We start from the raw sequence: 138,994 nt of genomic DNA on the forward strand, positions 1-138,994 counted from the left end.
ACTCCTTGGGGCAGAAACTCCTGCCCTGAGCGCCCCTCTCCCCAGCCCCAGTTCCCCGCACCCCCTGCCCCCATTCTTCCTTGGTGACCAGGAAAGGCGAGGAGCAGAGAAAGAGGCAGATGGCAGAGGAGGCCCAGAGAGATGCTGGTGACAGGGTAGGGGAGAGGCCAGGAGAGCCAGACAGAGGCGCTCGACAGACTCTGAGAGGCCGGATTAGGGGCCATGGTGGGGGGGGGGGAGAGAGAGAGAGAGAGAAACAGAGAGAGAGAGAGAGAAGAGAAGAGAGAGAGGGAGGGAGGGAGGGAGGGAGGAGGCAGAGGGGTGGAGCGATAAAAGCCGGCAGGGAGGAAGGGGTGGGCAGGGGGAGGGCGAGAAGCCGCCGTTGACAATTACGTCTGGGTCCAAGCAAACATGAGGCAGCTGCCAGCCGGCCTGGGCAGTCCTGTCTGCCTCGGCTGTGAAGTGGGGAGACTGGCAACAGTTCCCTTCGGCACCCAGGATGCAGCCGGCTAAGGTAGGCGCTGGGAGAATGGAGTCTTGCTCTAGAGGGGGGTAGTGGGGAGGAATGGGGGGTTCTGGGGGTTGCCCTGGACCAGGAAGCATTTTTCTTTGACCCCTGTCCCCTCTTGTTCCACTTTCCTTTGGGGAAAGTGAGCTTTAGGGTGTCGTGGCTGGCGTTGGGGTGTCCTGGCTGGGAGGCTGAACTCCTGGGGCTGCCTTGGGATGGGAGAGGTTTTAAGTGTTTGCGGAAGAGAAGCTGGACAGAGGAGGAGCTTGGGGTCAGCCCCCTGCTCAGTTAGGCCCTTGGGCCAGGTGCCAGCGTGGCTGACACTGAGCCCGGGCCCCACAGCCTTCAGGGCTGGGGGAGGGGTGAGCCTGGGAGGGAGTCACTTGAGCTTGGAAGTTGGTCAGTGGACGCATCTTCTAATCAAGCAATTGAGTAATGAATGAGCGCTCACTTCGTTTCAAAGGGCTCAGAGCCCCTGACAAGGACACCCCCCACCCATTCCCTCTCAGTGGGCTGTGGGGAGGTCAGAGAGAGAACACGAGGAAAATGCCTGGCACAGAGTTCGGGAAACAGTCGAGCAGGTACTGGTGGGGAGCAGGGCAGGGTGAAGAATTAAAGTAGGAACGAGGGAAGGAGAAATAAGCTGCCTTCCAGCCTCTAGGTGACTCTCGGAAGGTCTGGCCTGCTGCCCTGTGAGCTGCCCACGCATTCAGGATCGTTCAGGACCAGGTCTGGCTGCTCATAACAGAAAGCCCCAAGTAACAGTGGCTGGAACAAGGTTAGCGGGGTCTCTCTGTCATGCAGAAGTCCAGAGGGGCCGTGGAGGCTGGCTTGGAGGCCACCTGGTCAGCAGCGTCTCAGGCCCGCTCTGCATCACTGCTGAGGTTACCTTAAGGTGCAACGTGGCTGCTGGAGCTCCAGCCAGCACACATGGGCTCATACTGACATATGGGCAGGAAGGAGAAAGAAAGAAAGGGCAGAAGGACCCAGAGAGAATCAGGGTCTTGAGTGTAGGAAAGAAGGGATACGGGGTTGGCACCTCAGTGTCTCTGGCCTGAAGAGATGGCTTCCTGCCTCTTTCACCTGTGAGGACAAGCATCCAAGCATGGGCGGGTGGCTGGCTTGGACCACACTGCCCCCAAACTGCAGGCCGCCCTAGATCTGTCTGCTCCCTCTTCCAGGGTGCCAAGAGGATCAGCTGAGGTGGTGGCATGAAGCCCTTTGAGCATGGCAACACTGCATATGGAAAATGTGCTTCTCTCTTGTCACCCTGGCACAGGGGTACACAGTGCGACTGTGCCCACGGGCAGAGATGCATTGCGTGACCCTGCATGACCTCAGAGATGGGAATTTCCAGAGCCAGGCTGCACACAGATGTGCACACAGCCAGCTCTGACCACCAGCAGAGGACAGTCCTCCCCTCCCTTGCCTTTCCTCTGCTGCTCTTAACTGCCAAAGGTCACTCTGGGAGCTTGGCCACTCCTGCCCCTGCCAGACTGGCAGAGTGGGTGGCCTGAGTCCTGCACTTACCTCTGGTTCTTCCCTTGGCCATTGTGGCCCTACACTGCCCTCCACCCTCCCACAACTGGCTCCTGGGTCCCAGTGAGTCTCGCTGTCCTTATGTCTGCTAGCGGCTTTCCTGTGACTGGCCTGGCCAGGGAGGGGAGTGAGACCCACAGCTTCTGGTGCTGGGCCCAGCAGAGACAGTCATCCTCGGAGGAACCACCACTAGGTCTCTCATCAAGATCAATGGGAGATGGTGAAAAATAACCTTCGTCTCTTGTGGCAGCAGGGACTGTAATCAGAGCTCAGGCTGGGAGGTGTTCTGACTCCTCAGGGTCATGGTCAGTGGCTGCCCCCCAGTGACGCCCCATGACTGCCCGGCTCCCCAGTCTTCTCCCCACACTCCCCAGCCGTTCACGAATTCTCAGCTGGAGGGAGGCGGGGAGCACTGCCATTCCCATTCTAGACGCCGAGGCTCAGAGAAAGGGAACAGCTCCAGGACTCCATGAGCTCTTAGGAGAAAGGATTGAAAGACCCGCAGGCTCTGCGGCAGGGGCTGCGGTCACGGTGTTGGGGCTATGGTGTCTTCACAGCCAGCAAGTGCACCAGGAACCCCTTCTGCCTAGCTTCTAGCCTTGTTGCAGGGCACTGTGCCAGATGGGCCCTAATTTGCTCCCACATTTCAAAAGACCCCAGGCTGCGCTGGAAGAAAGGGGCTCTGCCTCAGCTCTCCAGGAGAGCCCAGGGGAAAGGCAGGGCTGTGGGCCAGGAGCCTTAGGGTGCCAGCGCCCATCCGGGCCATTGTCTCCTGCATTATGTCCCTGGACTCTCGTGCAGCCCACGAGGCAGCTGTTGGTCTCATCCCCACTTCACAGATGGGGAAACAGAGGCCTGCCCCAGACTGCGGGCTACAAAGAGCTGTGGCTGAGATTTGAATCCTGCTCTTACTCCAGAGCGCAGCAGGTCCCTAGGGCTTGGGCGATGTGGAAGAAGACGCAGGAGGAGAAGGGCATGCTTTTAACCGGATGCCAGAGGAGGGGCCCATCCCAGCCATGCGCCTGACTCCCTGGGCCGGTGGTCTGTTGTGCCCTCTGAGCCCTCTAGTGAGTGACACAAGCCGGACTCCACCTGGACACATCCCCTGCAGGAGCCACATGACCTGGAGCTGGTTGCCTCCCACTTTTGGGCTGTGGATCCAGAGCTAGGAAGGACAGGGCCCCGGCATTCTAAATTCAGGCTGCCTCGTCTTATCAAGACCTTCTGCGGGAGGCAGAGAACGGCTTTGCTGACTTAGCAGAGGGGGCTCAGAGCCCACCAGCCCTCCCCAGCCCAGCCCTGGGCGTCCCAGCGACTTCCAGGAGCAGCCAGCGTGCCCAGCCCTGGGCGTCCCAGCGACTTCCAGGAGCAGCCAGCGTGGCTTCTGTGGGGAAGAAGGCACTGTCAGTTCCCAGGGTGAAACAGAAGAGGGGAGAGAAGTGAGCACGTCTTACCGACCTAGTGCCCAGACCTGGGGCAGGCAGGAGCCTGAGAGTTGGGGGAGGGCACAGAGTGGGGCGAGCCCCGTGCTGCTCCCTGCCCAGGGCTCCCGGCCCCAGCTGACTGGTGTTACCCTTGAGCAGGTGCATCTGTCACCTGTGATCAGCTGATGCCCTAGAAGGCCACAGAGCAGCCCTGTGGCAGGGAGAGAAGCAAGGGGACCCGCAGAGTTGGAGAAGGAGCAGCTGAGCTGAGACGGGAGGGCAGCTGGGGGTGGCATGTCCCACACTAGGGTGGGCCCAGCTTCCCCCTCCGATCTGCTACCTCACCTCTCTGCCCAGCATGCCCTCTCCATCAGTCTGGCTGGGCCTGGGCCAGGCTCAGCCAGGAAAAGCAGCTGGTGGTCTTTTCTGACCTCACCTCCCAGCCTGCCCAATGCCCCTGGCCCTCCCCAACCTTCAGCACGTGGACAGTGGGCAGGTGCCGGGGTAGGCAAGGGGCAAGTCCCCTGCATCCCAGTCCCCTCCTGCCGGTGCGACATGCCCCTGTGCCCAGCTCTGTCATGGGATCGTCTCTCAAGGTGGGCACTCTGGACAGCCCCACCTCTGCCCCACTGACTCAGGGCAGGGCCCTCCCCTCTCTGGGCCTCAGTCTTCCCATCTGGGTCTGAGAGGTGGTCACAGCGTCTGCCAGGCCCTGTGATGAGCAGTGCAGGGTGGGAGGGCACGGGCCTGACTGACTAAAGTCAGGGCCACTGCCAGCAGTGCCCCGCATGTGCACACAAATGTCCATGGGTCTTGCACAGAGCCCAGATCCTCACTGTGCGGGACTGAAGGACCCCGGCCAGGAGACCGGCACAGCCAGGAGGTGTCATGGCTGTGCCTTGTTGGTTGTGAGCCCTGACTCTGCACCAGCAGACCTGGGCTCAGTCCTGGCTCCGTCACGCACCGGCTGTGTGTCCTCTGACAAGTTACTTAGCTCCTCTGTGCCACTGTCCCCTCATTTTCCTGGGGGATGTATGAATATCACAGAACCCCCAGATAAATGTGATCCTTTACCAAGCGGCTTGGCCTGGCCCCTGGCACGGAGTGAGGCCTCCATATGTGAAGGGAATACCTATGCCATCCCTTCTGGCCGTTGGGGAGAGCCTGGGAAGGCCACCAAGAGGCAATGTGGCCACGGGCAACTCAAGCTCTCCCCTGGGTGAACGTGGCCTCCCCGCTGCCGGGCAGCACGGGGAGCTTGTCCTTGCCAAGGTGGGAGCCATCAGAGCCAGGGGGAGAGGCCGGCTCTCCTGCTCTGGTGCTGTGAGAGGGCTGGCTGGGGCGCAGTGCTGTGTGTGCGTGTGTGTGTGCATGTGTGTGTGCACATGTGCGTGTCTGCGTCTTCACAGACTCATGACGACCGCGGCTCCCCCGACAAGGCAAGCCGCCTGGCCCATGTCTGTCTGTGCCCAGCGGTGGGTGGAGAATCCAGGCTCTCCAAAGCTTCCCAATTCCGTACCCCGGGGCCTGCACGACACAACGCCCACCACTGCTTCCTGCCATCTGTCCCAAGGGATGGAAATAGAGCCAGCGACAGCAAGCAATGCCGGGTGGGCCAGTCCGCACTGCAGCAGCCGTGGACGGGGTGGGGGTGGGGAGCCCCACGTCTGAGCAGCCTGGATGTCCCCTTCTGGTCCCGGCCTCGGGGAAGCCCTCCCAGAGAGGAAGGGGGTGAGAACAGGGAGACCCCCTTCGTCTTTCAGGCAAGGCCAAGAATTTTCTATTTGGAGGGACAGACACTCTAAACAAATTCTCCAAGCGGCATTTTCAGATCTTCCGAGGAGCTTTATAAGAACAGAGTAGCCCAGGCCTCTCTGCCTCAGACAATCCAACCCCTGGGCAGGCGGATGGTGGGAGCCTCCTCGCGTGATTCTGGTGTGCGGCAGCTGAGAGTGGCAGGTTGGGCTTCCCTGCCAGGCATGCCAGGCTGCGGGCTCGGACAGCCAGACCCTCCCTGAGATCGGAAGGTGGAGGAATACTGACCCTCCCCCGCTGGGGGCTTTGTCACCTCGCCTTCCCCTTAACCCTGTGAGGGCATATTGTCACCCCCATTTTGCAGATGAGGAAACTGAGGCTCGGAGCTGTCAGGTTCTCTGTCAGGGTCACCGAGCTGGGAAGCGAGAGTGTGGGATTCACATAACTGGTTGGCCACAGATCCCTCCCACTGTCCTTGCTGCCGGACATCACATCCACCTGCCTTCGATCTACTACCCTGCCCCCCACTAGCCGTGCCCTCTGAGTCCACACCCAGGGGCCCTGGTGGCACATGCAAAGCCACTCACTTCTGTTTTGCATCCGTTAAGTCTGCAGACATCTGGGAGGAGTCAGCGATGTATGTGCTCCTAGAACGCCACCTCTGGGGAACGGAGCCTGGACACTTTAGCGCAGGTTTCCCAGGACTCTGCCTGGCCTCTGGCCGTGCACCCCCACTTCTCACAGGCCACCATGTGCCCCCTGCTCACCTCTGCCACGTCTGCTCTGGACGGCTCTCTGGGAGTTTCTCCGGGGCACAGTTGATAAGAACCACGGAGACTGAACTGGCAGCTCAAGGGTTTCACCTTGGCACGCCCCTGACAGTCTGACTGCATTTTCTCAGTCCAATGGGCCTCCACAGGACAAAACTGTGCCATGCTGGGCATCGGGCAGGGAGTGGGATGCTGCCCTGTGGGCCACCTGGCCTCTCAGGGGACCTACAGCGTAGGGAGCCGCAAGGCAGAATGTCCGGTCCAGGTCCTGGAGGTTTGTTCCAAGTGCGCAGCCTCTGTCTGTGGTGTGGAGACTCTGGGGTGATGGTGTGGTGTTTGCAGCAGAGACTGGACGGTGTTCAGGGGGAGAGGAAGGCATGGGGGCAGCCCTGCCTCCTACGTCCCCACAGTGACAGTTTTCTCAGGCACTGGGGAGCCACCGCCCCTCCCTCACTGCCCACATCTAGAGTAGGTCCTGTCTCCATAATAGCCCCAGCACCCAGCCATGACCTCCGCCTGGCTCAGCCTTCGCCCACTCTCCTGGGCCTGGGCACCCATCGCCTCCCCCAGGTGGCCCCTGCCTCATCCACCCCCCAACCTGACCTGCACATTCCACCAGGCCACCCTTCTGAGGCAGCTCCAACTCCAGCTGCACTTGGGTGGCAGAGAACAGCTGCCGCGGCTGTGCCCTGCCAGGAGGATGCTGCCCCAAGCCAGCCGGCTGGCAGGTCTGAGAACCATCCAGACCGGTGCTGTCCAACAGAGACGTGATGCAAGCCGCAGATGTCCCTTCAAATGTGCCAGTAGGCACAGTAAAGAAAGAAGAAAAAGTTAAATTATTTTAACCATATGTTTTATTAAACCCAGTGTAAATGATTATCACTTCAACCTGCCATCGATAGAAAGCATTTTTAATGTGCTATTTGATAGTCTAGTAAGTAAACGTTTGGAACCCGGTGTATGTTTACATGGAGGGCACGTCTCAGTGTGGACCAGCCACGTGTCAGTCTCAGCAGCCTGTGTGGCGAGAGGCCGCCGTCACTCAGACCTGGGGGGTCGCCTGGCTGAGTCGAGCAGGCCCTCAGCCTCAGCCACAGAGAGAAACACACACTTCCTGCCTTTACTGTTTTGCTGTATCTGTTGTGACCTGTGCCATTGTTTCTTACTATTTTTCTTTAAATTAACTCGTGCGTTGAATTTTAGTGAATCCATTTAGAAGGGAATCTTTAAATCAGTACTGTGAGTGGGAAGCCGGGAGCAGGAGTGGAAGGCAACCACCACATTGCCGTGAAATAAGGCAGCAGCGACAAACTCCCACCCACAGTCTGTGGCCTGTTGAGGCTCTGAGCTGAGGCCATGCCCTCCCTTTGTAAAGGGGATGGCACGGGGGAGCTGGAGAGTGCGATGGCCCGGAGTCTAAGTCATCTCCTGCACCTTGTAGGTGCAGCTCCCCAGGGCCGGAGACCTCAGGCCAAAGCCCCCAGGACGCAGCTGACTCAGAACAGGTTGGGTTTACCTCTGTTGAATAACAGGAGAACACGTACCCCAGGGACCCTGGCATGCTGCGTGAGAGGGGGTGAGCTAGAACCCACTGCAGGATTTGGGGCTCAGTTGGATGCGTTGGGTAATTTTGAGGTTCTAAGGAACCTCAAAAAGTTGGTGTGACCATTAAGTAAGATAACCCCTCCAAACAACTAACTCAGCACCAGCACCAGCAGGAGCATCACCCACGCCATCCCTTTTCCATCCCACAGGCCAGGAGGACTTAGAAGGAAGTTGAGGCCTGGTCCTGGCCTGCCTGGCTAGACAGGAGCCACAAATCTCGGCCCCCAGGTGACTGGCAGAGAAGGACCTGCCTGGCCCAGCAGCAGCCTCTACCCTTGAGGGAACCTTGTGACCTTTGAGAAGGCTGCAGGTCCCCAGGGCCAGCCTAGGGCCGTTTCTGGGACACAGCCCTGAGTGCCCACACTGCCAAGTGTGCCACCAGGGACTCTGCCTGAACCCGGGGCCCAGATCTTCTGGCTTCACTGGTCTCTGCCACTCAACCCTGGCCATCCCCTGAAGCTGATGGACAATGACAGTTCTGTTGCCCATTAAAATGAGGCCGGCACCGAGCAGGAGTGGGAGGGGAGAGTCCCGGGTGAATTAGGAAGAGCACCGGGGACTTTTGATCATTCGTGAATATTTATTCAGGGCCTCGTGCATGCTTGTGTTTTTAACGCCCTCTTTTTGGGTGCGTGAGAGTATTTTTTGATGGAAATCTTTACTGAGCTCATTGTAGATTCACGTGCAGTTGTAGCAGCTCACACAGAGGGCCCATGTACCCTTTACCCGGTTTCCCCAAAGACAGCACATTGCAAAACTACAACACAATAGCACAACCGGAGTGTCCGCAATGACGCAAACCACCAGCCCTATCCGATTTCCCAGTTCACACGCGCTCATTCCCGTGTGCGTTTTCGCCACAATTTCATCACTTCTGTAGGTTCAGGCACCCAACAGCACCACCAAGATGCAAAACAGCTCCGTCCCCACAAGGCCCCTCCTGCCGCCCTGTGAGAGCCACACCCCTTCCCTCCTGCCACCTCCCCCCATCCTTAACCCCTGGCCCTCTCCTCTGTTCTCCATTTCTGACGCTTTGTCGTTTTACAATGTTATATAAATAGAATCACACAGAATGTGACCTTTTGGGTTGGCTTTTTCATTCAGCGTCATTCTCCGGAGGCTCACGCAGGTGTGGTGTGCTCCAACGGTTTGTTTGTTTGACTTGTTCAGGATTCCGTGGTACGGACGCACTGCAGTTTTGTAATCATTCACCCATCGAAGGGCATTGGGATGCCTCCAGTTTGGGGCCATGCCAAGTAAAGCTGCCATGAGCATTTGTGTACAGGTTTTCACTTGAACATAACTTTTCATTTCTCCAGGAGAAACGCCCGAGAGTACCGTGGCTGGGCTCTGTGGTAGCGCATGTCTGGTTTTTATAGGAAGCTGCCAAACTGTTTTCCAGAGTGGCTAAGGCGTTTTCCTTTTCCACCGGCAATGCAGGGGAGATTCCGTTTCTCCACATCCTCAGCAGCGTTCAGTTGTCATTATCTTTGGTTCTAGCTGTTCGGACAGGCACATGGTGGTGTCCCACGGCGGTCCTCCTCTGCGTTGCCAGAATGGCTGATGACGGTAACATCTCCTCCGCCGCCTTTGCCATCCGCACGTCCTCTCTGGTGAAACGTCTGTGCATGTCTTTCGCGCTTTCTAACCTGACGTCTGCTCTTTGACTGCTGAGTTTTGGGAGTGAGGATCTCTTGGGTGCCAGGCTGTGTCACGAGGAAAAACAGGTCACGTGAGCATCAGGTGTCACTCTCGCAGAGCTGACGCGCTAAAGGGGAGAGACAGAAAATGCACCAGAAAACACAATAGTAGGATAGGTTCACAGTTCACCAGGGCTGGGTGCTGTGAAGAAGGGCTGAGATGGAGGCGCACGTGGGAGGGTGGCCTAGGTAGTCAGGCAGGGGCTCTCCCTGAGTGAGGCCTTGAACGCCCAGGGCAGAAGCGTCCAATGCTGGGAACAGCAGGTGCCAAGGCGGTGGTGTGGGAGCAGACTTGTAGGGGCACGGTGGGGCTGTCAGGGCTTGGCAGGGAGGCTCTGGGGCTGCCAGCAGCGTTGGGGCATCTAATTCATGTGCCATCTCATCACTGCCCCAGCTTCTCTCCCAGCACCAAGGCACTGTGGGGTGAGGGGCCATGGGGCCGCCTCTGAGGACACCCCCCTTCCATGCTGTGAGCCTCCCAAGCTAGCCGGAGGGTGCCTGCGCTGCTATTTAACATTCCCTGACAGCTCAGTCAGACCCTCTTCCAGGCAGACAAGTGTCAAATATTCATGAGGATGACCCGGTCACTCTCCCTCCTCCAGCCTCCCCGACAGCCTGATGGGCCCCAGCGCTTTCCAAGCTCCACTGCTGGGGTCTCCCTGCCCTCCCCGCCCCCTTCTCCTCAGAACCCACCGCCTGACTCACACAGTGGGGTGGCCATCATGGGCCTGCCTTATGGGGTTTCCAGGTGGGATTCTGGCCCCTCAGCCAGATGGAGGAGCCTGGCCTGGAACCCCCGCCCACTACTCCACCCAGACTTTCTCCACTGGGGCCCCCTTGCCCAGGAGGGCGTCACAGCACTCCCCAGCGGTACTTTTGGAAGGCTGCTGATGTGCCTAAGGGGCTTCAGAACACATCCAGCTCCAGAGAGTGTCCCAGGGACCCAGGCCGAGAAACAGTGTCAGCAGCAAAGCCCGTGGTCAAGCCCCTGTGAACACTGGAATCAGAAGACGATACATATACGTATAGCGTGCGCCCGGCACGTCCCAAACTCAGGGAATTCGTTTCCTCATCTGCAAAACGGGGATCGTGTTAGCGACCACAGCGGGTTGTAGTGACAAGATTCCTTTCAGCTCAGCGTCGACATCCACTTGGGAGGTGCAGCCAGCCTTCCTGGGAGGACAGAGCCCTGTGAGCTAGAACCCAGGACACCCACGGGATCTCCCACATGACCTGGGCCTGGGGCTTCAAGACAGAATCCCTGTGACTAACCCTGGGCCCCGAGAAGCAGCCTTGCCCGCCAAGCCAGTGCTGTGCTGAGATGGGCGCAGACGGGGCTGGGGGTCTCAGCAAAGAGCTCCTGCCAGGGGCTCCCCGGCTGCCTCAGTTTCTTCTGATGGCCTCTGCTCACCCGCCGTGCAGAGCCTGCGGCAAAGAATTTGTGATGTAATAAAGCGCCCGCTGCCACTCTCTCCCCTACTCCCCTCCTTAACCAAGATAAAGACTCCTGAGTAAGATCCTGAATAATGGAGAACCTGCGTCTCTGACCCAGCCTGACAGGACGTGTGTGTGTATATGTCTGTGTGTGTACGTGTGCGTACGAGCATGTGTATGTGTGTGTGATATGCATGTGTGCTTGTGTGTGCGTGTGTGCATGCGAGCATGTGTACATGTATGCATACGTATGTGTGCATGTGTGTGCGTGTGTGCACACAAGCATGTGTACGTGTGTGCATATGTATGTGTGCATGTGTGTGCACATGCGTGCATGTGAGCATGTGTACACCTGTGTGTGCATAGCATGTGCATGTAGGGAGCTTCCCTCAGCACCCCAGGCACCCGTCCACTCCCAGCTCTCCCCCTCTTTCTGCTCCATCAGCATGGCCAGTGCCTCTTTTTGCTGCGGCTCTGGGCACCACTGAGCCCCCTCATTGCTTGGTGAGCCTTGGAGAAGGGGAGGGACGTGCAGGGGTTATTGCCAAGGGTGTGTCGGAGGAAGGGTGGATGACGACTGTGAGCTGGAGGACTGGTAGTTGGGACCTAGCTGAGGAAGGCCCAAAAGCCAGGATAAGGGAACTGGACATCTCCCGGCCTAGGGGACCACTTCACTAAACTGAATAGTGGGCCGGCTGCCAATCCCAAAAGAGGATGGGCCTCAGGGACCATGAGCCAGTGAAGTACCCGGAGAATCCTCCCTCAACTGAAGCCTGCAGTGTGCAGAGACCCGTGGGGGTCCCAGGCCCGTGCCTCAGGAGAGGGGCCAGACTTTGCAGCAGCAGCAGAGCCCCGTCACTGGGCTCTGTGTGGACGGGCACGGCCAGGGCCGGTGTCCGGCGCTGCTCTCTGATCTCGCCTGCTTTCCGGGACTGGCTCTCTGTGCTTCCCTGCAGGCTGTGACTGGCCCGGGCTCCCTGCTGCCAATTCTCCCAGTTCATACCAGCAGGAGTCAGTCTCTGGCCCTCGCACCTGAGAGTCCAGCTAGCACAGGGCTGTCTTGCGGGGCTGCGTCTCTCTAAGCTGCTTGACAACCCCGCCCATCTGTTATTTACTTTGAACAACCAAATGCTTTTCAGGACTGTGCAAAAGTAGCACACACGAGACCCTGTGATCTGGGAAGGGCACGGCCAACCCACCCCCGAGTGACCCTCTTCACTGGCCAATGAGTCCAACCGCTCAGAGCTCATATGAATGTGGGGTGGCGCCAGTGCCACAGCTGGAGCTCAGGCAGTGCGTCACGGACAGAATGGGCATGAGGGCTGTTGGTGGGCTGTGGTCCAATTGGCCAGGCCACATCTGTCCCCCTGCCACCCTGAGCAGGAGGGGACAGCCAAAGGCAGCAAACTAGACCCAGCAGGTGCACAGAGGTGTGGCCAATGGCAGCCAGCCTGCCATGCACCTCCTTCCTCCGGTCTTCACGGGCCAGCCGCCGGCATGGGAGCTGAGCATGGTGGGCAGTTCGGATGTCAGGATTGGGGGGCCTGAAATACGTGGTAGGAGAGCAAATCTTGCCACCCTGGGGCCTCCACCATGACCCTAGGCCGTTCTTTCCCTATCCACACTGACTCAGGCTCATGGCCCACTGCCTTTTTTTATTTATTTATTTATTTTTGAGACAGAGTCTGGCTCTGTTGGCCAGGCAGGAATGCAGTGGCACAAGCTCAGCTCACTGCAACTTCCATCTCCCGGGTTCAAACAATTCTCTGCCTCAGCCTCCTGAGTAGCTGGGTTTACAGGTGCACGCCACCACGTCTGGCTAATTCTTGTATTTTTAGTAGAGACAGGGTTTCATCATGCTGGCCAGGCTGGTCTCGAACTCCTGACCTCGGGTGATCCACCCACCTCGGCCTCCTAAAGTGCTAGGATTACAGGCGTGAACCACCGCGCCGGCTGGTCCACAGCCTCTTAATGACCACCCACGGCTCGCTCCTCCCAACACTCTCCCGTCCATAGCTGGAGCCGTTTCTTCAGATCCCTGCCAGCCTCAGTGGTGGGTTCCATCAGCGCAGCCCTCCTGGGGTCACCACCCAGCCTTTCATTCACTCTCAGCTTCTCTCAACATGAAAACTCAGGCAGAGCAGTGGCCCTGCTTGGGGAGTGAGGGAGCTGGACCTGGCTCCCTCACTGTATAGATCCACTTGCCTCTCTGGTCTTCAGGCAGGCGAGGGATTGGGACCATGATTTCTAAAGGCCGCTCAGCTCTGGCAACCTGGCCTGTGCCAAGGGGGAACCCAACGAGCAAGTCTGGGATCGCTGCTGACAACCCCTCCCTGCACCCCTGTCCTCCCCGCTTCCAGGGGTCCCGTCTTACACCACAGCCAGGTTGTAGAGTGAAAGGAACCTGCCCACACTAGGCGTGCAGCCCTGGAAGGAGAACCCTTGGTGGTGTTCAGGCCTCACCTAGGATATCAGGGCAGCTGGGGACCCTCCAGGGGTCCTTCTGAGCTGGGGCTCAGGGCTGCTCTGCCTGTTCCTACTGCAGGAGGTGACAAAGGCATCGGACGGCAGCCTCCTGGGGGACCTCGGGCACACGCCACTTAGCAAGAAGGAGGGTGTCAAGTGGCAGAGGCCAAGGCTCAGCCGCCAGGCTTTGATGAGATGCTGCCTGGTCAAGTGGATCCTGTCCAGCACAGCCCCACAGGGTTCAGGTAGGGCCAGGATGGGCTGTGGTCAAGGGTGGGGGTGGGGAGATCTGTTCTGAGCACTGTCCTTTGTGAGGGCTCAAAGGCCAGCCCGGGCCACACCGCCCCTGTCTCTATTGAAAATGTGTTTTCATTCACTCACACCCTTCCCCATTCACTGAGTGCCTGCTTCACACAGGCCACTGAGCTCCCAGTGGGACCCACAGAGCATGGGTGCAGAGAGCTGGGACCACACTGGGGCTTTCCAGTTGGCTAGGAAGACAGAGCCAGGCTGCAGAGTCCGACACACCAGGCTCCACCCTGCCCACTGCTCCCGCCCTGAGTAAGCCGGGGTACCTCCTTCATCCTTTGTAAGCCCTCCGTGAGAAGGCAGGCTGGAACCTGTCCACAGGGCACATTTGAAGAAGGGAAATAATGTGTGCAGTGCCTGGTGATCAGGAGGCCCCGCCCTCAGCCCCTCCTTGGTCCTGTTCGGTGCACCCCAAGGATTAGTGCCGGCTCTTCGTCTTGGCCTGCGTTCTGGTGTGTTAACGAGAGAACTGGCGGGAATCACTGCCCTGGGCTCGCCGTGGGTGATATTTGGTGCTTGCCGGGTGTGACAGGGCCACGATCTCACACACACACGCAGACACCTCCCACTCACACCTGTGCACACACGCCGGTGCCTCTACCACACATGAGCTTGCACACTCACCATGCACACATAGGTAGGCATACCATACACACTTGCATACTCACATACACACACACCACATGCAGGCACACACATACCGTGCACACTCATGCAGGCACACACACACCACGCACACTCATGCAGGCACACACACACCACGCACACTCATGCAGGCACACACACACCACGCACACTCATGCAGGCGCACACACACACCACGCACACTCATGCAGGCACACACACACCACGCACACTCATGCAGGCGCACACACACCACGCACACTCATGCAGGCACATACACACCACGCACACTCACGGGATCACACAGGTGAGCATGGTGCGTATGACAGTCTGCCTCTGACTTTAAGGAAAAGGTGCCGACTTGCCTTTGACAGCTGCATCTGGTTTGCTGTCTTGGACCCTCTCTAGCTGTGTGATTTCCAGGAAACCTTGGTCCCCTGACCAGGGGATGGGCACAATAGGGGTCCCAGCCTCCCAGGCTTGATGGGGGTCATGCATAGAGGTGATCACCTGAGGGGTCTGGGCAAACAGCAGGCACCGTGGCTGACAGCCACAGCCAGAGGTCCACGCCTGTGCACAAAGGGACTGGCCGCTACGCACCAGATCCCCGTCCTTTACCCACAAACGCCACTCCATGGTGCTCCCAGCACGACTCCAGCCCCCTCCCTTTTGCCACCACCACCTCTGCTTCCCCACAGAGCCCCTACCCATCTATGATGCTGTCACCTTGGCTGACACTTGTTCCCAACCCCTTTCCATGGAAGCACTGGCACCTGTGAAGGCATGGGTGAGGTCCGCGTGCACCCCAACTTCTCGGGGATGGGGCTGGTAGGTTTTGCAGGTGGCAGAAACTTGATAAGTTGACTAGAAGCACATACACATAGCTCGACCGGGAAGGACCACCTTCAGGGCACTGTCCGTTCTGCGTCTGTTCTCCCTTAGGGTGGGGACGAGAGCACGGTGGCCATTGCATGTGCTGGAGGCTCAGGTCCACTCTGACGGGCACAGCTTCATGTCGTGCGAGACTCAGATTTCCTCCACTTTAGTCTTCCGGGGTTTTCTTGGTGGCAACGAGTATTTAAGGGGTGCTGCAGTGGAACCCTCCCTCCATCCCTCAGGTCCTGCAGATGCTCTGCCTCATCCTCCCGTCTCTGTCTCTGGCAGGCAGAGGTGGCTCGGGATGGTCTGGGGCTGGTGTGCACCCTTTGCCAAAGCTTTCTGCACACCCGTGACAGCAGCAGCTGTTCTGAGTGGGGTGGACGGGGAGGAAGGCGAGACAGGGGCTGGCTTGGCGTGTTCAAGTCAGGGCTGGGGGGGACCATCCCTGCATGGCCCACCACAGCATGCCCCACCTTACCTCAGGGCAGCTTCCTGGAGGGCAGGGCCTTTCCACACCAGCTGTCAGGACACGTTTGCCAAACAACTTGTCAAACACACTCAGGCGACAGAGCCAGGGCACCAGCGATGGGTTCGCTCCCGTGCGTGGACGCGTTTACCGGACCTTGTGCAGGGACTGGGAGCAGATGTGAGTGACACGTCCAAGAGCCTGTTTGATTGTGCAAGGGAGCAGTGTGAAGCTCATCTCCCTGATGTGCCAAAGCGTCCTTGGCAGCTCGGGGAGGTCACATGACTCAGCAGGTGGCACAAGAAGCGGGGGTTGGGGCAGGGGGGGCTCGGGCCCCGAGCTCCACGGTGCCCACCTGACGAGCGTCTTTGGTGGGAGCTGAGGGAGGAGGGGGCCCAGGGACCTCACAGAGGGAGGAGCCAGGACTCCGATGTGACCTTTGTCTCCCTTGGCCATATCTCCCGGGTCTCCTATCTTCAGTCCAACATGTCCCGCGTGTGTCCCGCAAGGAGGGCGGGCTAGTCACACTGAGGGCTTTGTGCGCATGTGAAGTGCTGCGCCGTGTGCAGACGGACGAGGTATCCCCGCTCTTTGGGAGCCTGCACAGGCTCTGGGTGCAAAGAACAATGGGGCCCATTCAGTGTAGCCCCGCGGCATGCTCTGGGAGGCCCAGCACGGTGTCCTGAGCCTTGGGGTCCTGTGGGAGGCGGGCGGCCCAGACACTGTGCCCTTGTACTGGGGTTTTTCCATTCGGCGGAAGTCGGGCCAGAGACACAAGTCGGGAACAGCTGGGAGTGAAAGCCAAGATCCAGCTTGGGCGAGGTAGAACGTTGGCAAAGAGCGGGCAGGAACCAGGGGCCTGGAGACACTGGGCGAGGGCTGGAGCATCGTGGCTGGGCCCTGAGTGGCCCCTCCTGGGTGTGAAGACTCCAGGATGGAGTCAGGAGGTGGCCAACAGTGGGGCCTCTAAGAGGGGAGCCCAGGAGACTCAGAGCACAGGCAGCCTGGCCCCACTCTACCCAGGAGATGCCCCCCATCCCCAGCCTACAAGCTCCTTGGACCCTCCTCCATTACCCAAAAGCTGGGCCTCTGGCCTGCCCTGCGTGTCTCCCCCGCATCTGAAGTCCCTCCCTGCAGGACGCCTCTCCAGAGGCATGGCCAGTGCCACACTGGACAGACCTGTTTCTCAAGCCTGGTGCCCACAAGGGCCGTGGGACTTGGGTTTCTTCAACTGGAATAATAATGTCACCCACAAATAACCTGGGGTCCCGGCTGCAGACAGTTGAAACCGGGCAGGCGGGTTTAAGAGGAGGCGTCTGCTCCAGGCCTCAGGAAGTTCACAGAAACTCCAGAGGACCAGAGAACGAGGTCTGAATGGGATGAAGCCAGGGCCCCACCTACCGCCTTGGGAGATGCCTGGCATCCTGGACCACTCTGGCAGGAACGCTCTAGCAGCTGCTGCACCCCTCTGTGTAACACGGTGCAGCCATTTCTCATACACACACACATACACACACGCACACACACATACATGCACACACACAAGCACACACACAGCACACACATGTGCACACACACATACACACACATGCACACACACATGCACACACATACATGCACACACAAGCACACACAAACCACACATGCACACATACAAGCGCACACATGCACACACAACCACATGCACACACAAACCACACACGTGCAGACACACACAAAGCACACACATGCACACACAAGCACACGCACACACACAGCACACACATGCACACACATGCACACACATGCACACACACGTGCACACACACATGACCACACACGATCAGACACACATGCACATGTACACACACAGAGCACGCACATGTACACACACAGAGCACACACACATGCACACACACACACGCACACGTACACACACGCACACACATGCCCCTCCCCCAGAGAGAAGACCCAAATCCTCCTCAGCCGCCCGTGCGTCCCAGGGAGATGCTCATTCTCCCATGGGTTCAAGGGCAACCCCATGTAAAATCATCACCACCACCAGTGCTCCTGGGAAAAAGGGGTAGCAGAAAGGTATGGGAACAAAAGGTGAATTAACTTGTCTCTAATATATAAAGATCTATAAACATAATTTTCGTGTATTTGAAGATACAAGATACAATTGACGTCATGAGGCATCGAGATACATGACATCAAAGTGAGGTGTCAGATCGGTGCAAATTGTCAAGGGTTTCTGAAAATTAACCCCTTTCCATGGGTTGTAGTGTGACATCTGTGGCCATCTTTAATCCACCACAAGGGCCTTGGCTGAGTCCTGGGTGGAGTGATCCAAAGCCCCATTCCTGAGGGATCTGAGTCATTGGTGGTCCTGCCTCAGTGGGGTTGCTAGAAGCCCCCACTGACTTTCATCACTGTAACTGGCAGTGTTGCTGGCTCCCTGGAGAATTCACTGGACTTGAGGTAGAGTCTCCCTGCTCCCCTTGATAACAGGGTTATCCCGGCCCGCGGGATAGTCAGAGCAGGCCCTGGAGGAGGGGGTGGGAATTTGGGGAACAAGAGACACGAGAAATGGAGACAAGACGGTGCTCTGATCAAGTCTCGTTTAATGGCGGTAATGCACTGCCTTATATACACTTGGAAGGGAAGGGGTTGGGCTAAGGCGGAAATGATCTCATTGCCGAGGGCGTGGCCAGGTTTCGGGTTTCTCCGGTGGGACGTCATGTTGCGCTTGCGCTATTAAGTAACAATTTTCCCCGGCGCGGGAAAAGTGAGTGAAGAAGAAGCAGGAAGAGCGCCATCTTTAATGAGGTATTAGTACAGGGGAAAAAAGGCAAAGATAGGGAGAAGGTGTGGGGTGGAAATGAATATAGCTCAGGCGTTTAATCCTCAATTATTATTCGCTATGGCCGGGGCGCGCAGCTCCGGACACAGGGTCATTCGCTGACTGATGGCCCTTGATGCCAGTTGGTCTGAGTGGTGTGAGGGACCCAGCATGGCCAAGCGGCCGTCCCCCCGCTTGCAGTTCAGCAGACGCCATGCCGCCTCCTGCAGGGGACACATTCTCCCACGGGAATCTGAAGCCTGTAATCCAGAGCCTGGAGTATTGGAGACGAGCAGCAGAGGTGCGGTGAGTGGGCCTGGATGAGGGAGGGGCCTTTGCGCGTTTCCCTGGTCTCTGAGCTTGCTCTTCTGACGCGGGGAGAAGCAGCACATCCAGCAGGGTCACCGGCGCCGGACAGGGCAGCCCTGGAACGCGCAACTGGTGCCAGAGCCAGCCTTCAGTGGGTCTCGTCACTGTTCCGTGAGGCCGGCTGCTTCTGGGGTGGGCACAGGACGGGGACAGGAGCCTGTGAACCCTGGCCTTTGACCACACTGCTCTGCTCCACGGAGAAACGAGTCTGTTGCTCAGGATCTATGGCGCGGGGGCACCGTGATGGGGGGAGGTGCTGGCAGCACCAGGGCGGGCCAGAGGGAAGGTCACACCCAGAGTGACCGTCACTCCCCTGAGGATAATGGGAGCCCCGGAGTGATGGCAGGGACGGGGACGCAGAGCGGCTGACCTGCCACCCGGTGGCCGGCTGGGCACTGAACGGCAGCTGCTGCCTGATCAGCCCAGGGAGAAGTTCTTTCATTGAACCCGTGGTTCTCAAGCAAACGCCAGAGGGGCCAGGAACAGAGGCTGTGAGGTGCACAGAGGGGACCACTGGCCCACCTGATCGTCCAATCGTCCAGCGTCTCCTCCGCCCTAGCGCCCCTCAGAGGGCACCTGTGAAGCACTTGCTGTCCCACTCTGGGTGGTTCCTCCCCAGGCCTCCCAGCCCTTACTCCCCCGACCCTGCCCCTCCACCTCCCTGACCCCTGAACTAATGGTTAACAGCCATCCATGATCAATGTAAACCTGCGCCTTGGGCCCTCTCTTCTTCAGACAACGTGGGCAACACACGTGCCAGGAAGATGTCCCCTTCTCCACGTCCTTCCCCTAGGTGGGCCTCAGTGTCACCTGGAGTTGGTGCCAACACTTCTTGCAGCTCTGTCTATAAGTCACCTCTGAATGTTTTTCCTCCTCAGACGGCCTTGGAGACCGTGGGGGGCAGGCGGGCTGTGGGGAAAGCGACAATGCAGCAGGCACAGTGGGAGTTGCAGCCCCCGCAGGTACAGCCTCCCTGCGCCCTCCAGACCCGCCCTGCCTCGGGCTCCGTCCACAGCACCTGGGCATGACGACAGAGCACTGTGTGCACATGCAGATACCAGGGGGGCTGGGCGAGAGGTTGATACTTGGCTCCTGATGGGCGGTTCGGGGCTCATGGCCACCTGGTGGGTCTGTCTCTGTCTGTCCCACCATCAGGCCGTCCACCCCCACAGCAGCCCAGCAGTGGGCAGTTAGCCGAAAGCCAATAGGAGAGACCTTTGGCATTGCTCAAAACCCAACAGACCACAGATTTCCCCTCTGGGGGCCTGCCATGGCCCCACAGGGCGTCCCAACTTGCCTTAGACTCATCGTGTGTCATTAAATGTGCTGGGTCATTAGGCCCAAGGGGCAGCGCTGCTTGTGCTTGGCTTGCACCTGCGGCACAGCCTCTGAGCGGCACATTTAACTGCAGTGCACAGGAGGCCCGCCGGGCACTGCACCTTCCTTTACGGGCGGGCGTGCGAGGCGCAGCAGCTCGTCTTTCCCTCCGCAAGGGATCCCTTGGCTTGCCTGAACTTGCATATAACAGAAACCCCAAGTAACAGTGGCTTGGTCGAGACAGGTGCATCAGCTCCTACATGGGAAATAAGGGGCAAGGCAGTGGCTGGCGCTAGTTTGGCAGCTGGGGGACGTCAGTGTCAATGTCTTTGGTTCTTCTACCGTTTCCCTCGCCGTGGCAAGGTGGTTGCTTTGCAGCCCACACAGCCTCATTTCAAGCAACAGGAAGGAGAACCAGGTGGAAGGGGAGAGCGGTGGTCCCCATGGCAGGAAGGCAGCACTCACAGAAGTCTCTGGAAGACGGACGCTTCCATCCCACTGGCCGGAGCTAAGCTGCCCTGGCTGCGAGGAAGGCAGGGGAAAGGTGGAATTCTCAGCTGGGCGCGTTTCCATCTCCGACAGCATCTGAACCCTGTTGGTGAAACTCGGAAAGAATGAATACGGAACTGGCATTCTCAGCCACACGGAGCTTGCAGGGTTGTTTTGATGACTGAAGGCACTCACTGGCACCCAGAAAGACCTTAGCGAGCTGCCTGGCTGTTATCGCTTTTATTTATCGCTAGGTGCTCAAAAACGTGGAGGGCAGGGGGCTGGTCAGCTCCAGTCACGAATTCGGCTCTCCCTTCTCCTCCTCAGCAGCGGAACCCCTTCCCACTTCCCCTTCTGCACTTTAGAGAGGCACAGCAGGGCTGAGGGATGAGGCCGGTGGATGGAGGTCAGAGGTCAAGAGACAGCCTAAGGCTACGGCCCTACCAATACCCCCATTCTGCTCAGGGTCCCTGGCCCCGAGCCTCCTAGGCAGGGACTGTGGGTGCAGGCTGCTCCCTTTCTGGCCCTGGAGCCTGGGTGAGGCCCCTCTGCAGTGAGATCACAGCCTCAGCTGATAATCACACCAGCGTCACCTCCTCAGTTGGTGCTGGGCGCTCAGGACGATGCCCCATCCCCACGCCTCCCAGCCCAAGAAGCCGCAGGGGCCCTTCTGCCTCCAGGAACAGTGAGCTCCGGGGGCCTGGAGGCTGAGGCCAGGCACCAGGTGAAGGGGCAGCCCTGGGGCAGGGGCAGGGGCAGGGGCTACTTGAAGAGGCCGACCCAAGGCAGGGGGGCTGAGTGCGCTCTGGCTGCCCTGGGGCTCTGGGCTGAAGGGCAGGCAGTCCCTGGAAAGGCTGGGAGAGCCAGAGGCAGGGACAGAGAGTAGAGGAGAGAAGGACAGGCCTGGAGAGCCCAAGACACTGGGAACAAGCCGAGACCAGGAGGAGAGACACTGCGTTTGAGACAGAGACAGACAGACAGACCAGGAGAGGGGAGTCCTGGAGAAAGAAAGGTGCTGAGTGTCAGGCTGAGGAGAGGCTGGCACAGGAGGTTGGGGAGCAGCCTTGTGGGGGCACCGCCTGCACAGTGGCAGGCAGGGCAGAGCTGAGGGCAGGAGCCGGGTGTATCAAGCCAGGCCTAAGGATGGCAGGGTGTGGCCCTGGCCCGAGGCTCCAGGAGAGCCAGCATGGCTGTGGGAAGCACCTGGCAGGCACCAGCAGCGTCGTCTTCCGCTTCATCTCTGGGAACCTGGCTCGAGGTGAGGGCTGCTTCGGTGGGGCTGGGACAGGGCTGCAGAAGGGGCAGCTTTGGGCCGAGGACTGGGCCTGCCTTGTCTGGAGGTGACGGGGACGGGGGTGGGCAGTGGCCCTGGGAGCAGGACCACAAAGAACTGCAGTCTCTGCAGCCAACAGGACAGTGAATGCCAAGCCTGGGATCCCCAACTCCTGGGCTCAGGGAGGGAGAGCAGATGGGGAGGGGCCGGCTTCTCTGTGGGGTACACAGACTCAGGCCCAGCCTGGGCTGGGAGGGAGTGGGGCGGCTCTCAGGCCAGCCCTCCTGTGCACACCGACTCCACTGCCCAGGCCATCCTCACTGGTGACCGTCTCTTCTTCCATCAAAGGCAGAAGTGGTGTCTGTGATGAGGATTGACAAAAATGGGCAAGTGTGTATTGAGACCTCAATATAGAAAGTTCTCAATTAATGACAGCCACCTCCCAAAACCTGTGAAACCCAAGCAACCTGGAGGCCTTGGCAGGGATGTAGGGGGCTCCCCGAGTCTGCGATTGTGGGCCCAGGCCCATGGGAAGCCCCGGAGGCGGGTGATCCACAGCCCGCCAGTCCCACTCCCGGCTTCGGCTCTACCTCCTCGGCCTGCGCCCGGGGCTGAGCACGACCAAGACCAAGGCTCTGCCTTGGGGACCACGAAGCAGGCACAGGGGTGGTGTCCTGCATGGGGGGACCTGGCATTTGCTGGGAAGGACACGGGGGAAGGGTTGATATCAGAGGCTTCAGATCCTGAAAGGAGTGACCATCAGCTGCTTGGAGTGCTGAGCAAGTGCTGCGGGGACGTGGAGGAAAGCAGGCTAAAGAAGTCAAGTGATTTCCAAAGAGAGATAAAATCAAGTCCCTAAAACAAAGACGAGCTGGCGTAGACATGTGACACGTACATCCCAGGACCTGGTGCTGCCAGCTGCCTATGCTGCCAGAAGATGCTGCTCCACGCTGAGAGGTCACCTGCAGCCGCTGGCAGGGCTGGGCTGCCTCAGCCGCTCCAGGGACGAGGGGCTCGTCCGCCCCTGTTGTCCCTGCCTTGTCCTGAGTGCCTCGCACAGAGCCTGGCACACGAAATACCTGTCGAATTCATGCATGACATTTTGAGAAGCATGCAAACGTAAGATGGAGCACACACTCACGCACACACCCAAACCGGTAGCATAACAGAGGCGTGGAGAGCGGTAGATAGCACAGAGTCTGCAGGAGGAAGGCAGACCCTGCCGTGCAGAGGCTGTGTGGAGCGGGGGGTTCAGTCTAACCCCAGGTGGCAAGTCGGGTGGCTCTGGGTAGGGACTTGGAGAGCCCCGGGTTCCTGGGCCTTCCAGTTTTTCAAGACAGGGGAATACTGTGGCTGCGTGTGCTGTCCCTTCGCAGTGCCTCAGGCTCCTGAGCCTTCCCTTCCTCAGGAAGTTTTTCTGGGGAAGGAGGAACTTTGAAGATAGTGGACCCTGGGCTGCTTCTGTGTGAGGTGAGACATGGGCGGGCCAGGCCCGGGGGAGAGGAATGTGCCCGGGGTCACTGAGCCACTGCGCACGAGCCTCCGAGCTGGGTGCTCCTCCTGGCTAGTGACCCCGAGCATTCCTCCTGCCCGCCCTTGGCCTGGCTCCTCATCTTCGCTGGGGGGCTACGGTGACAGTGCCTCCTCCGCTGGGTGGCCCAGAGGGCTGGTTTATGGCCATGGTGGTGCCATAAGCAAGAGTCTGTATTGCTGAGAGCTCCGGGTGCCTGTGTCATGCCTTTGTCCTGCCTCACAGGCGCTCGGGCTCCTGGTGCTCCCTCTGGCTCCCTCCGCGACGCGACTCCCTCTGTCTCAGTCCATGTTCCTTGTCTTCCTTGGGGAGAGTGAGACCTAAGCCTCGTACCGGATTAGGAGGCCAGGAGGGCTGTTCCCAAGGTGGCCACTGAGCCCCAGCTCAGAACAAGGGAGGGAGGGCAAGAGCAGCGGGTGAGCCTCTGCCCAGGGCCCCAGGTGCCTCTCCTGGCACCGAGGGCTGGGGCTTGCTGGTCGTCCTCTGAGCTCCTCCCAGCTCTGGCGATGCCGGTTCTAGGATCCTCAGCAAGCTGGGGAGGTGCTCTCTGGGAGCCGGGTGAGGAGGCTGAGAGCTGGCTGGGTGTGGACCCGGAGGCGCAGTGGAGAATGGGGTGGGTGCCACTGAAAACAGCACTGCCTGCTGCCAAGGTGTGGAACCACGTGGAGGGAGCCTGAGGCGCTGCAGCCTCTGACCCTCGGTCCACTCGCTGGGGCTGCTGCTCTTCCCTGCCATTTGCATTCAATTTTCTGCAGATCCTGTGGTCGCTTTTCAGGTGTCAGCAAATACTCAGGGAATCCCTTCCAACCCGGCACCCTCCTTTGCTTCGGGACTCCCTCCTGCCACTCACGGCAGCCTGGCGGGTTGGGGAGGAGGAGGCAGGGTGTGGTGAGCTGTGGGTGGGTCTCGGAGTCTCTATGCCCTTCCCAGGCCTGCCCAAGGTCGCCACCGCTCAGCGGCCCCTGCCACCCCTCGGCCTGTCTCCCAGGTGCTGAGGCTGCTCCTCTTCAGTGGTCCTTCTTGTGGGGAGGATGGGACTTTGAAGACGGATTTCCCGGGAACATCTCCTCCGGCTCCATGATGGCCTCTGGGTGGGTGCCCAGTTCACTGTCCTCACCTTGACAGCCGCCGGCCAGTGTAGCCAGTCACCACCCGACCTCCTCCAGGGACAGATCAGACCCCGCATCCCCCAGACTCCAGGGGCACATTCAGATCACCACGGGCTTCTCAGAAGTCCCTGAATTGGAGGGAGGAGGGGACTGAAGCCCCCAGGGTGGGAGAAGAAGGAAAAACCTGCAGCACCCCACCCAGCCTTCCCTAGGCCCTGTCCTCCCCATCCCCCAGCCTCTCCTCCCCACCCCCCAGCCTCTCCTCCCCACACCCCAGCCTCTCCTCCCCGCACCCCCAGCCTTCCCTAAGCCCTGTCCTCCCCGCCCCCAGCCTCTCCTCCCCACCCCCCAGCCTCTCCTCCCCGCACCCCCAGCCTTCCCTAAGCCCTGTCCTCCCCGCCCCCCAGCCTCTCCTCCCCGCACCCCCAGCCTTCCCTAAGCCCTGTCCTCCCCGCACCCCCAGCCTTCCCTAAGCCCTGTCCTCCCCACACCCCCAGCCTTCCCTAGGCCCTGACCTCCCCACCCCCCAGCCTCTCCTCCCCGGCCCCCAACCTCTCCTCCCCGCACCCCCAGCCTTCCCTAAGCCCTGTCCTCCCCGCCCCCAGCCTCTCCTCCCCACCGCCCAGCCTCTCCTCCCCGCACCCCCAGCCTTCCCTAAGCCCTGTCCTCCCCGCCCCCAGCCTCTCCTCCCCACCCCCCAGCCTCTCCTCCCTGCTCCCCCCAGCCTTCCCTAAGCCCTCTCCTCCCCGCCCCCCAGCCTTCCCTAAGCCCTGTCCTCCCTGCCCCCCAGCCTCTCCTCCCCGCCCCCCAGCCTCTCCTCCCCCCACCCCCAGCCTCTCCTCTCCGCCCCCCCCAGCCTTCCCTAAGCCCTGTCCTCCCCGCACCCCAGCCTCTCCTCCCCACCCCCCAGCCTCTCCTCCCCCCACCCCCCCGCCTCTCCCCCCCCACCCCCAGCCTCTCCTCCCCCCACCCCCCAGCCTCTCCTCCCCCCACCCCCAGCCTCTCCTCCCCGCCCCCCCAGCCTTCCCTAAGCCCTGTCCTCCCCGCACCCCAGCCTCTCCTCCCCACCCCCCAGCCTCTCCTCCCCCCACCCCCCAGCCTCTCCTCCCCCCGCCCCCCAACCTCTCCTCCCCCCACCCCCAGCCTCTCCTCCCCGCCCCCCCAGCCTTCCCTAAGCCCTGTCCTCCCCGCCCCCAGCCTCTCCTCCCCACCCCCCAACCTCTCCTCCCTGCTCCCCCCAGCCTTCCGTAAGCCCTCTCCTCCCCGCTCCCCGCAGCCTTCCCTAGGCCCTGTCCTCCCAGCCTAGGGAAGCCTAGGCCCTTTCCTCCCCGGCACCCCAGCCTTCCCTGCGCCACCCTCTGTGGGTGAAGGGTTGGGTCACAGAGCCGGTTTTGCAGCCCCTTAGTGTGGCCTGCAGAGCTGGTCCTGCATCTCTCGCTGCATCTCTCGTTCCTGGCTGTTGAGACTTCTCTCAAACGCAACAGGAAAAGTTACATTTAATACCAGATATAACCAGATATGAGCACGGAATTCACACCAAGAAAGCACCAGCCCTGTGCTCTGGGCCACTCACCCTATCACAGGGCAGGTGCCCCGGATGGAGCCCCAGAGACAAGGCTAGGGTGCAATGGAAGAAGAGGGGTCAGGGCTGGGGCTGGGGCACCCGACGGAGGCAGCAGAGACCAGAGGTTTCACACAAAATGGGGCACATCTGGCTCGAATTGACAAAGCGTCATTCTGACGCACTAAAATGCAATTCTGCAAATAGATACGGAGTGCGTATCAAGGTTCTGTGGAACTCCTTAACAAGGAGACGAACACGCGGCTCTTTAGAGGGTGGGAACAAAAGGCAGACAGAGACAGGACTGCTCAGTTACACAGACGGGACATGAAACAGAAAGACCCGGGTGAGTGAGGCCACTGCCTGCAGGCTTGTCTTCTCTGCCACAGGGAGGAGGAAACCACGGCATCTTATCCATGTTACAGGCCTGGAAGACATCGGAGCCCTTAGTTCTGCCTCTCCGAGAGCCAGATGCCCCGACCGCCATGCTAGATAGTGCCTGGCGGGACCTCAACAGGCACTCAGTGCTCCTCAGGCCACAGTTCCACGACTCTTAAGCATCTCATCTCTGCCGCTCATAGCTCTGTGTGAAGCAAATTGCTTCTAACCCCTCTGAGCCTCAGTTTCCTCATCTGCAAAATGGCCATAAGAATAACGAGGTTGGCAGGGCCTGGTGGCTCATGCCTGTAAATCCCAACACTTTGGGAGGCCGAGGTGGGCAGATTGCTTGAGCCCAGGAGTTCGAGACCGGCTTGGGCACACAGTGAGATCCCATCTCTACAAAAAATACAAAAATTAGTCGGACACGGTGACACACACCTGTGGTCCTAGCTACTTGCTGGGAACATGGATGGACAGATCGCTTGAACCCAGGAGGTCAAGGCTGCAGTGAGCTGTGTTTGTGCCACTGCACTCCAGCCTGGGTAACAGAGTGAGATCCTGCCTCAAAAAAAAAAAAGGATGAGGTCACGGTGGAGGTTGTTGTCAGAGGCACGTGAAAAGCCCTGTCCCCTCGGGACAGCCTGCTGCCCTCCCCACCCTGCTGTGACCTTGGACAAGCTGCTGGGTCTCTATGCATCTCAGTCTCCTCATCCATCAAATGGGCATAATGGAGAGTGGTTTTAAGGAGTCGATCAGTGTCCATAAAGGGCCAAGGCAGGGCTGCCCCCGGCCACAAGGGCAGGGCTGGTGATAGCGGGACTGGTTTCCAGGCCCTGGGTGGGGCCTCGGTTTCCCTGTCTGTGAAGTGAAGCTGGAGAGAAGGATTTTCACGGTCTAGGACCAGATGTCTATCCCGTGATTTCTCCCCTCCCCGCTTATCCAGGCACAGGGGCCAGGGAGGGGGGTGTGCTTGTGGCTCCTGCTCGTGGGACGGGGCCTGCCTTCAAAACACCAGCCAGCCCCGGCCCTTGGCAGCTCTCCCTGGTGCTTCCGGTGCTGTGAGGCCCTGTGCCCCTCCACTCAGAGCACTTCTCAAACGCTTCCCCAAGGCCTTGCGGACGAGGCAGAGTTCGTTAAGAGCCACTGCGAAGGCCGGGCGCGGTGGCTCAAGCCTGTAATCCCAGCACTTTGGGAGGCCGAGGCGGGCGGATCACGAGGTCAGGAGATCGAGACCATCCTGGCTAACACGGTGAAACCCCGTCTCTACTAAAAAATACAAAAAACTAGCCGGGCGAGGCGGCGGGCGCCTGTAGTCCCAGCTACTCGGGAGGCTGAGGCAGGAGAATGGCGGGAACCCAGGAGGCGGAGCTTGCAGTGAGCTGAGATCTGGCCACTGCACTCCAGCCTGGGCGACAGAGCGAGACTCCGTCTCAAAAGAAAAAAAAAAAAAAAAAAGAGCCACTGCGAGCAGGCTGAAGCTCTTCTTTACCCAGGAATTTGGGATTCTCCAGGAAGAATGGGCTGCTGTGGTCCCAGCCCTCGCTCTGGCCTCCACCCACCCAGCCTCCCCCATTGCCTGCCTCCAAATGGCCAAATAGAACATGTAGGAGGGGGGTGGACAGGAACTCTATGGGAGGGTCAGCGGAAGGACGAGCTGACGGGTGAGGTGGAGGGGGCAGCCTCCAGAAAAGTGCAGAGCCACCTGCCCAGGCACAGGGCCCTTTGGCCCCATGGCCACCTTCCTAGCGCCAGGCCCCTCCCCAGTATGCTGTGCATGTGGGACCCACACCCCTGCCCTCTGGGGTGCAGGAGGTTGGGAGTTTTTTCGGAAGGTGGGGAGAGGAGACAGGAGCAGCTTTCAGGGGAAGGTGGGAGGGAACGTCTGTGTGTGCTTGGGGCGACCAAGGAAAAGGCAGAACTGCGGTGGCAGAGAGGGCAGTGGGTGCCCAGGGTTCCGCGGCGGCATTGCCCAGGCTGGAGCCCGCAGGCCTGGCCACCCCTCCGGGAAAGGGCCCCTCCCGCCGGCGTAGGAGCGCTCTCTGCAGGCGTTCCGTCCTCTTCCACCAGGGGCAGCAGGTGCCAACGCGTCCGCCTCCCGGACCACTTCACTCCTTCAGGTCACCGGCTCCGCCGAGTTTTCTGTTCCCACCCGTCACAACGTTGGGGCTTAAAGATGCCAGGATCTGGCATCCCCGGGATGCCACCTGTCTTCCGGGATGTGTCCTGGCTCCCAATGCCCTGAGCTAAGCCCCAGACAAGCTGGGACCCTCTCCCCAGCAGCCCCTGCCCTGGTCCCTATGTCCCCGCAGGCCTTGGGGTGGCCGTGGCCTCGTCCCTTGTCACCCCAGAGGCAGTGGTTTTGAGACATCATCTAGGAAGTCCTGTCCTCCTGTATGGACGAGGGGCCAGCTCCTGCGGGCAGGCGAGGGGAGGGCCGCCAGGGCCACGTGCGGGGCTCCTGACTTCGGGGCCTGCACCTGACGGGGCGGGGGAGGCTGAGGGAGCCCGTGGCCACTGCCTTGGACTCCCCACCACGCAGATAGACCGGGGCTCCCCGCCTCCCCTCCGTGGGCTGGCGGGGCCTCTGTGGGGAACGAGGAGAGATGGGCCATGGGCTGACTTGGTCAGCGAACTAAACGGATTCCCTGTCGCAGACTCAGGTTTCATTCTTGTTTGAAATAATGCTGAGTAGTTTTTCTTAATAACGTGAGATAGTTTTTTAAAAATAATTTTTTCATGCCCTTGCTTTGCAAAAAAAAAAAAAAAAAAAAAAATGGCAGTTTTGGCCGGGTGCGGTGGCTCACGCCTGTAATCCCAGCACTTTGGGAGGCCGAGGTGGGCGTACCACAAGGTCAGGAGATCGAGACCAGCCTGGCCAATATGGTGAAACTCCACCTCTACTAAAAATACAAAAATTAGCCGGGCCTGGTGGCGGCGCCTGTAGTCCCAGCTACTCGGGAGGCGGAGGCAGAAGAACGGCTTGAACCCAGGAGATGGAGGTTGCAATGAGCTGGGATGGCGCCACTGCACTCCAGCCTGGGCGACAGAGTGAGTCTCCGTCTCAAAAACAAAGCAAAACGAAACAAAACAAAACAAAAGACAGTTTTATGGCCTCTTCCAATTTGGGAGGAAATGCAAAGGGCCCAGAACCACGGTGGCAAACTCCTGGCTGGCTGAGGCTGGGCTGGGAGGTAGAAGGGAGCTCCAGTCCCTTGCTGGCTGAGTGACGGACAGGGACAGTGTGGGGAGGGAAGTGTCCTGGCTGGGCCCCTGCCTCCCTTCGGAGCAAGGTGCAGCCGCGCTGGTGGGGTCCACAGGCCTGGACCCCAAATCGGCTGGCTGAGAGCTGGCCGTCCCAGAGAGGGATGGGTTTGGGCCTGGGCCTGAGCAGTGACGGGAATCCTGGGACTGGAGTAGGGACTGGCGGAGACGGTGCAGGAGCTCATCTGAGCAGCAGGGAGGCTGTGGCATGGAGTGCTGGCCGCAGCTCAGCCCAGCAGGAGGGGCACGGAAATCTGTGCTAACCTCTAAGCCTAAGAAAGAACACAAGAGGACAGTCGGGGGATGTCCCAGCAGCTTAGGGTCTGGCTAAAAGCTGGGTATCGTGTGAGGAGGGTCCCGGACAGGCAGGAGGTTCAGGGGGCCAAGGCAGCCATTGTCCCCTACCCCCAAAACAGGTTGCCTGGAGTGAGGCAAGATGCCCAGGGCAGGGGGCAGGTCAGGGCACATTCACGCACACACACACTCAGTCACACACACATACACATACACAGTCATACACTCACACTCATACACATACACACACACAAATACATATACACGCTTATACACTCATACGCATATACACTCATACACACAAATACATACACACACTCATACACACATACACACGCTCATACACATACACGCGCTGATATACACATACACATACACACTCATACACACCTATACACACACACATACAAATACATACAAATACATACACTCATACACACATACACACACTCATACACACTCATACACATACACATGTACAAATACGCACACTTACACACATACACACTCAAAACATCTATACACACACTCACTCATACACACAGTCATACACATACACACACTGATACACACATACACACACTCATATACACACTTATACACATACATACACTTATACACACATACAAATACATACACATACACACACTCAAACACATACACACATACACACACATATACACACATAAACACAGACACACTCATAGAGACATACACACACACATTCACTCATACACACACTCATATACACACTCATACACACATACATACACATTCACTCACACACACATATACACACTCATGCAAACATACACACACATACACTCATACACACACATACACACACTCAGACTCACACACACTCATATACACACTCATATACACATTCACTCATATACACACACTCATACACATACACACACAGACACTCATACATGCATGCATACACTCACACACACTCTCATACACACATACACTCACATACACATACTCATACACACATGCACACATACACGTGTACACACATGCACACACATGCACACATACACACACCCCAGCACACACTCTCACATGCAGACACACTCACATACACATACACACACTCCACTCGGGAGGGCCAAGAACAGCTTCAGGTTGGGCTCTGGGAGGCCGCCAGCTCCCAAATTCCTAGTGCCCATCATGGCCTACAGGGACTGTGGACCTGGCTCGGCCTGCCGGCCCTGTTCTCAGATGGGGAGCCCTATCCTGCACTGCGTCTGTGCTTGTGAATGGCGGTGGGAACGCCCATGGCGGGGTTGTTCTTGACTTGGTTCCTTGTTCCCCGCTTCCTACCTAAGGTCTCCCCAGAGGGCAGGTGTCCTCTGGCCACCTAGCCCAGGGGCAGCTTCAGAAACATAAACTGGAGTCTGCCACCTCCTGCCAAAACCCTGGTTTCCGTTGGTCCTCGAATAAATTCCAAATGTACCTCGGCCTACAGGACCCTGTGGGACCTGGCTCTGCCCACATGGCTGAGCCCCTCGGCCCCAGTTGGCGTCCGCCTGGAACTCCCCTCGCTCTGCCCTTCCTCCGCAGGGCATTCATGCGTGGGGCCTTCGCTGCCCCCAGCACCTGCACCTTGGGCCGCTCTCCCCAGCAGGGCTCAGTTTACGGGTCTCCTCCTCAGAAGCCTTGACCCCTCTTATCACCACAGTGCTCGGCCACCCAGTCAGATTGCACGGGACCAGTCCCTCTCTCGCTGGAGGACTGAAGGCCGACTGTTCACTAGACCTAGACTGTGCCACGTCTACGGAACAAGGCTTGAGTAGGTCACCATTCTAGGCTCCATTCTAGGCACCCTAGGTCAACCTGCCGACTCCCAAGGTCTCTGCAAGTCCTGATGATGGTGCCTTACACTAACCATGCCCACCTTGTCTGTAGTGAGTGCCACCACTTGCCCCCAGTTCACATCCCCAGGACCTCATTGCCCCTCCTTGCACTCAGCGATCCCAGCTCAATGGCTCTGAGGCCACATGCGGACCCCCTACCTGCTTTTCAAGAACCTGGATGTGCACTCACACACATTCACACACACGCACACATGCACAGACTCACATGCACTCACACTCACACATGCACACACGTACACACACACACACACGCGCTCACCATGCGCGCTCACACTCTCTCACACACACATGCACCTGGAAGCAGTGGCTGTTTTCATTTATAGCCACAGTTAATGCAGCTTCCGAGCACCTCCTGGGGCCAGAGCAAGGGGATGTCCACTGTGAGGAGGGAGCTGGAGTGGCAGGACACCTTCTCTGTCTCGGGCAGGTGCTGGTGCTCACCTGTGTCCTCAGCTCGTCCTCGTGCTAATCCTGCGGGGGCATCACCGTCGCCCCCATCTTCCAGGGGAAGAGCTTGAGGCTAAGAGAGGGACTGGTTTGTCTGTCCATCCGTTCGTCCATCCATCCGTCCAACGCACAGCATGAGACACCCTGGAGGCTGCACGCAGCAGGACTCAGCCCAGCTGGGAGGGAAGAAGGAGCCAGGGAAGCCTCCCCACCTTGCAGGTCCCCTTCCCATCTCACCCCAAACTTTCATGCTAAACTTGCGGGAGAATCTGCTGTGGTTGGGCTGTCGGGGATAGACCTGAGCTGGGGAGATTTGCAGACCTGCTGGCAGCCTGTACCAGACAGACCTGGGGCTCCGTGGCCCCCACACGCTCTCAGGGAAAGAGAGCAGAGGCCCATATGCAGTTTATCTCGGCCTCACCCCCTGGGGCCTTCATCATGAGGCTCTCGCACATGCAAACCTGCACCACCCCCGGCCCCCGCCAGCTTCCCCGGGACTGGGAAAATGGACCAAACATGACGGCACACCCTCCCTGTCCCCGGCCCCGCTGGCCTTCATCGTAGACCTGCTGAGCTCTCATGGCGCCAGTGAGGAAACTGAGGACTGGAGAAAGAATGTGAGCTGTCTGAGGTCGTTTAGGTCTAACTCCCAGAGCCGTGCTGCCGCTGCTCCACTGTCTGAGCCGCAGTGTCCCATGTGGGAAACGGAGGCCCACACGGTGAGGCTGTGGGCTCTGTCTGAGCGCCTGGAGGAGAGCGGCAGGGCGGGCAGGGGGCAGCTGAGCTGGTTCCAAGCACTGATCTCACAAAGGAAGTGGTGGATCTGGGGAGGGTGGGTTGGACGCCGCTGCGTGCCCGCTCAGGTGCGTGTACCCATGTGTGTGCCACATGCATGTGTGTGCACACCCCTGTGTGTGTGAGCGTGCTCACCACCTTCAGGGCCTCTGTGCCTGCCATGCCTGTGTGCTGGGAAAGGGCTCGGGTGCCATTCTTGCGGCAGCATTCTCAGTCTGTAGTCAGATCTGCTAACTGACCGCCAGGGAGCCTGGCCTGAGCAGGCATTGCTCCCCAATACCAGACTCTTGGGGTGGGGGAGTGTGTGCCCCAGCACACACCTTGGAGGAAGAAACACAGGTTTCAGCTCTAGCTGCCTCCGGGCTCTGGCCTTTGCTGGGCCTTAGCTATGTCCTCAGGAATGCGGGCCGCTGGCCGGGGTCAGGGACGTCCCTCAGTGACCCATGGAAGGAAGAGGGGAGCTGCAGAGGAGTGGGGGGCAGAGGATGGGTGGGTCTCAGTGTAGCCCAGCGGTCTCTAGGAAGGGTGGGAGGGCTTGGACTGCAGCGACCTTGGGCAAGTCACCGTGCCTCTCTTGGCCTCCACTTCCTCATCTTTAACATGGGCTGTGATGAGAGGAGAAATTGCCTCTTTGGGTTACTTTGAGGATTAAACAGAACACGACGATTAGCCCAGGAGTACTCTGTGCACAGTAAGTGCCCAGTTCGTGCTGTGGCTCCCAGCGACGGGCTGAGCCTCAGAGTGGTCCTACAACCCTCTCATCCCACAGCACCCCTATGGAGAGCATCCCACTTTCTGGAGTAAGCAGGTCCTGTATTTCAACTAAGCCAAAGGCGTGGGGTAAGAGCAGAGGCCCAGGCATCTCCCCTGATACCTGCCCTTCACCTCTGGACCACCAGACCCCAGGCCAACAGGACTGGCATTCGCTGGGCACTGGCCAGCCTGGACACTGTACTGGGCTTTCTCACATGCCCTGACGTGGGCATCACTAGCCCATCCTACAGGGGGTTAAGCAGCCTGTCCGGTGTGACCAAGTTGGTAGGGCCCCCCTGTATCTGACTCCAGACCCCGTGCCCTGAGGGCACCTGCACCGCTGGGGCTCCCTCACCTGGGTCTCACACAGCGCTGGCCTGGCTGCTGGGAGCGGGGGGACCCGGGAGCAGGCTGAAGCCGTGCCCTCTGGCCGGCCTGACAGGGGTCTGCTGGGCACGGACCCTTACGTCAGGTTCGTGGTTGGCGCACACGTTCCCAGTTAAGCCGAGTAAATATTTACAGCCATTACAGCCATTGATCGCCTTCGATCCTGGGCGCTGCTGTGCGATGCCCCTGCTTACTCATGCTTTCTTAAAAACAGCTCTTCCCTGCGTGTCTTTAATAATTCAGCTCCTAATTGTCTGCAGACGCAAACCTGAAAATGCCAACTCAGGGCCTTCGCCCCCGCTCTGGTCCCCCGCTCGTCCCCCTGCTGGGGACCCCCCTCCCCTTTTCTGCCGCAGATCCTGGCCTCCCTGCCCTGCCTCTGACCACTTCTTAGGAGGGGCTCAGGACGTCCCTCACCTCCGGCCGCAGCCACCGCCGGCTGCCGCAGCAGAAGTGAACTGGGAGTAATTGACTTGCAGGGCTGGGGCGAGAAGAGGCAGGAGCAGAAAGGTCTGGCCGCGGCTCCCCAGGGCGCCCTGAAGTGCTACTGGGCAGGGAGGGGCAGGGATCTGGGGCATCTCGAGGTGACAGGGGAGGCTGATCCTGAATGGGTCCCTGGACAGGCCTCAGCCCAGACCTCCCCTGCCAAGGGCTGGGGGTGGAGGTGAAGCCAAATCAATATTTATAGCATCTCCTGGGCACCAGGTCTCCTGGCTGTGGCTGCTCCCCAGCAGCCTCTGAGGGCCATCCCATATGGGGTGGAGTCTAGGGGACTGCGTTGTGTCCCAGCCCTGCCCTCGGGGCAGGGTGACCAGGGGCTACCGAGAACTCCACTACCAGCTTCACTTCCCTCTCCCTCGAGGCCCAGACAGGGTCACACATCGGTGTTAGGGTAGACTCACCCGTCCGTGCCCCCCAGGGCAGCTTCCCAGTGTAAAACTCTCACAGCCAAACACCACCCAGGGCCTGAGAGGACAGACACACAGTCACTAGGACTGCAGCTGACCCAGAGCCAGTGGCCACCGATACAGAGGGCCCTTTCGGCCAGGACGCCGGGGCTGCAGCTCCCAGTCCCAGGTCACCGGGCTGGCACTGATCTCTCCTCTGCTCTCTGGTCTGAGAACACCCCGTTGTGAAGTCGTGGGGCTCCTTGTCTGGCAGGCAAGGTCCCAGGCTCTGGGGACACGGCGGGGAACCGGACGGAACAAAACGCCCTAGAGCTTATAGGCTGTGAAATGAGTGATGAATAAACGATCTATGGGAAGGGAACAGGGCTGCAGAAATTACCTAGGACGGGGAAGAGGGGAGGAATGCCCAGGGCGGGGCCTGCAGGGCACATGGCATTCAAATACAGATCCGAGGGGTGAGGGAAGCTGCCCAGGCAGGCAGAGGGGCGGCAAGGGCCAGAGCTCAGGTGTGAGGCGAGCTGGCGGGAGAGGCCCCTCCTGCTGTTGAGGCCGAGCCCGAGGGCGGCAGGGCTGTCCAGGGTGGCAGTGGAGGAGGGAGGGAGCAGCGGTGCGTTTGGAGGCACTTTGAAGATGGGGCCCAAAGGATTTGCAGATGTCCTGGGTATCAGCCGCGTGAGAACGAGAGGAGTCAGGCCAAGGCTTTTGACCTGAGCTGCTGGAAGAACCAAGCTGTTATTCACTGTGGTGGGAGAAACAGAAGCTGGCCTGGCCTGAGGGGAGGAGGGGGCTTGGTGGTAGCATTTCGAGTCTGAGACATATAAAGAGATCCTAGCAGAGGCTTCAAGGAGGCAGGTGGGATATGCAAGGGTTGGAACTAGAGGGATACATTTGGGGGTCATCAGCACATAGACGGATTTGAAGCCAAAAGACTGACCGAGCCCGACGTGCACACTGATGTCTAAAGGACTCCTTGCCCCCTCTGCCTGCGCCCATCCCTAGAGCTTGGCTTGGACGTTTGCAGAAAGCTGCTATTGATTTTTCCTGTTCAGAAAGACACCTATCCACACTCCAAAGAGTGCCCCGCATCCTGTTCTGCCATCGGTAGCCACGAGGGCTCCCAGCTTCTTACCCAATCCAGCTGGTCAGTCATAACAGGAATGCCCACTGGCCAGGGCAGGTGCCTGACCCAGGCTGGGCCAAGGAGATCCCTTCCCAGATCTTTTGACAGTGGGTGGCCCCGTGACTGGGATGCAGAGACTGTGACATGCAGGCCTGGGCAACCTCTTGTAGCCAACCATGAAGCCACATGGAAGAAGCCACTTGAGAAGGGACGCTGACATGCAGCGTTTGCATGTGAGAGGTGGAGGACGCAGTCAGTCTGAGCGGACTTTTCTGGTTATCCCCGCCCCGTTCTCTTCCCATGGTTTGGTTTAAGGGCTAAGTCCTTTTGAGTGAGCAAGTTCTCTCAAGTTAGGCTTAATACAGCATCTCAGCATTCAGGCAGAGAGAGGAGGCACAGGCCGAGGAGTCCAGGGGCCCAGGAGCACACGCAAAAGGCCGGTCCTCCTGAGCCCTGGACCAGACGGCACAGAGCCAGGCAAGAACGCGCATGTGACACACAAATGGCCCTGGCGCTCGGGGGCAGATGCATACCAACGGGAGAACATACTGATGATCTGATTCTATTCTGAGTCAACTGTTTTAAGGTTTATATCAGGCTGGCCAGCGTGGTGGCTCACGCCTGTAATACCAGCACTTTGGGAGACCGAGGCGGGTGGATGACCTGAGGTCAGGAGTTCGAGACCAGCCTGGCCAACACGGCGGAACGCCATCTCTTATTTTGAAAATATCTAAAAGAACTTAAGAGTCATGGAGGAGAGTTCGGCACGCTCCTCTTTCATCTAAAAGGAGGCCCAGAAAACAGGCGAGGGGACGGAGAGGAGGGGGTGTTCCTTAATATTAAAGATAACAAATGTAAGCATTATTTCATTTCGTCTTCAAGTGTGGGGCATGGGATATTAATATGTGTCATGTGGAGAAGGTATTTTGTGGCAAACACATTTGGGGAGTACTAGTCAGATGAGGCTACACAAATTCTTTCCCTACAGACCTTCTCAGAGCCTTTACTATACACCCTTTATATTTTCAAGACAATGTGGGGGTGGTGAAGAGCCCTGGCTTTGGAGTCTCAGACCTGGGTTCTCAAGCCTTCCCTGCCTCTTTTTGTCTCTGTGACATTTGGGAAGACCTTTTGTCCCTCCAGGCCTCAGTTTTCTCATCTGTTAAATGGGAATCACATTTAACAGAAGACCCCAAGAATCACATCCTTAGGGATCTTCCAGACTTAGGGAAAAAGGGAGAAGACAAATGTGTAGATGCTTAATAAAAGGTAAGGTTATGTGAATGTGAAATGCCCTGTCTCGCGTGAGTTCTGTGACAGCCTCTGGCTAGGCCTCACTTGTCTCACCTGTGAAATGGGAGTTGTGGTACAATCACTGTAGCTCCCCTACCCCGCATGTAGTCACGCGCAGCCAGAGTAGTTCTTGTAGAGAAAACAAAAACCAAACGAATGCTCCCTTGCTCTGAGGATAAATCCCCGGTCACAGGCTTGGCCATGTCCTTATAACTGTTTGACTGTTTGCCTACACCTCTAGAGTGTAAGCTCCTTGAGGCCAGGGCTGCAGCTGCAGCATGTAATGCCACATCTGGCAGGCACAGAGTTGACTTGGGAAGTATTTGTCAAATGAGTAAATGCATGAACTTAGGCCTCTTCTAACTCTGAAATCTTACATCCCTCTGGATTGAGAAAAGAATCAAAAGCTTTTCTCCCACTACTGCTGCGGGAAACAGACTCCCCTGGCCCTGACTCCTCCCCTATGGTGGCCTCACCAGGGCCTGCCCTCAGCCAACCTAGCCTCGAATGCTTGGGTGTTTCCAGGGACTCCTCAGAGCACGTGCTCAGGGTAGAGACCGTATGGGCAAGTCCTGTAGCCTCTGTTAGTTGCAATTGTGATAGCTCGTAGGAGCACGGTGAGGATTCAATGATACTATGTCAGTGAGTGCCTAGGACAGTGCCTGGCACATGGTAAGCAGCAATGAATGACACTGCTGCTATCCGTTGTTGTTACCCAATTCCCTCACTGAGTCCAGAGGGCATGATGGGTGGCTGAGTCCTCCCAAATTCCTTGAGGCAAAGGTGGGACTTGGATAGGGGGCGTCTCACTCCTGCCCAGCACCGTGGTTGCTCCCCTGCTGCTTTCTGACTCAGACCCCAAGGTTTTGGTTCCCAAGTCATTCATCTGCATTCAACTGACACAGGCCATCTGCAAGACACACACTTCTCCGAGCTGTCAGAAGACACCGCAGAAGCTGAGATCCTGGCATCAAGCGTCCCAGATGGAAATTCCCCAAGACACCCTTGGGCCCTCGGCTCAAGTTCAAACAAAGAAATGCTTATGTTCAGAGATCTTCACAGATCACCAGCGAGGATGTGACTTGAGAGCACTTTGCGTCAGCATCATAAAACATGAGGATTGATGACCCGTGCGACTGGGGCGAGTGCCAGGGGAACGCAGGCTCTGAGTTGGCCGGCGGTGCTTCCTGCGTACGCTCTGTGCAGAGGGTGCCGGCCTGGACTGAGGGGCTGGTTGGCATAGTGCCACACTAGTTGGCATGTCCCGCAGACCCTCGTTTACAGCACACTCGCACGGGCATGTGTGCATCTGGTACTCATGACGATATGCGGGGTGGGCAGGGGTTAAGGAATGCGTCCCCACTGTGGGGATGAGGGAAACTGAGGCTCGAGGAGGTGTGAAGCCAGGCCGCTGAGCTCACACGGTCTTGGGTCTCCCTACTCATCACTACCCTCTTCTCTTGGCAGCAGAGAGAGGTAGGAAAGCCAAGGTCAGCCAATATCCAGAAATTTACCCAGAGAAATCCACACACCAACATGGTGGGCCTTGTACAAACTCTAGGAGTATGAAGAGAAGAGCTACAGCTGGCCTTACCCAGTCCTGCCATGCTGGGGCCGGTCAGCTCCCCTGGACTGCATCTGGGTAGGGGCATGAAAAGACACAAGACGGGATGAGAAGTCCTCCGCATGAGAGAGGAAATGGGAACCTCTCATCACTGCGGACCAGGAGGCAGGGTGAGGGGTTCACAGGACAAGCTGGCCTCAAACTTCCCCCTTCCATTGCCTGTTCAATGTAACCAGATACTTGCAGATCTCTGGCAGAACAGATGGGGATTTGGATACGCCTTGTATGGGGATGGGGGCAATCAGAGAGATTCGTTCCCCCGACCAAGTGGGAGTCAAACAGGTCACTGAGCGCTCAAAGGAGAACATTCCCGGAGTTATGCAGTGAGGGGCCGGCTATCACAGTAACACCTGGGAATGTGTCAAGTCCCCACTTGGCCAAGTAGCTTGGTCTTCTCCTGCCTTCCAAGTCTTACCTGACCGTGAGAACCCTGGGAACCAGAACTACTTAATTTAAGGAACATGAAATTCCTTTCCTTTCAGATCACTGGTCCTGATTCTGGCCTAAGATGCTAAGAGATCACAGCTCCTGTGACGGGAAAAGATCTGTTACCAGAATGTGGTTCCCACACGGGAAACACTACAGTTTTCAGTTCTTAGAGAAAGGGAAACATACAAATTCATCTCTAACAATAGAGTTTTTAAACGATTTAACTCAGGCAGGAATTTACCACATAGATCTTTTTATAATGAGCAACATTTTTAATTGTGATCTTATAAAAAGCATAAAAATTCTGTTTTTATTATGTTAGCATGTTCAGTTCATTGCTATGTTACCTGTTCTGTACTCCTTGTGGAATGTATCCACTAATGACATATTCTCATAATTTTTACTTAACTCAGAATGCCTTAATTTACCCTTCATTTTTTAAAAGACATTTTTGCTGGGTATAGAATTCTAGAATGGCCAGTTACCATTCTTTGAGCACTTTGAAAAATGCTATTCCACTGTATTCTGGCTTCTGTGGTTTTTGTTGGGAAGTCTACCATCATTTCTGTATCGTTATGTCTCTGAATATAATGTGTCTGTTTTTCTTCTGGATGCTTTAAGGTTTTCTCTTGACTTCTAATTTTCAGCAGTTTGACTATGCACATGTCAGAGCTCCACACCATAGCACATGTAGCTACCTGTGGTTTTCTTTGTATTTATCCTGCCTGGGGTTCATTGAGCTTATCAAACCTGTAATTTGATGTCCTTCATCAGTTTTGGAAAATTTCTTCAAATTCTATTGTTATTTCTTTAAATTATTTTTGTAGCTATTATCATAATTTATTCAAGTTCTAAATATTTCTTCTAATTCTAATTCTGTGCTTTTCTCTCTCTCCTTTTCTTCTGAGAGTCTAGTTATACATTTGTTAGACTTTTTTACTTTGACTCACTCATCCTCCTTAAATTCTTTCCTGTTTTTTTCTTCCATTCACTTTTAGTCCATTCACGTTTAAGGTAATTATGGATATGATTGGATTTATGCTGCCATTTTGCTACTTGTTTTCTATTTGTCACATGCCTTTTTGTTCCTCTGTTCCTCCTTCACTATCATCTCTTATATTTGCACTTCCTTGTCTCTTGCCATGTCTTGTAATTTTTTGTTAAACACCGTAGCTCTATGACAGACAGTGTGAACTTCTTTTGCAGGTCACCCGTGTTGTCAGGTTTGGGGGTAGTGAGAGACAGATGTGGATTCTAGTTTGTCCTTTCGAGTTCCAGTTTGTTCTCATTTTCTCTTACTTCATGTCCAGTCTCTCCTCCCATTTTCTGGTCCTGCTGACCTACAGCAACTTCAGGCATACGCAGAGGCAACAGCCCTTAATAAGACTTCTTCCCCAGCTTCCACAACTATACAAGGTCTCATTCTTATAACAAAGCCCAGATTCCATATCACTCATAGTGGTTCCACGTCTCTGATGAAGCCTTCAATGATACAAGATCCAAATTCTCTGTTAAAATTTAAACTGTATCTTTTCATTTATTTTGTCCATTTCTTTTTTCTATTTTTTTAAAAACATATTGATCATAGTTATTTTGAATTATGTCCTTATCTGCTAACTTAAACATCTGAGTCATCTCTGGATTTTATTTCTATTGACTTCATAATCAGCCACTTTCTCCCTCTTCTCATGTCTAACAATTTTCTATTGCATGTTGGAAATTGTGAGTGATATGTTATACAGGCCCTGGATTTACTTACCTCCCTGTAAAGAGCATTGAGTTCTGTTTTGGCAGGCACTTAAACTCCTGACAAATCACACCATTCCTGTCAAAGTTTGTTTTTAGCCTTTGTTAGGACGCATCTGTTTCAGCTTTTTTCCTTATTCATAGAGTATAGCTCTTCTCTTAAGGCATGATCTTAATTCTAACAAATGGCGTTTCTGAGGTCTCAACAGAAAGCCCAGGGTGTTCACCAGTGTTCACCAGTGTTTTGGCTGGGCCTGAACCTCCATATTTCCTCAGTGCTTTCTGACTCCTGGGATCTTTGCTCTGCTCTCAACATCGTGGCAGCTGTTCTCTGCAAGCACTCCAGAGTCTCTCCTGCTAATGCAGAGCCTAGCGATTAGCCAAGGCCCCGAAGGATCTTTTCATGCAGATTTTGGGGGTTACTTCTTGTCTGTGGCTCCCTGCTTTCCAGACCCCCATCGCCTCAAATCATAGCTGCCTTAGCAGCCTTGAACTCTGAGCTCTATTTCCTTTATCCAGTGTGACCATCAGTGCTAGGTGATCCTGTACGCCCAGCATTTTGGAAAATATACTTGAGGATAAAGATGAAGTGAACTGCGGCGTCCATTCAGAGTGATTCTCTATTCTCGAGGATCATTGCCCTCTGTTAGTTGCTGTCCAGTGCCCTCACGGAGTTGCTTTACTTACTCTGTCCAGATCCTAGAGCTGTTTTCAGTGGTCAGATTAATCTGATGCCACCTACTGTATCATGGTTGGAACCTTCCTTTCCTGGATTCGAGGGGCGGGGAAGGGAATGATGTCTGCATTGTTAAAAATACAAATTTATTCAAACTCATCTATGTTCCTGCTTGGTCTCTGAGTGTGTCTTTGGGATATAAAATGAATCTTTTCTCTGTCATAACAGTTGAGGCTACAGCTCTTATTGAGTACCTCAAATGGACCAAGGTTTATTCTGAAGTGCTTATACATCTAATTGATGCCACCTTCCCGCTCACTCTGAGACATATGCACTACCATCATTCCCGTTTTGTAGTTGCAGAAATCGGGTGATGTTGAGGCTAAGTTACTTGCCCAAAGTCTGTTGGCTTTATTACTTCCCCTTGATGACGTCCCCACCTCTCCAGTCCTTCTGCCACCACCTCAGTCCAGGCCACCCTCATCTTTCACCCAAGCTCTCCGCTGTCCTCATGATGGGCTTTTCTGTTTCTAGGCTTCTCTGAGAAGCAGGGCCAGAGTAGAAAGGTGGGCAGCTAGGCTGGGGGTGCTGATGAGGACTGGGGCCAAGAAAGTCCAGGCCCAACCATGGGGCTACAGTGTGGGGAACTGGAGGTGGTGGGGGAAGCAGGAGAACAAACAGCGAATGCTTCTCAGTCAGGGATTAGGCCTGTGGAAGGAGACACGGGCCCAAGACTGATGGCCCACGAGGAGCAGGCAGACACCAGGCAAGGCAGAGGTTCCGAGGCATCGGCAAGGCCGGGACAGGAGGTGGGGGGGAGGTAGGGGCTGTGGGGCAGCATGTCACTGTGGCACTGCTTTCAGGCTAAGTTCAAACCCCAGCTCTGCCTCTCGCCAGCTGTGGACACTTGGGCACATCTCTTAGGCTCAGTTTCTCCACCTTAGAATCCATTTGAGGTTGACGTTAGCTTCGTGAAACAGAACACCTAATTATGGCGACTTAAATGAGACGAGTTTAGCTTTCTCACGCAATGAGAAATCCAGAGGTTTAGCTTGGCAGCTCCAGCCATCAGAGCCCAGGAACCTGTGTCCTTCTTTCATGGTTCCAGGGACAGACATCGTAAGCTCATCCCAGAAATGAGGAGGGAGAAATGGCAACAAGAGGATGCTGACTGAGTCCTTCCCATTTCCATAAAGATGGTTTCCTAAAAGCCCTACCCAGTGGTTTCTATTTATGTCCCATTGGCCAAAACTATATCACACGGTCATCTAGCCACAAAGACCCCGGGAAATGTAATTCTGTGGCAAAGAACACTGTTGCCCCCAATGAAATTAGACTTGATCTCAGCCAAAAGGCAGAGGAGCAATTCTGACAAGATAAGGAGTCTACTCGAGGGGAAGAAGGGGAGAGGTGACACGAAATCGGCAACCGGAAGTCTCTGCCACAGGGCTAAATGGCGTCACTTCCTTTATCCGCGAGGTTGATGTGAGGACGAAATCAGGACATGCGTGTAAAGCACCGGACGGGTACTTGTTCTGTGAGGACGAAATCAGGACATGCGTGTAAAGCACCAGACGGGTACTTGTTCTGTGAGGACGAAAACAGGACATGCGTGTAAAGCACCGGACGGGTACTTGTTCAGCAAATGGCAGCAGGCATTCTTGAGTTTGAGAAACTTTCCTAATGACTCCTCGAAGGCCACCCCCAGACACAAGGTTTCATAGGTGCTTGCAGCATTGACTTGGCTAAGCCTCACCCAGAGAGAGGCCCATCAGTACAGGCTGACGGGACGCAGCCTGCAGCCGCTGTAAAGCCCTGCCTTGGAGGGAGGTGACGCCCTTTACTTGCTATCTTGACTCAGGGGGTGGAGGATGAGGCTCTGGGCCCTGTGCCTAAATACCACAAGGAGCTGGGTGTTCGTGCAGACACTGCCGATTGTCTGCCCCCATCTATCCCTCTCCTGCTTCCTCTTCTAAAAGCTCTGCTTTTGGCCCCAGTTTCAGGTGTCCTCCCTCCTCCTTCAGCCACAAGGGGAGCCAGGCCTGGCTGATCTGATCATCATGCTTGTGGTAATTAGGTCAGGACAGGTGCGGTGGCTCACACCTGTAATCTCAGCACTCTGGGAGGCCGAGGCGGGCAGATCACTTGAGATCAGGAGATCGAGACCAGCCTGGCCAAACATGGTGAAAGCCTGTCTCTACCAATAAAACACACACACACACACATTAGCCGGGCATGGTGGTGCATGCCTGTAATCCCAGCTACTTGGGAGGCTGAAGTGGGAGAATCACTTGAACCCAGGAGGTGGAGGTCACAGTGAGCTGAGATTGCACCAGTGCACTCCAGCGTGGGTGGCAGAGTAAGACCCTGTCAAAAAAAAAAAAAGATTGAAAATAAGAATTAGATCAGACCAGGTGCTGTAATAATGAGACCCCCAAAGCCCAGTGGCATCAGTCTTATCTCTTCTGTTTGGTCCAAATGCAATTGGCTTTTCTAACACTGTGAATAAGCCTTCAATACCTGGTATCTCCATCTCTCTTTCCACCTCTATTTCCAAATTGATAGCTCTTACTTGATCTCATCTCTTTCCTCAAGGCATAAAAAAGTGTATTTCTTTCTCCCTTTCTCCCTAGATGAGAGTTCTAGATTGGTGGGAGGGTCTGTTCCATGCAGCCATTCAGGCACCCAGGCCCTTTCCACACTGTGGCTGTTTTCTCCCCCAACCCCTAAGATCTGCATGGCTGAGGCTGGTCACCAACAGGTGTGAGTTCCGGCCAGTGGGAAAAGAGAAGCGAGAACAAGTAGGAGAGTCACTTACTGTCTTAAGACCTCCGTCCCAGGCCGGGCACGGTGGCTCATGCCTGTAATCCCAGCACTTTGGGATGCCGAGGCAGGTGGATCGCCTGAGGTCAGGAGTTTGAGACCAGCCCGGCCAACATGGCGAAACCCCGTCTCTACCAAAAGTACAAAATTAGCCAGGCGTGGTGGTGCACGCCTATACTCCCAGCTACTCAGGAGGTGAGGCAGGAGAATCACTTGAACCAGGAGGCGGAGATTGCAGTAAGCTGAGACGGTGCCACTGTGCTCCAGCTTGGGCAAAAAGAGTGAAACTCCATCTCAAAAACAAAAGCAACAGCAATAACAACAACAACAAAACCTCCATCCCTAAAGCTGCACTCATAGCCTCCTTTGGCAACAACACACATCCACACTAATTACAAGGAGGCCTGGGAAATGCAGTCCCCGCCAGACGGTTGCACGTGTAGCTAAGACTTTGTTACTGCAGAAGAGAGGAGAACGGGTTTTGGTGGCAAACTGGCAGTCTCTGCCACAGTGTGGCCTCTTTTCTGTTGCCAGCAATTGGTTTCGGCATGGCATGTGCCGCAACCGTAGCCAATGACACATGAGGGGATTTTTCATGCGAAGTTTAACGGGAAAGTCTTTCTCACAGTAAGAGATTCCGGAAGAGGTGGTTTCTTCTCCCCTTGGACAGTATCATGTCAGAATGTGATATCTGGAATTAGGCACCTGTCTTGTGACCGTGATGGGAACAGGCTGTGGTTAAGGCAGATGCTCTAAAGTTGGCAGAGCCGTTAGATGCAAGAGCCCAGGTTCTTGCAGGTGCCACTGCATCTAAGCTGGCTGCCCCAGAAGCCATCCTCTGGCTGGACTTCCTACGTGTCACATTGGACATTTCCTTATGATTTAAGCCAAGGAATGGGGTTTTTCTGTTACTTGTAGCCTTAAGCCTCCCAGATTTCATGTGAAGTTGGGCCAGAGCAGAGGCTGTGTGGAAGGGATGCGTGCAGCCCCTGGGGGTCTGATTCAAGGGTGATATGGTTTGGGTCTGTGTCTCCACCCAAATCTCAAGTCGAATGGTAACCCTGAATGTTGGAGGTGGGGCCCCGCGGGAGGTGACTGGATCATGGCGTTGTTTCTCATTGATGAGTTAGTGCCATTCACTTGGAGCTGTTCTCATGATAGAGAGTGAGTTCTTGCGAGACCTGGGTGTTTACAAGCGTGTGGCACCTCCCCCCTCACTCTCTGTCTTGCTCCTGCTCCTACATGTGAGACAGGCCTGCTCCCCCTTCACCTTCCACCATGATTGAGGATACCAGCACCACGCTTCCTGGTCAGCCTGTGGAACTATGAGACGAATACATCTCTTTTCTTTATAAATTACCCCGTCTCAGGGATTTCTTTATAGCAATGTGAGAACGAACTAATACAGAGGGCTTGGGCAATACTCTAAGGCCGCGAGAGCTGGGCTCCCTTGGTGTCATTTCGTAGGTTGTTCTGGCTCTGAGGAAACAGGCTCTCTCCAGAAACGAGGTCCCTCTTGTGCATCTTGAGACACTTTCATATCCATAGTCCACTGTGCAACAGGCAGGTAAACATCACCAAGTGACTCCATTTTACAAGGAGGAAAGGAAGGCTCAAAGAGGCAATGTGCTGTGGCCACATCCATGAACAGGCTAGGGTTGAGACCAGGAACTCAGCCCTGGATCTCCTGGACTCCCAGGCCTGTGGTCTTGCTAGTGACACCAGGGCATCCTCTGCTGAAACAATTGGGAACAGGTGTCGTGGGAACCCTGTCAATTATAATAAATATTTATACAAGACAGGCAGTCGCCGTCCCTTCGGGAAGCTTGCAGTCTAGTGGGAGAGCAGAAACAAATAAACACATAAGCAAATATCTACATTCCCACTGCAGTAGCTGCAAGGAGGGAAAAGGACGGAGGTGGGGTGGAGACGGATGACAGGCAGGAGATCTAGGAAAGTGAGTCTGCGGAAGTGACACTGGAGTACAGACCCCAAGGATGATGAGGCATAAACTGGGCAAAGACAGGGAGGAGGAAAAGAGTTCACAGTTCAGGGAAAAGCACGTGCGAAGACGCCGAGATGAGAGAGTGCTGGGCTCCTTCGGGTAGCTGCGAGTGCCACCAGAGCCACACAAGCAAGAGAGAGGAGGGGCCCGGCCATGGGGGCAAGGTTGAATTGAAGTCACAGGCTTTGCAGCTGGACTGCTTGGGTTCAAATGCTCACCCTGGTTTATCAGCTGTGTGTCCTTAAACAAAGCATTAACCACTCTGTGCTTCAACTTCTTCCTCCTTTCCAGTTCCTACCTTATCAGAATTGTGAGGAATGAAGAGATGAGTCATGTTGAAACACCTGGTACATAGTAAGTGCTTCAGCTGCTGGGACTGGGGCCTTCCTAGGACTGTGGTCTTTGTTGCGTGAGGAGTGGAGAATGCATTAGTTAGGACCCTGTTGGCTGCAGGGGACAGCAATCCAACTCACACTGGCTTAAGCCACAATTGGCAGATTGATTGGTTCTTATGTCTGAAAGATACAGGCTTAGATGTGTCACGGGGCACATGGCATTGCCAACTGGACTTGGTTTCTTTCTCTTTATTTTTTCCTGTGTTTTCTCCGGAGGTGACTCTGTTCTCAGGCCCGCTGTTCCCACATGGTGGCAGGCTGGCCACTTAGCTACTATAATCTCCTGCTTTTCCCCAGGCCAGTCTCATGGAGGGCTCTCACTGTCCTGGCTCCCATCTGGTGGCCATCCCTGAGCCAATCACTGTGGCAGCAGAGGGGTGGTATGGAGTGGAAAAGAGAAATTGACACTGATTGAGCAAACCTCCACAGTCACCGCACTGAGGCTAGGAAAGGAAATTGGGGCGTGATCACCAGCCACACAGGCAAACACGGCCAGTGCTGAATCAGGGGGCCCCTGGGGGTTTCCCACTGGGAAGGGGCAGGGTCTGATTTTTGTCTTGAGATGATCATGCTGGTTGCTGAACCGAGAAGAGATAGGAGGAGAACCTCAGTGGAGGTGCGGAGAGGCACTGGGGACCCATGTCCGGAGTCCAGGAGGGAGAATGGTGCTGTGGCTGGGCTGGTGGCAAAGGGGCAGAGATGGACAAGGAGGCACAGGGCAAGAGTGTGGTGACAGGGTGGACAGCGGTGGGGACAGGCAGATATTCCAAGGTAAGAGCCAGGGTTCTGGCTGAACAACTGAGATGGGGAGACTTGGGGAGTGGCAGGGTGGGAAGGATGAACAGGTCAGCTTTTGAGGTGCTGAGTTTGAGGACCCTTGCAGGTGTGAAATTCCACTCCTGGGCATTCTTGTCCGGTTTCCATGAAATATGGGAAGAATAAATAAATTGAATAATGGCTGCTTTGCCCAGTAGAAAGCACTAGAACTAAACTAGAGTAAGGGAGGCCTCCCCCAGCCCCGCTCCAGGAGGGTTGGGACTGGACCAGCGTGCTGAGCTGTTTTCACGGAATGGGTTCCTCAAACAGCATGCATCCAGCCCAGACCACCCTTACGAGTCCGGAGATTTCCTGAAATCCCCGGGCAGCTAGGTGGTCAGGAACACTTAGCATGGGACATCCAGGGAATGCTGGTCAAACTGACAGAGTCCCAGGCCCTGGGAACCGCCAGTGCAGCTGTGGTAACAGCATGGAAGATGCCAGGGCAGAGAGCCAAAACGCAGGGAGGAAGAGTGTGGCCCAGGGAGGTGCGCGCTAGTTCACAGGCAAAGCCAGTCAAGGCAGGGCTGCTAGAATCTGGGTTGGCTTGTTGGAGACAGAACTGGAGTGGCAGCTTCAATATTCCAGCAATGGTCGTGACCTCAGCTGTGGGGTGCATGTCCAGGTTTGGAGTGACCCCCCACCCCCACCCCAAAGCAATTTCCTCTGAAAACTTCCTAAACTAGAGCAAGACATAAGGCATCCCTGTCTCCTAGTCATCCTGAGGACTTCAGGAGAGGGCTCAGGGCCCCAGCCTTCTCCAGTCACCCCAAAGACCAGTGAACTGCTCCCCCCACATTGCCCCTCAACTTGTCCCCGCCTCTGCAGCAGCCCTTCCCTAACTCCCGCCCTGCAGAGGTTTTTTCGCATGTGCCTCACCTCCAGCCTGTGCTTCCCCCAAAGCAATGAGTGCCACCCACACGCGGCATACTGCCACATGGAGGCACTTGGGGTGTGCTGGGGATGGAAGAAATGCACGCCAGGGCAGACAGTCACCTGGGAAGGCACTTCATGGGTGGGTGGGGGGTACATGGGGCCTCAGGGCTCACCTGCTGGCTTCCTTCTCCAAGTCCCAGGCAAGGGGACTGTGATAAGACCCTCAGCCCAGCCTCAGTGGGCCCACAGTGGTCCCAGAGCTGACAGGCCCTAAGCTGGTGCGTGAGCCTGGGAGTCAGCTCCCCATCCATTAGGCCCGTAGCCCAGGCGGCTAATGCCGCGTGGACACTCTGCTCTCAGGCCTGGTATCCACTTAGGCGTTGTTAATATTTTACACGGCACAGCCAGAGGATCAATGTCTTGTTTATAGCTCAGGGTTTATGGGCAGTCATCGAAGCTCTCACTGGGAACTGGGAAGATGCTCAGGAGCACCCAGGGAAACAGAGGCAGAGAAGAAGGGTGGATGCCAGCCTCAGGACCCCCAAGATGGCCTCCTTTGCATGCTCAATTCTCGATCTCAAGCATTGGAGCCCCTGCCACGTGCCAGCCTGCATCTCATCCTATCCTTTCAAGCTCCCGGAGAGGCTGGATTATTGTTCCCATTTTATGGATGAGGAAACTGAGGCTTAGAGGGGTTATGTACCACTAGGCTTTCACAGGTCACTGATGGAGGCTGAGCCGGCACTACCTGGGCACAGGCTGGATCTTGCTCAGCACTTACGTGTGTAAATTACATTGCAGGAGGCTCTTTAACAGCTCTGCTCCAACAGAGCTGTTTTCTCTGGGGATTGTTAGCCTCTCTGCTTAGAACTTCTGCCTTTGGTCAGTGGAGAATCACCACATCCCAATCAACTGGAATTAAAAGCTATGCATTTACAGTTCCTTAAAACTATTGCCAACGGCTCAGACATTTAACTAGGCAGGCAATACAGTGAGGCTGCACTGCGCAGCCCTCTCCCACTCAGTTCCCACCAGAAACAGGCTGGTGTCACGGGAAAGTCCCCGCTCCGAACTCCAGCAGGCCTGGCTGTCCCTGTGCCCCTCCCATAATTAGCCCCCTAGCCTAGGTTTCCTCCCCTGTAAAATGGAGGAAGAGGAATGCCCACGGGGGAGTCCTTTAAGAATCACACGTAAGCCCAAATGCTTGGCCCACATAGGCGCGCTCCAGGGGGCCCTGGCAGCCACACGCCGCGGCTCCCACCCCACCCAGGCAGCAAGCTCTGTGCCTGGGGCCGAGCATCAGCTGAATGAATGGCCGAGCGAGTGGCAGAGGCTCCTTAGAAGGAAGCTGCAACTGCTCAGGCCGTGAGTCCAAACAGGACTGGCGCTCACAGGCGTGGGGCCCCGCTGCATTTCTCCCGTGGCTAACGCAGCGGGAAGGATGAGGTGCGGGCCGTGGCCGCGCTGCCCGGCGGAGTCCGTCCCGCGGGGAAGCCCGCGGTGCGCCGCGCCCGCTGGGGGGCAGCCGAGGGCCAGGCTCCCGGTTCGGGTCTCCGGACTCGCGGCTCCGAGGACCCCGGGCTCCGCCCGGCCACGCCTTGTCCTCCCCTATTTTCTCCTTCCTTTTCGCGGCTTCCCCTCCTTTAACGGCCCCCGACAGGAAGAAAGCCGCCCACAAACGAATAAGCATGCCCTTGCCCTGCCCGCGCGTGGCGCTCCGCATCCGCTTAGCTCTTCCCCGCCGCCCGCCCGCCCGCCCGCCCGGAGGCGCGCGTCTCCCCCTCGCGGAGCAGGAGGCGGCGGCGGCTGCGAGTCGGTGACTCGACCAAGGTCACGCAGCAAAGTCAGCGCCCGAGCTCCGCTCCGCGGCCGCCAGGGCCAAGCCCACGCTTCCCCCAAAGGCCCGAGCGCGCGCGGGTTTCCGGAACGGGAGAACTTTGGAGACCAACTTCTGCATTTTCAAAGGGGGCTGCCCGGGTCCAGTTTACTCTCCGGCGGAGGACCCGGGTTGCGGGAAATGCGCCGGGCAGTGAGGGCTTCCCGGATCCCCCGCCGCCGACTCCGCGCGGGCCAGCGGAGCGGGGCGGGCCGGGCTCAGCGCCTCCCCTGGAGAGCGCAGCCGCCGCCCCCTCCTCCCGGGCTCCAGGCCCCTCCCCAGCCCCTCGGCCCCTCCCCAGCCCCTCGGCCCCTCCCCAGCCCCTCGGCCCCATCCTGCGCGTGGGAGAAACCGCCGACCGCGCGGCCTCCAGGCGCTGGCGGAGCAGCGGTGGCGACGCGCCAGACTCCGTCCCGGGCTGGCCCGTGCCGGGCGGGGCGGGGCCGGCTCCCTCCGCCCTTCCCGGGCTGGCGCGGGGGGGGGCCGCAGGGACGCCTCCCGGAGTGGCCGCCGCCCCTAGGCCAATGAGCGCGCGGGGAGCGGCGATGGAGGCTGGGGCGGCCGGGAGCGCCCGGGACCCCCGCGCCCCCGCGCCCGCGGGGCTGGAGAGGGGGCGACAGAGGCGCGGCGCCCGCGCGGGGCATGGAGGCGCCGCTGGCCCACGCTGGGCGTCCGCGCTGCGTTTCGCGCCGCCGCCGCCGCGCCTCGAAGTTTGCCGGCTGACTCGGAAAGTTGCGCTCGGGCTCGGCCGCCGCGTCCAGCCTCCGGCCTGCCCCGCTCGCCGCCGCCGCCCTCCGCGGGGCCCCGGCCCAGCCAACCCCGCAGCCCCGCCTGCCGGGGGCATGTGAGCCGTCGCCGCCCCCGAGAGGCCGTGCGGGCTGCACGGGCCCCGGCGCCTCCGAGGCAGTGTGTGGGCGAGGGGTGCGCCCGGGCCCAAGGGCCCCAGGCAGCCCGGCTCGCCATGGGCATCCAGGGCATGGAGCTGTGCGCCATGGCCGTGGTGGTGCTGCTGTTCATCGCCGTCCTCAAGCAGTTCGGCATTCTGGAGCCCATATCCATGGAAGGTAATGCGTGGCCACCCGCCCCTCCGCCGCCTCCGCGGGAGACCCGTGGTCTGGAGGGAGGGACCGGCACCCGCACGCCGGGGTGCACTGGTCTGGCGAGGAGCGGCCTGGGCCGCCGCCCCCTCCCGGCTCCGGAGGGTTGGTCCTGGGAATAAGGAGACGCAGAGGGCCCGGGCTCCCTGGAGCCCCAGAGGGGACGAAGCCGCAGCCCTTGGGCTGGGTGTGAGCGAGGCGCCTGGTGACACCTTTAGCGGACAGCCCCTGCCGTCCTAGGCCTGCAGTCCGAGCGCCCCTGGTGAGGACACCGGCTTGGGCCGCCCTGTAGTGGGAGGTGGCGCAGGGTGCAGATGACAGGAAGGACCCTCAGCCCAGGGCACTAGGCGGTGGGGAGAGATTTGAGGCCTCTGCCGTGTGATGGGGCTTCCCCTTTCGCCCCCCACCTGGTATCCAGTTACCCCTCCCCAAGCAAGGTTCAAGCCCATGGGATCAGTAACCAAACCCGCAGGCGCCACATTTCTGTCCCAATAAAATATTAACTGAGGAGACAGACCCACACTTGGATCAGACACTGACGGCCCGCTGGGGCCCTTCCATGGCACACCTGGTTCTGAAGGGGACCCTGAAGCCTGGGATGTAGGTTGCCCCCTGTTCAAAGAGGCCCCGCACCTCTGGACCGTGGGGAAGGGGCTAGCTCGTCCTCTTCTTGTCCCTGCTGCCCTCTCCGAGGACATGGGCATCCTGCCTGCCCCAGCAGTCTGCTGACCTTGCTGGGCTCCAGCTCTCAGTACTGAGACCCAGAGGCCTGGGGATGAGAGACAGAGAGCCTGCCCCTGCCTGGGAGCTGCCCAGCAACCCCTCGGGCATGGGGATGTGCCCGGAGCCCCTGTGAAGGGCTGCTGAGGGCGAGAAGGGGCAGGAAGCAAGGCTTCCCTCCATTCTGCCTTTGGTGTCCAGGGCTAGCTCTTTTCCCAAAGTCCACGGCCACATGCTACTGAGAAGCCACTGGACTCTGCCACCCCTTGTCTCTTGGTGAGTGCGTGAGGCCCAGAGAGAAGGGCCTTGCTCCAGGTGGCTCAGAGGGATGCCACCAAGAGCTTTGGATTGGAGATGGGGAAGAAAGTGGCCCAGGCTGGGCCTTCACTCGGCCGGAAGCTGGCCCTAGCAGGGGAATCTGTGACAGGGAACTTTGTGGGAAATACAGGTGCTGGGATTGGGGCAGAGTGTGGAGGGGTGAGCGTCCTGTGCTGCTGTGCCTCAGAGGACTGTGCCTCCTGCAGGGAGTGCCATCCCCTGTCCCGTTGTCCCATTTTCTTTCCCCATCTGGAGCCTGGGGTGGGTGTGGAGGGTGGCTGGTGCCCAGGGAAGCCGTGATCTCGCCATTGCTCTTCCCTGATCCTCGGGGCCTCCGGTGGCCAGGAGCAACAGCCAGCCTCACTTCACTTAGTACCTCAGACCTTCCTAACAGCAGGCTCGCCCACGGTCGGGGGCAGTGTGAAGTTTGCCTTTGTGATTTCTGAGGAGGGATTTCTTTGCAAGGTGGACAGTATGCACAAGACAACAGACGGTTTATTCCACCTGCCAAAAACCTCATTCAGGCTCCCATGAATCTCCGTTTTCTGGTGCATGTGCCCACTCATACCCCTGGAGTTCTGGGGTCTTGATCCAGTTGGGGGAGCTCAGAGCCTCAGAGTCAGCTAGGCCTATCCTGGGATCCTGTCGCCTTCATAAACTGGCTGTAAAAATCCCTGAAACAGTCCGAGCCTCAGTTCACCGTCTGTAAAGTGGGGCCGGTAAGAATCCTGCTCCCTAGGGCTGTGGCGGGCTCGAACCAGTGGGGTTTGCACGGATAGTAAATGTGCAGGCTTTGTGAGCCATCCTTATCAGGGATACTGGCAATGAGTAGGTCAGTGATACTCACAGTAACAGCACTGAGTGAGCCATTCTCTCACTCAGACACCCCCACCCCGTCAGAGGGAGGGGGTTGTGAGTTCCAGATGTTCTGTTGGTGGGGAATGGTGTCAGCCAGCCGAGGGCCTGGAAGCTCCCATTGGCCAGGCAACGTCTAAGGAACTGTCAGATGAGCTGTGAGGAGCCCAGGCTGTCCCAGCAGCCTGGATGTGAGCGATCCTCAGTGCCGTTGGGGGCCGGAAGGAGACTGTTGGCCCAGCTCCACTCCAAGCCTGTACGTGTGTAGTCAGAGGGGTCTCTTGTCCTCTCTGAGCCTCCGTGGTTCTCATCTGTAATAGACCAGAGTTATGGTGCCCTGGGGATTGCTAGGAACTAATGGATCCGGGTTCTGGGGACGCAGCCTTCTAGAAATACATGCAGCAGTCAAAGAGGCTTCCTGTCTGCCCTGGGTCCCCCATCAGTCCCTTTCCCTGGATGACCTCATGGAAGAGTCACCGCAGTCACTTTTCCTGAGCACTAATGGAACAGGAAGCTCACCCCTTGATCCATGGACAAGGGGGCTGAGCCCGGGGTGGTGGCATGGCTGTCCTGACCACCAGGGCAAATCAGTGGGCAGCAGGGCATGGGCCTGGCCAGAGGCCAGGCTAGCCTCAGTGTGACAGATGCTGGGTGGTAGAAAGGCAGTCCTCATCCTGTCTGCTTAATTAGGATTTCTCCTTCCCTGGTAACCTACGGGATATCAGAGATGAAGAAGCTGCCTGCCATCCACGAGCTTCACCTCGGCAAGGGTGCGAGAGCCTGCAGCTGCTGGGATGGCCCTGAGGGCCATCACGGGGATCTCGTCTTGGCTTTGGGACCTGGACCCTGTGGGGCAGGGCCGGGGGTGGGGTCTGCATCTGAGGGGCTATGGTGCCTGATACTCCATGTTTAACACCGTGGGGTCCCAGCCCAGAAGGTCCATAAAGCTCCTGAAATTATGGGCAAGTTGCGTGTTTGGTGCTTCTTCCTGGAGTGCTGAAATATGGTTCTCAAGGGGATCTGTGTTCCCCAAGTGCTCGAAGGCTTGCCCCTGTGGCTCTCCGTGGAGCCTTGCTGGTGGAGGGTGTTGGTGGGCCCCGGTGGGCAGCATCCCTGATGTGCTGGTGACATAAAGGTCCTCCTTGTCCCTCTGTGGTTCCGGGCTCCTAGCACATTCCTTGTAGGAGCCAAGACTCCCTTACATGCTTGATTTTTCCCCACAGCCTTGTCACTCCCTTAAGATACTGGGTATTTCAGTTTCTTTATCGTTAGTTCATGGTCTTTCTCCCCCAGCCGCGGGTCGCATGAGGGCAGGGACTTTGTCCTGCTCACATTAGCACCCTGTGCCTAGAACAGTGCCTGGCACCAGGCGGCAGCTCGGGGAGGATTTGTTAAATTCATGAGGGAACCTGCTGACCAAGAGGGGGAGCTGGAGCCTTTTTCTGTCCCCTCTGTCTCAGCCCCTGCTGGCGAGCCTGAGGCCAGGTCCTGTGAGAGCTACTGCCTGGATGGGCACGGAGCAGGGGGCCCAGAGCAGCAGGGGTGGGGGCTGCTGCAGAGAGCACAGAGGCTTGAGGTGGGTGTGCTCAGTGTCGTCAGGGTAAGTGGGTAGAGCCAAGTGAGTGAGGAGCGGTGGCAGTGGAGGTGGGGGGCCAGTGGTCTCTTCACCGAGCTGCACATCGTCATTGTAATCATCTGGGAACTTTGAAAACTACCTGCCGTGCCCACCCTGGGGCATCAAACCCTAAATCTCTGCCATGCCCACCCTGGGGCATCAAACCCTAAATCTCTGCCGTGCCCAGCCTGGGGCATCAAACCCTAAATCTCTGCCGTGCTCATCCTGGGGCATCAAACCCTAAATCTTTGGGTGGAACCCAGGCATTTTGATTTTTAGGAGTTTCTGCCCTGGGTCCCCCATCAGTCCCTTTCTCTGGGTGACTTCATTGGGGAGTCACTGCAGCCACTTCTCCTGAGCAGTGTTCAGTGTCATCAGTGGTGAGCGAACTCTGAAGCCAGAGTTGGGAGTTGAGGCGCACGGCCTTCGAGGCGCACGGCCTTCGAGGACAGGGACTCTCAACGTGTGCTGTGGGTCAGCAGCAGCAGTAGCCCAGCAGCTTGGTAGAAATGCATCTTCAGGGCCGGGCGTGGTGGCTCATGCCTGTAATCCCAGCACTTTGGGAGGCCGAGGTGGGCGGATCACGAGGTCAGGAGATCGAGACCATCCTGGCTAACACGGTGAAACCCCGTCTCTACTAAAAATACAAAAAATTAGCCGGGCGTGGTGGCGGACGCCTGTAGTCCCAGCTACGCTGGAGGCTGAGGCAGGAGAATGGCGTGAACCCGGGAGGCGGAGCTTGCAGTGAGCCGAGATCGCGCCACTGCACTCCAGCCTGGGTGACAGAGCAAGACTCCGTCTCAAAAAAAAAAAAAAAAAGAAAAGAAATGCATCTTCAGGCCCCTACCCCAAACCTGCAGGCTCAGAAAGTCTGGGCTTGGGCCCAGCAGCTTCTCTCTTCCCCAGGTCCAGGTGCTGGGGACGTACTGAAGCCTGAAAACTACTGCCCTGGCCAGGGGTGGACCTCCGCAAGGACATTTGCTTTTACTGTCGGAGAAACCCGGAGCCATCGGAAGGTTCCGAGCAGAGGAGTGAAGTGGCTTTGCCTTTCCGCAGGGTCCCGCTGAGTGCTGTGTTGAGATCAGACTTGGGGTGCGAGGCGCCAGGGGAAGCAGATCCTGTGAGAGGCATTTGCAGCCATTCCGGAGGGAGACAGCGTTGGGGCTGGGGGAAGTCTCCGGTTCCAGATCTATTTCCCAGGGAGAGCTGTTGGTTTGCAGTGGGGCATGAGGGGAAGGAAGGAGTCTGGAAGATCGGCCTGAGCACCTAGAAGGTACAGCGGCCATCTGTTGAGATGGGGAAGCCTGGGGCGGGGTGCAGGTTTGTGGGAAGGTCAGCAGCTCTATTTGGACCTGGTGAGTTTGGGATGTATTAATTTTCTATCACTGCTGTGACAGGTTCCCACAGATTCAGAAGTGGCTGCAGTGGCTCCCCCATGAAGTCACCCAGAGAAAGGGACTGATGGGGGACCCAGGGCAGAGAGTCCCCCAAGAAACTCCTAAAAATCCCAGTGCCTGGGTTCTACCCAGAGATTTAGGGTTCAGTGCCCCAGGGCGGGCCTAGCAGAGATTTAGGGTTCAGTGCCCCAGGGTGCGCCTGGCAGAGATTTAGGGTTCAGTGCCCCAGGGCGGGCATGGCAGAGATTTAGGGTTCAGTGCCCCAGGGCGGGCATGGCAGAGATTTAGGGTTCAGTGCCCCAGGGCGGGCATGGCAGAGATTTAGGGTTCAGTGCCCCAGGGCGGGCCTAGCAGAGATTTAGGGTTCAGTGCCCCAGGGCGGGCCTGGCAGAGATTTAGGGTTCAGTGCCCCAGGGTGGGCCTGGCGGGTATTTTTTAAAGTTTCCAGATGATTTGGTTTCATTCCTGAAACCAAAACAAATTTACTATCATATAGCTCTGTGGCTCAGAGACCTGCAGGGACCTCCCTGGCTCATGCCTGTAATCCTAGCACTTTGGGAGGCTGAGGTGGGAGGGTCACGGGAGGCCAGGAGTTCCAGACCAACCTCGTCAGCATAGCAAGAGCCTGTCTCTACAAAATAAAAGGTCCAAGTGGAGCCATGAAGGAGGTGTTGGGGTGTACGTGTCAGGAATTTATCAGAGTAGTCTGGCTGAGAAAGAATTTTACAGGCCACTGGCAAATGTGGGGATATAGCACTGTGAGACTGGGGGAGTCACCAGAGAAGTGAGTAGGACAGGCCAAGTGGAGTGGCTCAGGCCTATAATCCCAGCACTTTGGGAGGCCGAGGAGGGCAGATCACTTGAGGTCAGGAGTTCAAGACCAGCCTGACCAACATGATGAAACCCCGTCTCTACTAAAAATACAAAAATTAGCCGGGCGTGGTGGCAGGTACCTGTAATTTCAGCTACTTGGGAGGCTGAGGCCAAAGAATCACTTGAACCCGGATTGCAGTGAACCGAGATCATGCTACTGCACTCCAGCCTGGGCAACAGAGCAAGACTCTGTCTCAAAACAAACAAACAAAAAAAAAAACAAACAAATAAGAAATGGGTAGGACAGAAAGGGGACCAGATTCAAGGGCCCAACCTGGGGCCCTCCAGCATTTGTTAACAGGTCAGCGAGAAAGAGCAGGGTCCGGAACACTGGAGAGCTGTGTCCTGGAGGCAAGGGGAGGAGGGGCAGCCAGGGGAGGGAGGGAGTGGTCCTGGGGTCAGAGGCTGCTGCCCAGCTGGTTGTGGACTCAGAACATCCAGGTTCTAGGTCACCTGAGGACAAGACCCAGCACAGGACTTAGCAGCCCCTCCTGGAATCTCCATGCCCCCCCGACCAGCCTTCCCCCCAGCCCTCCCTCTCCAGTCCTCCCTCCCTCCCTAGCTCTCCTTCTCCTGCCCTCCCTCCCCTGCCTTTCCCCCCAGCCCTCCCTCCCCTGCCTTTCCCCCCAGCCCTCCCTCCCCTGCCTTTCCCCCCAGCCCTCCCTCCCCTGCCTTTCCCCCCAGCCCTCCCTCCCCTGCCTTTCCCCCCAGCCCTCCCTCCCCTGCCTTTCCCCCCAGCCCTCCCTCCCCTGCCTTTCCCCCCAGCTCTCCCTCCCCTGCCTTCCAGTTCAGGAACATCCTGTTGCCAGTTAGGGGGTGGCCGGGGGGCCTGCCAGGGCCCTGACCACTGGCAATGCCAGACCTCCCCTGGTCATCACAACTGCTTACCAGACATGTCCAGGAGGGAGACAGGAAGGCAGATGCTTTCCTGTGTGGAGTTGATAACAGTCTGGTCACCCTGCAGGAGGCCTCCTGTCCGTGGCTGAAGAGAGTGTGCAGCCTGTCAGGTTGTTGCTTCAGTGATTTGGGGGTTCCCAGGCATCTGCCCCCTAAACCTGGCACTCTGTCCTAATGGCTATAGTCCCACCATTAGCCATATGGGTTAGTGAGCAAACACTGAGCATGTGTGCTGGGGTGGGAGCTGTAAGGGCCTCTCAGCTGGGCGGGATTGGATTCTGACTGGGGCAGGGGTGTCTCCTAGTGGGAGGACTGAGCCCTATGCACAGAGTGAGTAAGTGGCCAAGACTCTGCAGGAGGCAAGGCCCTGGGAAGAGAAAGATGCTTTCCATGCGGAGAACCTGGGTGGGGGCCTCCCCGACCACTCCACACAGAACCGATCCCCGAGGGAGAGCAGCTGACACCAGGCCCTTCACTGGATGTGGCCGTGTGGTCCAGTTCGCCTCCCCCACGAAGGGCCTTCTGGGAGCAGATCGGATTCAGAGGCCAGAGTGGGAGCAGCTGGCATTGGGCTGGAGCTGGGCATCCCGGCCTGCAGGCCCTGCCTGGTCTAGCACACTGGGTTTCCCCCCGTTCCAGCCCGGCGTGGCCACCTGCTTACAGGGTGACTTCTCTATGTTTAACCTCCTTGAACCTCACCTTCCTCTTCTGTGGAATAAGGATAATCATACCTCCCAGTATCCGCTTTAGCCAGAGAGGGTGCTGAGCCAAAAACACTTTGGAAAAGTTGAAAGAGGAACTCGGGTCTCAGAACTTCAGACGGGGAGGGCAAGAAGAAGTGGGTGCGGGCGGGTGAGGCAGATGCAGCCCCAGCCCGGAGCTTTGTGACCACATCTGTGGCATGAGGCTCGACTTTGGCCGCTGCTTCTCTTCGCTCAGCTCAGATTTCCATGCAGCTCTCAACCAAGGGCAGTTTTACCCGGCAGGGACATTTGGCAACGTCGAGAGACATTTTTGGTTGTCACAGCTGGGGAGGTGCTACTGGCATCTGGGGGGTACAGGCCAGGGGTGCTGCTCACCGTCCTGCAGCATGCAGGGTGGCCCCAGCACAGCACGCGAGGTATCTGACCCTGTGTCAGTAGCACTGAAGTGGAGGACGCAGTCCTAGAAGGAGCGCTGGCCGAGGGCTGGGAGTTCCACATCACGTGGACAAGTCACTTCTGTCTGAGTGGTTTCCTCACCTGTAAGTGAGGGGCGGGGAGCAGAGGCACCGTCTCCCCTGGGAACTCTCCCAGACCCTGCCCTCTCCCTGCCCCCTCAGGTTGTGTTAGATACACGGCCCTCAGATTTTCTGTGTTCCTGTCCCACCCTGCCGTGGGCTCTCTCAGAGCAGCAGGGGCGTGTGTCTCTACACTTAGAGCTTCACAGTATGCCCAACACTGCCTGGCAAGCAGCGGGTGTTCAATAAATGTAAGTTATATGCCACCATAGCACACACTTATCGAACACACATTTTTTGCCAGGCAGCACAGGTAACACGGAGTCTTGGCCCTGCCTTTAGAGTAGCTCTGGGACAGTACCCTCTGCAGGGAGGGTCCCTCTGGCTGGGGCGGAGGCAGGGAGACTGGGTTGTGGGACCCTATGGTTTAGGAGTGACCTGAGCGGCAGAGACAGCAGAGGTGTGAGGTGTGATGGGGAAGAGGAGAATGCCTAGAACCAGGATGTGCAGGGTCTGGCCCACTGCCCTTGCTCCTCCCTCCTGGGAGGTGACCCCAGACACTCTGCACCCGCCCTCTGCGCACCTGCCCTGAAAGCGTCTCTAACTGCAGGGCCAAGGGGACCACCAGGGGCCTGGTCTTACAAAGGTGACCTTGGGGCCTCCTGGATCCGCAGCCATCTCTTGGCTTGGAGCAGGCCCAAGGGCCATTGTGATCCTTCCTGCTCGTTCTCTTGCTCTCCTTCCCCTCAACACCCTCTCCCAGCTTTGCTGGGGCCAGTGGTGATGCTGTGGGTATGCTGCGTGCCTTGTTCCTGGCTGGGCCTGCTGCCCTGTAAACTGCTAGTCCCTCAGGTCTCCTGCAGCTCCTTGGGTAGGCTTTCCAGATCTGGGATGCTGATGACAGTGATAGGAACCAACCTCTAGAGAGTGCTGTCTCCTTGGGGGCACTTTGTGCATCTCCCAATCTTGTCCTCATCAGCAGGCTCGTTTCATCAGCGAGGAAGCTGAGGGCCAGGGAGCGGCAGAGCCAGGACCTTTCTGAACACCAGCACACCTGCCCCGAATGCATCTACCACTGCAGGGCCTCGGGGACCACTGGAGATGGTCGTGTGTGTCCCGGCCTCTTACAGGACAGGTGTCAGGAGCCCAACGTGGAGGCAGCTGCCCTGGTCCAAGCCCACAGTGAGAGGACCCCTGCCCTGAGCCGCTGTGGAGACTGCGTGTGTGAGTGTGCACAGGTCTTTCAAGGCAGCATCCGGCACGGAGGAAGCGCTTTCTTTATTATTATTATTATACTTTAAGTTCTAGGGTGCATGTGCACAACGTGCAGGTTTGTTACATAGGTATACTTGTGCCATATTGGTTTGCTGCACCCATCAACTCATCATTTACATTAGGTATTTCTCCTCATACTATCCCTCCCCCAGCCCCCCAGCCCCCGACACGTCCCAGTGTGTGATGTTCCCCACCCTGTGTCCAAGTTATTTCATTGTTCATTTCCCACCTATGAGTGACAACATGCGGTGTTTGGTTTTCTGTCCTTGTGATAGATTGCTGAGAACGATGGTTTCCAGTTTCATCCATGTCCCTGCAAAGAACATGAGCTCATCCTTTTTTATGGCTGCATAGTATTCCATGGTGTATATGTGGCACATTTTCTTAATCCAGTCTGTTATTGATGGACATTTGGGTTGGTTCCAAGTCGTTGCTATTGTGAATAGTGCCACGATAAACATACATGTGCATGTGTCTTTATAGTAGCATGATTTATAATCCTCTGGGTATATACCTAGTAATGGGATCACTGGGTCAAATAGTAATTCTAGATCCTTGAGGAATCGCCACACTGTTTTCTACAATGGTTGAACTAATTTACACTCCCACCAACAGTGTAAAAGCATTCCTTTTTCTCCACATCCTCTCCAGCATCTGTTGTTTCCTGACTTTTTAATGATTGCCATTCTAACTGCGTGAGATGGTATCTCATTGTGGTTTTGATTTGCATTTCTCTGATGACCAGTGATGATAAGCATTTTTCATGTGTCTGTTGGCTGCATAAGTGTCTTCTTTTGATAAGTGTCTGTTCAGATCCTTTGCCCACTTTTTGACGGGGTGTTTTGTCTTTTTTCTTGTAAATTTGTTTTAAGTTCTTTGTAGATTCTGGATATTAACCCTTTCTCAGATGGGTAGATTGCAAAATTTTTCTCCCATTCTGTAGGTTGCCTGCTCACTCTGATGGTAGTTTCTTTTGCTGTGCAGAAGCTCTTTAGTTTAATTAGATCCCATTTGTCTATTTTGGCTTTTGTTGCCATTGCTTTTGGTGTTTTAGTTAGAAAGTCCTTGCCCATGCCTATGTCCTGAATGGTATTGCCTAAATTTTCTTCTAGAGTTTTTATGGTTTTAGGTCTAACATTTAAGTCTTTAATCCATCTTGAATTAATTTTTGTATAAGGTGTAAGGAAGGGATCCAGTTTCAGCTTTGTACATATGGCTAGCCAGTTTTCCCAGCACCATTTATGAAATAGGGAATCCTTTCCCCATTTCTTGTTTTTGCCAGGTTTGTCAAAGATCAGATGGTTGTAGATGTGTGGTGTTATTTCAGAGGGTTCTGTTGTGTTCCATTGGTCTAGACCTCTGTTTTGGTACCAGTACCATGCTGTTTTGGTTACTGTAGCTTTGTAGTATAGTTTGAAGTCAGGTAGCATGACGCCTAGGAGGAGACACTTTCAGAGTGTACATTCGCCTCACTTCTTGCCTGAAATGACCCAGGCCACATTCCCCCACAGCTACACATCACTACCTGTGTCCTAGGAGTTAGTGGGAAGGGAAGATGCACGTGGCCTGCACTTGGTCGTGTTGGGTATCCTTCATCCTGTGCCCTGTAGAGTCAGGAGCCCAGAGGCTGCTGGCCCAGGGACTGCTGGGCCAGGCTTGCCAGCGTGGGTGGCCTCTGCAGGAGACAGTATGGGCTGGAGCCGGATGCTTGATGTTGCTCTAGGCTGGGAACCTGGGCAAGGCCCCTTCCTCCCCAGGTCAGCGGCTCCACTGTCACGTACCTAGACACAGGTAGTAGCATCACAGCAGTTTCACCACAGACTCTCCAATGAAGTCTTACAAGTCCAGTGCCCCCTTGATGGGTAAAAGGGACGGCTCAGCTCGGATTCAAAAGGGAGTCTTGCCCCAGAGGCCTCCCCTCACCGCACGACAGTTCCTGGACCTTCTGTGGGACCCTATGGTTTAGGAGTGACCTGAGCAGCAGAGTAAGTGAAGGCTGAGATCCCTGGCCTGGGACAGGGCTATGGAGCCCCATTTCGTGGTGTGCAGGACGCCCTGCCCCAAGCCCTCATGGACGGTCAGCCAGAGGCACCAGTGGGCAATTCCAGGGCCAGCTGCACCTCTCAGGAGCTGAGCTCTGGTCCTCTAGAGGCCGGGCCCCTGGGGCAGTGGGTGGGGCTTCTTTCTTCCCTGGTCTCCACAGGCCTTATGGGGATGACGCACTCTTTCTGCCCAGTGCACAGTCACTAAGGAAGGTATGATGTGAAGTCATGAGTGTAGGGCCACACCGAGGCTCTCAGTAGACCCAGGACTGCAGGAATTCCAGGGCTTCCCATCAGTAAATTAAATTAATAGTATTGAAATGCGGTATCTATGTCAGGAAGGCCATGAGTGTTCCCCTTGGTGACCACATGCGTACTTTTGGAAATATCAGATCCAGTCACAATCCAGCCTGGCGCTTCACCTTGCTGGCCTCACCTTGCTGTGACTGGAGCCGGAACTGACTGGCTGTTGTCTGAGCCAGCTGCGCCCACCCCTGGCTTCTGCGTGTGTCAGGTACAGGCCGGGCACTGTGTCACACAGGGGCATGAATGTGCTGCAGTGCACCAAGGGGACCTTGACCAGCAGCTTTGGGGAGTACTGGTGGGGGGAACATCTGAATGGAGTGTGTTCAGGAGGGATGGGAGCCGGGAAGCATGGCACCTCTTCGGAGTTTTGCCACAAAGGGGAACGGATGGGTGACAGCTGGCAGGAGGCATAGGCTCGAGAGGTTTTTAGAGAATCTTCCATTGCTTCTGCTTCTCTCCTATGTGGCAAGCTGCAGGAAGCCTATGAGGGGCTTTGCAGAGGTACTGGTGCAGCTCAGAGGTTTCACAGGCTTCACCCATGGGGTGGCCAAAAAGTGCTCCTTGCCCAGTACCTGGTGCATTTCAGCTTAGTGAATTAAAGATTTCGAGCCACTTTGCTGAGCTTTTGCACAGAGAGGACGACATGGGGTATAGGACAGGACCTGGACTGAGACTTTTACACACTGGGAAGAAAGCTCTGCTTGTAATCTGTCAGGCTGCTGTACAACTTTTAGACATCAAAAAGCCCTCATGCTTTTACTCCTGTGGCAAAATGCTTGTTGGATAGAGGAATTCAGACTTGATTGCAGCCCTCCTGGCTGTCAACGGTGTGTTAGCCTGTTTTCTGCTGCTATAACAGAATACTACAGAGTAGGTAATGGTATTGTACAGAAATGTATTGATTTACTGTTCTGGAAGCCGGGAAGTATAAGGTTGAGGGGCTGGCATCTGGCAAGAGCCTTCTTGCTGTGTCATAACATGGTGGAAAGCATCACATGGCTGAAGGGCCCAGGGAGCAAGAGAGAGTAAGAGGGGCAAACCCACTCACATGGTGACAAACCCACTCCTGCAATAAGGGCATTAGCTCATTCGTGAGGGCAGAGCCCTCGTAAACTAAACATCTCTTAAAGGTCCCACCTCTTGCCAAGCATGCTAGTGCACCTGTAGTCCTAGCTACTCGGAAGGCCGAGGTAGGAGGATCACTTGAGCTCAGGAGCTGGAGACCTGCCTGGGCAGCACAGTGAGACCCCCCTCTCAAAAACCAAACAATTTTTTTTTTTTTTTCAAAAAGGTCCCTTATCTTAATACTGTTGCAGTGGCAACCAAATTTCAACCTGAGTTTTGGAGGGGACAAACATTCAAACCGCAGCATTCTGCCCGGCCCACCCCCGCAAAATTCATGTCCTTCTCACGTACAAAATATATTCATTCCATCCCGATAGCCCCCAAACGTCTTAGCTCATGTCAGCAGCAACTCCTAAGCCCAGAGTCTCATCTGAATCAGATGTGGGTGAGACTCAAGGCATGATTCATCCTGAGGCAAATTCCTCTCCAGCTGTGAACCTGTGAAATTAAACAAGTTACATGCTTCCAGAATACAATGGTGAGACAGTTGTGGGATAGACATTTCCATTCAGGGAGAAACCGGCAAGAAAAAAGGGGATAACTAGTCCCAAGTACTTCCAAAACCAACCGTGAAGAGCAACATTAAATCTTAAGACTCGGGAGTAATGTTCCTTGACTCCACATCCTACCTCCTGGACACACTGGGGTCCCAGGCAGCCCCACCCCCACGGCTTTGGTGGGCTCGGCAGCCGCAGCAGCTCTCCCAGGTTGATGTTGCCAGCTGGTCAGGCTGTAGCTCTGGAGTCTCAAGGGCAGCCCAGCCCTTGTGGCTCCACAGGGCATTGTCCTAGCGAGGACTCACTGGAGTGGCTCTTCCCCTGTGGCAGGTCTCTGCCTGGACCCCCAGGCTGTCTGATCCAGCCGCTGAAATCCAGGCAGAGGCAGCCATGCCTCCACTGCTCTTGAACTCTGTGTCCCTGCAGAATTAGCACCACATGGATGCTGCCAAGGCTTACTGCTTGCGCCCTCTGGAGCCATGGCCTGAGCTACACTCAGGCCCGCTTGAGCCACAGCTGGAGCAGCCAAGGAGCACTGCGGTGAAATGTGAGGAGCAGAGTCCCAAAGGCAGTTTGGAGCAGCGGGCCCTTGGAGGGGCCCCGAGCCCATCCCCTAAAACTATTCTCCCCTCCTAGAGCTCTGGGCCTGTGATGAGAGGGGCAGCCTGGAATATCCTGAAATGCCTTCATGATAAGTTCTGTCTTTAAGTCATTTCTTTCTTCTTTCATTTTACTATATGATATGAAAAGAAACCACACAGCACCTTCAATATTTTGCTTAGAAATTTCTTCTGCTGGGTATCCTGGTTCATCACTCTTTTTTTTTGTTTGTTTTTGTTTTTTTTTTTGAGATGGAGTCTCGCTGTGTCACCCAGGCTAGAGTGCAGTGGCGCGATCTTGGCTCACTGCAAGCTCCGCCTCCCGGGTTCACGCCATTCTCCTGCCTCAGCCTCCCGAGTAGCTGGGACTACAGGCGCCCGCCACCACGTCCGGCTAATTTTTTGTATTTTTAGTAGAGATGGAGTTTCACCGTGTTTGCCAGGATGGTCTTGATCTCCTGACCTCGTGATCCGCCTGCCTCGGCCTCCCAAAGTGCTGGGATTACAGGCGTGAGCCACTGCACCTGGCCTCATCACTCTTAAATTCTGCCTTCCATACTCCAGCCCAGGCGACAGAGCGAGACTCTGTCTCAAAAAAAAAAAAAAAAAAAAAAAAAAAAAAAAAAAAATCTGCCTTCCATAAACATGAAGCCACTGGGCATGGACACAATTCAGCCAAGTTCCTTGTCACTATAAGGATGGGCTTCTCTCCAGTTTCCAATACCTTATTCCTCAATTCCCTCTGAGACCTCATCACCATCCATATTTCTGCCAACATTCTGATCACAGCCACTTTAATATCTGGGACATTTCAGACTTTTCCTACAGCTCTTCTCTTCTGAGCTCTTAATGTTCTGTTCATGGTGACAGGCCTTTTTCTAGTCTGCTCCTCCAGACTTCCAGCCTCTGCTCACTACCCAGTTCCAAAGCCACTTTCCCATTTTTAAGTATTTGTTATCACGACACCCAACTCTCAGTACCAGTTTTCTGTCTTAGGCTGTTTTGCGCAGAATACCACAAACAGGGTAATTTATAATGAACAGGTATGTATTGGCTCACAGTTCTGGAGGCTGGGAAGTCCAAGATCGAGGGCTCGGCATCTGGGGATGGCCTTCCTACTGAATCATCATTCCATGGCAAAGAACAGAGAGAGAGAGAAAGAGAGAGAGAAAGTGAGAGGGGGGCAAAGCCGCTCCTGTGATAATGGTGTTAGTCCATTTGTGAGGGTGGGGCCCTCATGGCCTAAACACTTCTTACGGGTTCCATCTCTGAATACTGTTACAGTGGTGACTGAATTTCAGCATGAGTTTTGGAGGGACAAACATTCAAACCACAGCAAATGGGGACTTCGATGGGGAGGAGGTGGCCCAGGACTAGCCCCTGGAGAAGGAGGAGAAGGGCCGCACTGGGGGAGAGGTAGAAAGGGAAATGGCTGAGTTTGTTGGCATAACAATTTTGCCCTGAGCAATCTTCTATAAGTTAACATCTAAACACACGGAGCTGGAGCCCTGATCAATAGTAAAAGTCCAAGTCTCCTGTAGACAGTGCTCTAATGTTACTTTGAAAAGCCATGCAGCTATCTTCTTGCCTTACCTTCCATTTCTGGGTAATTTTAACATCCATGTCCTGGTAGATGACGCCAGCAGTCACTCAGTTTCCCAGGTCAGAAATGCGGGGTCATTCTGGACTCTGCGTACCCCACCCTGGTCAAGTCAGCAGCTAGAAACTCTGGCTTCTTCATTCCTGACACCTCCCACCAGTTCCCTTCACTGCATTCTCTTCACTGTGAAACCCTGTGGCCAGAGTGACCATTCTGGAGTGCAAATCAGACAACCCTTTCTCCGCTTTGGGCCCTTCGATGGCTCTCGTGTCCACCTGTGCCTCGGCTCACCTTAGACTCCGTGCTCAGGTGCCCTTGACACCAGTTCACCTGCTGTCACTGGACCTGAGTCTTGGACTATTATCTCTTTTTCTCTGATTCTCCTGCCCACTCTGTGCCCAACAGGTATAAACATCAGGGAATGCTGGGGCCTGGGACAATCTACAGGAGGCAGGCTCTGCCTAGAGGCATTAAAATTAAAGCCGGCGCTGGTACTCCATAAACTCACCCGAGGAAACATAGCTGGGAGAATCCTACCCAGCACATGTTCCAGAGCAGCTCCCATGCACAGGCACTGTTCCAGGGCTGGGTACGGCAGCGAGGAGACCCGAATCCCTGCTGCGGTCACCCTGCAGAGGGAGAGACCAACAGTATACCAGGTGTCTTAGTCTTCTCCGGCTGCCATAACAAAATAACGCAGACTGGAGGACTTAAACAGCAGAAATGTATTTTCTCCCAGTTCTGGAAAGAAAGTCTGAGAAGAGGGTCCCCACAAGGACAGTTTCTGGTGAGGGCTTTCTTCCTGGTGTGCAGACGGCTGCCTTCTTGCTCTGTCTTCATGTGGCCTTTCACTGCATGCACGTGGAGGCAGAGATAGCTGTCTCTCTTAGTCTTTTTATTTTCTTTTTGTTTTTTGAGATGGAGTCTTGCTCTATCGCCCAGGCTGGAGTGCAGTGGCGTGATCTCAGCTCACTGCACGGTCCGCCTCCTGGGTTCAAGCGATTCTCCTGCCTCAGCCTCCTGAGTAGCTGGGATTACAGGCATGCACCACCAGGCCCGGCTAATTTTGTATTTTTAGTAGAGATGGGGTTTCTCCATGTTGGTCAGGCTGGTCTCAAACTCCTGACCTCAGGTGATTCGCCCACCTTGGCCTCCCAAAGTGTTGGGATTACAGGCGTGAGCCACCGCGCCCGGCCTCTCTTACTCTTCGTATAAGGCTACCAATCCTATGGGATAAGGGCTCAACCTTGTGACCCCATGTAACCTTGGTTACCTCCTAAGGACCCTATCTCCAAATACAGTCACACTGGGGGTTAAGGCTTCAGCGATGAATTTGAAGGGACACAGTTCAGTCCATAGCACTAGTAAACAGAAATCTGCACATGCCAGGGAGCAATATCCCAATGAAGAGAGAAACAGATGGAGATAGAGAGAAATGGAAGTGTCCCTCTGAGGAGGAGGTGACATTTGACCAGAGGCTGGCAATAGGGGGACTCTACGGGGAGAGTGTGCCTGGTAGGTTTGAGGGGCACCCATATGGCTAAGATGGAGGCAGTGAAGAGAGAGACATGGGAGATGAAGTCAGAGCTGGGGAGCTGGGGACACTTATCAGCCATCTAAGGACTTTGAATTGTATACTGAGAGCTTGGGGGAAGTTGTTGAGCAGAGGTGTACGTGATATGTTTACACACTAGCTTCCTCTGGCACATTTGAAGACTAGACTAACAGGGTCCAGGGTAGAAGCCTTGGGCCTGGGTGGAGGGAGGTGAGGGGAAAGGCGGGCTCAGAGGCGGAACATGTGTTGACAGTGGAGCTGGCGGGACTTCAACATGGGCTGAGTGTGGCCCTCCCAGAGCTCCGGCAGGTAGAGCTGCATCAACTGAGCAGGCAAGGCTATGGGTGGAGCAGGTTTAGGGGGAGGCTCAGGAGCTCACTTGGGACATGTCCCCTTAACAACCTCCCCGACATCCAGTGCAGATGGCAAGGACGCAGGTGAGCCCGGAACTTGGGAGAAGCTGCCCACATCCCTGATCAAGGCTGGACTTCAAGTAACTTTCAGGTTTGGTAGGTTAAATGAGTAGCATCTTTTTCTCATTGTTCTCGTGCGTTTTCCATACTAATGATTTTGAATACCTCTGTGTGGGCCTTCCCAGCTTCCCCCTCTGTCAGTTGCCTTTTCACATTCTCTGACCCTTTCTCCTGGGATTGCTGTCTGCTTTCTTTTTTGTCCAAGCATCCAGGGTTTAATCCAGACCAGAGGTGTCTGTTCACGCCTCCACTTCACCCCACGTGCTCTCTCATTTTCTCTGGCTCTGGGAAAATGAAATTGTAACCAATTCAATTAACATCTAATAAACATATATTTAATATGTGAGTTATAAAGAATAACATACTGAAGACCAGTGAACCCACCCTCCCCTGTCCCAGCCCCATGGCGGTTCCCCTAGCCAGATCTGTATGTGTCATTCCTTGATTTTTGTTCTTATGATTTTATCTCTTATCTTCCCTACAAATAGAGGATTCAGTTGCTCTTGGCTTTGAATTTTATGAAAAATGGACTTATACTGGTTTCCTAGGACTGGTTTTTCGTTCAGCAAAATGTAACTTGCTTTGTGTTAACACAGTTCACTCATGTTTTCACTGCTGTGTACTATTTCATCAGGTGCATACACCACAATATGTATTTTTTATTTTTTCAATTTTATTTATTTAGTTTTTGAGACAGGGTCTCACTGTGTCACCCAGGCTGGAGTGCAGTGGTGTGACCGTTGGCTCACTGCAGCCTTTTGCCTCCCTAGCTCAAGCAGTCCTCCCACCTCAGCCACTTGAGAAGCTGGGACCACAAGCACCCGCCACCACATCCAGCTAATTTTTGTATTTTTAGTAGAGATGGGGTTTTGCCATGTTGCCCAGGCTGGTCTCAAACTCCTGGGCTCAAGCAACCCTCCTGCTTTGGCCTCCCAAAGTGCTGGGATTACAGGTGTGAGCCACCTAGCCTGGCCTAAACCACAGTCTATTTATCTGCTCTGTTGTCAGTGGATGTTTGGTTGATTCAAGCCATTATTGTAAAGAGTGCGCCCATGGTTATTCTTATAACGTGTCTCCTGGGCACTTGGATGTAGCATGTATACTAGGAGAGGATTCCTGTGTCCTAGGCCCAGTGTTAATTTTATGCAAAGTGTTAATTTTATACAATTTATATAATACATAATTCCTATGAAAATTGCAAATAGATTTCCACAGTGTTTGTACCAGTTCCCACATTCACTAGAGCCGTGGTCCCCAACCTTTTTGGCACCAGGGACTGGTTTTGTGGAAGAGAGTTTTTCCATGGATGATGCTGGGGGAGGGGATGGTAATGGGCATCAGGCATTAGTTAAATTCTCCTTAGGGGTGTGTGCAACCTAGATCCCTCCGGTGCACAGTTCACAGTAGGGTTTGCGCTCCTGTGAGAATTTAATGCCGCTGCTCATCTGACAGGAGGTAAAGCTCGGGCGGGAACGCGAGCAGTGGGGACTGGCTGTAGATATAGATGAAGCTTCACTTGCTCACCTGCCGCCCACCTCCTGCTGTGCGGCCAGGTTCCTAACAGGCCACTGACCAGTACCGGTCCTCGGCCCAGGGAGTTGAGGACACCTGCACTAGAGTGTTTCAGAATTAACATTGATCTGCGTTGTTACCCAAAACCTTATTTTTTCATTATTATTATTTCTTAGCAATCTAGGAGGTACTGCATTCTCATGCTAATTTACGTGTCCTGTTTGTTACCGAAATTGAGCCATCTTTCAGGTTTGTATCCATCTTTCTGGTTTCCTTTTCTGCTGATACCTGCTCTAGAAATTCCTCTTTCATCATTTGTGAACACTGCACGCTATCTTCTTCTGTTCCATTGAGTGTCTCACTCTGACCTTTGTTGAACAGCAATCTTTAATTTTGATGTAATCAGATTCGTCCTTTTTTTCCCTTGTGGTTTGAGCTTTTGAAGTTTTAAGAAGTCTGTCCACAACCTTAGGTTAACAAGAGGCTCTTGCACATTTTATTATAGCTCTATCATTTACCGTTCACACTGGGGTCTCTAATGCACCTGGAACCTACTTGTGCATGTGGGATGTGGAAGGAGTCTAGATTGGTTTTCTTTATATGGTAATCCAGTTTCCCTAACACCATCTACTAAACGCTCTGACCTTTTTTCCCATAGCTTTCATGAAATTCCCTCCTGTACCTCAGTCTCTTTTTTGAGCTCTCTGGTCTGTTTGTTGGTATGTTTGTCTGTTCTTTTTTATTTTTATTACAATAAAATAAAATTTTTATTACAATGACTATACAACATGTACCAGTGTCTGAGAGAAACTCCTCATTTATTATTCTTTTAGATTTTTATGAATTTTTTATTTCTCCATATACATTTCAGCATGTTTATGAAGCTTTCAAAAAAAAATCCAACTGGATTTTTTAATTGGAATTGCATTGAATTTACTTACAGATTACTTTGGGGAGAAAGGACATCCTTACATTATGTGGCCGTAAGATGGAATGCCTCATGTATTCAGAATGTCTTTCCATGTAGAGGTCCTTTGAGTTTTTATTACTACTTAGAGATACTCTTTAGTTTTATTGCTATTGTGAGTGTTTATCTTGGTATTTTTAATTATGTTTTCTAGATGGTTATTACTGGTGTAGAGAACTGCTATTGATTTTTGTATCGATTAATCTTGTATCTGGCAACCTTACTGAACTCTCCTGTCTGTTGATTCTTTTAGTCCCTCTAGGGACCATGTCATCTAAATAATGTTAATTTTCTCCTTTACTTCCTAATTCATACACTATTTATTTCTTTTCTAAATTTCCTAAGAGCAATGGCAAGACATTGATTAGTGGGGACTGTGGCCAAACTTGTCCCAAATATTAAAGAAAGTGTGTCTAAGCTTTTGCCATTAAATCCAATATTTTCTGTAAATTTTTTTGTAAATATGTGATTTGCAAATATAAGCAAATCAAGTTAAAGAACTTCCCTTTGACTCCTGGTTTGCTCAGAGGTTTTTTTTGTTTTTTTTTTCTTGGTCGTTGTTTATTTTAATTATAAATAGACATGGAAGCTTATCAAATGCTCTTTCTACGTTAAGATTTTCATATGATTTTTCCTCGTTATGTTCTTCCAGATAAAATCTTCTTGATCATGATGTACTTTTTAAAAAAATGCTATTGGCTTCATTTAGCTAACATTTGGTTTAGGGTTTTGCACCTGTCTTCAAAAGTGGCATTAGGCATACGTTGTTCACTCTTGCATTGTCTGATATGGTTTGGGGTTTGTTCCCCCCCAAATCTCACGTTGAACTGAATCCCCAGTGTTAGAGGTGGGGACTAGTGGGAAGTGTTGGGTCACAGGCACGGATCCCTCCTGAATGGCCTCGCACCATGTTCACAGTACTGACTGAGTTCTCTCCCTGAGTTCATGTGAAATCTGGCTTGTATACAATTTATGTAATACATTAGAGAGCTGGCACCTCCTCCCTTGCGTCTCTTGCTTCCACTCTTGCCACGTGACCTACTTGCTCCCTCTTCGCCCTCCACCAGGATTAGGAGCTTCCTGAGGCCCCTACCAGAGGCAGATGCCAGCACTGTGTTCTGTGTACATCCTGCAGAACCACGAGTGAAATAAACCTCTTTTCTTTAAAAACAATGCAGTCCCGAGGATCACTTGAGCCCAGGAGTTTGAGACCAACCTGGGCAACGTGACAAAACCCTGTCTCTATTATAAATACAAAAAATTAGCTGGTTGTAATGGTGTGTGCCTGTAGTCTCAGCTACTTGGGAGGCTGAGGTGGGAGGATAACCTGAGCCTGGAAGGCTGCAGTGAACTGTGGTTGCACCACTGCACTCCAGCCTGGACAACACAGTGAGACCCTGTCTCAAAAAAGAAAAAAAAAAATTTACCTAGTCTCAGGTAGTCCTTTCTAGCAATGCCAGAATGGATTAACTTCCTTGACCTTATGTCTCTCTCTTTTTTTTTTTTTTTTTTTTTTGAGATGGTGTCTCTGTCTCCCAAGCTGGAATGCAGTGACACGATCTCAGCTCACTGAAACCTCTGCCACCAGGATTCAAGCGATTCTCCTGCCTCAGCTTCCCAAGTAGCTGGGATTACAGGCACGCGCCACTGTGCCCACATAATTTTTGTGTTTTTAGTAGAGACAGGGTTCCGCCATGTTGGCCAGGCTGGTCTTGAACTCCTGACCTCAGGTGATCCACCCGTCTGGACCTCCCAAAGTGCTGGGATTACAGGCATGAGCCACCGCGCCTGGCCCTTATGCCATGTTTTAATCAAAATTACAATAGTGACCACATGGAGATCATCCACGATCCTTGTAAGAGCGGTTTTCTTGGAGTGGAAAGTTCGAGGGAGAACAGGAAGAGAGGAAGTGAAGGCAGGGAGTTACAGGAGGTGAGAAAAAGGCTTGGGGAAAATACGGTGAAGGAGTTTTGTTGTTTTTAATGAAAGAAATAGTGGCAGGTTTGGAGTTTTCATCTTACTTTGTTTCTTGGTCCTCGGGAAAGAGGATTAAGTCCATCCTACTCTGTAGTTCGTGGGGTACCATCAGCCTTGACCCATTTATGGCCTCTCATTTGTTTTTCCTCTTTTAGGCCCCCATTTCCCTCCTCCTCTTAGCTAAGTATTCTAATTTTTTCTAATTTAAATTAATGTAAAATTTACCTTTTTGGCTGTCTAGTTCCATGAATCTTGATACATGCATAGTCATGTAACCATTACCACAATCAAGATGTAGAACAATTTATGTTAATTTAATTTTTATTTTTATTTACTTACTTTTGGAGATGGGGTCTCTGTCGCCCAGGCTGGAGTGCAGTAGTGTGATCATAGCTCACAGCAGCCTTGAACTCCAGGGCTCACGCATCTCCCTCCTCAGCCTCCTGAGAGGTCAGACCACAGGCGCACACCACCACTACTGGCTAAGATATAGAACAATGTCATCACCACAAAAAATTGCCTTATGCTGCCTCTTTGGTAGTCAGCCTCCAGGCAGCCACTGATCTGTTCTCTTCCCCTGTAATTTTCTGTAATTTTGTCTCTTCCAGACTGTCCCACACATGTTTCAGACATGATCTGCCTCTGGAGTCTGGACTCTTTCACGTCATTGCATGTGCGATTCATTCACGTTTTGCGTGTGTCAGGAGTTTGTTCCGTATTGCTGCTGAGTACCTTTCCTTGTGTGACGTACCATAGCTTATCCACTCACCGGTTGGAGGGCATTTGGGTTATTTACAGTTTGGGGCAATTTTGAATGAAATTGCTCTAAGCATTTGCCTGGAGTTGAATATAGTAGCTTTCATTTCATTTGGGTGAATAACCAGAAATGGGATTGCTGGGTCTTCTGGGAAAAGCCTCTTTATAAGAAAGTGCCAAGCTGATTTCCAGCGTTTCTCTCCTGCAGCAACATAGAGTGTTCCTGTTGCTCTGCATCCCCCCACCGCAGGCGCCCGACGTTGTTAATATTTGTTATGCAAGTGATTCTGGTGGGTATATAGTAGCATTTCACTGAGGTTTTGATTTGTGTTTCCTTAATGGAAAATGATGCCAATCCTCTTTCTTGTGCTTATTTACCAGCCCTGTATCCTCTATAGTGAAGTGTTTGATTAGGTTTTTTGACATTTACTAATTTGAGTCCTTTGATTTCTTACTGCGGAGTTTTGAGACTTCTTTATGTATTCTGTATATCCTTTGTCAGATATGCAATTTGCAAATGTAATATTTTCTCCCAGTCTGTGCTTACCTTTTTATTTAACAATATTTCTGTAATCCCAGCACTTTTGGAGGCTGAGGCAGGCAGATCACTCAGGAACTCCTGAGGTCAGGAGTTTGAGACCAACCTGGCCAACATGGTGAAATCCCGTCTCTACTAAAAGTACAAAAACTACCCAGGTGTGGTGGTGTGTGCCTGTAGTCCCAGTTACTCGGGAGACTGAGGCACGAGAATCACTTGAACTCGGGAGGCAGAGGTTGTCGTGAGCTGAGATCATGCCACTGCACTCCAGCCTGGGTGACAGAGCCAAACTCTGTCTTAAATAAAATAAAATAAAATAAAATAATAAAATAAACATAAAAAACCAATATCTTTATTCTTCTTTCACAAAATTATTTTAGCTATTCTAGTTCCTCTGTCTTTCTAGATAAATTTTAGAGTATGTTATCTGTATGTACAAAAAACTCTTGCTGGGATTTTGGTAGGAATTGTGTGAAATCTGTAGATCATTTTGGAGATAATTGGCATCTTTGTAGCACTGGGCCTTTCAGTCCATGAACATAGTTATGTTTCTTCCCTCATTTGAATCCTCCGTGATTTCTTTCATCAGCATTTTGTAGTTTTTGGCATATATGGATTATATACATGTTTTGTAAGATATATACCTAAGTATTTCATTTGTGAGATGAGCAATTGTAAATGGTATTGTTAAGTTTTGGGTTTTTTTATTTGTGTGTAAGATTTTTATTCTCATTTGATTTGCATTCCAAAGGAAATTACAAAATCCATTCACTTCTTTATATAAAAAAGTGACTTAATTTTTTTTCTTTTTTTTGAGATAGAATCTCGCTCTTGTTGCCCAGGCTGGAGTGCCATGGCACGATCTCAGCTCACTGCAACCTCCGCCTCCCAGGTTCAAGCGATTCTCCTGCCTCAGCCTCCCAAGTAGCTGGGATTACAGGCACCTGCCACCACGCCCGGCTACGTTTTGTATTTTTAGTAGAGACAGGGTTTCGTCATGTTGGCCAGGCTGGTCTCGAACTCCTGACCTCAGATGATCCACCCGCCTCGGCCTCCCACAGTGCTGGGATTACAGGTGTGAGCCACCGCACCCAGCCTGTGACTTAACATTTTAATGCAAATTATAAAACATAATAAAGTTGCAGGACAAACTAGGCTAGTTGCTTGGAGTAACAAGTTTTTAAGTCACCGTTTTCTATCTCCATGCTAAGGATAACGAATTAGTGATCAGCTGTGCTGTAACAGCAGCATAACCCTGAGACCTGAGTAAACAGAAAAACTGAAGATCTTCTCCGGTTCCCGGCCACGTAGTTTTCTATGCCTGCTCATAGTGGCAAACAGCAGCTGTGTCACCAAGTGAGGATCTAACGGCTTAAGAATGACACAATGGACTTTGGGGACTCTGGGAAAAGCGTGGGAGGGGGGTGAGGGATAAAAGACTATAAATTGGGTTCAGCGTATACTGCCGGAGTGACGGGTGCACCAAAATCTCACACATCACTAAAGAACTTACTCGGGGCCGGGCGCGGTGGCTCAAGCCTGTAATCCCAGCACTTTGGGAGGCCGAGACGGGCGGATCACGAGGTCAGGAGATCGAGACCATCCTGGCTAACACAGTGAAACCCCATCTCTACTAAAAAATACAAAAAACTAGCCGGGCGAGGTGGCGGGCGCCTGTAGTCCCAGCTACTCGGGAGGCTGAGGCAGGAGAATGGCGGGAACCCGGGAGGCGGAGCTTGCAGTGAGCTGAGATCCGGCCACTGCACTCCAGCCTGGGCGACAGAGCGAGACTCCGCCTCAAAAAAAAAAAAAAAAAAAAAAAAAGAACTTACTCATGTAACCAAACACCACCTGTTCCCTAAAAACCTATGGGAATAAAAAAAAAATTAAGTGGGAGTCATAACCATTTTGCCATCCTTCATTTATCTTACAAAATTTGTGTCTTTGCCATCCCGTTTCTGTCTGTGAACACGTTTGTCTCCATCCAGACTAACAGCAGACGTACTCTAACAGTGTACGGTGTCTGTCAGCAGCCCTGGTTTCTCTGTGTGATTGAATTTGCTTTGAGTCCTGGTCACCACTTTGTCTCCCTCCTACTGATAATCACTGTTGGTTTGGTCACATTTCCACCTGCCCAGCTACACCTTTGATGACCCTTCATGTAGTCAGCAGAGTTCTAACTGTCCTTCAGCTTCCAGGTAGCACCAAAAGCCCCCACCATCCTTCCCTCTCCCTGTTTAGCTCCAAAACAGATAAAAGAGACCGGAGCAAGGATCTTGGATCTTACTGCCACTGAAATTCAGGAGACACCTTTGCCTAAATTTTGATTTCGAATTGTTCATTACTGATCTATAGAAATGTGATTGATTTTTGTATATTGACCTTTTTGCTTGTGGGGAAAACATTGTTTTTTACCATTAAGAAGAGGCCGATGCGGGCGGATCACGAGGTCAGGAGATCGAGACCATCCTGGCTAACCCGGTCAAACCCCGTCTCTACTAAAAAATACAAAAAAACTAGCTGGGCGTGGTGACGGGCGCCTATAGTCCCAGCTACTCGGGAGGCTGAGGCAGGAGAATGGCGTGAACCCAGGAGGCGGAGCTTGCAGTGAGCCGAGATCGCGCCACTGCACTCCAGCCTCAGCGACAGAGCGAGACTCCTTCTAAACAACAACAACAAAAAAGAATGACGTTAACTATAGATTCTGTGTAGATGACTTTTATTAATGTGGGGAAGTTCCCTTTCATTCCCAGTTCTTTTTAATGAATGGATGTTGAATTTTGTCAAATGCTTTTTCTGCATCAATTGATATGATTAGTATTTTTTTCTTTTTTAGACAATATGGTGGATTACGTTGATTTATTTTCAAATATTAAATTAGCCTCATGTTCCTGGAAAATGCCTCTTGGTGTGGTGTATTATCCTTTTTATTCATCAAAGGATTCAATTTGCTAATATTTTGTTGAGAAATTTCACACCTGTGTTCATGAAGAATGCCGCTTGGGACTATTCAGGTTATCTTTTTCACCTGGGATGAATTTGGATAGTTTGTCATTTTTCAGGAATTGGTCCATTTTATAGAAGTTGTTGAATTTGTGTCTAAAGACTTATTCATAATATCTCCTTTTTAATCCTTTTAATGTCTGGAAAGTTAGTACTTATTTCCCTTGTTTCCTTCCTGTTATTGGTAGTTTACGTCTTCTCTCTCTTTTTTTTTTTTTCAATTTTTTCAGTTTATTTATTTTTTTTTTTTGAGATGGGGTCTTGCCCTGCTGCCCAGGCTGAAGTGCAGTGGTATGACCATGGCTCACTGCAGCGCCAGTCTCCCAGGCTCAGGTGATCCTCCCACCTTAGCCTCCCAAGCAACTGAGACTACAGGTGCACACAACCGTGCCCAGGTAATTTTTTTGTAGAGACAAGGTCTTGCTATGTTGCCCAGGCTGGTCTTGAACTCCTGGGCTCAACCAGTCTACCTCCTCAGCCTCTGAAAGTGCTGGGATTACAGGCATGAACCACTGCACTCAGTCCATCAAGTGAATTTTTAATTTTAGGTATTGTTTGGTTCCAGCTTAGAAGTTCCATTTTGTTGTTCTATTATAGTTTTTAATTTTTCTACTAAGATTCTCGTCTGTTATGCTTTCTTTTTTTCTTTCAATGTGTCGATAATAGTTGTTTCAAAGTTCTTTTCTAATAATTTTAACAATAAAAGTCTAATAATTCTGCTTATCCTTTATCTCTTTATTATGGTCACATTTTCTTGCTTCTTATGTCTTTTTATTTTTTGTTGTATGTTGGACATTGTGAAAGGGATCGTGTAGGGAATGGATTGTATTGTTTTAATATAAATGCTAACAAACTTTAGTTTGGCGGGTAGTTAAAGTATTGGCCAACTCACGTGATCTCCACAGACTTTATTTTAGGCTCTGTTAGAGTAGGTTTGTTTTGACTTCGTCGTTGGGTCTAGAGCATGCGCTTACTCAGGGATGTGGTTCACAGTCCTAAAGCATAGCTTTTCTGGGTCCCAGCTAACACCTGAGTTGCTTAGAGAGGCAGCTCCACTCTGGCTGCGCCAGTACTCCAGTTTCACATCACTGCGTGAATTCTCATACGTCCTTCGAAGTACCTTTTCCCGTGCTTATTGGCCAGTTGTGTATCTTCTTTTGTGATGTGTCCTTGTCTTTTGCCTATTTAAAAAAATTGAGTTATTAGTCTTATTGTGTTGATTGGTAGAAGTTTATTGTGTATTCTGGAAATGAGTGCTTTGTCAGATACATATCCTGGAGATATGTTTTTTCCAGTCTATGACTTGAGTTTCTTAATGACTTTATTACAAGGTTTGTGGCTATGCTTATATTTGTCATTGATTTTTTTTTTTTTTTTTGAGACCAAGTTTTGCTCTGCTGCCCAGGCTGGAGTGCAGTGGTGCGATCTCAGCTCACTGCAACCTCCAACATCCTGGGCTCAAGTGATTCTCATGCCCCAGCCTCCTGAGTAGCTAGAATTATAGGCGTGCATCACCACACCCAGCTAATTTTTTTTTTTTTTTTTTTTTTTTTTTTGGTATTTTTAGTAGAGACAGGGTTTCGCCATGTTGGCCAGGCTGGTCTTGAACTCCTGACCTCAAGTGATCCACCTGCCTCGGCCTCCCAAAGTGCTGAGATTACAGGCATGAGCCACTGCACCCAGCCTGTCATTGATTTCCACTCTTATTTTTATTATGCTCTTTCTTCTGTTTACTTTGAATTTAATTTGCTCTGCATTTTTTAGATTCTGACTCTCGAAGCTTATATCATTGCTCTTACACCTATCTTCTTTTCTAATAAAGGAATTGAAAGCAATAAATTTCCCTCTCAGCCCAGGTTTACCTGCATCCAGCAAATTTTGATATGCTCTGTTTTTTTAATCATTCAATTCAAAATATCTCAAAATGTGATCACCTTGCAGTTTATTCTCTGACCTATGAGCTAATTAGAAACGTATTGTTTATTTCCAAATACTTGAGATTTTCTAAGTATCTTGTTCTGAATTTTAACTTAATACCATTGTGGTGAGAGTCTGTGTTCCAGCATCTGATATATCTTGGTAACCACAGGATATGCTTTGGAAAAGAATGTGCATCTACAATTATACAGTGTTCTATAAATATTAATTAGGTCAAATTGGTTGATGGTGTTTTTCAAACCTTTTATATTGTCACTTGTCATACCATTTACTGGAAAAAGATGCCAAAATCTTGCAATTATGATTGTGACTTGTTTGTTTCTCTCTTTAGTTCTGAATTTTTTGCTTCAGGTATTTTAAAGCTGTTACTAGGTGATGTCTATTTTAGATTATTCTGCCGCCTTGATGAATTAATCCTTGTATCATTATAAAACATCCAGCTTTCTTAATGTTTTTCCAGTCTTTAATTTTAATTTTTTTGTTTGTTTGTTTTTTGAGATGGAGTCTCACTCTGTCACCCAGGTAATGGTGCAGTCTCGGCTCACTGCAACCTTCGCCTTCTGGGTTGAAGTGATTCTCCTGCTTCAGCCTCCCGAGTAGCTGGGATTACAGGTGCCCGCCACCACACCCGGCTCATTTTTGTATTTTCAGTACAGATGGGGTTTCACCACGTTGGCCAGGCTGGTCTTGAACTCCTGACCTCAGGTGATCCACCCACCTCGGCCTCCCAAAGTGCTGGGATTACAGGCGTGAGCCACACACCCTGCTTTAATCTATCTTTGTATTAGGAGTATCCCTCTTGTAAACAGCATCTAGTTGGATCTTGCTTTTCTAGTCTGAAAGGTCTGCCTCTTCATCAAAGGATTCTTACTATCCATCCATCCACGCTGCCGTGTGTACGTCTGCTCCACAGCAGTTCTCCCCAGTGTGCAGCCTCCATATTTCGCCTACTCATCCTGCCTGCCGTAAACCCCTGAGTTGCCTCCAACTCTCCCACCAAAAATGCTGTTGCTCTGAGCATCCCTGTGCCCCCGGGCAGGGGAAGAGTCTAAGTGGGATGCTTGCCTGGTGTGGGATGCTGGTTTACAGGGTTTGCCTGTACTTAATATGACTAAGGATTCCAGATTCTACGGTATGTCTATGTGATGATGGGAATGATCCAGAAGAGAGGACAAGATGATGAGGAAAGAACGGGAGACTTGCTGGCACCACTTGCCTGAGTAGGCGAGAGGGGTCGGGACCCACTGCAAGAGGCAGGTTTGCCTTTGCTGGGAGCAGGCACAGTTCAGCCACGGAGCAGGCAGGGGTGCAGATGTCTGCGCCAGGTGCAGGCAGGTGGGTAGGTGTGGGGTGAGGGCTTGGGGAAGTTTTCCTCCATGGCTTCTGTCTTCCCAGTGAAGTGGGAAGTAACCTGAGGGTAAGGATGGGAGAGGAGATACTGGAAACGTAAGGGGAAGGATGGTATGAAATAGTTATCCTGAGGGTAAGGATGGGAGAGGAGATACTGGAAACGTAAGGGGAAGGATGGTATGAAATAGTTATCCTGAGGGTAAGGATGGGAGAGGAGATACTGGAAACGTAAGGGGAAGGATGGTATGAAATAGTTAACCTGAGGGTAAGGATGGGAGAGGAGATACTGGAAGCTTAAGGGGAAGGATGGTATGAAATAGTTAACCTGAGGGTAAGGATGGGAGAGGAGATACTGGAAACGTAAGGGGAAGGATGGTATGAAATAGTTATCCTGAGGGTAAGGATGGGAGAGGAGATACTGGAAGCTTAAGGGGAAGGATGGTATGAAATAGTTAACCTGAGGGTAAGGATGGGAGAGGAGATACTGGAAACGTAAGGGGAAGGATGGTATGAAATACTTATCTTGGAGACTGGGAGCATGTGTCGACCAAAGAAACAGCCCGCTTGCTGAGCAGCTTTCAGGATGCTCTTGTGGTTAGTAAGAGTGGGCAGTGCAGGCTGACTTTCCCGCCACACTCTCATGAGAGGCCTGGGTAGGGAGCAAGCTCAGCACAGGACCAGTGCCCGGCACCATGCCAGCCACCACGGGCACAGGATGAGCGGTGCAGGACAGCTGCCCCTGAAGAGCTCACTGTGCAGTGGGAGAGGCAGCAGCCAGCACCAGCCATGCGGGTGATTATGGATCACCACCATTCTGTGTGGCCCAGGGGAGACAGGGCAACGGGGCAGCAGGGCCCATGCGTCCTGGGTCCGTGGGAAGGTGGCGATCTCTAATTATGAGAGGGTGCTGCTCAGCAAGGGGTGGGCACTCAGTGCTATTTCAGCTCTAGCTTTATTTTGCATTGTAAAAGTGATGCATGTCACACCAAAAGAAATTAGGAAAATGTTTTTTAAAATCATAAATAAAAAAGTAAAAATCACCTGACATCGCACCTCCCCCCGAGATGTAGCCATGGTTAGTTAACAAGTTTTTTTTTGTGTGTGTGTGTGTGTGTGTGTGTGTGTGTGTGTGTGTGTTTTGAGACGGAGTCTCGCTCTGTTGCCCAGGCTGGAGTGCGGTGGCGCGATCTCGGCTCACTGCAACCTCCGCCTCCCCGGTTCACGCCATTCTCCTGCCTCAGCCTCCTGAGTAGCTGGGACTACAGGCGCCCGCCACCACGCCTGGCTAGTTTTTTGTATTTTAGTAGAGACGGAGTTTCACCGTGTTAGCCAGGATGGTCTCAATCTCCTGACCTCGTGATCCAACTGCCTCAGCCTCCCAAAGTGCTGGGATTACAGGCGTGAGCCACCACGCCCGGCCTTGTGTATTGTTTTTAAAGGACAGGTCTGATCCCTGCCCCCACAGCCCTGGAGGTCTGGCCTCCTACCTAGACCTGTGTGAATAACGCTCCTCTGCCAACTGCAGCTGAACAACGTTGCCTTAGGCTTTGAGGGCCAAGGAGGCACCCTCTGCATTCCTGGGGGATGTCCAGGGAGGGCCACATGGAGGAAGTGGTCTAGGAATTGGATTTTGAAGTTCAGGGATCCCTCATGCCTGTCTTGCTGTCTTTCCCGCTCCTGTATGCCCTCACTCAGCACCTTTTAGGACAAGAGCAGCTCCCACCTTGTCTCACTGTGCAGCTGACAGGGGGGTGCACTGCAGGGCCTGCAATGGGGAGGCCTGCCCTGTTGGGGGCAGGAAAGCAGAGGCGCAGCTCTTGTGTGGGCCACTCAGTCACACCCCCCTCTGTTGTGCAGTGCACAGCCTGTGTGACTGTACATGGTAGTCATGTACGGAGAGTTCTTCCACCCACTATTTTGGCCCGTGCCCTGGCCACGCCGGAGCACGATGGAGGAGCAGGGCTACAAGCCTTACCCTCTCTCATCTGTGTCCCACTCCAGACAGCAGCGACGGTGAGCTGGAGCTGTCCACGGTGCGCCACCAGCCGGAGGGGCTGGACCAGCTGCAGGCCCAGACCAAGTTCACCAAGAAGGAGTTGCAGTCTCTCTACAGGGGCTTTAAGAATGTGAGTGCTCCCCATTCCCCGGGGAGAGGCCTTGGAGACCCGGGCCCAGGGAGACCTGGAAACTTCTCTGTGCCACAGTAAATATCCCAGGGGGCCTTGAAGCGGCTTCTGTGTTGTGGGAAGCTGTCTGGCGGGGGCAGGCCCCGGAATGGGCGTCACTGAGGCTGCCACGCTCCCCTCTCCGTGTCTCTGCTGCTGGTACAGAGGAAGAGGGTATGGGGGAGCAGTCAGCCCCTTCCTATTCACCCCTGCTCCCTCTCACCCCACCCCTGCCCGGGCTTCCACAACCCAGGCCAGGAGGTCTCAGCAGTGCCACGGGCAGCAGGCAGCCTCCAAGGGGGTGGAGAGAGGCCAGCCAGGCACCGTGCAGAGTCGGGCTTGGAGCTGGGGGTGGCTGAGGGCTGAGGGGGTGCCTTCCTGCTGCAGGAGTGTCCCACGGGCCTGGTGGACGAAGACACCTTCAAACTCATTTACGCGCAGTTCTTCCCTCAGGGAGGTGAGTCCGAGGCAGGGCAGCCCTGCTGTGTCCCGAGTGTGGAGGGAGGGGACCCTCCTGCTGCCCCTTGCATCCTGGAGGCTTGGTGCGGCCCCTGTCCCATGGAAAACAGGGACTCCAAACCAGGACACAGTTAGCACCCCCAGCTGGGGTTGCCTGGGGTGGGGGATGAGTCACCAGGCAGCCCCGACACACCCCAGCCTGTTCCTTGCCCTCCCCAGATGCCACCACCTATGCACACTTCCTCTTCAACGCCTTCGATGCCGACGGGAACGGGGCCATCCACTTTGAGGTAGGTCCTCCCGGATTCCTCCCCCATGACCTGCCCCTGTGGCTGCCGGGCTGAATCGCTGCCCTGGCGTCACTCTCAGGGCTGTCGAGAGAGCCATGGTCCTGGGTGGGAAGGATCTTGTGAGTCACCCTGGGAACGAGTGGATGTGGCTGGCCCTGGGCCGGTGAGCTCTGGGGTGTTTGACTTTGCTGGGCCGGTACCACGTTCTCAGCCTTTTCTTCCATTTGAGAGTTTGTATCCAGCTCTCCCAGTCAAGGGAGCCCCCGAGGCACACACGGGTGGTAGTGACCCAGCAGGAATTTGCATTTTCAAAGGGATCAGGGCTTAACCCAGAGGCCTGGTTTGCTGATGGTGGGATGTGCGACCTCCATTTTCAGAATTTACTCCTTGTTACCCAGAAAATAGGCCAGAAATATCTAGAAAGCTTCCCAGCCGGAGCAGCCTCCAGGGCTCATCCCAGCTGGGCACTGAGAGTGAAGCCTGGAGTTACCCACTGGCGGAGGGAGAAGCCTATCCCCCACCCAGACAGCTTCCCTGTGGGGCCCGGCCGGGCTCCTCCCAGCCCCGCCACAAGGGATCGTTGGAGAGAGGCCCCATCTACGGAACCCAGGACTCTAAAAATAGCTGCAGGCGAAAAGCTGAAACCGCTTTGGGGAGGAAAACCTTGCTGAGAGCCGGCTTGATCGATATCCCGACAACTTGGCTTCCAGGCCAAGGGCAGCTAACAGGAAAGCACAGAGAAGCACATGGGGCCAGAAGGCCCCGGCCGCACGGGGTAATAATAACTCGTCGATAACCGGCGCGGGTTATTTTTATGCCGCGAGCCCGCTGGGCACACTGACGCTCCCCGCCTGCCCTGTGACCACAGGACCCCTCCACTCTGAGCCACACACCGAGGGCTCTGCACACAGAAGCAGACCATGTTTTCAAATCTTGTTTTCAGATTTAAAATACCAACCCCACAGCACACAGAAAGCACCTGGTTAGCATGGAGGAGCCTCAGGGAGGACTCAGGGTCCTTTCCCTGCTCCTTCCTCCTGGGGTCTGCCAGAGGAGCCCCCCACCCAGCCTCCCACGGCTCCACCCTCACTGGGGCCTGGTGCCCTCTGGGGCTTCCTCCCCACTCTGCTGGGCTAGGTCTCCTGGTTCTGGGATCCCTGATCTTCCTTTCTCTTGCTTTCCTCTCTGTGTGTTCGGGGGCTCACCGCCCAGCCGCTTCCTATAAAAGAGGATGTGAGCTGTAACTTTGGAGCCTTTGAGCACTTGGGAGTATCTTTATTCTGTTCTTACTCCTGCTTGATCCATTGTAGGGACCAGCTCTCCCGGGGGTGCTGTTCTCCTTCAGAGCGGGGGTGGCGTCGTGCCCTGGGCCTCCTGCCTCAGGTGCCCCTGCTGACGCTGTCCTGTGAATGGGACCTGATTTTGCTTTTTCTGTTTGGCTTTGCTTTTCTCTCAGAAAGTTTATAGGATCCTCTCTTTGCACCCAATTTGCTAAAATTTCACTATGATCTATGCCTACAACTAAACTGCAGGCTGTTTTCACACATTGTGCCAAGACGTGGTGGATGCTGGAGATCTCTGCTTCCAGTCTGGGAAATCGTATTTTCTGATTGCTCCGACCCGCTCTCCTCTGTTTTCTCCCATTCTTCCCGAACTGCCTGTGTCCCAGCATCGGCCGCTCTGGAGTGCACCTGTCATTACCCTCTTTCTCCCCTATGTTCCAGCTGTTTGCCTTCTCATTCCACTTCCCGGAAGATTCCATTTGCTCTCCCAACATTTCTTCTAAGTCTGTCATTTTGCTTTCTTATTTTTAATTTCCAAGAGCTCTTTCTTTTTTCCAGTTACCCCTTTTGTATAACATCCTATTCTTATTTTAGTGATGCAAGATTTCTAATCTCTGAACCTAATAGTTGTTGTCGAGTTTTTTCTCCTGGGATAATTTTTGTTCTTCCAAATTGCTTTTCTCTGTCTCTCTTTCTCATGGTACAGATTTCCTCCAGTCCCAAAAATCTAGCACTTGAGGGGCCTCAGGGCCCCGATGCATGGCCCTGTCCCTTGCACTCTGACCGTGCTCCATCCGACTTCGCTGGTACAGCCATTTTCTCACCCCTTTCTTTCCGAGCAGCCTGGGAGGACCTTTCACCTTTAAACCTTCCAAGAGGTAGAGGGAAAACCTGCTTTCTACCAACTGCTGTAACAAAACAGTTGAAGTTGTCACATGGAAACCATTTGAACTGTCATATTTTGTCACATTAGTAATAAAGTGTCACATGCCAAAGGCAATGGCCACGCACAGCATGTCATGACTCAAGAGTTGAGCACCAGGGTTGGGCAAGGTGGCCCTGGAATTAAATCCCAGCACTTTTGAAGGCCAAGGTAGGAGGATTACTTGGGGCCAGGAGTTACAGACCAGCCTGGACAACATAGTGAGACCATCTCTGTCAGTATAAAATAAATTTGCCAGGCATGGATTACTCCAGGGGGTCCCAGCTACTCAGGAGGCTGAGGTGGAGGATCGCTTGAGGCTGGGAGTTGGGGACTGCAGTGAGCCGTGATGGCACCACAGCATTCCAGCCTGGTGACCGTCTGAGACTGTCTCTAAAAACAAACCACAAACAAAAAGCTGAGCATCATTCCTCTAGCTTTTTAGGCTAGAAGTTTTCAAGCACCTTTGCCATGCAGATGCTTGGCAGAGTAAACACAGAGCACCTCCTTTATTAACAGAGCACCCCCAGGCGTCTCCCGAGGCAGCACGGCATTAAACGGTCTAGGACACCATATATATTTGAATGTCTTTATCTGACCTCAGTATCAGCTACCATGCCGCTCCTGACACACATGCAGACACATGCGCGTGCACCTGGCCATGCCGCTCCTGACACACATGCAGACACATGCGCGTGCACTCACCCAGGTGCACACACACACAGGTGCAGACACCCAGGTGCCCATTCGCAGGTGTACACACTCACCCAGGTGCACACACACAGGTTCACACACTCACCCAGGTGCACACATCCAGGTTCACACACCCAGGTGCATACACACAGGTTCACACACTCACACAGGTGCACACACCCAGGTTCACACACCCGGGTGCACACTCTCACACAAGTGCACACACTCACCCAGCTTCACACACCCAGTGCACACAGTCACCCAGGTGCATACACACAGGTTCACACACCCAGGTGCACACTGTTGCACAGGTGCACACACCCAGGTGCACACACTCACCCAGATTCACACTCTCACACAGGTGCATACCCTCACACAGGTTCACACACTCACCTAGATGTACACACTCACCTAGATGTACACACTCACCCAGGTTCACACACCCAGTGCACACACTCACCCAGGTGCACACACACACAGGTTCACACACCCAGTGCACACACACAGGTGCATACACACAGGTTCACACACAAAGGTGCACACCCGTGCATGCGCTCACACGCGGGCACACACTCGTCCTGTGCTGACCTGAATGGACGCCGTCAGTCTCTTAGGGAGGCTCTGCGCCTGTGGAGACGTGAATTTCAGTGGAAGCCACACAGCAACTGGAACTAGACCTGGGCAGTGATTGGATTGTCACGCCCCGCCCTCTCTTTCCCCACAGGACTTTGTGGTCGGCCTCTCCATCCTGCTGCGGGGCACAGTCCACGAGAAGCTCAAGTGGGCGTTTAATCTCTACGACATTAACAAGGATGGCTACATCACCAAAGAGGTAGTGGAGGGCTGGGGGCAGGGGCTGTCCCCTCCTCCTCTCCTGCTGCTCTACCCCCCACCCCTCTTCCTCTCCCTGCTCCTGCTGCCCTCTTGTCTTCTCCCGATCTCCATCCAGAGACTGGCTCCGGGGACAGCAGCCAGCGGGCTCTCCTCCTCTCCTGGGCCCTCAGTCCTGGACACCCAGGTGTGGAGGGTGGGCTCACGTACCCTGCACCACACATCTCGGTCCAGCTCAGCAAGTGTTCCGGTCATCCTGTCTGACACAGAAGGCCTGGGGGAGACTTAAGTGGAGAAGCCAGAGGTCCTGGCCTTGGCCCCCACCGAGTGAAGGGGGCAGTGTGGTCCCTTAAGGCATGGGTGGAGATGGGAGCCCTCCCGCACGGACCCACAGACAGGTTTCATTTGGTCCAAGCACTTTTTCTGCTACAGCGTCACATTTTGGAGATAAGCACACAATCCATCTCCCACTTCTCTGGGAGACGAGCTTCCCCTGGAGTCAGAAGCTCGCTCTGGGTGCCCCGGAAGCGGGAAGGCTCCTCTGTCCAGCTCGTCTGGCGCACTCACTGGCCTGGAGGTGCCCTGCACTCTTGGATGCCGCCTGCTCCCTTTGGGCCCTCACAGCCACCCCAGCCTTGCAGCGGGCTCATGCCAACCTCCCCCTCCAGGAGATGCTGGCCATCATGAAGTCCATCTATGACATGATGGGCCGCCACACCTACCCCATCCTGCGGGAGGACACACCGGCAGAGCACGTGGAGAGGTTCTTCCAGGTGAGCGCGCACCAGCCCTGCCTAGGGAGAGGAACCGGGCAGAGAAGGGGCTCTCGCTTTTGGGCCCCCTCCCCCGGGCAAGTGCCTTGCCCCTCCAAGCCTCTCCACTCCTCATGAGGAGGTTAAACTTGCCCCTCCCATCTGGGTGGTTGTCAGAACCCCTGAGAAGCGAACTACACCGCCGCTCTGCCCTGTGGACCTCATCTGGGGGCCAGGGCTGGGATCCCGAGGCAGCTGACCCCGGGCCAGAGCTCCATGCCGCCTGAGAGCTGTATGGCTCCTCCAGAAAGATGCTCTGGGAGAGGAGCGGGTTGGGGGCCTTCACCTGTATGCATGGGGGTACAGGGGCCGCAGGCTTTGCCGCGCGCTTGCTGGGGCCACTAGACATGGGCCGTCCTGTGACTCAGTTGCTCCCTCTGCCCTGGCTGCCTCTCAGGGAGGTGAGTGTGGGGACAGATTCTGGGAAACCCAAGCCCAGGAAGGCTCAGGGAAGTGGCCTAGGGGAGCAGGGGGAAGATGCGTGGAGCCTCAGCAGTCGGTTGGGAGGTAGCTATGAAGGGTTCATTGTGTGGCCTGGATCCAGAGGAGTCACAGGGGACAAGTCGGAGTGGAGGGACCCCACCCGCCCATCCATCCACCTGTGACTTCTGCGTCCTCAGGCCCGGGGCAGGGCTGTCTCTGCTGGGGCACAGAGTCACCTTGGGCGTGGCTTGGGTTGCAGAAAATGGACCGGAACCAGGATGGGGTGGTGACCATTGAAGAGTTCCTGGAGACCTGTCAGAAGGTAGGCGGCACGGGAGGCCGGGCCACAGTTCTCTACAGGCTCTGCTACAGAGGTGGGTGGTTGGCAGCGCCCGCCCCTTCCCTCACCCCAGTCCCACCCCTGCCAGCCCAGGATGTGACAGCTGTCCTTGGCCCCTCGCCACCTCCTGGGCAGCCCCAAGCTCCACTTGCCCTCTTGTCTGAGTCTCCTCCTCCCCACCCACCCCTGTAGGCCACAGCATTCCCCCACTCCCCCCACACCCTCCCTCAGCCCTGCCCCTGGAGAGTCTCAAGTTAGGGGCAGACATGGGGCCAGCCAGAGGGAGAGGGTCACTGTGGGGAGGCACCAGAGCCTCTGCAGTGTTGCTGCTGGCCCTTCCAGAGAGCACCTCAGGGGGCAGGACGCTGGGCCTCCAGCACCTCCACTGTCCCACTCCCAGAGCAGTCCTGGTCAGCCCCCGCCTCTGCTGGAGGCCAGCCGGGGTCCCCTTCATCAGCTTGTCCCAGACGGGCTTGCAGTCAGGAGTGGGGTTGAAGACAGGCTGTGCCTCACCAGCCGGGGACCTCGGACCAGCTACTTCACCTCCCTGTCCCCCAGCTCCCCTCCACCCAATGAGATAGACAGACAGGAAGTTGGTGCAGTCTCCGAGTCCCTGGCGGGAATCTGCTCAAGGGGGTGGGATTTGGAGCCCACCTAACACCTGACCGGCATCCCTTCCTCTCTCCACGCAGGACGAGAACATCATGAGCTCCATGCAGCTGTTTGAGAATGTCATCTAGGACACGTCCGGAGGAGTGCATGGCCATGGCCACCTCCACCCCCAAGAAATCTCCATCCTGCCAGGAACAGCCTCCGAGAAACTTTTAAAAAATAGATTTGCAAAAAGTGAACAGATTGCTACACACACACACACACACACACACACACACACACACACACACACACACACACACACAGATACAGCCATTCATCTGGGCTGGCAGGGAGGGGCTGAGTCTGGCTGGGAGCCGAGTCCAGGAGCCCCAACCAGCCCTCCCCAGGCCAGCGAGGCGAGGCTGCTTCTGGGTAAGCGGTTGACAGAGCAGGTCTGCAGGCCACCAGCTGCTGGATGTCACCAGGAAGGGGCTCAAGTGCCCCTGCAGGGGAGGGTCCAACCTCCGGTGAGCCCACCTCGTCCCGTTCTCCATTCTGCTTTCTTGCCACACAGTGGGCCGGCTCCGGGCTCCCCTGGCCTCCTCCCCACAGCCACTCCCTACCCACTACCTACGCCTCTAGAAAGCCTCTTACCTCAGGACCCCAGAGGGACCAGCTGGGGGGCAGGGGAGAGGGGTGATGGAGGCCGAGCCTGCAGCTTTCTGGAAATGCTTTCCTGGGGGTCCCAGGACCCCCTGCCACTCCACTGACCTGGAAGAGCTGGGTACCAGGCCACCTACTGTGGGGCAAGCCTGGGTGGTGAGGGCCACTGGGCCCCATTCTCCCTCCATGGCAGGAAGGCGGGGGATTTCAAGCTTGGGGACTGGTCGTGGTGGAGAATCCGAGGGCACTCTGTCCCTCCACAGGGTGGGATGAGCCTTTCCTTGTCCTAGTCCTGGTTCAGTGGGAATGCAGTAGGTGGGGCTGTACACACCCTCCAGCACAGACTGTTCCCTCCAAGGTCCTCTTAGGTCCCGGGAGCAGGCACGTGGTTCAGGGACTGGCAGCCAGGGAGCCCCGGGCAGAGCTCAGAGGGGCCTGGGAAGGGGTGCGTCCCTCCTCTTCCTGCAGTGCCCCTCCTGTGGCCCAGCGGCTTGGCTGAGCCCCCTCTCCTGAAGCAGTGTCGCCATCCCTCTGCCCAGGCTTGCCCCAGCCTTGCACAAAAAGCACAAGCATTCCTTAGCAGCTCAGGCGCAGCCCCGGTGGGAGCCCAGCACACTGCTTCTCAGAGGCCAGGCCCTCCTGCTGGCTGAGGCTCGGGCCCAGGAGCCCCAGTACGGTGGCCCTAGGGAAGAGGCCTGGGGGGTCTGCCCTGTGCCTGAGATCAGCAGGTCCCCAAAGCCCAGCCCGGCTGACCAACATTTAAAAGCACAAACCCTGGGGACTCTGCTTGGCGGTCCCCTCCATCTGGGGATGGAGAGTGCCAGCCCAAGGCTGGAGCCAGCGGTGAGGGCTGAGGAGCCTGCGGCTGGGTGGTCAGCGGAAACCCCGGAGGAGAGAGACGCTGCTCGCACCTGCCCGGGCCTCACCGAGAAGGAACCTGGTCCCAGGCCGCACGGCCCCTCCAGGAACATTCCCACATAATACATTCCATCGCAGCCAGCCCAGCTCCACTCAGGGCTGGCCCGGGGAGTCCCCGAGTGCCCCAGGAGGCCAGCCCCAGGGTGAGCAGGGCCCTCAGAGGCAAGGCGGTGTGGTGGAGGCCCCTCGGCATTCGGGCACAGCGTGGCCTCCCCCGAGGAGCTGCAGGGACGCCGGCTCCAGACTCCAGGCTGACCGGGGGCCTCTGCCTCCAGGAGGGCATCAGCTTTCCCTGGCTCAGGGATCTTCTCCCTCCCCTCTCCCCCTGCCCGGCCCTCCCAGCTGGTGTCACTCTGCTAAGACCAAGGCCTCAGGAGAGCGTCCCCACCACACCCCTGCCCGCATTGACCTCGGGGCCAGACTGGCTGCACAGCCCAACCGGGAGGGGTCTGCCTCCCGCGCTGGGACCAGACCGGCCGCATGTCTGCATGGCAGAAGCGTCTCCCTCGGCCACGGCCTGGGAGGGTGGTTCCTGTTCTCAGCATCCACTAATACTCAGTCCTGTATATTTTAATAAAATAAACTTGACAAAGGAGAGGGATTCCTGTTGGCTTTATCCCAGCTCTGAACTTCAGCTCAGCTTTTCTCACCCCTGCTGCCATTAGCCGCGGATCCTGCCCCGAGCTGTGCTGGTAAACGTTTGAGAGCTGGCTCTGGGGGCAGAGAACGCCCTTCAAATTCTCAGGCTCGCAGTGTGACCTCACTGAGGCCAAGTGAGGCTGAGATGCACACAGTGGGCCTTCGGGGCCTTCCTGGGAAGCGCCAGCCCTGGAGTCTCCACACAGACCCCACAGGGCAGGAGGACTTCTTGAGGCACCATGTGTATTTCACCCCCAGATAATTTTTCTTTCCCAGTTGTGGGAAGTCATTCTGGGTGTCCCCTTGGCTGGGGAGTGAGGGCCACGGGGCAGAAGAAAGCAGTATTTGCCTGAACGCGTCTCCTGGTGTTTATTTTCAAAAGTATAAGCCGTGTGAGGACAATGACGGAGAAGGGACAAGAATGAGAGCCCGGGGGAGGGAGAAGGAGGGTTCCCCAACTCCCCAGTTCAAATGGAAGAAATCCAAACACGTCCTAAGCAAGCAAGATAAAACGGAACTCACCTAAACACGTTACAGTGAATTGCAGAACACCAAAGACAGATGACAAAGACAGCCAGAGGCAGACTGACGGCCAGCTCTCCTCAGTGATAGTGATGCGGAAAGACGGGGGAATGGCACGTCCAGTTTGCCGAGAGAAAAGTAACTGCCAACCTGGAATTTTACACCAGGCAAATAAAATATTTTCAGTGTGGCACGGTGGCTCATGCCTGTAATCCCAGCACTTTGGGAGGCTGAGGCGGGTGGATCACCTGAGGACAGGAGTTCAAGACCAGCCTGGCCAACATGGTGAAACCCCATCTCTACTAAAAATACAAAAAATTAGCTGGGCCTGGTGGCGAGGGCCTGTAATCCCAGCTACTAGGGAGGCTGAGGCAGGAGAATTGCTTGAACCTGGGAGGCGGAGGTTGCAGTGAGCTGAGATGGTGCCATTGCACTCCAGCCTGGGGTGGAATAGACTCTGTCACAAAATAAATAAATAAATAAATAAGAGACTTTGCCACCAATAGATAATAAATAAAAGTCCAAGGGCTTTACTTCATGTGGAAGCAAGGCGATCTCCCAGCTAAAAGGTCGAAGATGCAAGAAGCATGAAGGGTGTAGAGAGCAGTAAATATTGAGGGAATCTGAAGAAATGCAATGTTACTTGCAAAAATAGTAAAAAAAAAAAATATATATATATATATATATATATATGATTTCCAAAAGTAGCTAATGCAATATTTCTAGTCTCACTGCTCTCCAGACCTTAGCACTTCCTCACCAAGAGATGGAGACTGGTTCTCCTGCCCTCAGAACTCAGTAGGACTTCATGTGACTGTCTTGATAACTAGAACGCGGCAGAAGTGCGGCTCACTCACTCACATGCTTGACAGTTGGTGCTGCTGGCAGTAAGTCGCAGCATCAGTTGGGGTTGTTGGCGGGAACACATCTATGGCTCTCCGTGTGGCCTGGGCTTCCCTGCAGTGTGGTGACGAGGTTCCCAAGGGCAAGTGTCCTCAGAGAGAACCAGGCACGAGGGCACGAGCCGTATTGCCTCGGATGACCTAGCCTCAGAAGTCAAGTTTCATCACTTCTTCCACGTTCTATTCATCAAGAGTCACATGAAGTCCTACTGAGTTTTGAGCGTAGAAGAACTAGTCTCCATCTCTTGATGAGGAAGTGATAAGGTCTGGGAGAGCAGTGAGACTAGAAATATTGCGTTAGTTATTTTTGGAAATTACACTGAATTTTTTTTTTTTTTTTTTACTATTTTTGCAAGTAACATTGCATTTCTTTAGATTCCCTCAATATTTACTGCTCTCTACACCCTTCATGCTTCTTGCATCAGCCTCAAGCACAGAGGACAGACAGAAGTTCCCCAAGCACCCTTGTGACGTAGTCACCCATCTGCCACAACACAAACCCCAGTTCACCGTTCACCTTGGGCAAGTCACACAATCTCGCTGTGCCTTGGTTTTCTCATCTGTAAAACAAGCACAAGGAGACAGACTGCATGACAGAATCAGGCTTCAGTGAGCACAGGATGTTCAGATAGCACATCCAGCTCCAGCAGTGGGGTTAGACCATCTCATGGCCTGGCGTTTGGGAACAGAACATTCCCTGCCCTGGCACTGCTTCTGCTAAACGCGGCTGCCCTCTGCCTCGATTCTATCTTGTGCAGCATCTTCTCTCCGTAGGGCAAACTCCCACCACCCCCAGAGGAGTTGACTGGACTGAGGATGGCCCTTTCTGCTGGGCACAGCTTTCCCCTGCCAAGCCTCTCAATGGCCCATGGATTGGCTGCCCCTGGGACAGGGTCAGGGCTGGTCCCATCCGCTCTGGGAGCCAGCACTCCCAGGTCCTCACTGGGTGCGGCTCCCACCCAGTCAATGTAGAAGTCTGGGTGGAAAAGGGTAAAGGCAGGGGAACCCTCTTGCTCCCCTCACCCTGCCCAGAGGACACAGAAGAGCTGTGTCCCCAGTCCACATCCCCTCCCCTCACCCTGCCCAGAGGACAGAGAAGAGCTGTGTCCCCAGTCCACATCCCCTCCCTTCACCCTGCCCAGAGGACAGAGAAGAGCTGTGTCCCCAGTCCACATCCTAGGTGACTGATTGACACACGCCATATCTCTAAAGCCTTGCAGCATCTACGGCACGGGGCAATGCTTCCATTCTGGAACTTTCCGTGTCGTCTTCAGTATGTCAGTTTACCTTGCTGGGCCTCGGTTTCCCTTATCTGTAAAATAAGCAACGAGAACAACAAAATTCCTCTGCTAGGGCTGGTGTGATGATTCCGCGTACACATCTCCTCATCTCTTAATGAACACAGGCGTCCCTCCTTCCTAGCCACTGACGTGTGCCTGCATCTGTCCCTTTTTACGGAACGGTGACTCACACCGATAGGCCATCAGAGAGCGGACAGACATTTCAGAAGGAGTTTCCAGGTCTTGGAAACAAATCTATGCTGCTCCCCAGTTTTCTTGGTAACCCCAAGGCCCATGTGGGGACCAGCAGGCTGAGGAGGGGTAGTCGGGGCCATTGGGCCACAGCAGGCCACTCTCACCGCGCGGAAATGGGGAGGGAAGGGGGCCCAGAGCCGGCGCTGGCACCTGGGCCTGGCCTGTTGCATTCACCCCAAGGGCCCTCTCGACAGGTAGGGTGGGAAAGGCGGGTCCGAGACGGTGGCCAGCGCGCCCACACCCTCCCTGTAGCACAGCTTTCCGGAGAATGGGCCGCTCGTGTTTAGAAGGTCCCAGGCTTCTCGGCTGCAGGAGCGATTTCGCAGGAGACAGGAGTGAGGCGCTCAAGTGCTGTGCCCCTCTCCACTGACCGCCGGGGGCGACGGGGCCCCACCACGGCCTCCCGCTCCTCCCTCCTTCGGCCCGAGGAAGCTCCTTGGAAGGAACTTGTCATTTCCTTCACAGCCCCAAAGATACGTTCCTATTTCTACTTCGCTCTCCACATGGTTTGCCCCCAAAACTGTATCAAGTAACCAGCCCATCGAGTGCACCAAGCTGGGTGCTGGGGACGGGCACGATGCGTGTCCCCGGCCTCATTCCCCGGGGCGCTCCTAAAAAGCCTGCCCCTGACCCGCCAGGCTTTCCGGATCGGACAGAAGACAGCTTGCGAACGCCACTCACACCCTTCACAGGCCCCGCCGGGTCCGGAAGACGGGAGACAGCAGCCTTCCAGGAGCCCACGGAAGGAGACCCTTGCAGATAACTGAGGCCTACAGACCCAGACTTCGACAGGACCACGGCCTGCCCCAGGGAGGCAGAGACCCTTCTGCACTTGCTAGGGACTCTGCAGCCTCTGACCCGTGCCCCGTGGCCCCGAACCCTCAGGAACACCAACACTGTCCTCCACGTTCGCAGCCACCTCCCAGGCTCCCGAGGCTGCAGGGTGCTTTGTCCTCCCCGAGCCCTAATCATTGCATCTCTGCTTTGGGTGGGGCTTTGACCTTCACTCCCCTCACCTTCCAAGCTCTGCCTTCCCAGGTCTAGGCAAGGCAAGTGCCATTCCCCATTTATTAAACACCTTCCACACACCGAGCACAGCTGCATCTTGAGTCCACAGGGAAGAGGCCGCAGTTCCTGCTGTCAGGAAATTCAAGTCTTGTGCGGGCAGCAGAAGGCAATGAGAACAGGCCGTGAAGGTGATGCGGCCGCGATGCGGAAAGTGACCTCGGGGCACAGGCTGGGGACTGCGCTTGTGGGGATGCGATGGAAGGCTGGGACATCCCCGAGAACTGTGAACAGAACAGGAGGGAGCAGAGCCTTCCTTGGTGTGGGACATGTCTGCCATGTGTTCAGATCACTGAGGAGCCTTTGATCCCCGTCACCTGCCCTGACTTCCCTGGAGGGCACATTCCAGGCGGAGTTGTCTAGAGTGAGTAAGGCTTTGACACCGACCGCAGAGGACCTCTCTGACCCAGTTCTACCCTCCTCCAAAGGTGGTTCTCTGATCTGTTCATTGCCATCATCAACCTTCTGGGTCCCAGACAAGCCCCCAGGTCCAGAGGCACTACTGCCAGCCCAAAGCAGGTACGGGGCCCTCCCCCAGCCCTCTGGTCCTTTCACCTGGGCCCTAGCCCCTTGGGTTAGGGGCCTACCAAAGGCCGGCCATTCCTGGAGAGGAAATCGCTGGTCATGTGCGGGCCAGCTGCAGTGGCCTGGACTTTGTCCCAGCCAGCTGGTTGTCAAGCGAGTGTGCAGAGTCAGTTCCCTGCAAGGTGAGCTTCACAGCGGTCAGAGATTGGGAAAGAGCTTGAGGGTGGGGGAGAGGTGGGGCCCCGCTGCACAGGGAAAGGGCTTGAGGGCCGGTGACAGAGCCAGCATGGCCAGCAGCAACCTCATGCCTGAGTGAGGCCAAGATGATGGTACTAGAGAGAAACTCTCCCCACCCCGCCCACACCCCCGCCACTCGAACATCTCACAGATCCAGAGGGGGAACATATGGGTCTTGTTCGCCTTTGGCCAGAGCTGAGAGGTCCTAGCAAAGGGGCTGTGTACTGGGCGGGGACCTGTCAGGAAGGCCCTGTGTGGCCCTGGAAGGGAGTCGGGCTCCTCCTGCACAGTGCCAGAGCACAGCCATCTTTAAGTGATGGTGGCAGCACTCAGTGGACCACCATTGCCTCCCCTGCCCACCCCCACCTGACTGCTGCCCGGCCACCGAGGGCCATCAGTCTTAGCACTGGGCTCCCTGCCAGCCCTGCACACCTTTCTGTTCTCTCTGTTCCTCAAGCAGGAAACCCGGCTTCTCTCGAGCTCACCAGACCTGGCCGTACCTGCCTTCGCTCCTGCACTTTGACCCGTGCACAGAGTCCCCTCCGTTCAGCTCTTGACCAGCTTTGAACATAATCAAACCTTCCGTGCATACAGGATCTATGTCTACCCCATCTCTCTGCCTGAGATAAAAGGTCCCAGGAACTTCTCTCTCGCTCGTGGCCTTGGGCACCATGAGGGCAAGGAGGAAGGTCTCCTGACCGAGCACCAGTCTTCTGCCTCCCCAGCCTCCTCCCTCTTCTCCTGCCAGTAGCCCCCAGTCTCACTGGGAGACCCCTCCTCCACTCTCCATCCGTGAAGCCTTGGAGTCAGCTCTCACCTCCAAGGGAAAAGAGCGAGGCCAGGCCTAAGCCAATGGGTGCATTTTCCCCCTCGGGTCCCAGTGATTGGTGGGGGGTAGGCACATGACCTGATTACCATCGAGGCCCAGGGAGACCTTTGCTGGGAAGGCTGGGAAAGGTGCTCTCTCCTCCGCCATCTCTGAAGCTGCAAAGGTGTCAGTCCTGGAGCTGTTGCTGCCATTTTGCCACTGTGTCCTCACAGTGACATGGAAGGAAGCCCGCAGGGGAAGCCCTGACTGAGGGCCGAAGAGAGAGGAAGCAAAACCTGGGGGGTGCAGCCCTGCAACTGCACCTGAAGCCACCTCCTCCCAATCTCTGGGCTATCCGCTTCTGCGAGCCAGGGGGAGGCAGGGCTCAGCCAGTGCGGCTGAAGTCAAGGTCACAGGGAGGGAGGCCCTGGCAGGGCTCCCAGGGAGGGGCCAGGCACAGGGCCCTGAGCCTTTGGGGTCGTGAGGCCAGCTGTGGGGTTCCACCAGGGTCGAAGGCCCTTAGAGACATCTCTGCTGGCGGGGCCTGCACTGGAGGGCCTCAGCCTGGGCACCCACCCCAGCCCAGCCCCTCCTCCATCTCCTTTCCTCTCCTGAGCTCTCCTGGCTGTGTCCCAGCTCAGGAACACAGCATGTGAAGCCAGGCAGCACTTTTTCCCAGGTTTGAAAAATCACCAAATACAGTAAAACATCCAGAAACTAAAACTAAGGCCCCAAGGAGCCAGGCGCCCGTTAGTTCTTGGCAGCCGACCAGGATTTAGAAATCCTCAAGTTTCTTGCTTTGTGGACAAACTTTCCCGGCAGAAAACTTTCCAAGTAGGTAGAAGTGTGTTCTGGGCAGAGCAAACGGGCCCCAGAGGGGAGGAATCGCTGGCCTCCTCCTTTCTCCCCCACTGCGCCCCCACCCCATTCCCTGCCCACTACAGGGCCTCGTTCCCGCTGCCCCTGCAGATGTGGAAAAAGCGACAAGACACTGGTTGGCAGGGACGACCATCTATCCCATCTGTCCCACCCGATCCCCCATCTGCCCATTGCTTCATTCATTCATTCATTCATTGAAACAAAAAACAACAAAAAACAAGTTGTGCACCCAGCACTGTGCCAGGGAATGGTGATAAAATGTCAGAATACCTGCAAAGCCTTCCCTGGTGGAGCCTATATTTTTTTGGAGACAAGACGTTAATAAATTAAATCCCATGAAAAGTATAAATTTACACCCGATGTCATGATCAGGAAGATGAGGCCCATGGTTTGGTGAGAGCTTTGGGCCAGGCGCATGACGTGGGGACTCCACCAGGGAGCAGCCTTTGAGCTCAGCCTGCAGGATGAGGAGGAAGGGGCTGGGGAAAGCGGTGAGGGGTGGGAGGGAGACAGCACTGCCAGGGGCTGCAGCCAGATCCCAGGCGCAAATGCTGGGGAAATGGGAGAGGCCTGCAGGGCAGAGCCACCCCAAAGGTGTTGGCCTCAGCCTGACAGCAGCACGGAGCCACTGAGGAGTATGACATTAAATTGGTGTTTTGAAAACCCCACTCTGACTGAAACATGGACACCAGGTTGGAGAGGACCCAAGTGGATGCAGAGAAACCAGAAAGGAGGTTATTCTGTTTAGCTATTGCCACACAGCCACTGAGCTACATGTTACAAGGACGGGGCTTGACTGGGCCCGCTACGTGATTCTTGGCATGGTCTCTCATGACTGTTGCAATTAGACAGCGGCTGAGGTGGAAGTCAGTTGATGATTGGAGTGTTCACGGCCAATAGGCATGAGCTTGAAGCCTCTGGAAGGCACTAACAGGAGAACCATCACAGCTGGACCGGTAGGATTTTGGAGCCAGTCTATACCGTCTCCTGGAGACAATCACTCTCCTTTTGAGAAACAGCCTCTAGCTTTGTTGTTGGGCTTTGGTAAAGACTGAAAACCTAACCATGGGCTGTCAGGCGACCACGTGGTCTGAGCTTCCTAAAACAATCTGTATTGTCTGACCCACCTAGTCATAAGCTGGACGTGCTATCAAGTGGAAGTGGCAGACAAGAGATGGAGCTCAGGAAGTGGGGAGGGGACAGCTAAGCTGCAGGAGCAGGTGGCTCAGGTTCCTTTGACAGCAAGTTCAGTTGCATTGCTTCCTCTCCCTCCATCCCTGCCTGTGGCTTTCTGCATGTTCTTTAGGATCAGTCTACTGAGGAAGAAGAAACTCAAGCAAGACTTATGAATGGATCTGTACAATCGGCTTATGCCACCCAAAAGTAACAAGCTGCAGATGGCAGCCCCACTCAGGGATGACTCTGAAGGGCAGTGGTGAAGGAAGTCCCCCCAGTGGATAGAACTTTGAGCAGTATATTTGGCTGTCTGGAGTAAGGAGGTGGTGGAAAGTATGGTGGCAGGAATGGGGTATATGCGTGGTCTCAACTACATGGATTTGCCCGTCTCAAGGTGGACATGGCTGACGCCACTGCTCAGACTCAGTCTGCCAACAACAGAGACCAATGGAAAGTCCCTGCTATGGCACCACTCCCCATGGAAACCAGCCAGCCAGCTGGTGCCAGGTTGATTACCCTGGACCTCCCCCACTGTGGAAGGGGCAGAGGTTTTCACCACGGGACACATATTCCCTGCCCAGCATCGTCTATGGACTATAAGGAGTGGGAGTGCTTCTCTCGATAGTACATCTAATAACTCATTTACAGCAGTTTTGTTTCTTGTCCTGGCCACTTTGAGCTCTGCTGGAGATATTAGTACTCAGAGGGAGAGAGCCTCCCCCAGGAGACAGAGAAGTGAACACTGCTCCCTGGTCACTTTGCGTTCCTTATGCCACTGAATCAACAGGCAAAACAGGAGGGTTGATCCAGTGGCTGCAGTGATGGGTCCTGATGACGAAGGGGAAGATCTGGTTCCAAGGGGAATATGGTTGCTACAATAGACACAAGATTCCAGTGAGTTTCACCAGCGCAAAACTACAGCAAGATCTGGGTCTCATGGTCTATATGGTGGGAGCTTCTTCCCTGTATCTTAAGAGTTTGGCTGCTTTTTTTTTTTTTTTTTTTTTTTTTGAGACAGGGTCTCCCTCTGTCCCCCAGGCTGGAGTGCAGTGACGTGATCGTGGCTCACTGCAGCCTCAACCTCCGTAGCTCAAGTAATCCTCCCAGCTCAGCCTTCTGACTAGCTGAGACCACAGATGCACACCACCACGCCTGGCTAGTTTTTAAATTTTTTATTGTACAGACAGGGTCTCACCATGTTGCCCAGGCTGGTCTCAAACTCCTGGGCCCAAGCAATCCTCCTGCCCTGGCCTGCAAACGGCTGGTATTACAAGCGTAAAATACCACGCCCAACTTGGTTACTCTTATACTAAGGTCCTTCCTTAGTCCTTAGAGTTCTCTTTACTTTTTACCAGCCTATCCCTCATGGCTCCAATCCCCTGCCGTAGTTGCTACCTCCTTGTATTAAACTCAGTCTGTTCCAATCCCTGCGTGATTTCTCTCTCCTGATTGGACCTAGACCGATGCACTGTCCTGAGAGCCAGGAAGCAGCTGGGTCACCGATTAGAACCTAGTTGTGATGGACTGCACTGCGCCCCCTCCTCATCCACATGTTGAAGTCCTGACCCCAGGACCCCAGACTGTGACTGGATTTGGTGATAGGGCCTTTAAAGAGGTAATTCAACTAAAATGAGGGCTCTAGGGTGGGCACTGATCCAGCCTGACTGGCGTCCTTATAAGGAGAGATTAGGACGCATAAAGAGACACAAGCGCCACGTGTGCACAGAGGGGCAACCATGTGCAGAGGCAGCCAGGAGACAGCGACCTGCAAGCCAAGGAGAGAGGCCTCAGAAGAACCCAGCCCACCGACACCATGATCTCAGACTCCTGGCCTCCAGAACTGAGGTGACAGATTGCGGCTGTTTAAGTCCCCCAGGCTACGGTACTTTTTGCGGCAGCCAGGCAGCCTGACAGCCTAGCTGTGGAAGGAATGCTGGGTCCTTCCCCCATACTCCTCAGAAGTGAATTGCTAGGTTCCGCCCACAAGAAAGGCAATGGACATGGAAGGCTTGTCAAATAATTTGAGGACATGTTTTTTTTTTGTTTTTTTGTTTTTTTTTTCTGAGACGGAGTCTCACTCTGTTGCCCAGGCTGGAGTGCAGTGGCCAGATCTCAGCTCACTGCAAGCTCCACCTCCTGGGTTTACGCCATTCTCCTGCCTCAGCCTCCCGCGTAGCTGGGACTACAGGCGCCTGCCACCTCGCCCAGCTAGTTTTATTTTTTTTTTGTATTTTTTAGTAGAGACGGGGTTTCACCGTGTTAGCCAGGATGGTCTCGATCTCCTGACCTTGTGATCCGCCCGTCTCGGCCTCCCAAAGTGCTGGGATTACAGGCTTGAGCCACCGCGCCCGGCCTGAGGACATATTTTTAAATCATCACAGAGGCCACAGTGGGAGTGCGGCCAGCAGGGTCAGATAGCATCTTGGCCTGGGATGGTGGGAAGTCCATCCGTTCAGATGATGTGGGGAGGTAAAGTTGCCAGGATGTGAAGATGCAAATGGGAATAGCGTGAGGAAAAGGCAAAGACTGAATTCTGGCTTGGGGGCTGCTCAGGTGGATGGTCAGGGGATGCCATGACATCCTCTGAGATACAGAAGAAGACCACGTTTGATGTGGAAACATCGTGAGTTCATGTTGAGCTTGTGGTGCCTTTGAGACATCAAAATGAAAGTGTCCCATAGACAGTTGAGTTTATGAAGATGTACACATGTGAGTCTTCTTTCTATAGGTAGCAACTAAACCATCAAGCATGAAAAATGTGGTCTGAGGGATCCTGTTGAGTGAGAAGAGACATAAGTACCATGCTTTGAGAGGCGGCAACATTTACAGGTTGGATGGAGGAGAGTGAGTCTGAAGAATGACTGAGATAGAGGAGGAAAATTCAAGACAATGTGATATGACAGAAGACCTATCAATGGAGACTATGTTTGGCTGCAAGGAACAGGGATTCAGAATAATGGGAGCTTTTAATACCATAGATTTTTTTTCTCTCTTGCATAAAAGGCCAACAGAGCATTGTTTGGCATTGGTTTGGCAGCTCAACAATCCTCAGGGATCCAGATCCTAGCTCCAGTAACCTGTCACCTCAAGGCCAGAGATGGCCCTTCATGCTCCAGCCATCACATTCACATTTCAGCCAGTAGAAAGAAAGAAGGGTGAAGAGTAAGGGCCTGCTGATTCTTTTTAAATAATTCCTTTAACTCCCAAATTTTCTGTTTAGATCTCGCTAATCAGACTAACTCTCATGGTCTCATGTAGCCTCAAAGCGTGACTGAGAAATGAATCTCTCTATTCTAGGCAGCCACGTATCTAGCAAATAAATGGGGTTTTACTGCTAAGGAAGAGGGAAAGAAAGGATACTGGAAGGCAACCAGTCACCTCTGCGGGGAAGCCACGGGAAGGCAGTATTTAAAGCACGGGGAAATGGCCCAGAGAGGCCAAGAGTGCTTAGAGGTAACGATAAAAAGTGTCGTTTGAGCTGGGCGTGGTGGCGGATTCCCCTGTAGTGCCAGCTACTTGGGAGGCTGAGGCAGGAGAATCGCTTGAACCTGGAGGCGGAGGCTGCAGTGAGCCGAGATCGCGCCACTGCACTCCAACCTGGGCGACAGAGCGAGACTCCATCTCAACAACAAAAGTGTCTTTTGGTCTGAGCACCATGGATATCACTGGGGACTTAAGTAAGACATGTTTCAGTGGAAGGATGGGGGCACAGGTCAGATCGGGATGAATGAGGAATGAATGGGAGACAAGGAATCAAAGTGAAGATTCATATGGGAAGGAAGCTCCTGTGGGAGACCTTCCGAGGAAGGTTGGTGAGCGATGTGGGAGGGGCAGCTGGAGGGAAGTGGGGCCAAAGAGCAGTTTTGCTTCGATTTGTTTAAGACAGAGAGATCCGAGCAGGCGGGAAGACGTGCTGAAGAGGCAGAGTCCTGCTCAAGAGGAATACGGGGTAAGTCTCAGTGCAAGGCAACCACGGTGCAGGGGCTCCTGCACAGGACTTGAGGCCTGGGAAGGAGGACGCTCCTCATCAGCGGGGCTAGCACACGGCAGGTGCAGGTGTGGAGGGTCTGAGGGCATGGGAGTAGGAAATGCCAAGTGAGGGCTTCTGTTTTCTCTGTGAAACATGCGAGTTACCAACCAGAGCAAGGGAGAGGCAGAGAGAGGAGCAAGCTGCCTGTGGGGCTGGGCGTGCATTGAGGCAGTGACAAGGAATTCATGGCAAAACCAACCCACATCATAACGGTAGCCACAGAGAAAGCAGGGGTCAAAAGCTTTTATTTCCTCTCTGATTATTCAGTCACAATTGTCAATGGAAGAAGTCACAAAGTGTAGAAATTTAGCCAGGAGAGTTTTATCTCTTAGAAAGGGTTGCCACCTGCAGGCTGGCCATCCCACAGGTGGGGAAACGTGGCCTTTAGCAGAAACCAAAAGCAGGCACTTCAGAGGAAAAAGCGGCGAGGCTGAGGCGTATGCCCAAAGACAGGAACTATACATACATATTCAGTAAGTTATATGAGAGCCTTATGAATATTTATGAGGGGACCCTAACACATGCAACTGAATAACCCTGTGTGTTGCATAAAATCCGTGCTCACTTTGGGGTGGAAACGTAACATTAAATGCCTAAAGTTAGCCTCTAAGGGTCAAAAGGTAAAAGTTAGAACATTAGCCAGGCACAGTGGTGTGCGCCTGTGCTCCCAGCTACTTGGGAGGCCGAGGTGGGAGGATGGCTTGAGCCCAGGAGGCAGAGATTGCAATGAGCCAATATCATGCCACTGCACTCCAGCCTGGGCAACAGAGCCAGACCTGCCTTTAAAAAAAAAAAAAAAAAAAGAACACAAAGGTACTCACTGCACAGCCTCTATAATCTGGTCAGAACCAGCCCACAGTCAGTGGTGTCTTATCAGGAGAAAACTACTGAAGTCAGTCTCTTGTTCAGTCAAACCCATACTTATGCTTTGTGGAGTGGAGTCTGGAGGCATCAGTTAGCATCTGGCAGTTGGTGAGTTAGAACATTTATTCTTTTAGTGTAGGGGTATGTGACTTTTGCCTGGCATGGCCTTAGTCTTATTTATAATTTAATAATTTATAAGCCACAAAGAGTATATTCTGTCAGTCTTATGATCTCTGTTTCACCACCCTGGATTTGTCCACCATCCATTTGGACACCACCCTGGATTTGTCCAGCTCTCCACCATCTCTTGTCCTAGGTACAAGCAGTTTCTCCAAGGACGTGTCTACACCCAAGCAACCACTGGACTGTTTCCTGTCACTACACATTCATTTGCATTTCTAGTGTACTGTAGTCCCTTCTTATCCATGGTTTTGCTTTCTGAAATTTCAGTTACTCAAGGTCAACCATGGCCCAAAAATATTAACTGGAAAATTCAGCAATAAGCAATTCCTAAGTTTTAAATTATGTGTTGTTCTGTGTAGTGTGATGAAATCCTGCACTATCCTGCTCCATCCTACCTGGGACAGGAATCATTCCTCTGTTCAGCTTTTCCATGACGTCTGCCCTCCCTGCCCCTTAGTCACCAATGAGCTGGCTCCGTGATTAGATCCACTGTTGTGGTACCGCAGTGCTTCTGTGCAAGGCACCATCATCTGACTTCATAATGGCCCCAAAGCAAAAGGGGAGTGGTGCCGGCAATTCCGATATGCCAAAGAGAAGCCTTCCTTTAAGTGAAAATGGGAACACTCCTGACTTAAGAAAACAAAAATCACATGATGAGGTTGCTAAGATCTACAGAAAGAACGAATCTTCTATCCATGAAATTGTGAAGAAGGAAAAAGAAATGTATGCCAGTTTTGCTGTCGCACCTCAAACTGCAAAAGTTATGGCTACAGTGTGTGAGAAGTGCTTAGATAGGATGGAAAAAGCATTAGATTTGTGGGTAGAAGACGTGAACAGAAACATATTCTGATTGACAGCAACTGTGTAGCACCAGATTAACTTCATCTGGATTAAATTTGGTCACTGGTATGTATGTATAGGAAAAGATATGGCAGATGTAGTGTTTGGTACTATCTGAAGTTTCAGGCATCCTCTAGGGGTCTTGGAAAGTACCCCCCAAGGATACTCGATCCAAATGAAGTAATTCCATACATACTCATTTTTAATCTACCTTTTTCACTCTGACTAATTATCTTGATCTAGATCCATGTTGCATCAACAACTTGTCCCTTTTTATTGCTGAGTATTCCCTAGTGTGGCCACACACAGTGTTTACACATTCACCTGTTAATGGAAAACCAGGTGGTTTCCAGTTTGGAGATTTTGTTAAAAGGCTGCTGTGAACATTTATGTATAAGTCGTTGCATGAGCATATTTTTTTACTTCTCAGGTAATTACTATAAAACAAAAAAACAAATCTGAATTATGCAAGGAGAGAATTTATTCTAAAGGACTGTTGTGGGGGTGTGGTGGTGATCATTGCAACAGAGAAATGCTGCAGTGCCCACTGGCAGCCTTCCCATATGATCTGCAAGTGTCTCAGAGGTTAGGCAAGTGGCTGATCTTGTATAGGGAGGCGTAAACGTGGCTACAAAGAACTGTTATGGGAAAGTGGGCTGAGCAAGAGGGTCACCATTGAGCAGGTCTTACCCTGCAGACAGCCTGTTCTCAGGAGGGACCCTCAGGAGGGCTGTGGGTTGGCACAAGCTGCAGGTGGGCCAAAGCTCAACGGCCTGGAAAAGGAGAGAACCCGAACCAAGGTTTGCTTACAGGCATTTTGTTCTTATTGATCTGTAGGGACAAGCAGTTCAGCTAATCATTTGTGATGCCAAGACTGGGAATTTAGAGGGTCTGTGTCTGGCCTGGTCAGAGATAAACAAGGGAGCATCTGGGAGTCTTATCCAAGTTATATGGGAAGTCACTGGTTCTTTCCAGTAGGGTGTAATCTGGAACAAAAGAGTGGAGGAATTCCTTAACCTTCACTATGTCTAGGAGCAAAGGGCTAAGATAAAATTCAGTACTGTGAAGAGTCAGGATTGAAATGGCTAGATCATACAGTAGGTGTATGTTTAACTCTCTTCGTACACTGCCAAATGGTTTTCGATCCTGGTGGTACTATTTTATTTTATTTTATTTTTTTTTTTTTGAGACGGAGTCTCGCTCTGTCGCCCAGGCTGGAGTGCAGTGGCGCGATCTCGGCTCACTGCAAGCTCCGCCTCCCGGGTTCACGCCATTCTCCTGCCTCAGCCTCCCGAGTAGCTGGGACTACAGGCGCCCACAACCGCGCCCGGCTAATTTTTTGTATTTTTAGTAGAGACGGGGTTTCACCGTGGTCTCGATCTCCTGACCTTGTGATCCGCCCGCCTCGGCCTCCCAAAGTGCTGGGATTACAGGCGTGAGCCACCGCGCCCGGCCGGTGGTACTATTTTATAATCCCATCAGCAGTGTACAGGAATCCCAGGTCCTCCACATTCTTGCCAATACTTTTTATAATCAGTCTTCTTTGTCCATTCTCGTAGGTATAGGTGTGAGAAGGTGTCACATTGTGCTTGTATCTGCATATCCTTAATGATTAATGATGTTGAGCATCTTTCCATGTCCTAATTTTCTATCTGTGTATCTTCTTTGGTGAACTGTCTGTTCAAATATTTTGTCCATTTAAAAAACTGAATTGTTTGATTTTATCTATTGATTTTTAAGTGTTCTTTCTATATTCTGGATATAAGTCTTTTATCAAATACAGCCTTTGCACATATTTTCTTCCAGGCTGCACCTTAGCTTTTCAGAAAGCCTTTGGGAGCTATGGCTTAGTGCAACGGTTGTGCCAGGTTCTCCTCAGCGATCCCCCTGATCACAGCCACCCCCATAGGTTCTCTTTCTTTCTTTTCTTTCTTTCCTTCTTCTTTTTCTTTTCTTTTCTTTTCTTTCTTTTTTGAGACGGAGTCTCCCTCTGTCGCCCAGGCTGCAGTGCAGTGGCGCGATCTGGGCTCACTGCAAGCTCCGCCTTTCGGGTTCACACCATTCTCCTGCCTCGGCCTCCCGACAGGTGTCCACCAACACGCCCGGCTACTTTATTTTTATTTTTAGTAGAGACGGGGTCTCACCGTGTTAGCCAGGATGGTCTCTATCTCCTGACCTCGTCATCTGCCCGCCTCGGCCTCCCAAAGTGCTGGGATTACAGGCGTGAGCCACCGCGCCCAGACACAGGTTCCATTTCTATATCTGTGGTTACCTTCTGCAAGGTAGGCCGAAGTCCCAAGCTCCAGACCCATGGCTCCGACTGCCCACCGTTCAATGCCCTTTCGATGTCCCATGCAAGTCGGAGCTCACCATCTTCTCCCCAGACCCGCTGCTCCTCCAGAAGCCCCGTCTCCATGAACGGCCCTGCACCTACCGGGCTAGAGACCCAGGAGTCGGCCTTGTACCTCCTTCCTTCTCACTTCCACCTCCTGTCATCCAGAGCTGTCAGTTCTTCCTCCTGAACATCTCTGAACACTCACCTTCTCCGCCACCCACCACAGCACCATTGTTCTCACCTGCACCACCCACCCAGACACCTTTCCTTAGACGGGTGGCCAGAGAAAAACTTCTCAAATAGAAGTCGGGCCATGGCACGCCAGTGAGGACCTTCCAGCGGTCTCCTGTGCACTTACACAAGGTCCAGACTCCTTCGTGGGACAAGTCAAGCTCTTGACGATCTGGTCCTTGAGTAATGGGAGGGCCTCTTGCCCACAGCCCCTCACTCTTCAAAGCCGGCAGCTGAAGAGCCGAGCTATGGCTGTCTGTGGAGTTCGTCCGCCGCTCCCTGCACGCCCGCCCTCTGCAGGGGACGGAGCCCCGTTTCCCCGCTTCCCCACCTGCGCCCAGCGGCGCTGCCGAGAGTGGCTGGGAAACGCCGGGCTTCGGCGTCAGGAGCGCCAGCTCCACTGCTCACCGCCTGTCACTCTGGGAAAACAGCTCTGGCGCCAGGCTCCCCGTAGGTAAAACGGGGGCAGTCATCCCTCCCCTCCTCAACCACACCCGTCAGAATCAGAAGCCACAAATCATTCTCCGCCACCCAGCACCTGCCTCGGTCTCCTCCACCACTTTCCCCACCGATGGGAAGACGGGAACGGCGCCAGGCCCAGAACAGGCCCAGACTGGATGAGGCCAGCGAAGCGCCCAGGGACAAACGTTCGGGCAGCGCCCACTCTCGGGCTCGGGCAAGTGCAGAGTCGCTCCGAGAGCCACCGTCTCCAGAAGACGCGGCAGGCGCCGGGCTGTGCCTGGAGCCCGAACACCCCTGGAGCCGCCCGCCCCGCGCTGGGCCCGCGCTTCCGGGATTGGGGCCCCTCCGGCGGCGGCTGCCTGTGACGTCACAGGACGCGCCCGCTTCTCGCTCCGGTGATCTGGGCCAGCGGCCCTGGGTTTGCGCGGCTGTAGTTCCCCGGCTGGCTGCGGTCACTGGTGTCAGTGCTCAGGCGCCCGCCGCCCTTGACCTCCGGCCCCGCGAGCGCTAACTCAGCGCAGGAGGACCGGCCTCCGCCGCCAGGTAGGAGAGCCTGGCTGGTTCAGGCCAGAAGGGTGTCCGTGGCGCGGGTCTCCCGCGGAGCGCAGAACTGGGACCGGATTCCCAGCCGCTTCTGACCACACCGACTGGGCGGACCTTTCTGAGCGCTCACTACCTGCAGGGTACGGAGATGGGCATGTGAGAACCTAGGGGACCGGCATGGGGGTTCCCGGCGAGTGAACGGTGGTTTGAGATCCGACGTGCACACCCGTGTCTCAGGCTTTGTTTGATGGAGGCTGCTTTTTCCACCTCATGTCGCCGCCCCTTTGCTTACAGACTCTTGCAGAGTTGGACTGAGCTCGTGCCGTGTGACATAGTGGTTGTTGCAGAAGCCCCAGGGCCACTTTTTGACTGGCACCTTGGGCACCTGACGTCGTCCCCTTCGAGCCTCAGTGTCCTCTTTTGTAAAGGGAGGGCGCGCTACCTGAGGGGACCGCTGTCAGGGTGGAATGAACCTGCATGTGTGTGTCACCTGGGAAGGGAACAGGCAGTGGGGCCTGGGGTTCTCTTGGAGCGCTGGTAACCAGCCTTGTCCCTGAGGCAACAGCCAGAGGGCGCCTGTACTTTCATCTTATGAAGTATAGCAGGATAAAATACAAGCCTGGACCACTTCCCATGTGGTGTGCAAGGAACTGTTGATGGGGAAAAGGGCCTTGGGCTATAGTCCTAGGAATTTCAGGGATCCTGATGGTGGCTCTGGGATCCTCGTCTCCCGGATCCTGCGTTTTTCTCTGCAGGTTCTGATGCTGGTGTCTGGTAGAAGAAGGCTGCTCACAGCTCTGCTACAGGCTCAGAAGTGGCCCTTTCAACCCTCCAGAGACATGAGACTAGTACAGTTCCAGGCACCCCACCTGGTGGGGCCTCACTTGGGCCTGGAGACAGGGAATGGTGGAGGGGTTATCAACCTCAATGCCTTTGACCCCACACTCCCGAAGACGATGACACAGTTCCTAGAGCAGGGAGAGGCCACCCTCTCAGTGGCAAGAAGGTAAGTAAGTGGGCAGCATCGCCCTGAAGCAGCTGCCCTGGTCCCCCCGCACCCTCCTACCGCATTCCCGTTCTGGGAAACAGCACCAGCAGGTAGCTCTTTGGCAAGGGAGCAGAGTAACCTCACCTTTTATTTCTCACCTGTTCTCTTAAAAGATTCTTAAAAATCTTATGTAATAACATCTTCAGTTTTCAGAGGAGAAAACTGAGGCCTAGGGGAGGGGATTAACAATTTCAAGGCCATACATTTGGTGCTGGAACCAGGACACTCTATTTCATCACACTGCCTCCTCTGGGAATGAAGTCCTGGACTGACTGACGGGTCTGGGCCAGGGGGTCCTAAAAGGCATCTTATGCAGCTGGGGGAGTGATAGAGACTCCCAGCTCCTACAAGGAGATGACTGCAGGGAGGTTTTTTACAAGACAGTTCCTGGGTTTGGACTAGATTAGGTGAGAGCGTCCCTGAAGCCTGGACCCCTACAGAGTCTGGTCTAAGGAGCTGATGAACAATAAATTAAAAACACGTTAAGATGTCGTTTTCATCTATTAAAATAGGAAAAAATACAAATGTTTCACGGCTCACAGTATTAACAGTATGTTCCCATATTGCCATATTCCGCAAAGATGAGAAACCTCCATGTCCCTCATTAGGGACTTGGGTATATCTCTATACAGCAGTAACATGCAGCCACAAGCAATAAAGAGGACGCCCTCTATGTATTGTTACATATTGTTAAGGAGAGATCTCCAAAACCAGTTGTTTTTGTCAAAAGTGTAAAGATTGGTGCTTTCATTTGCATACAAAAGGCCGGGAGAAGAATATCCGTAGAGTAGCTGCGAAGAGCCAGGGGAACAGGGGAACCAGAAGGGGAACGGGAGGCCTTTCTGTGTATTCCAGTTTGTGTCTTTTACATGGACATGAGTTACCGAAGCGGGAGAGGAAATCAACACTGGAAAAATAAAAGCCCTGCTCTGGTATCAAAGGACAATAGCTCGGCTTGATTTTCATACTGACTCCGATGGTTGATAGAGCTAGGAAATATATTTCAAAAAGCAAAACCTGTAGCTGCTGCAGGATCTGCCCAACCTGCCGGGATTGCTGACCTGTTCCCAGCCAGACCCTCTCACCTGCTGTGGTCTCTACAGAGCCTTGGCTGCCCAGTTGCCAGTTCTCCCACGGTCAGAGGTAACCTTCCTGGCTCCAGTCACACGGCCAGATAAGGTGGTGTGTGTGGGCATGAATTATGCGGACCACTGCAAAGAACAGAACGTGCCCGTGCCCAAGGAGCCCATCATCTTCAGCAAGTTTGCCAGCTCCATCGTGGGGCCCTATGATGAGGTGGTCCTCCCACCAGAGAGCCAGGTCAGTGCCTCCCCACGCCCTCCCTCGTCCCTGGGCCATCGCAAGGGCGTTCTGAGCTCAGTGTTCAGCCTGCTGGAGCCAGCTCTTGCTCAGTAGTACATTCAGCAGAAACTCTAGGGGATTATACACTCAGTAATAACGGTGGCCTTGGAAAAAAAAGTTAATGTACGTGTTTTCCTGATTACAAAAGCAATACACCTTCACTGTAGGTAAAATAGAGACAAACATTTAAAAATTACGTCACCGCAGTCCCACTGCCCAGGGCTTGCAATATTAATGTTTTTCTGTCTGTCTTCCCAGTGTTTCTCCACTCCTGCATATGTTTATACTGTACATACACTTATCTTTTACTTAAGACTCCATCAACAGCATTTTTTCATGCCATTAAATATTCTCCCTGACATATTTAGGTTACCACGGAGTTTGTTATATAGGTTAGTTTACTCCCGATTACCTTATTGCTGGATACTGTTTCTAGTTTTTGGCTTCTATAAATAAATGTTGCAATAAACATCCTTATATAGAAAAGGCTTTGCATGTCCATTAATACATTATTATTTCCTTTGAATAAACCCTTAGAATTTAAATATGTCATAGTATAGGCAGTATTTCAGAACTTTTGAAAAATTCTGCCAAATGGCCTTTTAAAAGATCGTAAAAGCAACTCACACATCCACCAGTAGTGTATATACCCTTATTAACACTGGTTACTTTTTCTCTCTGATTTTTATTTTAGAAATGTCTTGGAAATTATAGAAAAGCTAGGAAAGTAACATAGTGAACGCTCAGATAACTTTTCCATCTGATTTCATTGTAAACATTTGGTCATATTTCATTTTTCTCCCTTGCCTTCTCCCTGCCTTCCACATGGCAAACATTCACTTTTTTTTTTTTGCAGGGGGTGGGGTGAAGGAGACCTTTTAAAACACATTGGGAATATTAAGACAATTTCGTGAGAAAAACTTAAATAGGCATCTCCTAATAATAAGGACAGTGGCTGGCATGACCATCCCACCATTATCACTACCAAGAAAATTAACTTGAATAATATTTAGTATAAAATCCAGTTGCCCCAATTCCCAATCAGAAGTACTGCTGACTGCCCCAAAGGTAACTTTTAATTTGCTTACTTTTTTTATTGCTCCTTGATCAACCAAGGCCACACACTGTATTGTTTTATCTCTTTAGTGGTTTCAATCTAGGACAGGGTTCCATAGACCTTTTCTTTTTTTTTTTTTTTTTTTTTTTTGAGACGGAGTCTCACGCTGTTGCCCCGGCTGGAGTGCAGTGGCGTGATCTCGGCTCACTGCAAGCTCCGCCTCCCGGGTTCCGGCCATTCTCCTGCCTCAGCCTCCTGAGTAGCTGGGACTACAGGCGCCCGCCACCGCGCCCGGCTAATTTTTTGTATTTTTAGTAGAGACGGGGTTTCACTGTGGTCTCGATCTCCTGACCTTGTGATCCGCCCGCCTCGGCCTCCCAAAGTGCTGGGATTACAGGCTTGAGCCACCGCGCCCGGCCAGACCTTTTCTTAAAGGGCTGTTTTAGTCTGTTCTCACACTGCTGATAGACATACCTGAGACTGGGCAATTTACCAAAAAAAAAAAAAAAAAAAAAAGAAGTTTAATTGGACTTACAGTTCCACGTGGTTGGGGAAGCCTCAAAATCATGGCAGAAGGCAAAGAGGAGCAAGTCACATCTTACGTGGATAGCAGCAGGCAGAAAAGAGCTTGTGCAGAGAGACTCCCATTTTTAAAACTGTCAGATCTCGTGAGACCCATTCACTGTCGTGAGAACAGCGCGGGAAAGACCCGCCCCCAGGATTCAGTCATCTCCTACCGGGGCTTCCCAAAATATGTTGGAATTATGGGAGCCACAAGATGAGATTTGGGTAGGGACACAGCTAAACCATATTGGAATTATGGGAGCTACAAGATGAGATTTGGGTAGGGACACAGCTAAACCATATCAAGGGCCAATTAGTAAATATTAGGCTTTGAGTGTCAGATGGTCTCTTTTGCAGCAATTCAACTCTGCTGTTGTAGTGTGAAAACCACCAGGGACGATACAGAAATGAATGGTGGGTTTCCATTCAAACTGTTACAGCAGACAGTGAGCTGGCCATAGTTTGCCAACTCCTGATCTCAAACATGCTCCCTGCCCTTTCCTTGAAGAATCCAGTTGTCTCATAGCGTGTTTCACACCCTGGGTTTGTCTGGTTGTTTCTTCATGATTAGTGTCAGGGTAAGCATTTTTATCAAGAGGTCTACAAAGATGTTATACATTTCCCATTGCATCCCACTGGGAGGCTCATGTCAGTGGTCCCAGAATTTGACCACTTGGTTTAGCTGACATTGACTAGGTCCCTCCATTGGGAAGACGCATTTCCATTTTTGTAATTAATAAGCAGTCTATGAGTGGTAGTTTGAGATCACATAACTATCTTACTGCCCCATAGCTTCTCATCCAGGGATCCTGTGGTCATCCTGACTGAATCCATTATTGCATTGGGGGTTAGAGAACAATGACCTATTTTTTTTTTTTTTTTTGAGACGGAGTCTCGCTCTGTTGTGCAGGTTGGAGTGCAGTGGCATGATCTTAGCTCACTGCAACCTGTGCCTCCTGGGTTCAAGTGATTCTCCTGCCTTGGCATCCCGAGTAGCTGGGATTACAGGCGTGTACCACCACACCTGGCTAATTTTTGTATTTTTAGTAGAGACAGGGTTTCACCATGTTGGCCAGGCTGGTCTTGAACTCCTCACCTCAGGTGATCCGCCCGCCTCGGCCTCCCGCAGTGCGGGGATGACAGGCGTGAGCCACCGTGCCTGGCCAAGATCAATGACTCTTCTCAATCATGCCTTCTGTTTTTATTGGCTGGTATTCTTCTATGAAGAAAAGCTGCCTCTCCTCTTTTTATTCCTGTGTCTTCAATATCACTGTGAATTCATGATTTTTGTTTTTACTCAATTGTTTGTAATTCATCATTTACATTCTTTAGGTGACCTCAGTTTGGCCAGTGAGGGGCCTTCAAGTTGGCTCCATTCCCGTCACTTTTTGTATATCCTAGCTTTTTGACCAAGATGTTCTAGTCTTACCATGTACTGTCTGTCTTGGACCTGGAATTAGCCATTTTCCCGAGGAACCCGGTGCTTTTTAATGGAGAGTGGTATTAGAGACCAACATCTGGGTGTCAGGTGTACTCATACCAACTGGTTATTATCAGAAAGAGCTGCCAATTTCCAAATTATATCTATTTTGTAGTTGTATTTTATGGATTATGGGAGAGGCTGAGCATATTTTCATGTTTTCTGGCCATGTCCATTGCCTTTTTGTGAATTGCTTACTCAAGTCCTTTGTGGGATGTCAATCTTTTTCTTACTAAAGTGAGTTAATAACATTACAGCATTTAGAATAGTCCCTGACATACAGTAAGGTTACATATTGCTGGAGGATATTACTTCATATTTATTCTTTGTTAAAAGTATCCAGAGTAACTTTTAAACTCAGTGCGCTGGACACATGTTGCTCTTCTGCAGTCACCGTGGGGAGAGGACCTGTGCCTGCATCCCGTGATGCTGTCTGCCACTGCCCAAAATGTATGGGTCTGCAAGTCACACCTCCCTTGTCATTCACTTGGCTCTGCTTCGTGGTGATGGCAAACATGGGCTGGCACCCAAGCCCTAATGACAAAGGTCCAGGCCCTTCAGCACCGTGTGCAGCCTCTCAGCATGGACAATGGGCCCCGAAGTCACTGCAGCTCACTGTTCCTCTCCCACCCTACAGGAAGTAGATTGGGAAGCAGAGCTGGCCGTGGTCATTGGAAAGAAAGGCAAGCACATCAAGGTGAGGTGGAAAGGTGGGGCTCCCAGGCCAGAGTGTAGCAGAGGCCCCAGCTCCTGCCTCTCCCAGTGCTGACCTCTCACCAACACACAGTGCCAGCTGTCCCTGACCCTGGGAAGCGGTCAGCCTCCTTGCTCCCTGACACTGCCTTGCCCTTCACCCACCTTTGGCTGGTCCTGGCTACTAACACGGGATAACAGCTTAGAGATCCTTTGCCGAAGGTGTTGGTGTCACCCGTGATCTAACCTCCTGTATGGCCACATCCCCTGCCCCATAGGCCACAGATGCCATGGCCCACGTGGCCGGCTTCACTGTGGCTCATGACGTGAGTGCTCGTGACTGGCAAATGAGACGCAATGGGAAACAGTGGCTGCTGGGGAAAACCTTCGACACCTTCTGCCCTCTGGGCCCTGCCTTGGTGACCAAGGACAGTGTAGCAGGTAGGTCCCTGGTCCCTGCCCCCTTGTACCTACCATTGCACAGATGAACAGCATTCCAGGGAGGAGTGTGGGTTCAGGTACATGCGGCGCCTGCCCTCCCTGGCCACCCTTTCACTGCTGACTCCACACAGGGCAAGTCTCTTACCCTCAGCCATGAATTCTCCCATGGACTTCCTTCCCAAGTCCCCTAGAGGGAACACAACTGCAGAGGATGTGAAACTGCAGGAAGTAAATGACAACACTGAGCTGATGGGTGGATCAGGCTTCCTGTGGCTGCCGCCATCTGAAACAATCTAAGTTGAGCATCATGGAGCATAGTTATCACAAGGCCCTGGCATCTTCCACAGTACAGGACATGAGAGCCCGTGTGACTCACTCAGCCATTGTGGAAACAGAACAGCACCGACCACATACAGTGAGGAGACAGCGCCAGGACGGGGGCAGTGCCCCAGAGCGTAGAGCGCAGCCTCTTAACACAGCCGCCCACAACTGTGGTGGAGATGGGGGGAGGTGTCCATGTGGGCCAGCCATGCCAGGATGCCAAAGACCCCATTACCTCACAGCACCCCATGCAGAGTCCTTAGTAAAGTTAAATTGTGTTTCAGCTGCTCTACTTAAGGGGGGTAGAACACTAAGACCACCACCAACAGTTGAAAGTGCTGGTTAGCCAGGATGTTCTTACACTAATCCATCCCCTGCCATCTTCCATTACATGAGGCTTCACTGTCCTGGCTAGAACTATTACCTCACTGCTTTATAGATGCTAAGTCTTTTCTTTTTTTTTTTCTTTTGGAATGGTCTTACTGTGTCACCCAGGCTGGAGTGCAGTGGCCCAGTCTCAGCTCACTGAAGCCTCAATATCCAGGGTTCAAGCGATCCTCCCGCCTCAGCCTCCTGAGTCGCTGGGACTACAGGCATGCATCACCACGCCTGGCTAATGTTTTTATTATTTTTTATAGAGACAAGCACTCACTATGTTCCCCAGCCTGGTTTTGAACTCCTGAGCTTAATCAGTCCTTGCCTGCTTTGACCTCCCAGAGTGCTGTGATTACAGGCATGAGCACCAGGCTTGGCCCTACCCAGGAGGCATTTTTGTATCTACAGGTGTCATCCTATGCTGTAGACAGATGCCCTTTTTTTTTCAAGGCAAAAACCGAGCCATTTTTCTCTCCCTCTTCAGAGTCTGGAACATCCTCTCAACTCAGCCCTGTGACTACTGCCTGGTGCTCTTGGCGGGGATGCAGGGAGGCCTGAAAAGGCCAATGTCTATACAGAAAGTTCTAACGTAGAGCACTGAGTCAATGTGGGCACAAAGCCCTTTGACCTGGCAAGTCACAAAGCTCCGCTACAGTTGTGTTTATGAAATACTGGGGGGCTTAAGGGGGGAAAGGGATAACCCCAAGGTACCATCTTTGCATTTCAGATCCACACAACTTAAAGATCTGCTGCCGAGTGAACGGGGAAGTGGTCCAGAGCAGCAACACCAACCAGATGGTATTCAAGACGGAGGACCTGATAGCCTGGGTCTCCCAGTGAGTGCCAGGGCCTGTCCTGCCAGTCCCACTCCATCCGCCCACATGTGGAGGCTGAGCTGAGCCCTCCACCCTTGGCTGTGGCCACCTCAGCCAGCCCCTGGTCTCACCGGGTCCTTTGGCTTTGCTCCAGGTTTGTCACCTTTTACCCAGGGGATGTCATCCTGACTGGGACCCCCCCAGGTGTCGGTGTATTCAGGAAACCTCCTGTCTTTCTCAAGGTAGGTTAGCGAAAAGGAAAGAGAGCAAGGGCCCCGAAGGCCTGGCAGGCTTGGCTCAGACCTCAGAAATACAGGCTTGTGTGGATGTACATGTGTCTGACGGAAGGGCTGACACCCTCATGGCCTGCTCTGTTGCAGAAGGGGGATGAAGTCCAGTGTGAGATTGAAGAACTAGGTGTCATCATCAACAAGGTGGTGTGATGGCTCCTGCACAGACCCTGGACATAGGATGGGGGCATCTGCTCCCACTCAGCCTAGCCCAGGGAAAGGCCCAGTGACAGGTATGGGCAGGTGCCGGCCCTGAAGCCGCCTCTTCTGGGTAGAAGGGAGGAGGACTGAGCTCTCTTCAATAAATTTGTCAGGCCAAAGCAGCAGCTTGGCTTCTGCTGTTTGTCTTCTTTTGGGCTTTGTTTCATGGGACAAGTCGGGGCATTTTGTGGGACTGGGGAAGAAGAGAGCAAATACACACGCATACGCCACAAAGATACTCCTGGGCTTGGGAAAAGACAACCTGTCTGGTCCCCTTGTTTATCACATCAAAGGAGGGAGAAAGCAAGAGATGGCAAGGGACAATCAAGCCTCAATGATTATATTTATAGACCAGCTAAGGGTTTGCAGCCTCCTCTCCGTCTTCTGGCTCTAGGACACGGCTGTGTTGTGGGGCTGAGAAGTCTCGGCACAGGCTCCTTCTCACAGTTCTAGCTACAAATGAACTGCCGGATAAACTGTTCTAGTCTTTGCTGATTCTCCCGGCTGGCAAAAGTAGGGGACAGGTGGAGCCTGGGGCCTGCAGGGCTCGGCATCTGCTGTAGAACCTGGGCCATGGAAGATGGGCCATGAGTACCCTCAACACAGAGACTGTGTCCACCGGGCCCAGGGGCCAAGTCTGTCCCCCAGAAACCTGCCGTGAGACCTCAGTGTTTTGTGCAAAAGCTGCCTCAAAGCAGCCCTAATACCCCACCTAGAAGGATGAGCCAGTGATTTGGGAGACCAAGAGGCAGGAGACCATTCCATCTTCTCCAACCCATCACCACGTATGTTGCTGGAAGACACCAAGTAAATCCCAGGGTCTTAATGAGACACCATCACGCCAGCCCTGTGGGGTGATGGGGACGTAGCTGGGTGTCCCTGAGCCACTCTATCGGGGTGGGAACGGGGACAGAAGATGGTGACAGTGGCTCCTCTCACCCCTAGGTCTCTGAAGGTCCAGATAGCACTGATGGCGAGCTTTGGGTCCGCACACTCTGGAGAGGAGAGAGAGGTGAAGGCTCTAGGTAGGGAGGACAGGGAGCCACTGGGCACAGCGTTCTCTCCTCTTGGGTAAAGCAGCAGCCCAGGGAGGGCTAGAGCTCAGACTGGACAGAAGACCCTCTGAACTCTGCAGCCGCCTTCCTAGAGTTGGGTTCACTGTCCGGCAGGGGGCAGCAACCACCAGCAAACACCCCTGCCTCCAGGAGCCTGGGCTGACTGGCTGGGACTCACCAAAGATCCCTTCTTCCTGGGCGGTGGCCTGGAGGAACTGGAACAGCTGCTCTGTGTAGCCCGACTCTGCGGAAAAGAGAAGACCTAGACCTGGTGCCCTACACAGACAGCCTGCCTTGAGGACTGCAAGGGAACAAGGGCCTCACCAGTATCGGGCAGCTGGCCCTGGTGGAGGAAGGCGGCAGCCTGTGCAAAGGCCTTGAGCAGTGGGCTGAGCAGGCGGCAGAGGAAGAGAAAGAAGTCTGGGCAGTGTGACTGCTGGCTGAGCTGGGGGGGACAGGCTGGGGTGAGCGCAGCTCCCCACCACCTCCCTACCACCTCCCTCCAGGGGCAGCTTCTTGAAACACACCCTGAAGTACCGGTCCTCAGCCTCTTCAAAGTCATCACTGTCACTATCAGTAAAGTCCCCACTTGGTTTCCACAGCAGCTTCCTGCTCAGTCGCTGTCGCCCTGTGTCACAGGCTGACCGGGAGCCTGGGGTCTAGGGGCCATGGAGCCATAGTTCTCTGACAGGCTGGCCAGGGATCAACCGTATACCCCCAGACCAGGTACATGCAGGTGAATCCAGTAAAAGCAGACCTAGAGACCCAAGAGGTTGCTCTGCAGAAGCTTTTTAACTTGATGTGCTCCCATTAATCCAATTTTGCTTTGGCTGCCTCTGTTTGTAGGGTATTGCTAAATAAACTTTTGAGCAAGGTGTAGTGGCTCATGCCTGTAATCCCAGTACTTTGTGACACTTAAGGGGGTGGATTGCTTGAGGCCAGGAGTTCAAGACCAGTCTGACCAACATGGTTTAACCTTGGCTCTACTAAAAATACAAACGTTACTGGGGCATGGTGGCACACACCTGTTATACCAGCTACTTGGGAGGCTGAGATGCAAGAAAGGCTTGAACCCAGGAGGTGGAAGTTGCAGTGGGCAGACAATACTTCACTGCACTACAGCCTGGGTGATAGAGCAAGACTCTGTCCGAAAGAAAGAAGGAAGGCAGGAAGGCAGGAAAGCATTTTTGCCCAGACTAATGTCCTGGAGATTTTCCCCAATGATTTATTGTGGTAATTTCATAGTTCAATATTTTAAGTCTTTAAACACTTTTGATTTGATTTTACATATGACAAGATACAGAAGTCTAGGATTTAGTTTCATTCTTCTTCATATGGAAATCTAGTTTTCTCAGCACCATATACTGAAGAGACTGTCTTTTCCCCAGTGTGTGTTCTTGGTATCTTTGTGAAAATGAGTTCAGTGTAGGTGTGTGGATTTGTTTCTAGGTTCTCTATTCTGTTCCATTGGTCTATGTGTCTGTCATTATGCCAGTACCATGCTGCTTTAGTTATTATAGCTCTGTAGTATAATTTGAAGTCAAGTAATGTGATTCCTCCAGTTTTGTTCTTTTGGCTTAGGATAGCTTTATCTATACTGGGTCGTTTAGGGTTCCATATACATTTTAGGATTTTTTTTTTCTATTTATGTGAAGAATGTCATTGGTATTTTGATGAGGATTGCATTGAATCTGTAGTCTGCTTTGAGTATTATGGACATTTTAACAATATTGATTCTTCTGATCCATGATCCTGGAATTTCATTCCATTATTGGATGTCCTCTTCAATTTCTTTCATCAGTGTTTCATAGTTTTCGTTATTGAGATCTTTCACTTCTTTGGCTAATTCCTAGGTGTTTGATCTTATTTGTGGCTATTGTAAATGGGATTACTCTTTTAATTTCTTTTTCAAATTGTTCACTGTTGGCATCTAGAAATGCTACTGATTTTTCTATGTTGATTTTGTATCCTGCAACTTTACTGAATTTGTTTATCAGTTCTAATGTCTTTTTGTGTGGAATCTTTAGGGTTTTTTCAAATACAAGATCACATCATCTGCAGACAAGGATAATTTGACTTCTTCTTTTCCAGTTTGCATGCCCTTTATTTCTTTCTCTTGTCTGATTACTCTAGCTAGGACTTCCAGTCCTATGTTGAATCAACAGTGGTGAAAGTAGGCATCTGTGTTGTGTTCCAGATCTTAGAGGGAAGGCTTTCAGTTTTTCCCCATTCAGTATGATACTAGCTGAATGGTATCGTGTTTTAATTTCAAGTTCCACTTGTTCATCGTAGGTATCTAGGAACGTGATTGGCTTTTGTACATTAACCTTGTATCCTGCAACCTTGGTATAATTACTTATTAATTTTCTAATTTTAAATTTTCTTTTTTTCTTCCTTTTTTTTTTTTTTTTTTTTTTTTTTGAGACAGAGCCTCACTCTGTAACCTAGGCCAGAGTGAAGTGGTGTGATCTAGGCTCACTGCAAACTCCACCTCCCAGGCTCATGCGATTCTTCCACCTCAGCCTCCCAAGTAGCTGGGATTACAGGCATGCACCACCATGCCTGGCTAATTTTTGTATTTTTGGTAGAGACAGGGTTTTGTCATGTTGCCCAGGCTGGTCTCCGAACTCCTTGGCTCAAGTGATCCACCCACCTTGGCCTCCCAAAGTGCTAGGATTACAGGTGTGAACCACTACGCCCAGCCTATAATTTTTTTGTTTATTCTTTTCAGATTTTCTATATAGACAAACATGTCATCTGCAAACAGAGAGTATATTTTTTCCTCCTTTCCAATCTGTATACCTTTTGTTTCCCTTTCTTGTGTTATCACATTAGCTAAGACTCCGGCACAGTGTTGAATAAGAGTGGTGAGAAGAGACATCCTTGCTTTGTTCCTGATCTTAGCAGGAAAGCTGTTTCTCACTGTTAAGTACAATGTTAGCTGTAGGATTTTTGCAGATATTCTTTATCAAGTCAAGGAAGTTCCCCTCTAGTACTAGTTTACTGAGATTTTTTTTTTATCATGGGTGTTGTATTTTGTCAAAAGTGATTTCTGCATCTATTAATATAATCATGTGATTTTTCTTCTTTAGCCTGTTGGTGTGATAATTTGTATATCTAAATAAGTTTGAATATTAAACCAGCTTTGCATACCTAGGATAAATCCCTCTTGGTCTTGGTGTATAATTCTTTGTTTACGTTGTTAGATCGTACTTGCTAGTATTTTGTTGAGGAATTTTGCATCTATGTTCATGAGAGATATTGGTCCCATAGTTTTCTTTTCTTATAATGGCTTTGTGTGATTTTGGTACTAGGGTAATACTGTCGTCTTAGGATGAGTTAGGAAGTATTCTCTCTGCTATTTTCTGGACGAGACTATAGAATAGTGACATAATTTCTTCCTTGAATGTTTGGTAGAATTCGCCAGTGAATGTATCTGGGCCTGGTGCTTTCTGTTTTGAAAGGTTATTAGTTATTGATTTGGTTTCTTTAACACAGATAGACCTGTTCAGATTGTCTGTTTTTTTTCTTGAGACAGGCTCTCATTCTGTTGCCCAAGCTGGAGTGCAGTGGTGCAATCACTCCTCACTGCAGCCTTGACATCCTATGCTCAAGCAATCCTCCCACCTCCAGCTCCCAAGTAGCTGAGACAACAGGCACGCACCACCATACCCATCACATTTTTTATTTTGTAGAGACAGGGTCTCACTATGTTGCCCAGGCTGGTCTCAAACTCCTGGCTTCAAGAGATCCTCCCACCTCAGCCTCCCAAAGTGCTGGGATTACATGCATGAGCCACCATCTCCCAGCACAGATTTTGTATTTCTTCTTGAATGAGTTTTGACAGAATGTGTATTTCAAGGAATTGTTTCATTTCACCTAGGTTATCAGATTTGTGGGCATCAAGTTTTTCATAATATTCCTTTATGATCCTTTCATTATCCATAAAAGGACATTAGTGATGTCACCCCTTTCATTTTTCATATTAGTAATTTGTGTCTCCTTTTTTTCTTAGCCTGGCTGGAGGCTTATGAGTTTCACCTACCTTCAAATAAACAGGTTTTGATTTTGCTGATTTTCTCTACTGATTTCCTGTTTTCAATTTCATTGAGATGTTTTAGTTTTTATTGTTTACTTTCCTCTGTTTACTTTGTATTTAACTTGCTCTTTTTTCTATTTTCCTAAGGTGGAAGCCTAGATTACTGATCTTTGACATTTCTTCTTTTCTAATATAGAATCTAGTAATCACTTTAATTCATTCAATGTTATAAATTTCTCTCTAATCACTGCTTTTACATCCCAGACATTTTTGATTAGTTGTCTTTTCACTTTCGTTAGTTCAAAATCTTGTTTAATTTCCCTAGATTTCCTCTTTGGCCCAGATATTACTTAAAAGAGTATTGTTCAATCACCAGGTAATTTGATGGTTTCCAGCTGTCTTTATTTTATTGGTTTGTAGTTTAATTCTGCTGTGGTCTGAGAGCACACAGTATATGACATATATTCTTTAAATTTGTTAAGGTGTGTTTCATGGCCCAAAATGTGGTATCTTGGTGAATGTTCCATGCCAGCTTGAGAAGAATGTGTAATTTTCTGTTATTGGATGAAGTAGTCTGTAGATGTTCATTATATCCAGTTGATTGATGATGTTGTTGAGTTTGACTATGTTCTTACTGATTTTCTGCCTGCTTGGTCTGCTGATTTCTGATCAATGAGTGTTGAAGTCTTCAGCTTTAGTAGTGGATTCATCTGTTTCTCTCTGCAGTTCTGTCAGTTCTTCCCTCACATATTTCTATGCTCTGTTGCTAGGTGCATACACACATTCAGGATTGTTATGTCTTCTTGGAGAATTGACTCCTTTTTCTTATGTAATATCCCTCTTTATCTGTGGTAACTTTTATTGCTCTTCAAGTCTGCTCTGCCTGAAATTAATGGAGATATTCTGGGGGTGTTTTTGATAAGTATTAGTATGGTATATCTTTCACCATCCATTTAATTTTAATCTAGGTGCATCTTTATATTTAGAATGGGTTTCTTGTAGACTACGTATAGTTGTGTCAGATTTTTTAATCTACTCTGACAATCTCTTTTATTTTATTTCTTTCTTCCTACGTTTCATTTTATGTTCAAGGGGTACATGTGAAGGTTTACTACTACTTGGGTGAACTGCATGTCACGGGAGTTTGGTGTACTGGCCATTTTGTTACACAAGTAACAAGCAGAGTACTCAATAGGTAGTTTTTCAATCCTCACCCTCCTCCCATCCTCCACCCTTAAGTAGGCCCCGGATGTCTGTTGTTCCCTTCTATGTGTCCATGTATACTCAGTGTTTAGCTCCCACTTATAAGTGAGAACATTCATTATTTGGTTTTCTGTTCCTGTGTTAATTCACTTAGGATGATGACCTCCAGCTCTATCCATGTTGCTGCAAAGGACATTGATTGCATTCTTTTTTATGGCTCTGTGGTGTTCCATAGTGTATATATAGTCTATCATTGATGGGCATCTAGGTTGAATCCATGTCTTTGCTATTGTGAATAGTGCTGCGATGAACATATGCCTGCATGCGTCTTTAAGGTAGAATGGTTTATATCCCTTCGGGTATACACGCAGGAATGGAATTGCTGGGTTGAACAGTAGTTCTGTTTTAAGTTCTTTGATAAATCTCCAGACTACTTTTTACAGTGGCTGAACTAATTTATGTTCTGACCAGCAGGATATAAGCATTCTCTTTTCTTCACAACCTCTACACCATCTGTTATTTTTTGACCTTTTTGAGATGATATCTCATTGTGGTTTTGATATTGAGTATTTTTTCATATACTTTTTGGCTGTGCAGATATCTTTTGAGAAGTGTCTGTTCATGTCCTTTGCCCATTTTTAGTGTGGTTGTTTGCTTTTTCCTTGTTGATTTAGGTTCCTTATAGATTCTAGATATTAGACTTTCATTAGATGCATAGGTTGTAAACATTTTCTTTCATTCTATAGGTTGTGTATTTACCCTGTTGATAGTTTTTTTGCTTTGCAGAATCTCTGTCTTAGTTGGTGTATTTAGACCACTGGCATTCAAAATGATTATTGACATTGCTAGAGTAATATCTACTATATCTGTTACTGTTTTTTCTATTTGTTGCCTTGTTATTTGTTCCTATATTTTTGTCTTCCACTCTTTTTTTGCCTTTTGTGATTTTAATTCAGCATTTTATATGACCAAAAAAAAAATAAATTGTCTGCATATTTCTGCTATGGTCTGAATATGTTCCCCCAAAATTCATATGTTGAAATTTAATCACGAATATAAGAAGTAAGGCCCTTAGGAGGTGATTAAGTCATAAGGGTGGAGCCTTCATTAATGGATTAATGCTTTAATGAAATAGGTGACAGGGGGCTATTCATCTTTTCCACCACGCAAGGACACAGCAAGAAGGTGCCATCTTGGAAACAGGGAGTGAGCCCTTATCAGACACCAAACCTGCTATTGCCTTGATCTTGGCCTTCCCAGCCTCTAGAACTATGAAAAATAAATTTCTCTTATTTATAAATTATGCAGTCTAAAGTATTTTGTTATAGCAGCCCAAGTGGATGAAAACAATTTCTTTAAAACAAATACCTTTCTTCTTATGTTTTTCACTTCTTTTAGTGTTTTCCTTAGATTTGTAATATACATCTACAACTAATGCAAGTCCACTTTCAAATACCATATACTACTTCATGTCTTGTACCAAGCACCTTATAATAACAAAATAATCCCAATTCCTGCCTCCTCTCTCTTATATCACTACTGTCATTCATTTCACTTATACATAAGCATACTTAAGTATATATGTTTCTGTGGATATATACACACATATATGAATACATGATTGAATACGTTGTTGCTATTATTATTTTGAACACGGTTATCTGTTAGATCAATTCAGAATTTTAAAAAATAACAGTTTCTATTTTATCTTCACTCATTCCTTCTTCAGTGCTCTTTCTTTATATAGATCCAAGTTTCTGACTTGTATGTTTTTCTTTGAAGAACTTTCAATATTTCTTACAAGGCATGTGTACTGACAATAGATTTCCTCAATTTTTGTTTGTCTGAGAAAGTCTGTATTTCTTCAGTTTTGAGGAATAATTTTGCAGGGTACAGAATTCCAGGTTGTTTATTTCTTCTCTCTCAGTGAATATTTCACTTCATACTCTTCTTATTTGCATGGTTTCTGAGAAGGCAGATGTTATCCTTCTCTTTGCTCCCTGTAGGTAAGGTGGATTTTTCTTCTGGCTTTTTTTCAGTTGTTTTGTTTTGTTTTTATTTGTTTGTTTGGAACAGAGTCTCGCTCTGTCACCAGGCTGCAGTGCAGAGGTACAATCTCAGTTCACTGCCACCTTCACCTCCTGGGTTCAAGCGATTCTCCTGTCTCTGCCTCCCAAGTAGCTGGGATTACAGGTGCCCACCACTATGTCCAGCTAATTTTTGTGTTTTTAGTAGGGATGAGGTTTTGCCATGTTGGCCAGGCTGGTCTCGAACTCCTGACCTCAAGTGATATATCCATCTTGGCATCTGATCAAACTGCCTTGGCCTCCAGTAGTGTTGTATTTATCTTTGATTTTTCTAGTTGGAATATGCTATGCCTGGGTGGGGTTCTTTTAGCATTTATTCCGCTTGGTGTTCACAGAGCTTCCTGGATCTATGGTTTGGTGCCTGATATTAATTTGGTGAAAATCTCTGTCATTTGTTGTTGTGGTTGATTTATTTAAAAGGTGATGTCTGGCTACGTTGCTCAGGCTGGAACCTTCCACAGATGTGATCGGCAAGGGAATTTTGACCTGCTCCATTTCTGACCTGGGCCAATTCACCCCTCTGTTAGGCAACCTGGTGGTCCCCCGTTCCCCAGAAGTCACCATGCTAATGCCAAACTTAGTGCAGACACCCAGGCGGCATAGTGCGCTGCAGCCTGGAACTCCTGTACTGACTCAAGCTATCATCCTGCCTCAGCCTCCCGAGTAGCTGGGACTACAGGTGTGTGCCACCACATTGATTTATTTTTTGAGACACGGTCTCACTCTGTCACCCAGGCTGGAGTGCAGTGGTGCAATCATGGCTCACTGCAGACTTGACCTCCCAGGCTTATATGATCCTTTCACCTCACCCCACTGAATAGATGGGACCAGAGGTGTGCACCATGCCCAGCTAATTTTTTAATTTTTTTGTAGAGATGAGGTCTCCCTATGTTACTCAGGCTATTATTGTTTTAAATACTATTGCTGTTTCTTTCTCTTCTCTTTGTTTCTCTTCTCTTTCTTGCATCCTCATTATGTGTATGTTTTTTATTTATTTTTTTTTTCTGTAGTTGTTGCACAGTCCTTGAATAGTCCATTTCACTTTTTCAGTCTCTTTGTTCTTTGCTTTTCTGTCCTGGAAGTTTCTATTGATATATCCTCAAGGTTAGAGATTCTTTCTTCAACCATGTCTGGTATACTCATGGGCCTATCAAAGGCATTTTTCATCACTATAACAGTGTTTCTGATCTCTAGTCTTTTTATTCTTTCTTTGGATTTCCATCTCTCTGCTTAACAGGTTCTTGCATGCTGTCTGCTTTATTCATTAGAGCCCTTAGCATATTAGTTGTAGTTGTTTTAAATTCCCAGTCTGATAAGTGTAACATTCCTGCCATATCTGAGTCTGGGTCTGACGCTTTCTCTTTTTCTTCAAACTTTGTGTTTTGTCTTTTAGTATGACTTGTAATTTTTTCTTGATATCAGACATGATGTACTGGGTAAGAGGAACTGCAGTTAGTAGGCCCTTTAATAATGTCATAGTAAGGTGGCAAAGGGCAGAAGAGTGATCACAGTCCTATGATTAGGGCTCAGCCTTTTAGTGATCCTCTGTCTCTGAAATGTTAACTTCACAAGTGCTTCTTGGATTTCCCCTTTTGGATGGAACAGGACAGCTAGACCTCTGTATACACCTAAAAAACAAACAAATATTGAACTTTAGCCAATGTATGCATGTTGAAATGTTTGAGGGGGGGCAGGAAAAATGTACTGATATCTATAACTCACTTTGAAAGTCATCAAAAGACAAGATGGATTGATAGACAGGTGGAAGGATAGATAGACATGTGATAAAGCAACTACAGTAAAATGTAAATTGTAAGGTCTAGGTGGTGAGTATACAGGTTTTCATTGTACTTTTTTTTTTTCAACTTTTTTGTATGTTTGAAAATTTCATAATACAATGTTCAAAAAGTTAGCCCTACAGCCTAGGGAAATAGGTCAGAGTCAGTAGGATGAAATTTAATGCCAGTGAAGGGCAAGTGGTCTCTTCAGGTGCAGATGCTGTTTTGCTTACGTGAAGAATGAGAAAGTCATTTTCTGCCAGCTGTTCATGTACGTAGGGAATGGGCTGCACTCAAATGATGTGCTTCTGTAGAAGATGCTGAATTCATAGATGTTTCCATCATCTCTGGACAAGGAATTGGGTATACTATCCTACTCCAGACCATTCGCATCTTCTTAAGGTGAGATATCCCAGTTTCTAAGAGACTTTGGCAAATGAGTTGTATCAGTCAGGATGGGCTGAGTTTTGCTGCAATAACAAAAGACTCCCAACTCTCATTGCCATCTCCCTCACATTCCACATCCAATGTGAGTTGGCTGTGGCTCGATCCATGTCGTTTTAACTCTGGGACACAAGCTGACAGAGTCTGGTTTTTATTTAGAGCATTCCATCTAGTAGCAGAGGGAAAAGAGACATGACAAACACAGGCTGGCTTTTACAGAAGCCTTGTAAGGGGCTTATGATGCTCCTACACACATAGCATCGGCCAAAACAATTCTCATGGCAAGGCCATAGTTCAGCTAGATGCAAACACCCCATCCTCCAGCAGGAAGAGGCACAGCTGATGATGACCAACAGTCATTGAATCTACCCCAAGGAGATTATCAGAACAATCTGAGGTCTAAGAAAGGCAAGGGAACTAGGGGAAAGGCGGCAGAGGAATGACACGCTGGTTTTATTCAAACATTTTAGAAAATGCAGGACAAGATGTGCTCTGCACAGCTCCAGGGGCAAGCGGAGGACATTTCTACCAGCTAGGAGTCATAGGCTTCTGGTTGTCACGGGAAGCACATTCTGACAGGAAGGACTACCCAGCCATAGGGAACACCAAGGGCACATTGTTATCTGGGCTGCTCAGTGTGCCCAGGACAGTGATGACACTTAAAGACAGTGTTGCCCTCCATTCGCCCCCTCCCCATAAAGTACTGGGCCCAGCCGCCCACACAGCAGTGAGCTCCCTGTCCCTGAAAAAATGTAAGCAGACCCTGGGTGCTCCTGGACAGAGGGCTGTGGATGGAGCCCCTGCATGGCAGGGTGAAGCAAGACCACAGCAAGCCAGAGGAGGGTGTGTCTAGCCCAGGGTACACGCAGGACAGAGCACCTGGCAGGGAGGCTGTGCTCCTTCTTGCTAACATGTGCCCCCCTCAAGCTGCCAGGAAAACAAAATCACATAATGAAGTTGCTAAGATCTACAGAAAGAATCTTCTATCCATGAAATTGTGAAAAAGGAAAAAGAAATTTGTGCCAGTTTTGCTGTTGCACCTCAAAATGGAAAAGTTAAGGCTACAGTGTGTGAGAAGTGCTTGGGTAGGGTAGAAAAAGCATGAGATTTGTGAGTGGAAGATGTCAACAGAAACGTATTCTGATTGACAGCAACCGTGTAGCACCAGATTAACTTCACCTAGATTAAATTTGATCACTGGCAGGTATGTGTAGGAAAAGACATGGCTTATGTAGTGTTTGGCACTATGGCAGTTTCACGCATCCGCTAGGGGTCTTTGAATATATCCCCCAAGGATACTATATCCAAAGGAAATAATTCCATATGTACTCATTTTTAATCTACCCTTTCTCACTCTGAATAATTATCTTGACATAGATTCATGCTGCATCAACAATTTGTCCCTTTTTATTGCTGAGTATTCCCTAGTGTGGCCACACAGTGTTTACACATTCACCTGTTAATGGAAAACCAGGTGGTTTCCAGTTTGGAGACTTGACAAAAGGCCTGCTGTGAACATTTCTGTATACATCTTTGCATGAGCATATTTTTTTATTTCTCATGTAATTACTATCAAACAAAAATATAAATCTGGATTCTGTAAAAAGAGAATTTATTAAAAAGGATTGTTGTGGGGTGTGGGGGGGGACTATTACAATAGGGAAACAGTCTGACGATATGATCCTCAAGTGTCTCAGAGGTTAGGCAAAGGGCTGATCTTGTATAGGGAAGCGTAAACGTGGCTACAAAGAACTGTTATGGGAAAGTGGGCTGAGCAAGAGGGTCACCATCGAGCAGGTCTTACCCTGCAGACAGCCTGTTCTCAGGAGGGACCCTCAGCAGGGCTGTGGGTTGGCACAAGCTGCGGTTGGGCCAAAGCTCAGGGGCTTGGAGGAGAGAATCTGAACCAAAGTTTGGTTACAGGTATTTTGTTCTTATTGATCTGTGGGGACAAGCAGTCCAGTTAATCATTTATAATGCCAAGACTGGGAATTTAGAGGGTCTGTGTCTGGCCTGGTCAGAGATAAACAAGGGAGCATCTGGGAGTCTTATCCAAGTTATATGGGAAGTCACTGGCTCTTTCCAGTAGGGTGTTTTCTGGAACAAAAGAGTGGAGGGATTCCTTAACCTTCACTATGTCTAGGAGCAAAGGGCTAAGATAAAATTCAGTACTGTGAAGAGTCAGGATTGAAATGGCTAGATCATACGGTAGGCGTATGTTTAACTCTCTTCATACATGCCCAATGGTTTTCGATCCTGGTGGTACTATTTTATAATCCCATCAGCAGTGTACAGGAATCCCAGGTCCTCCACATTCTTGCCAATACTTTTTATAATCAGTCTTCTTTGTCCATTCTCGTAGGTATAGGTGTGAGAAGGTGTCACATTGTGCTTGTATCTGCATATCCTTAATGATTAATGATGTTGAGCATCTTTCCATGTCCTAATTTTCTATCTGTATCTTCTTTGGTGAACTGTCTGTTCAAATATTTTGTCCATTTAAAAAACTGAATTGTTTGATTTTATCTATTGATTTTTAAGTTTTCTTTCTATATTCTGGATACAAGTCTTTTATCAAATACAGCCTTTGCACATATTTTCTTCCAGGCTGCACCTTAGCTTTTCAGAAACCCTTTGGGAGCTATGGCTTAGTGAAACAGTTGTGGCTGCACCTTAGCTTTTCAGAAACCCTTTGGGAGCTATGGCTTAGTGAAACAGTTGTGCCAGGTTCTCCTCAGTGCAGTGCATCCCCCTGATCACAGCCACCCCCATAGGTTCCATTTCTTTTCTTTTTTTTTTTTGAGAAGGAGTCTCCCTCTGTCGCCCAGGCTGGAGTGCAGTGGCGCTATCAGCTCCGCCTCTCAGGTTCACACCATTCTCCTCCTGCCTCAGCCTCCCGACAGGTGTCCACCAACATGCCCGGCTACTTTATTTTTATTTTTAGTAGAGACGGGGTCTCACTGTGTTAGCCAGGATGGTCTCTATCTGCTGACCTCGTCATCTGCCCGCCTCGGCCTCCCAAAGAGCTGGGATTACAGGCGTGAGCCACCGCGCCCAGACACAGGTTCCATTTCTATATCTGTGGTTACCTTCTGCAAGGTAGGCTGAAGTCCCAAGCTCCAGACCCATGTCTCCGACTGCCCACCGTTCAATGCCCTATCGATGTCCCATGCAAATCGGAGCTCACTATCCTCTCCCCAGACCCGCTGCTCCTCCAGAAGCCCCGTCTCCATGAACGGCCCTGCGCCTACCGGGCTAGAAACCCAGGAGTCGGCTTTGTACCTCCTTCCTTCTCACTTCCACCTCCTGTCATCCAGAGCTGTCAGTTCTTCCTCCTGAACATCTCTGAACACTCACCTTCTCCGTCACCCACCACAGCACCATTGTTCTCACCTGCACCACCCACCCAGACACCTTTCCTTAGACGGGTGGCCAGAGAAAAACTTCTCAAATAGAAGTCGGGCCATGGCACGCCAGTGAGGACCTTCCAGCGGTCTCCTGTGCACTTACACAAGGTCCAGACTCCTTCGTGGGACAAGTCAAGCTCTTGACGATCTGGTCCTTGAGTAATGGGAGGGCCTCTTGCCCACAGCCCCTCACACTCTTCAAAGCCGGCAGCTGAAGAGCCGAGCTATGGCTGTCTGTGGAGTTCGTCCGCCGCTCCCTGCACGCCCGCCCTCTGCAGGGGACGGAGCCCCGTTTCCCCGCTTCCCCACCTGCGCCCAGCGGCGCTGCCGAGAGTGGCTGGGAAACGCCGGGCTTCGGCGTCAGGAGCGCCAGCTCCACTGCTCACCGCCTGTCACTCTGGGAAAACAGCTCTGGCGCCAGGCTCCCCGCAGGTAAAACGGGGGCAGTCATCCCTCCCCTCCTCAACCACACCCGTCAGAATCAGAAGCCACAAATCATTCTCCGCCACCCAGCACCTGCCTCGGTCTCCTCCACCACTTTCCCCACCGATGGGAAGACGCGAACGGCGCCAGGCCCAGAACAGGCCCAGACTGGATGAGGCCAGCGAAGCGCCCAGGGACAAACGTTCGGGCAGCGCCCACTCTCGGGCTCGGGCAAGTGCAGAGTCGCTCCGAGAACCACCGTCTCCAGAAGACGCGGCAGGCGCTGGGCTGTACCTGGAGCCCGAACACCCCCGGAGCCGCCAGCCCCGCGCTGGGCCCGCGCTTCAGGGATTGGCGCCCTGCCGGTGGCCATTGCCTGTGACGTCATCGGACGCGCCCGCTTCTCTCTGGAGCGCGCGCCGAGCGGCCCTGGGTTCGCCGCGGCTGTAGTTCCCCCGCTGGCTGCGGTCACTGGTGCCAGTGCTCAGGCGCCCGCCGCCCTTGACCTCCGGCCCCGCGAGCCCTAACTCAGCGCAGGAGGACCGGCTTCCGCCGCCAGGTAGACCTGTTAGGGGAAAATGGGCTGAGCAAGAGGGTCTGGGTTAGGTCGGAAGGGTGTCCCTGGCGCAGGCCTCCCGCGGAGGGCAGAGCTGGAACTAGGTCCCAGGCTGCTTCCGACCGTACGGACGGGGCGGACCCGTGTGAGGCCCCACTAACTGCTGGAGACGGAGCTGGGCATATGGGGAAACTGGAGGTTTCCAGGCGAGTGGACGGATGGGATCCGACGTGCACACCCACGTTTCAGGCTACTGTTTCCACCTCATGTCGCCGCCCCTTTGCTTACAGACTCTTGCAGAGTTGGACTGAGCTCGGGCCGTGTGACTTAGTGGTTGTTGCAGAAACCCCAGGGCCACTTTCTGACTGGTACCTTGGGCACCTGACGTCATCCCTTTAAGTCTCAGTGTCCCCTTCTGTAAAGGGAGGGCGCGCTCCCTGAGGGGACCGCTGTCAGGTTGGAATGAACTTGCATGTGTGTGTCACCTGGGAAGGGAACAGGCAGTGGGGCCTGGGGTTCTCTTGGAGCGCTGGTAACCAGCCTTGTCCCTGAGGCAACAGCCAGAGGGCGCCTGTACTTTCATCTTATGAAGTATAGCAGGGTAAAATACAAGCCTGGACCACTTCCCATGTGGTATGCAGGGAACTGTTGATGGGGAAAAGGGTCCTGGGCTATAGTCCTAGGAATTTCAGGGATCCTGATGATGGCTCTGGGATCCTCCGTCTCCTGGATCCTGCGTTTTTCTCTGCAGGCTCTGATGCTGGTGTCTGGTAGAAGAAGGCTGCTCACAGCTCTGCTGCAGGCTCAGAAGTGGCGCTTTCAGCCCTCCAGAGACATGAGACTAGTACAGTTCCAGGCACCCCACCTGGTGGGGCCTCACTTGGGCCTGGAGACAGGGAATGGTGGAGGGGTTATCAACCTCAATGCCTTTGACCCCACACTCCCGAAGACGATGACACAGTTCCTAGAGCAGGGAGAGGCCACCCTCTCAGTGGCAAGAAGGTAAGTAAGTGGGCAGCATCGCCCTGAAGCAGCTGCCCTGGTCCCCCCGCACCCTCCCACTGCATTCCTGTTCTGGGAAACAGCACCAGCAGGTAGCTCTTTGGCAAGGGAGCAGAGTAACCTCACCTTTTATTTCTCACCTGTTCTCTTAAAAGATCCTTAAAAATCTTATGTAATAACATCTTCAGTTTTCAGAGGAGAAAACTGAGGCCTAGGGGAGGGGATTAACAATTTCAAGGCCGTACATTTGGTGCTGGAACCAGGACTCTCTATTTCATCACACTGCCTCCTCTGGGAATGAAGTCCTGGACTGAGTGACGGGTCTGGGCCAGGGGGTCCTAAAAGGCATCTTATGCAGCTGGGGGAGTGATAGAGACTCCCAGCTCCTACAAGGAGATGACTGCAGGGAGGTTTTTTACAAGACAGTTCCTGGGTTTGGACTAGATTAGGGTGAGAGCGTCCCTGAAGCCTGGACCCCTACAGAATCTGGTCTAAGGAGCTGATGAACAATAAATTAAAAACACGTTAAGATGTCATTTTCATCTATTAAAATAGGAAAAAATACAAATGTTTCACGGCTCACAGTATTAACAGTATGTTCCCATATTGCCATATTCCGCAAAGATGAGAAACCTCCATGTCCCTCATTAGGGACTTGGGTATATCTCTATACAGCAGTAACATGCAGCCACAAGCAATAAAGAGGACGCCCTCTATGTATTGTTACATATTGTTAAGGAGAGATCTCCAAAACCAGTTGTTTTTGTCAAAAGTGTAAAGATTGGTGCTTTCATTTGCATACAAAAGGCTGGGAGAAGAATATCCATAGAGTAGCTGCGAAGAGCCAGGGGAACAGGGGAACCAGAAGAGGAACGGGAGGCCTTTCTGTGTATTCCAGTTTGTGTCTTTTACATGGACATGAGTTACCGAAGCGGGAGAGGAAATCAACACTGGAAAAATAAAAGCCCTGCTCTGGTATCAAAGGACGATAGCTCGGCTTGATTTTCATACTGACTCCGATGGTTGATAGAGCTAGGAAATATATTTCAAAAAGCAAAACCTGTAGCTGCTGCAGGATCTGCCCAACCTGCCGGGATTGCTGACCTGTTCCCAGCCAGACCCTCTCACCTGCTGTGGTCTCTACAGAGCCTTGGCTGCCCAGTTGCCAGTTCTCCCACGGTCAGAGGTAACCTTCCTGGCTCCAGTCACACGGCCAGATAAGGTGGTGTGTGTGGGCATGAATTATGCGGACCACTGCAAAGAACAGAACGTGCCCGTGCCCAAGGAGCCCATCATCTTCAGCAAGTTTGCCAGCTCCATCGTGGGGCCCTATGATGAGGTGGTCCTCCCACCAGAGAGCCAGGTCAGTGCCTCCCCACGCCCTCCCTCGTCCCTGGGCCATCGCAAGGGGGTTCTGAGCTCAGTGTTCAGCCTGCTGGAGCCAGCTCTTGCTCAGTAGTACATTCAGCAGAAACTCTAGGGGATTATACACTCAGTAATAACGGTGGCCTTGGGAAAAAAAGTTAATGTGCGTGTTTTCCTGATTACAAAAGCAATACACCTTCACTGTAGGTAAAATAGAGACAAACATTTAAAAATTACGTCACCGCAGTCCCACTGCCCAGGGCTTGCAATATTAATGTTTTTCTGTCTGTCTTCCCAGTGTTTCTCCACTCCTGCATATGTTTATACTGTACATACACTTATCTTTTACTTAAGACTCCATCAACAGCATTTTTTCATGCCATTAAATATTCTCCCTGACATATTTAGGTTACCACGGAGTTTTGTGTTGTACAGGGTAGTTTATATTCCTGAGTACCTTACTGCTGGATACTGTTTCCAGGTTTTGGCTTCTATAAATAAATGTCGCAATGAACATCCTTATGTAGAAAAGACTTTGCATGTTCATTAATACATTATTACTTCCTTTTTTGGGTTTTTTTTTTATTTTTGAGATGGAGTCTTGCTCTGTTGCCAGGCTGGAGTGCAGTGGTGCTATCTTGGTTCACTGCAACCTCCACCTCCTAGGTTCAAGTGATTCTCCTGCTTCAGCCTCCTGAGTAGCTGGGACTAAAGGCGCATGCCACCACGCCTAGCTAGTTTTTCTATTTTTAGTAGAGATGGAGTTTTACCATGTTGGCCAGGATGGTCTCAATCTCCTGGCCTTGTGATCTGCCCACCTCAGCCTCCCAAAGTGCTGGGATTACAGGTGTGAGCCACCACACCTTGCCTTAGTATTTCCTTTGAATAAACTCTTAGGATTTGAATATATCAAACTATAGGCCGTATTTCAAAACTTTTAAGAAAATCTCCCAACTGTCCTTTAAGCAAATTGTAAAAGCAACTTAGACTTCCATCAATAGCGTATATACCCTTACTAATACTAGTTACTTTTTCTCTCAAATTTTTATTTTAGAAATGTCTTGGAGGCCGGGCGCGGTGGCTCACGCCTGTAATCCCAGCACTTTGGGAGGCCAAGGCGGGCGGATCACAAGGTCAGGAGATCGAGACCATGGTGAAACCCCGTCTCTACTAAAAATACAAAAAATTAGCCGGGCGCGGTTGTGGGCGCCTGTAGTCCCAGCTACTCGGGAGGCTGAGGCAGGAGAATGGCGTGAACCCGGGAGGCGGAGCTTGCAGTGAGCCGAGATCGCGCCACTGCACTCCAGCCTGGGCGACAGAGCGAGACTCCGTCTCAAAAAAAAAAAAAAAAAAAAAAAAAGAAATGTCTTGGAAATTGTAGAAAAGCTGAAAACATAATACAGTGAATGCTCATATACTTTTCACCTGGTTTCACTGTAAATATTTTGCTGTATTTGCTTTCTCTCCCTTGCCCTCTCCCTGCCCTCCACGTGGCAAACACATTTTTCTTTATTTTTTGCATGGATGGGGTGAAGGAGACCTTTGAAAACACATTACAAATATTAAGACAATTTAGTCATAAAAGCTTAAATAGACATCTTATAAGGACAATGGCTTGCATGACCATACCATTATCACAGCCAAGAAAATTAACTTGAATAATATTTAACATGAAACCTAGTTGCCACAAAGATGACTTTTAATTTGGTTACTTTGTTGCTCTGTGATCAACTAAGGCCACACACTGTATTCAGTTATATCTCCTTAGTAGTTTTAACCTAGAACATGGTTCCATAGACTTTTACTTAAAGGGCTGTATGAGTCTGTGTTCATGCTGCTGATAGACATATCTGAGACTGGGTCATTTACAAAATAAAGAGGTTTAATTGGACTTACAGTTCCATGTGGCTGGGGAAGCCTATCATGGTGGAAGGTAAAGAGGAGCAAGTCACATCTTACGCGGATAGCAGCAGGCAGAAAAGAGCTTGTGCAGAGAGACTCTCATTTTTAAAACGGTCAGCTCTCGTGAGACCCATTCACTGTTGTGAGAACAGCGCAGGAAAGACCCGCCCCCAGGATTCAGTCATCTCCCACCAGGGCTTCCCACGATATGTTGGAATTATGGGAGCTACAAGATGAGATTTGGGTAGGGAAACAGCTAAACCATATCAAGGCCAATTAGTAAATATTAGGCTTTGAGTGTCAGATGGTCTCTTTTGCAGCAATTCAACTCTGCTCTTGTAGTGTGAAAACCACCAGGGATGATACAGAAATGAATGGTGGGTTTCCATTCAAACTGTTACAGCAGACGGTGAGCTGGCCATAGTTCGCCAAATCCTGATCTCAAACATGCTCCCTGCCCTTTCCTTGAAGAATCCAGTTGTCTCATAGCATGTTTCACAGCCTGGGTTTGTCTGGTCGTTTCTTCATGATTAGTGTCAGGGTAAGCATTTTTATCAAGAGGTCTACAAAGAAGATGTTATACATTTCCCATTGCATCCCACTGGGAGGCTCATGTCAGTGGTCCCAGAATTTGACCACTTGGTTTAGCTGACATTGACTAGGTCCCTCCATTGGGAAGACGCATTTCCATTTTTGTAATTAATAAGCAGTCTATGAGTGGTAGTTTGAGATCACATAACTATCTTACTGCCCCATCTTCTTATCCAGGGATCCTGTGGTCATCCTGACTGAATCCATTTTTTTTTTTTTTTTTTTGAGATGGAGTCTCGCTCTGTTGTGCAGGTTGGAGTGCGGTGGCATGATCTCAGCTCACTGCAACCTCTGCCTCCTGGGTTCAAGTGATTCTCCTGCCTTGGCATCCCGAGTAGCTGGGATTACAGGCGTGTACCACCACACCTGGCTAATTTTTGTATTTTTAGTAGAGACAGGGTTTCACCATGTTGACTAGGCTGGTCTTGAACTCCTCACCTCAGGTGATCCGCCCGCCTCAGCCTCCTGCAGTGCTGGGATGACAGGCGTGAGCCACCACGCCCGACCAAGATCAATGACTCTTCTCAATCATGCCTTCTGTTTTTATTGGCTGGCATTCTTCTACGAAGAAAAGCTGCCTCTCCTCTTTTTATTCCTGTGTCTTCAATATCACTGTGAATTCATGATTTTTGTTTTTACTCAATTGTTTGTAATTCGTCATTTACATTCTTTAGGTGACCTCAGTTTGGCTAGTGAGGGGCCTTCAAGTTGGCTCCATTCCCGTCACTTTTTGTATATCCTAGCTTTTTGACCAAGATGTTCTAGGCTTATCATGTACTGTCTGTCTTGGACCTGGAATTAGCCATTTCCCCGAGGAACCCGGTGCTTCTTAATGGGGAGTGGTATTAAGAGACCAGCATCTGGGTGTCACGTGTACTCATACCAACTGGTTATCAGAAAGAGCTGCCAATTTTAAAGGCCAAATTATATCTATTTTGTAGTTGTATTTTATGGATTATGGGAGAGGCTGAGCATATTTTCATGTTTTCTGGCCATGTCCATTGCCTTTTTGTGAATTGCTTACTCAAGTCCTTTGTGGGATGTCAATCTTTTTCTTACTAAAATGAGTTAATAACATTATA

The 138,994-nt window shown here is 52.7% G+C and overlaps 5 protein-coding genes and 2 long non-coding RNA genes across 19 annotated transcripts in view; 3 read left to right on the forward strand and 4 right to left on the reverse strand.

The window, feature by feature from the left end:
- Nucleotides 1-407: 407 nt before the first annotated feature.
- Nucleotides 408-92,232, forward strand: KCNIP3 (potassium voltage-gated channel interacting protein 3). 6 transcript variants are annotated; one of them, XM_045368838.2, is made up of 10 exons: nucleotides 408-514; nucleotides 9,102-9,170; nucleotides 13,281-13,446; nucleotides 83,246-83,370; nucleotides 83,797-83,866; nucleotides 84,088-84,158; nucleotides 87,781-87,888; nucleotides 88,556-88,660; nucleotides 89,382-89,444; nucleotides 90,155-92,232. In XM_045368838.2, the coding sequence occupies exons 1-10, from the start codon at nucleotides 500-502 to the stop codon at nucleotides 90,200-90,202; spliced, it is 840 nt and encodes a 279-aa protein (XP_045224773.1). In that variant the 5' UTR covers nucleotides 408-499; the 3' UTR covers nucleotides 90,203-92,232. The 6 variants fall into 6 exon arrangements, with proteins under 6 accessions (XP_045224773.1, XP_045224774.1, XP_073867071.1 ...); XM_045368839.2 differs by lacking the exon at nucleotides 9,102-9,170; XM_045368840.2 differs by lacking the exons at nucleotides 408-514; nucleotides 9,102-9,170; nucleotides 13,281-13,446 and adding an exon at nucleotides 21,542-21,733.
- A 16,991-nt stretch (nucleotides 92,233-109,223) lies between these two features.
- On the reverse strand, nucleotides 109,224-114,346 carry LOC141408294 (uncharacterized). The gene is made up of 2 exons (XR_012421860.1): nucleotides 113,304-114,346; nucleotides 109,224-113,000 (listed from the first exon to the last, which is right to left on the reverse strand). It is a non-coding gene; the product is annotated as an uncharacterized lncRNA (long non-coding RNA).
- LOC102117493 (oxaloacetate tautomerase FAHD2A, mitochondrial) lies at nucleotides 109,253-118,185 on the forward strand. 3 transcript variants are annotated; one of them, XM_045368837.3, is made up of 8 exons: nucleotides 109,253-109,553; nucleotides 110,169-110,419; nucleotides 111,565-111,781; nucleotides 115,562-115,621; nucleotides 115,896-116,058; nucleotides 117,482-117,590; nucleotides 117,724-117,811; nucleotides 117,950-118,185. In XM_045368837.3, the coding sequence occupies exons 2-8, from the start codon at nucleotides 110,175-110,177 to the stop codon at nucleotides 118,010-118,012; spliced, it is 945 nt and encodes a 314-aa protein (XP_045224772.2). In that variant the 5' UTR covers nucleotides 109,253-109,553; nucleotides 110,169-110,174; the 3' UTR covers nucleotides 118,013-118,185. The 3 variants fall into 3 exon arrangements, 2 of the variants coding, with proteins under 2 accessions (XP_045224772.2, XP_005575032.3); XM_005574975.4 differs by having other exon boundaries at nucleotides 109,253-109,413; XR_012421859.1 differs by lacking the exon at nucleotides 115,896-116,058 and having other exon boundaries at nucleotides 109,253-109,413.
- Nucleotides 109,253-138,994, forward strand: part of LOC135964374 (oxaloacetate tautomerase FAHD2B, mitochondrial-like) — a 32,753-nt gene continuing 3,011 nt past the window's right edge. For 2 of the 4 annotated variants that reach the window (XR_012421857.1, XM_065526583.1), the window contains exons 1-3: nucleotides 132,906-133,055; nucleotides 133,804-134,054; nucleotides 135,201-135,417. Coding sequence is in view for 3 of the 4 variants with exons in the window: in XM_065526583.1 (XP_065382655.1) it covers nucleotides 133,810-134,054; nucleotides 135,201-135,417 (462 nt within the window). In the remaining variant the exon portion in view is untranslated. Of the gene's footprint in view, nucleotides 109,554-132,905; nucleotides 133,056-133,803; nucleotides 134,055-135,200; nucleotides 135,418-138,994 lie in introns of those variants that run through there. The other 2 variants (XM_074010976.1, XM_065526584.1) reach the window with 2 other exon arrangements.
- On the reverse strand, nucleotides 118,510-125,335 carry LOC135966930 (glycerol-3-phosphate acyltransferase 2, mitochondrial-like). The gene is made up of 4 exons (XM_065527692.2): nucleotides 119,440-125,335; nucleotides 119,294-119,359; nucleotides 118,895-119,055; nucleotides 118,510-118,626 (listed from the first exon to the last, which is right to left on the reverse strand). Exons 1-4 carry the CDS (start codon nucleotides 119,675-119,677, stop codon nucleotides 118,510-118,512), a joined length of 582 nt encoding a protein of 193 aa, XP_065383764.1. The 5' UTR covers nucleotides 119,678-125,335.
- On the reverse strand, nucleotides 126,399-132,879 carry LOC135966750 (uncharacterized). Its single transcript, XR_010580290.2, has 2 exons — nucleotides 132,594-132,879; nucleotides 126,399-128,072 (listed from the first exon to the last, which is right to left on the reverse strand). It is a non-coding gene; the product is annotated as an uncharacterized lncRNA (long non-coding RNA).
- The window catches only part of GPAT2 (glycerol-3-phosphate acyltransferase 2, mitochondrial), a 17,934-nt gene continuing 16,040 nt past the window's right edge, over nucleotides 137,101-138,994 (reverse strand). For all 3 annotated transcript variants that reach the window (XM_074010975.1, XM_065526582.2, XM_065526581.2), the window contains one exon: nucleotides 137,101-138,524. Coding sequence is in view for 1 of the 3 variants with exons in the window: in XM_065526581.2 (XP_065382653.1) it covers nucleotides 138,522-138,524 (3 nt within the window). In the remaining 2 variants the exon portion in view is untranslated. The remainder of the gene's footprint in view (nucleotides 138,525-138,994) is intronic.

The sequence above is a fragment of the Macaca fascicularis genome, chromosome 13 (genome assembly GCF_037993035.2).
Source record: "Macaca fascicularis isolate 582-1 chromosome 13, T2T-MFA8v1.1".
Classification (NCBI taxonomy): Eukaryota; Metazoa; Chordata; class Mammalia; order Primates; family Cercopithecidae; genus Macaca; species Macaca fascicularis.

What these genes read in the sequence shown, in the direction of transcription:
- LOC102117493 (XM_045368837.3), top strand. Translation starts at nt 110,175, where the DNA reads ATGCTGGTGTCTGGTAGAAGAAGGCTGCTCACAGCTCTGCTACAGGCT. An exon ending in AGAAAGGCAAGCACATCAAG is followed by an intron (nt 115,622 to 115,895) that starts GTGAGGTGGAAA and finishes CCTGCCCCATAG; the next exon opens with GCCACAGATGCCATGGCCCA. An exon ending in CTGATAGCCTGGGTCTCCCA is followed by an intron (nt 117,591 to 117,723) that starts GTGAGTGCCAGG and finishes GCTTTGCTCCAG; the next exon opens with GTTTGTCACCTTTTACCCAG.
- KCNIP3 (XM_045368838.2), top strand. An exon ending in ACGGGGCCATCCACTTTGAG is followed by an intron (nt 84,159 to 87,780) that starts GTAGGTCCTCCC and finishes CTTTCCCCACAG; the next exon opens with GACTTTGTGGTCGGCCTCTC. An exon ending in ACGTGGAGAGGTTCTTCCAG is followed by an intron (nt 88,661 to 89,381) that starts GTGAGCGCGCAC and finishes CTTGGGTTGCAG; the next exon opens with AAAATGGACCGGAACCAGGA.
- LOC135966930 (XM_065527692.2), bottom strand. Translation starts at nt 119,677, where the DNA reads ATGACTTTGAAGAGGCTGAGGACCGGTACTTCAGGGTGTGTTTCAAGA. An exon ending in GGGCCAGCTGCCCGATACTG is followed by an intron (nt 119,360 to 119,439) that starts GTGAGGCCCTTG and finishes TCTTTTCCGCAG; the next exon opens with AGTCGGGCTACACAGAGCAG. An exon ending in CCCACAGGGCTGGCGTGATG is followed by an intron (nt 118,627 to 118,894) that starts GTGTCTCATTAA and finishes TCCATGGCCCAG; the next exon opens with GTTCTACAGCAGATGCCGAG.